At 38.7% G+C, this 108,146-nt stretch overlaps 1 protein-coding gene across 2 annotated transcripts; it reads left to right on the top strand.

Annotated features, from left to right (window-relative positions):
* The first annotated feature begins 662 nt into the window (after positions 1 to 662).
* On the top strand, positions 663 to 91,821 carry MUSK (muscle associated receptor tyrosine kinase). 2 transcript variants are annotated; one of them, XM_059412228.1, is made up of 15 exons: positions 663 to 773; positions 10,114 to 10,240; positions 14,994 to 15,145; positions 20,055 to 20,182; positions 21,063 to 21,204; positions 43,624 to 43,653; positions 51,585 to 51,709; positions 59,009 to 59,168; positions 68,971 to 68,977; positions 75,580 to 75,843; positions 80,670 to 80,845; positions 86,977 to 87,178; positions 87,693 to 87,884; positions 89,252 to 89,400; positions 90,579 to 91,821. In XM_059412228.1, the coding sequence occupies exons 1-15, from the start codon at positions 695 to 697 to the stop codon at positions 91,259 to 91,261; spliced, it is 2,616 nt and encodes an 871-aa protein (XP_059268211.1). In that variant the 5' UTR covers positions 663 to 694; the 3' UTR covers positions 91,262 to 91,821. The 2 variants fall into 2 exon arrangements, with proteins under 2 accessions (XP_059268211.1, XP_059268212.1); XM_059412229.1 differs by lacking the exon at positions 43,624 to 43,653.
* Positions 91,822 to 108,146: the final 16,325 nt, after the last annotated feature.

Below are 108,146 nucleotides of genomic sequence, written 5' to 3'. Positions count from 1 at the left end.
CCTTTGTCATCAGAGAGAGCCTGAATAGGTTTTCATGTGGTGAGAAGCCATGGAAGGTTCTGGAGTGGGAGAGTCCATCTGAGAACAGATTAGAGGATAATAAGACACAGGTGAGAATAGACAGGACACTGTCATTCAGAGGAGGTGAACATCTGGAGAGGAGTTCGGGATACTGTTGTACTAGTCAGAGTCAATGGAGGGGAAGAAATCCAGGAATATGGAGTCTGTGCCATCTGTAGGAACTGGTAACGGGCAGGAAGTAGGAGGTGGCGTAAGAGATGGGGAGGAGCCCAAATGATACACCCCAGGTTCTGGTGTGAGGCAGAGAGGTGGTGAACTGAATCAGATCAGGAAACCTCTACCTCAGGGAAGACAGTGACAGTTGCAAAGGCATCTAGTATTGTCCTTCTGCCACTGTCTTAAAAGGGATTCTAAAGGGATTTTCTTTCCCTTGTTCCTCCAGCACTACACTTGCATTACTGGCCTAAGTGGATACTCACCAGCTGGCCGTGTCCATCACTACAGCCAAGTCTGAGAATTCCTGATTATACTTAGAGCCTGTGGAGCTGCTGACACAAACAGTCATTAGCAGACGACCCTTTTGTAACCAACTATGCTTTAAAATGTAAACTGTGGGGGCATTTTCCTTGCATTGTCCAGAAGGAACTTTCTCCTGCGTGAGCCTGGATTAATCATGAGAGAGCTCGTCAACATTCCACTCGTACATATTCTTACTTTGGTTGCCTTCAGCGGGACTGAGAAACTTCCAAAAGGTTTGTTTCAGGAATCTTGTCTTTGTGTTGCCTTGTCACAGTTCTAGAGTGTATGTGTGTATATGTGTGCGTGTTCTGATCACGACCAATTACTGTGATGGTGGGCTTGGGTGTTGCTTGGTGAAGTAGGGGTGCGATGGATGGAGAGGGAGAAAACTGTATAAATAAGTGGTTGATTGATGGTCTCATTTCTACAGGCACCCCTCCCCCACTTAAGCTCTGCCATAAAAGCTTAGCCACATAGTGCATGCGGAACACTCGCTTGTAGGGAAACATCAGCAGGTAGACTGCAAGTTATCAAGGTCCGTTTTGTTTATGCGTGTGTCAAACTTCAGGGTGGTCTAAATGGAGGATGAAAACATTTTCCCATTAGGTTTGCCGGGAATATAATCAACCCTACTCCCAGATGTCCAGAGTGTTTGCTTCTGAACAAAAATCCTTTCCATTTTCGGTTTCGGTTTTTCAAAAATCTTAGTAAATATTTTAGTTCCTTAAAAATTGGAATTAGAGAAAGACCCACACCATTTGCCTATATAATAAGGGCCTGAAGACAATGAGTTCTCAATAACTTTGAGGTTGAAGGCATGGTTTGGCTTGGCTACAACTGTGAAAGTTTTTTTTCAGAGCCTTTGGAATGTACCGGAAATAACACCACCTCAGGGAAAGGAAAGCAACTTAAGAAACTGACAGACACCTGTTGCAGTAGCAAGAATGTCCACAGTGATATGGTTTCTGGCCAGTGTATTATGAAACTGAGACTAGTGTATTTCAAATCAGGAAGAAAGACAGGAAAATACGTGATTTGCAAAGTGACTGGGGGCTTCTTTGAAATTTTTCTTTAAAGACACAATTAAGATTGAATGATATCAGTTAAAGAGTTTTCAAATTAAATGTATTCGAGTAAAAAAAGTTTTATGTTTTCTGATACTCTTGAATTAATTATTTTCCCTCTACGTTACTTTCCCAAAGAATTGAAAACGTTTGTATTGTATAGATAAGTGAAGGTATAGTATCTATATGTAGATGGGAAACGTAGCTTTACATTTTTCAGTTCACTAGAATTTCAGGAGCCACAAGGACAAGACTGCTAATGAGATACAACTTTCCTCATAAACAATCTGATTTCATAGATTTATGTTGTTTTGTTTTCCTTTTCTATCTTACATAAGCATAAAGGTATCTTTAGATGTATTTAAACATTGAATCGCCAACTAATACTTCAGGGTATCTCTAGAAAAGGAAGAATCTGGATCTTTTCAAACAGCTAATAATAGACAGAAAGACTTAACATTGGCTTCAGATTATTTTAATACTTCCTGACCATACAACGGATGTCCGGTAAGGTAGCACCTGAATGTTCACACTTACAGACTGTGCTAAGTCTTATTTGCGCTATTATAAACCACAAAGTTACATAAAAATGACATGGCTAAATGCTAAAATTTACTAAAATTCAGTATCATAAGGAGCAAAATAATTGATTTTGATGGCTCATGTCGAGATTGGGTACATTAAAAAAAGCCTACCTCTCTATATAAACAACCCCAACTCTAGATTCCAGAAAGAAATGATTTATAGTTTCCAGACCTTATAGGTAAAGCCCTTAATTCAAATGCACACTATCTCTATTTTGAAAAATTCAAAATATGGTGACATAAAGATAACAAAGCCAAACATCCTGGCTTTTAAATAAAGTGGTCAGATTGTTAATTCAACTTTGTTTATAATTTATTTGTTTATAACTTATTTACTTATAGATGGTAAAATTTAAACTAGTATGAACTTAACACCAACCCTAGCCAAAAATACCAGGCCTAGTAGAATAAGTATTCATTAACTACACGTATGTGCTCTGAGAATAAACTATCCTAAAAACACAGTCCTTAAAATTTTAAATGTGTTCATGAAATATACTGGCACAAAACCCACAAAAATATGCTATTATTTTAATACTACAAAGAGTAATAAGGATGTTCCACACAAACTATCTCAGTTACTTTCTCTATTCTTGACAGAGAATAAAAAGAGGGTTTTTTTTTTTAGATGAATACCTTTGTGCTAAGTCCTTTATCATGAATGAATCACAATAATGTGTTAAAAAATAGATTGACAGATTTTTAAATAGTGTGAGAGTATTTAGTGGATTTTTTCAAACTGTCCATATACCATTTCCTCAACAAAATTAATAACAGACTTTGTAGAATTAATAGTTTATTATTTTAATTTTAGTTGAGATTCCCAGTGTTCAAAGACAAGGGGGAAAATTCACTTGCTCTGAATCATTCCGACTAGTGATACTTTCAATGATGAACTCAATATCGTAACCCACAAGAGAAATATACAAACCGCTGTGTATGAAAGTAACCCGTGTTCCATTGCATACTCGCCTTAACCACATACTTCAATAATATTTAGTGCTTTATTGGGGAATATTAAGTATATGGAGGGATTTAAAGTCTGTAGGAGTATAGAGTTCATGTAAGCAGCACTAAGTTTGTTTAATATGCACAAAGAACTCCTGTCCAAACTCCACTTTTTAAATTACCCCATTTACTCCAATACCTAGAAGTTTCGAGTCTAAGTGGTTTATCTTCAGATATATTTGAGTAACCTCCTCTCTTAAATCATATGTATACAAAGATAGGATTCACAGATTCAACATATGACTAAGTCAGAGCAGGCACAGCTGTCATTGAAATCCAGGACACCAAGTCCTGCATGAATACTGACGTGCATTGAAAGAGCAACTCATTACGTGTCTGGGGAAACACAGTTGCTTTAAATATTATTGGCCTTAACAGAAAGAAGGAGCAGAAATATCAAGATTTCTGCCACATTTCCAGAATAGTAGGCAACTTCTCAATAAATTAGGACTTAAGGTCATGGGAGAAAGGGACAAGTAAGAGGAGACAATGGGGCCCGAAGAATGGGGCCCCACTCAGGAAAGTGAGTGAAGGAGCAGACCAGAGAATGCAGAAGAACTCCATGCGGCATGCTCAGGACCCAACTGGGCTTGGGGACTGAGCCTTTGTCGTGGCCTTGACCTACACCACGGTCTCCCTTCATCTAACTATACTGTATGCACATAGGAGCCCCAAGGACAGCTGGTTGGATTAGTTCAAGGTTGGTGCTCCCCAGGGTCACTGCAGCTAAAGGACTAGAGAGTAAGGGAGCTGAGATTATATGGCAACACACCATGCAGTCTAGGCTGAATAACAAAGGCAGTGAAGTGAGGACATTTAAGGCTTGGAAGAGAACATTAAGATCAAGTTCCTTTTCCTGGTCTCCAATGTCTTTCCATGTGTCTTTAGGGAGAGCACATAGTCTCTGTGAGCCTCTATTCCCTCGTAAAATGAAGATGTGCATACTAGTGTTCAACCTACAGTGTTATATTCTATGCTAAGGACTGTCAACAATTGGCAACATGTTCATTCTTGGGTAACATACACATTTTAGATGGATCTCTATGAGACCACATCTTAACCCAAATGAATTCCCCCAGGACAGGCAATTTCAGACATTCTAACAAGCTGGGCCAGAACTCCTACCAGCCTGTGCCCAATACCATTCCTGAAGGCAAGAACCAAAAATGTGTGCCGTGACAAAGAATGAATGATACCACAATAGTAAGTGACTGAGATTATCGATGAAGTTTATAAACTCCAAAGGCATCATCATAAAAAATAACTTGCATTTTATTATAACACCAGTAGAATAAATGTGTCAGTTTCTAAGATAAGCCAAATGATGAGCAATACTGAATATCCTCTTTCTTTGGGGAATCTGAAAATATTCCAGCACAAAGTGTTTTCTCATACTGAAAAAACAATACTGTATTCATGATGTCAGGGAAAAAAAAACATGAATATATCCCAAATGTGAGCTCTAATTTACTAAAAACAGAAAGGAGCAAGCACACCTGGCTTCTTGGTTTACTCAGTCATTTAGTCCTGTTAATCAGCAACTATTCAATCAGAAGCTGGCATGCCAATGGCCATGTGATGGAGCCCATAAAAGGGTAATGTCACGTCCTTCTCATCAAGCAGCAAGGATTCAAGTTAAGCTACTCTTTGGGTACAGGAAAGTGTTGTGCTCATTTTCATGTATTTGTTATTCATGCGGTCCTTGGATTGAGCGAGGAAATAGTGCTCTAGTTTCAACAGACTCCGGCTGAGATGAAAGTTGGATAAGAGAACGAAAGTAAACAGGAGACAGTCTGCTGAGTCAACAAATATCACTAAATACAATGATGTGATTTTGTCCGCAACGATTTGAAAGTGGATTTGTTTGGATAATTTTGAAAGATGGGCAAAGTGAACTTAACCAACTTGATCCTGTCTCTGCAAGTTGATATTAATGTAAATCTTATTTTTCTCTCTGTGAGTGGGTAGTATTATGCTGATGACGTGAAATAGCTTAGAGTTAAAAGACAGGAACTTTAAACCAGGCTTCGCCTTGAAGGTCAGTTCTATCACTTCCTACTTTCGTCATGTTTAGACAAGTTACTTAGCCATCCTTAGCCTCCATTCCTCATCTGCAAATGAGAATAATAATAGTATCGGCCGTTATGTTTGTTGTGATAAATGAGATAATGAATGAAAAGTCTAATTCATAGCCCATAGGTTCTTAATTCTGGATGCTAAAATTATTAAAAATAGAGTTAAACATGACCCAAGACTGCCAGGCCACTGTACACGATGGGAAGGCGTTACTCCAATAAAGGTTCTTCCTAATACCTCACGGATATCTCCGTGAATGTCAAGACACTGTAACATTTACTTCCTTGATCTTAACTGATCTCCACAGTTTGTAAAAATATTAATAGTACGTCTATTACTTCTGTCACTTTGGAAATATCAAGTGAGAAGAAACTAATGAATCAATCTATTTTCTTACAACACATGGCCATGAAGAATCATTTCGAAAATACAAAATACAGAAAATCTTGAAATAGAAAAAAATCATTCCAACTTCCAAGACTGTTAATGCAATGGTATATTTTGTTCCATTTTTTCTATGCATCATAAAAAACTGTTTATACAATTCTGCTACCTGCCATTTCTACTTAACACAAATGCACGAGCATATTCTATATTATCTATACTCTTTAAAATGCTCTTTGTAGTGACTGTAAATAATATCCTGTTTAGACAAGCGTCACTGATACGTGTTTAATAGCTGCCTGAGACAAAAAAAAAAAAAAAAAAAAAACCCTCATTTGTTGCATTCGTTGATTTCTGTAGAGTAAATGCTCTGACCACAGTCGATTTCAAGCAAAGGACGAATACTGAATTGGGAAGAGATGTGCCGTAGCATGCCTTTACATACTATTTCTACTGTACAGATACATTGAATGTAAATTACTTCAAGAGAATAGATAATAGTACATTGTAGTAAAATAACTAGGAAGCGATCCATTTTGAGTATTATTACTTTGTTTTTGACATGATTTAATTATAATTTTTTTATTTTAATTTGTTAACCTGACTTAACACACAAGGTTAACATTAGTTTGAGGTGTACAACAGAGTGACTCAACTTCTCTAAACGCTATGCTCTGCCTGCCACAAGTGTAGCAAGTGACCCTCTGTCACCTAAATTTATATAATTTGGTTTTTAATAATGGTTGTATTTAACAACTGTCTCACAAAATTCTGGAAAAATTAGTGCTTGGCTCTGTCTAGCAAGCCAGTACCACAGCTAGAAGGCAGAACTGGGTGCCGAAATTTTAACTTCAACATGATTCGTACAATTTAGTACAATTAATCTGTTTCATACAGTGAAAGTGAAAGGCATCTATATCCCTTTCCATCTTGAGATTCTTTCCTTGGGATAGAATCCCAGATGTAATTATTCATGGTAAATCTGCAAGTCATCCAGAGACCCAGAGAACCACTGCACTGTTCAGGTTTATGTTTCTAAATTACCAAATCAAATAACACACAGTGTTCCCTACATGCAAAGGACAATTTTAAATGCTTCTCATATACTCATTTAATGACTCCTCCAGACAAGCCTTTGTGGTGGTTTTATTATGCCCTCCAGCTACAGCCGAAGACACCGAGGCACTCGCTGAGTGACGGGTGGACAGGGAGTGATGGAGCAGGGATCTGAACTCGAGCCCTGGGCCAGCCCCTCTCACCGTCTGGCTGCTCAATGGTCTTTCCTTTTATTTTTTTTTTTTTAAGATTTTATTTATTTATTTGACAGAGAGAGACACAGCAAGAGAGTGAACACAAGCAGGGGGAGTGGGAGAGGGAGAAGCAGGCTTCCTGTTGAGCAGGGAGCCCAAAGCAGGGCTCGATCCTGGGAACCTGAGCCAAAGGCAGACACTTAACAACTGAGCCAGCCAGGCGCCCCTGTATATAGTCTTTCCTTTTAGAGAATGACTTCAGTGGAGGGATGGGGCAACTGGGGGTGGGCATTAAGGAGGGCACGTGATCGGATGAGCACTGGGTGTTATACGCAACTGATGAATCACTGAACACTACATCAAAAACTAATAATGTAAGTTGGCTAATCGAATTTAAATTTAAAAAATTTTAAAAATAAACAATGGAAGCATTCAATATGATCGATTCACCTTGGGGTGAATTCTTCATTATTTGCATCCCACAAACTTAATAATATTTACTGTTTTTATATCTGAGTATCTGTATTACTATACAGTTGATAGCTTACTTCATCCATGGGAATCTTCCTGCCCACGTATGAAAGATGCCATTTCACCTAAAAATTCTGCTCTCTTATTTCAGCTATTCTCTTTCCACCTTTAAAAAAAAAAAGGCCTTTTATATAAAGGTCTCAGAAATACAGTTAATTTAAACACCACATCAGTCAATGTGCTAACCCTGGGGATAGGAAAAGGTCTAAGACCGGTCCCTGGCCCCAAAGCTCAAGGTTTTTATAACTGAGTATGGGACAAAGACATAAAAAGATCGTTTTAATCACATCTGTGTGACAAGTGCTATTAGAGTGACATTTGCAAGATGACCTAAGGTTAAGGGAAACGGCATTTGGCTCTGTCTAGCAAGTCTGAGAAACTGGGAGAAGATGTTGCTTACACTGGATCTTAAGAAAAGAACAACATTAAGGAGGATGATGGGAGCCTAGTGGGACACTCACAAGCTCCGTGTTCCCTCATTCTCCGCCCATGAATTTGTCTCTGAATTTACTTTAAAAAGAAGGTTCACTGAGATAGTGTATGTACGTTTTACGGCCAATGTGCCAGTTTGTTTCATGAGGCTGTCACCCTCTACCCTGCAGCTAAAATACTGTTCACACCACTTATTTGGCTGTCGTGTGTACCTTGCATTTTAACTAAAATGACCACATAATTTACTGTCCAAAGTCGGGCACTTTGTGAGTGCAGGGAGTACTATTAATAATTTTGCCAGGAGAACAGGCATAACTGACTATGATAACTATTTTATGGGTCTATCCATCCTCATTATCTAGATTGTGGCAAAGATAGGTTTTACACATCTTTTTGCTTCTAGTGAACCTGGTGTTTGCTACATGGAAAATAGTAAATAAATCTCTGATAAATAATAATAATGACATCAAAGTAGTAATGATGATAATTATCTTAAATACGATTATGCAACGGGGTAGATTTCCAGACGCACCCAAAAACAGGTGTGGGCACTTCGCCACACCATTTAGCTCTTGAAATGCCCAGGCCCCCACCCTGTTTGCTTTGGCCAATCCATTGGTTTCCTTAAGCAGTAAAGAGGGGGCACATCTCACTCCCAAGCTGCTCTCATCGTTTTTAACTTCTTCGTCTTCCTAACTCTTGTAATCCAGGTGACTCTCATTTCACAGGGAGACAGGAGGAGAGAAAGGACCATAGGACCGTATCACAGCCTCTCCCCCTGTTGTCATTCTGTGGAACACACACATATACAAACACACAGGCACACACAGAGGCACATACACACACAAACAAAACAACAAAAACATGAATAATAGCTTTGGGATCTAACTCACATACCACACGCCTTAGCCATTTAAAGTACACAATTCACAGAGTCGTTCATTTATCATCAAAATCAAGCTCAGAACATTTTCACACACTGTCCTTTAGCCACCGATCATCACTCCTTAATCTCTCCATCCTCTCCCCCGGTCCTAGGCAGTCGCTAACATCTCTTCTGACTACAGAATGGCCCATCTGGACATTTCATGTAAACGGAATTATACAGTATGTCTGGCTTCGTTCACTTAGCTTGTTGTTCCCAAGATTCACCCATGTTGTGGTGTTTATTAGTACTTCATTCCTTTTTATTGTCAAATAATTTTGTTGACCGGTCAATCTGCTGGTAGACACTTGGTTTGCTGCCCCCTTTTGGCTACTGTGAATAACACTGCTATGAACACAGTTGTCTGAATGTCGGAGTCCCTGCTTTCACTACTTCTGGGTATACCAGAAGGGGAACTGCTGGGTCATATGGTAATCCTAGGCTTAATTTTCTGAGGAACCACCACACTGTTTTCCACAGCAGCTGCACCATTTTACATTCCCACTAGCAATGCACAAGGGTTCTAATTTTTCCTCCTCCTCGCCAAAATTTGTTGTGGATATGAAGTGGTATCTAACTGTGGTTTTGGTTTGCATTTCTTTAACAGCTAATGATATCAAGCATCTTTCTTTACATGTGCTTGTGTCTCCAACACAAATAAAATTTATACAAGTTCTTTGAAAAAATTTCTATTCAAATCTTCGCCCATTTTTTATTTAGGTTTTTTGTCTTTTTATATATCGAGTCTTTTTCTAATATACTCACAAGCAGATCTGAATTCTTTGTAAATCTGGTGAAGATTGAGCTTCAAAGTCTTTTGTTTGCAGGAGCCCCCTTCTAAAATGCTCAGTAGGCTCTAGCAATGTGTTCATATGAACATATGTTACTATGAAATTTGGGGAAAAAGTTGTTTTTAAACAACTGTTAAGATCTCTTTCCATTCTGATTCCCTTCAGCCACACTCCCCTTCAAGTTGATTTATGTTGGGTGGCCACAGATATTTTGGATGTATAGTTTTATATTATTTTCCTCAAGGTTGAATACCCAAATTACATAACTTTGGGCTTCACAAAACCTGGATCTGCCTCTACTTATATAAAATAAATTCTGTTCTATTCTCCTGAAGGCCCTCTCTTTTGATCCCCAAATGCCAGTATGAAATAGAAACAAAATTCTCTACATAAGATCTTCCTTTTGGCAACTTTCTGCTATGGGGAAATACAATTCTCATTTAGGTATGTGGTTGCCTCTGACTGCTCACAGAGGATTAGTAAACAGCATTCTAGAATGTTCTCATCTGTTGTCTCCCCCCCTTGTAGCTCCTGTCATCACTACTCCTCTGGAAACAGTGGATGCCTTAGTTGAAGAAGTGGCTACTTTCATGTGTGCAGTGGAATCCTATCCCCAGCCTGAAATTTCCTGGACCAGAAATAAAATTCTCATTAAGTACGTATTCTGCCCTTTTTCTGATAAGAATGCCCACTGCTGCCTTGGAATTTAAATGTCATAAATGGAATCAAAACTCTTGGTAGTATAAAAGCTCACATTCTAGAATTTGAAAAATGCAAATGTCCTCATTTATATAAATGTAAGATCTGAACATCAGTGAGGTTAAGAGACTTGCCCAAGATTGCATGGAGCACTGGGTATGGTGAAAAAATAATGAATACTGTTATGCTGAAAATAAATAAATTTAATTTAAAAAAAAAGAGAGAGAGAGAGACTTGCCCAAAGCAAAAGAGAGATTTCAATGACTTGGGGATATCTGGGCTATTTCCAGGACCCCATTAAGAAACACCATGACATCCTAGGTCTGGGGGCACAGAGCACATGTTGCAGGACATGCTAGGGAATTAATACGGACCAGACTTATCACCTCTACTTTTACTACCCCAATAAAGTAAAGTATGCTGTCTAGGAACCTGACCTCTAGGTCACCATAACTTTTTCTTTTGAAAGTCAGAAAATTAGGGGTGCCTGGGTGGCTCAGTGCATTAAAGACTCTTCCTTTGGCTCAGGTCATGATCCCAGAGTCCTGGGATCGAGTCCCGCATTGGGCTCTCTGCTCAGTAGGGAGCCTGCTTCCCTCCCCTCTCTCTGCCTGTCTCTCTGCCTGTTTGTAATCTCTGTCAAGTAAATAAATAAAATCTTTATTGAAAGTCAGAAAATATAGATAGATAGATATAGATATATTGATATATAATGAGGCAGCCTCTCCAACAAATAAAATTCCCACTTGACATGAAAAGGTCATGCTATCTTTTCCTCATTTGCAATAGTTACCTGATCAGAAACACTTTCCAGGCTTCCCAGCAGGCAAAATAAGTTTCCACTAGGGCCAGTGTGCTTACGCTGATATCCCTAGATGGAGGTCCATGAACCTGCATGAGGAAAAATTATGTCTTTACTTGCACTAAACCCTAATGAAAGTTAATGTTTCCTTCTGTGATACATGTTGTAATGTGCAAAATTACCCTCTGCTCTGGTCCCCTTCAGGTTGTCTCCCAGGCAAGCTATTCCCAAAGTCCTAGAATAGGAAGGCTCAAAGTAAGAGGCCTGACATACAGTTGATCAAATCCATTTAAAATATATAGATGGAGACAAGGGGAAAGAAATGGGATAAGTTAATGTACTTAGAAACCTTGGTTCACTCAGTGTTTCTATGTCTAGTCTCTGATGTGCCTCACACTTCCCCACTGCAGTGTTCTTACAAGGACGAACATGGAGGCTGAGCCCACAGGTGGAAGGTGCCTGAAGCTACTAACATACCCTTGCTGTGTTGAAGAGGCGCTACCACACCTGGCCATGACTCTAGCTTGCCAATGAGCCTGCTGAACAGCAATGGATTTTAAGGGTGTTTCTTGGGTAGAGAGCACAGGACCATAAAAGGACCACATATTTATTTTTTGAGAGAGAGAGAACAGGCAGGGAGGGGCAGAGGAAGAGAGAGAATCTAAAGCAGTCTCCATGCCCAGCGCTTGGAGCCTGATATGGCGATCAATCTCACAACCCCAAGATCATGACCAGAGTTGAAATCAAGAATCAGATGCCCAACTGACTGAGCCATCTGGGTGCCCCAAGGGACCACATTTTATGTCACCGATGGGTGGGTGATTTAGGGGTGACAGAGCTGTCCGTCTAGAGGTGGCATGATTATAAACCTGTCTTTCCATCCCTTTCTACTCTTTGTTCCATCATATTTTCTATTTATTCTGTCAATCTTGGGCAGGTTGCTATTTTTTACTGCTTATACTCAACACATCTTATCTGTTCTCCCTGTGTTTCACAAGTCACTCTCCTGCCTCCTTCTCACATGAGTCATTGTGCCAATATCACCTAAGCTATTAGTTTTAAAATTTATATGCTCCATATTTTCATGAGTTTTTATCTGTTATTCATGTCTTTGTCTCCTATAGTAAAATAAATAAAATAATGTCTTTAAATAATACAGAAAAACTTCATTGTAAACATGGATTGTGAATCACAGTGGTCATAAAAGAACCCGTGAAGTTATCATGGAATTTAGAGAGCTCTGTATTCCTTTACAGCTGCTGCATATATCTAGACATATTTATACCCTTTCCTACTTTGAAATTATAATAGCTGTTAGACAGTCAACGTTCAGTATTCAAAGGTCGATCTTGAAAGACTACTTTCCCCACCACAGCCCTCCAACTTGTCTGGGAAGGAAGTTTGATGCCTGCATCATTAAATAGCTTTGAAAAATATAGCCCTACGATCCTCTCATATGTTTATCTCTCGGCATTATATGGAGATGAAGAAATGGGCAATAAAAGAGTTTTTGTAAATTATACAGAGAAAATCAGTATTACAATATTTATTATATATTTATTTTTATATATATAAATAAAAGCTCATGCTATCTTGGCTTGTAATAGCATCACTTAATAGATTTTAATAAAATCACTTAATACTTTGAATCCTCCCTTTATTATAAGGCAAAAATATTACAAGTAAATAAGAAGTAAATGGAGCTATAGTTTTGAATAGTTAGCTGTTAGTCAAAGGATCTGTGAAATAGGAAGAAACTACATTTTGAAAATCTATTTGCGTGTCCCTTGCGGAATAATGAATATCTGGATACAGAAGAAACCCGACAAGCACTGCCTCAGCCAGATGATCAAGTTTAATACCAACAGCGAGAAATGACATTGATAGCATACCCTTGTTATGGTGGGATGTGGCACTCTGCTTTTTCAGTATTCCTCCCAAAAGCCACAAACCCAGTTTTATCATGATAAAAACACAAGGCAAAGTCTATGAGAGGGGCACCCTACAAAATACTTGACAAGTACTCCTCAAAACAGTCAAGACCATCAAAAACAAGGAAAGTCTTGGAAACTGTTGCAGTCAAAAAGAGCCTAAGGAGATGTGACAAATAAATGTAATATAGTGTCCTGGATGAGATCATGGAACAGACAAGACATTAGGTAAAAACTGAACAAGCCTGAATAAACTAAGACTTATAGTATCTGGTTAATACTGTATCAATATTGGTCCATTAATTGTAACAAATATCCCACATTAATCAAAGATATTTACAGCAGAGGAGACTCATGCGGGAGGTATACAGAAAGTACTATTTTTTCAATTTTTCCATAAATCTAAAACTGTTCTAAAAAAAAGTACTTTAAAAAATTATAAATGAGAGTTCCTCACAATCCACAAGCAATTTACTCTAATTAAGCAATAATGATGCAACAGCTTATAAATCTTGAACACTTTATATTTCATGGAGAGCCTAGACTCTGGGTCCACCAGGTATATCTGTAAAATATTCCGATGTTCATATTTTTCCATGAACATTTACAGATAACAAAACAAAAAAATCAACAAAATCACGAGATGGAATGTCATGGCCTGCACAATTATTTGCTGTGAGCTAGTGAACTACCCAGCGATTATATTATCCTTAGTCACATTAGACCAAAATCTACTGTATGTCTTTTGGTTCCTCTTCAGGATCAGAAAATGACGGTAGTCACCCACTGAGATTAGAATATCAAGAATCCATTTCCTTTCCCACTTTTTGTTTTCACATTAGTCCCCTATTTCTACTGTAATAAATGACCCAAAACTTAGTGGCCTAAAATAATATGGATTCATTATCTTACAGTTCTGGGAGTCAGAAGACTGAGATTGGTCTCTCTGGGCTAAAATCCAGGTGCTGACAGAGCTGCATTCTTCCTGGTGGCCCCAGAGAAGAATCTGATTTCTTGCCTTTCCAAGCTCCCAGAGGGCTACCGGCCTTCCTTGGCCCCTCCCTTCACTTTGGAAGCCAACAATTCTACCCCTCAGCCCTCCACCACTACTGTCCCATTTCCTCTCAGTCTTTGGCTTCCCTCTACCACCTTCCAAGGACCATCATGATTACCAATCTATACAAGCCATGATACTCTATTTTAAGACCTTTGGTATCTGTAAAATCCCTTTTGCCATGTAAGGTAACATATTCACCAGTCTTGGGATTAAGATGTGAATGGGGGGGCATTTTCCTGCCTAATGTATATATTTTGCATAGAGAATCTTTATTTGGTCATAAAACCCACTTTTATGTTGTTGCTTCCTCTCACATTTTTCTGTTTCCCTAATTCCCTTCTCAACAAACAGCATGTAATTTAATGAGATAATGTATGTAAAACATCGGTTTTTACAGTTTGAAGCTGTTTTGCTTCCTTATATATTCCAAGGAACTAGAACTGTGCTTCACCCTGTTAGGCACTCAACAAATTTTGTTTAATAAATGAATGCCCAGTTAATTGTTAGTTACTTCTATAAATACTACATTCTTCCCACTGGTCACATTTACATGTGTGTGTTCATTCCCTGGCTGCTACCTTCCAGTCATTATGGGGAGAAAACTCATCTATATGTAGGTAGTATACTTTCCTGAATAAAGTAAACTTTATGTTTGGTCTTATCAATAGGCGTCACCCTTTGAAAGCGTGCTGGAGGGTCTCCTGGGAGCTTTGATTATTGGAGCGTAGGGAAGATTAGAATATATTACTAACTTTATATTAGCGACTAAGGTTATCCTATTATTCAGAACTCGTTCAACTTTCCTTTTGCTATTAATCTGCTTCCTCCATTGACAAGTCATCTGTTTTGATCGGTGAATGACAGCTGAAAACCATCACACAGGAGGTCGTAACCCGCCATTGCTGTCTCTGACCCCCAGGCTCTTTGACACCCGGTACAGCATTCGCGAGAACGGGCAGCTCCTCACCATCCTGAGCGTGGAAGACAGTGATGATGGCATCTACTGCTGCACAGCCAACAATGGCGTGGGGGGCGCCGCGGAGAGCTGCGGGGCTCTGCAAGTGAAGATGAGTGAGTGGGAGCCTCTGCTCGTGAGGTTAAAACTGATGTGGTACACCCCAGAGAAGGCAGTAAACCGCCCCCACCCCCGTCACCCCACACACCCGGAGGCTCAGCAGCCAGCCAAGTTCAAGATGAAAACGCAACCTTGAGGCAGTGAATTCTACACCTTGTATTCCTGTCCTCAACTGCAGGGAACCCCTTAGTGCTCCACTCTCCTGTTTTCTCACCCATCGACAGCACAGTTTGCTCCATCCTGCCTTCCGCCATCAGGAAACCTCCCTCTAAAAATCTTCTCCCTGTATCTTTAAAACAGGTGCATTTCAAGAAGATGCACGTTTTATCTCTAACCTCTTCGCAGACACTTCCACCCTCTGCCTTGTTTTAAGTTTGATTTTCTTGGATGACTTTTCAAACTTGAGTGGCTTTTCTGCTTCACTGGAACTGTTTCTTTTACTCCACTTTTCTGTCTGTGAGGCTAGCAAGGACCCCTAGCCCCCTTTCAAGCCATTACTGCTGTGCAAAATCTTTCCTCTCCATTCTGACCACTCTCTCTTGTACATCTACTCAAGTTATCTCCTCACTTCTAGACACTCCCCTGCACACCCCCCAACATCCACCAAAGACTTCAATTCCAGACTCATTATCTTTCTATCCATCTCTACTCCTACCACCATCCTAAGGGATCTGAACAACCCTGGAACAGCCTCTAGCCATCTCATCCTTACAGCTCCTGACCTCCACGAGTCCAGTGATATTTGCCTTAACTTTGCATCAGCTAACCCCATCAATGACCTTGTCACCCCCAGGAAATGGTCTGTATTTAAAATCATAAGCTCCAGTATGTCACACTCTGAACATGAACACTTCTATCTCTAGCTCTGTCCCATGGAGAAAACACTTTCCCAGACTCATGATGTGCCTCCACAGAGAAGGCACAAACTCCGTCTCTTTCCCAGCTAAGAACAGAGGCCAGCTCTCTCGCTCCCTTACTCCCACTACACAGCCATCACCGGCGTGCTCACGTTCTCCTGCCCTGGACTCCTCTGTTCTCTCTTCCACTGACCCCCAATTGGGACTTCCTCAGTTCTCTCTCCACTTGACTTTCTCTCCTACCTGGTGTTCTAGCATCTTACCAGCACTCACAAATCTCATGACCTTCCGTGCTGGAAGCCCTAGCTGTTTGCAGTTGTCCACCTTGTCATAAAATAACCCTTATTTTCTTCTCTAGACACCATGCTGCTGATGCGAAAAATCACATCAGCATATGGGTGCCATACAACTCAGCGGGGTCCGGTTCCACCCGGGGAAGTTTACTGCAAGTTTTGTTATTATCCCTGATTGTCATCACTATTTCTTTTATCTTTTACATTTCTACTTTGTGGTCATTGTTTTTTGCTGAAGGAAGTCATTTGCTGCTTCTTTTCAAAGTGTGAGCATGTGATCATATAAAATCTGAGAATATTTTCTGAATCTTTGCATTGCTAGAAGTATTTGCTTTGCCTTTACTCCTGGATAATAACTTGTCTCTGTACAGACAAGAGTTTAAAAAAGCCCTTTCCTGGAGCGCCTGAGTGGCTCAGTGGGTTGAGCCTCTGCATTTGGCATGGGTCATGATCTCAGGGTCATGGGATGGAGCCCCGCATTGGGCTCTCTGCTCAGCGGGGAGCCTGCTTCCTCCTCTCTCTCTGCCTGCCTCTCTGCCTACTTGTGATCTTCCTCTCTCTGTGTCAAAAAAATAATAATAATAATAATTAAAAAGGCCCTTTCCTTAGCTTTTATTAAACAACTATTTGCTGTCGTATAACATTCCATGCTGCAGCTGAGAATCTTTTTCTAATTCCTATAGGTAAGTCTAGTGTTTATCTTTCTTAAAAAGTTTAGCATTTTCTCTTCAAATCTGAATTCATAAACTTCCAAAATTCACAAGAATATGTTAGATGTGTTTTCTTTAATTATTTCTACTTAGTTTTAGGTGGGCCTTTTGAATCTAAAACCAAAGGTTTGTTGTTGTTGTTGTTTTCCAAAATGATATATACTTTTTCCTATTTTTCTTCCCTTCATTTTATCTCATTCTTAAACTTTTATTTTCTTACTCTTAAACTTTTAATTAACAAATATTAGATCTCTTTCTTTTTCCATTTTTCTTGACTCCAATATTTTCTCTTCATATTTTCTACATGGCTATCTTGATATTCTATCTTCTTGGAGATTTATTTAACTTTTCCTTCCACATCATGAACTCGGGTCTTCAATATACCATTCTACTATTCTGTCCTTATACTGACCACTTTGATCTTAAAAACCCCTAATTTACATTTCTAGGAATTACTTCTCTGCTCCTTTTTTTTTTTTTTTTTCCAGAGCAAATTCTATATGTTATATGATGCAATACTTGCTCAAGTCTCTGTAAGGGTATCACTAATTAGTTCATTTTTATTTTTTTTTAAAGATTTTATTTTATTTGAGAAACAGAAAGAGCATCAGCAGAGGGGAAAGACAGAGGGAAAGGGAGAAGCAGCCTCCCCGATGAGCTTGGAGCCCACTCTGGGGCTCAATCCCAGGACCCTGAGATTATGACCTGAGCTGAAGGTAGATGCTTAATCAACTGAGTCACTCAGGTGCCCCAACTAATGCATTTTAAAAATATATATATTCTTCCCTTAAAATATATATATATATATATATATATATGTAAAAATACATATATTCATTTTGCTTTATTTCTGTTTTCTTCATAAGTTTGGGTTTCCTTTTGGTTCTTTTTTTCCATGTTCATGTTTTTTCTCAAACACCTATTAATATTTTATGTTTGATCATACTTATAAATGAAGTCCTAGAATCATTAGAATAGGTATGTAGAGGGACTAGTTAGACCTTGTGTGGAAACTGGTGTGGGGGTTCTGTAAGTGGGTAGGGGTGAACTCACAAGAAAGCTTTCTTTCAGCATGGAAGGCAGTAAGGAAATCAAGTAAGGAAACAAGCATGTTTTCCTTTGCTAAATAATGAAGGCTTGATTCTGAAGACAGAGCACATTTACGTATTTCACTGTTTTGTGGGGCTACCTTTCCTTTCTCATATTCTCATATTTCTCACATTTCTCATATTCTCTCTGGCTGTAAATGTTCCCTGTTTTGGATCTATCCTAAATCTTCTATTCTTTTTTCCACCTTCTCCTTAGGAAAGCTCACCCAGTCATGTGGGTATACACAGGTTTGGCCAGCCCAGTTGCTAACATTTTGGAATGCTCCCACACTGCTTTAGTAGAGACCTTCCTGAGACTCCTAAGACCCTGGCCTCCATCACTACTCCAGCTACCCTATGTACCCTATGATCTCTCTCAGAGCTCCCTCCTCTCAAGTTCCTTGTGGTCCATCAACTAAGGGTTCCATGCTAGCATAACATGATGCTTCCAGCATCCCATTTTAACATGATGAGGAGCTCAGATGAGCCAGTGCTCATGGCTCCACCGGAAGAACGTTCCCTTACAGTGGGGAATCCACGACTCAATATCAATGCCTATCGCATTCTCAGTTCACTTTATATTCAAGTTCCACAACAGTTCTCCTCACCTCTTACCCAACAGATGACCAAGACATCTATTTCACTGAGAAGATAGTAGTCATTTGCTTTAAACAAAGGTTATCTGCTTAAGTTATATACTTAAGGCATAGGGATCAGTTTAAGGAACCCATGGGAAGGAATGGATAACACCTTCTTGGCCTAGGTCACAGGAATATCAATTCTTAAGCTAAACTTTTGCCAGCAGCCATATGACAACCCAACTCACAACTGAGGTGCCTGGCCATCATCTAAATGTAGGTGTCCACTGTTGTTGATGAGGAGAGTTGTGTACTGTAGATAGCAGGCAAAGAGACAAACCATAACATGCTTCAAGCCTATCTTGTAATTTTGCCATAATCCAAGATCATACCAACTCTAAATGGCAATAAATGCCTAGATTAAACATCAATAGACCATGCAGTCTTTGCAAAAATCACTTCCAACCCCCACCAACCCCCACATGCACAATTAAAATAGGAGGGAAAAGTCCTTATTTCATGCTTTTATCCATCAAAGTAACACACTGATTTTAGCCCAGGACCTGAAGGAAATAAAATAAATCCATTTCTCAGTAGCCTCTCCTGCAAACACAGGTCTCTGTAACATGATATTCCTAAGGAAATAAATGTAGTTTTCATTATTTATGAATGTTTCAAACAGTAAAATAATTGGCTTCCTGAACTTGCTATACATTAGATTTAATAACTTCTTCTAAAAGCTTACTATTGGAGAATAAACAGTAGCTGGCATAAACTATTTCTTCTGATAGAATTAATTTAAAACCGGTTCACAGAACAGTAAATTACAAAAGTCTGCTTCACAGAGTACAGTTACTCTAAATTGTATGACAGAATTTTTCCAATTATAAATATAATAACGTCTAGTTCTAGAGGATAAATGTATCTATTGCTTAATCAACAAATTTAAGAGTCAAAGTGAGACTAAAAGGAAAGGGAAAGTGTTAACTCAGAATTAGGCAAAAAATAGATCAAAATCATCTCTTCAAATGTTTTTGTGTCTATTGGTATGAATTAAATAATGTTGAATTGTTATGGTGACAGTTCATTTTAATCAACTTTCCATTAGCTACCTTTTAAAGTGAAGAATACTACAATTTCAAACTCCTAATATGCTTCCTGAATTTGTGTTTTTCAAATAAGATATGAATAAAACCAAGATAACTGAAACTTTGAAAAATGATTCCTATTTTATATCCACTCAAAACCTGTCTTAGCATTTGGTAAATCCTGTAATGTAATAAATTATTCTTAAAGTGGATATTTAGACTTAACTAGAAAGGAGAAAGTTTAATGCATGCGTATTGTCTTTCTGATTTTGAATTTTTGTTTCCCTTTAGAGCCGAAAATAACTCGTCCTCCCATAAATGTAAAAATAATAGAAGGATTAAAGGCAGTTCTTCCATGTACTACAATGGGCAATCCCAAACCATCAGTGTCATGGATTAAGGGGGACAGTGCTCTCAGGGTAAGTGATTATTATGAATACACGTCTAAACAACTTGTTTTCAAACACAACAATTCTTTGCAAAGTCAGTTACATGATTACAAATTCCTGGTATAAAAATGTTCCCTTATATAACAGTTTAACCAAACTTAAATAGTCCTCTTCCCATAACCACCAACTTTAAGTCATTCCTGTTGGGGTAGGCTAGGGGAAAAAAGATGGGAACCAGTAGTTCTTTACAGGGATGGCCAAAGAAGCAGAGCAAAGGCAAAGCTAGAGTATTTCTTTGTTGACTGGTCGGTTAGTTTAATCAATTTAGTTTTTGACATTGAATCTTTGAGACACAGGAGATAAAAACAAAAATTAAACTAAAATCCAGGTCTTAGACCCAACAGTTTCTGGAAGGAGAATGAGAAAGGAGGTTTGGAAGGAAAGGGATGAGAACCTCTGGAATGAAGTTAGAGCACAAACATCATCAAGACCAGTGAACAAACTCCCGGACAAATGCCTCCATCACAGAGCAGTCAGATTAAAAGTCTATTAAATACATGCTTATTTTGTATTGCTTTTGCATCTCATAATGACATTTACTGGTAAGTGATTACACTGCATCATCATTGTCACCTACTAACTGTGAATGCAGTGAGGCTTTTCATCTTATGCTCAGAATATTCCACAGAGAATATGTAGGTGTTGATATATGTCAATTAACTAAAATGAGGTACAACATCGATTAGCTTTGTATTATTTAAAATAAAACAAATAAAGTTGTGATAATCTATATAATTCCAAATGCTATTTTTTGATAAAAGCAGCAATGATGATGACCTGATGAAGTAAGGCAAATGATATCTTGATAAAGCCATGGACGTTTTAAAATTCATGTCCCTATCCCTGGCAGGAAAATTCCCGCATTGCAGTTCTTGAATCTGGGAGTTTAAGGATTCACAATGTGCAAAAGGAAGATGCAGGACATTATCGATGTGTGGCAAAAAACAGCCTCGGGACGGCATATTCCAAATTGGTGAAGCTGGAAGTTGAGGGTAAGGAGTTGCATTCCTTCCCGTTATGGGGCTATTAGAAGGGCCTCACGTTCTACTATGAAGGCTGGACATTAGCTTGCAGCGGCAGATGTGTGGGTAGATCAGTTCCCTCTGCTGTTCCAGATACTAAAGCATAAGGTCAAAACTTGGAAAAGAAAAACTGAAAAGAGAAAGAAGTGTGCCCTGGGTCATATTCCATCCATTGCCCACAATCCCTGGTAATTTTGACCAAAACAGATTAAATTCACTAAAATACTAACACAGCAAGACACCAGTTCAGAACTTCTATTTGACTCAGACAATTCTCCCTTGCTTATAAATTTGAAAACCCTCATTTTATCTTTATCAGCATATAGACATGACTTTAAAAAGATTAACAAAAAAAAAAGTGACTTTTTTTTAGGTCGTATTCTGTCACAAAGGGTTGAGAAAAATAAAATACTGGCTCAAAATTTATAACGAAAACTATTTCTAGTTCCGTGAGTTATATTGTCAAAATATTTTTCATTTATTTAAAATGTTCTCTTAAAATCAACCAATTCAGCAACTAGTTGTAAAGGTCTTCACTGAGAAACCAGAATCCAGATAGGGTTAGGTGTTCTACCCATATGATTGTCAGATCCTTCTTGACCTCAAATCACATCACATTTTGCTTAAAAATAGAAACTACCAGCATGCCTGTGCCCAGTGAGCAAACTAAGTACAACACTCTTCCCAGCTCTTCCTGTTCTATGCTGTAGAATTAATCTCTCTGGCTCCCAGTGTTCTCAACGGAAAAGTGGAATTTGCTATGAGTATTCAGGGAGGTGGTGTTGATAGTAGCTAACAGAGTGCCTGGCCCTTTGTAAACACCCAATAAATTTTGACTAAAAGAATCACCTATTTTTCTACTTTTCTCTTATCTGACTGTTAAAGTACTTGGACTTTCTCACACTGGACCATATTATAGTTCGTTTGGGAGAGACCCTGGGAGTTTCCCCTACTTACTTTGATTCCATCCTATTCACGTAAGCCCACATCTCTTCCTTTCCAATCATACAGTTTTCTATTAGATTCTTTTAGATTATTTTTATTGCCTACGGAGCCCTTCCTCTGACCGCACTAAGAATCTCATTTCCCACATTTGTTTCTGATTGAGGTAACATCTTTATTACATCATTGCTTCGATTGCTCATAGAATCTCCGTTAACTCCTCATAGAAAAGAATGAGGTTGATGGGATAATGGCTGTCCGATGTTAAAAAAAAAAAAAAAAGATATTTTCGGCATAGTTGCTGTAATTTAGTTATCTTCAACATTAGCAATGGTATTTAAGGCTCAGTATGCAATAACCACTTGATACAACTTATTCAGTGAAAAATAAATATACAAACATGCTCAATCACATATTTGGACACTATCTGCCTGGACTCAGTGTTTCCTTGAGAGGTACATGGCATAATACAAAGTGAATGTTATCAATTTGTATAAAGTGTCACAAAGATTTTCCTCTTCAAGATGTTAAATATAAGCCCTCCCTATTGTAATAGTAAATGTTAATAGTTTAGGTCACTATCTTCATAGATATTAAAAATATTTGCTTCAACAGTGACCTAGAGAAAATGAACACAAATCACAATTACTTGGAGTCCAATTACACAGTTTGGTCCTGCTTTGACATTTAATTTTGCATCACACATATCAGTAAAACTGAATACTGTCTTCTTTCTTCTTAACACTTACATGGTCATGCTCATTGCCTTAATAGTTAATATACACAGAGGTTATATTAATCTCGCTAGTATTGAGAGCACATAATATCATTTAAAGTTACTCTAACAGTAGGTAAGATGATCCTTTTAGCACACATCTATTTCTACTCCATTTTAGTCCCTGTTAAAGCAGCCAATATATGTGAAAATTTGTGACATGCTCAGCACAGTTTCTGGTACATAATAAACATTTAATAAGTGGCATCAGTTATAATCATTACTGTTAGAGAATTATAGCAAGTCTGTGTAGTTTCTCTTGAGGTTTTGAAAGGTTGGCTTCCACTTAAAGAAATAGTTAAGACATTTCCAAAAGATACAATGCAGACATGATCTATTTAAAGGAAGGGCCAATTTAACCAACAATTCAGAACAGGTGAAAAAACAAATGAAAAGCAACTGGTATGACCCTGAATGTGTCTGTAAAGACCTACTAACTGGGCAATAATGAGGGCTGAGGATACAGCTGGGCCATAGTGAGTGAGGCAGGTGACCATTTGTTACGCATTGTGTCAGTAACTCTGAGAATTATTTTGAGCAAATTAGAATGAGAACTCCATAATGTCATTCAATGCCAGGTTACATGTACTGACCATGGTCATGCCATGGACAAGCTGTTTGCCCTTGTCAGTTTCTGATAAGGAGAAGTATACCAACTGTGGATTTGGTAGAGTGTTTTCACTAAATCTTAACCACTGTAACAAACATGAAATAGCCTTCAACACAAAGTTAATCTCCCTTTCTAGATCGCCAGTCTTAGGCTACTGGATCTCTGGAATAACAACATGAACATATCCTAATTTTCTGTCTTATCTTAAAAAGTTCAAACAGTGACATATAAAATTACTAATGAACCATCTAATTCAAGCATAGCCAAACATGGAAGTATTTCCAAAAGGATGAGCAATGAGATGGCTAACATTTTAAATGCTAAATGCTTACGTGGATTATTTTATTGAATCCTCACTAACAGTCAGTGAGGAAGGTCCTATCATTGCATCATTTAAGAAACTAAGGAACAGAGAGGACATCTAACTCACAGAGGTGTCTAAGAGACTGAGTAAAGCTAAATACTATGTGTTCTATTAAGGAACAGATATTCATATGTAACATTGCCAAGAGTAGTGTCAGAACAGGGGTGAGAGAAAAAGCCAAGATTCTATAAATGATGGAGAACAGGAGCTGAAAAAAGGAGACAGTGGATATCAACAAATTTTTCAATAAATTTGGTACTGAAAACGAAAAGCCAAAAAAGTGAGCAGTAGCTAGAGGTATATATGGTACATATGTAACATTGTTTTGCAAGATTTCTTTTTTAAAAGAAAATTTAAAAAGAAAAAAAAGATTAAAATGTTAAAAATTTTAAAATATGAAAATTTTAAAATATGAATGAGAAGTGTCTCAGAGAAAAGGACATTTATGCATAAAGGAGAGAGGTAGAATATTCAAGAGAATATGCCTTGAGAAGGCAAAAACAGTGTATTGAGGGGACAAGTAGAGTGATAAGCCCTATATGGAGGGAGACCACTTGTCCCAGTTTGCCCAGGACAGTTCTGGTTTACACCTGTTGTCCTGGAATAATTATTAATAGAGTCCTCCCTGTACCTTCAAAAGTATCCAGGCTTCAATGATAAATTATATGATCACTGTACTTAGGAAGAAGGAACTTCCTTCCTTGTAATAGGAAGGAGAAAGGGGGTATATTCCAGTATAAAGAAGTTAATGAGTTTGGTAGATGGAATTTGAGAAAGCTCTGTTGGTTTCTATTTCCTTTAGGAAGTAGAAAGTAAGTTTATCTTCTGAAAATACTTCTGTAAAGGGAGGTGGAGAGCTGAGGAGAGTGGAAATGTTTTAAAATAGCTATTGGGAATGGGAGAGATGACTCACAAGGGTAACTAGGATTCCTACATATCATGAAAGTTTTAGTAGAGAATGGGACTGTGAATATGGAGTGACATCAATGTGCCTCACTGCAGAAAAAGTAGAAGATGTTCAGAAAAAGTAGAATGGCAAATCCAAAGGCAAGATACAGGCACTGGAGTTTACCAGGAAGGAAAAAAGGGCAAAGGATTGAACAATTATTGCAAGAGAATGGTTGAAGGAATTAATCATGGCATCTTTTCACACCAAATATACAAACTTAAGCTTAAACACTTACAGCATCGGCAATATGACAGACAAGATACCATGAATATCTTCCTATTACAAACACCCAGAATTGCTGGGTTAGTCATACAACCCGCAGGATATAATTATATCTCCAGCGACCAGGAGTAACTAGAAATTGAAAAAACAGCAGAAAGCTCATGAGCTGGCTCTACATTGTCCTGAAGATAAAGGCGCAGGTGTCCATCTCTATAACCTAGAATATTTAAGACTCTTAAGGGGATAGGAGACAAGGTCTTGGGCCCCTGTTAAGGAATGTTAGCCCTGAGAACCTTCTATAAAGCTGAGAATCATAGAAGTGCAAAGATGGACCAGAAAAAGTCCATCCGATGGTACATAAAGACAACGCAGAGGCGTGTTTTTCTACCTGAATTCTGGGTGTGAGAAAGAAAAAAAACTAGTTTCTTAAAAATAAATCTATATTCAGTGCTTAGGACTATATCTCCTATAGGTTTGACAGTGAATTCATACTGCCAGCACAGGCTGGTGCTGCCAAGCTAGAGAAATTAACATAAATATTGGTCCCAAACCAAAAATTTAACAACAAAAAAGCTTTAAAAAATACCTTCCCCAGATTATATAGGATTTTCATAATAAAGCCACACTAAGGATGAGTTCACAATGCAAAATTATAGCACCCACAAGAAACTGCCTTAAGTGAGAGTTTGCTAACACAATATACAAAGGGATCAAAACCCCAGGAAATTCAGCTAACCCAATGTGAGGCTTGAAAATAAATAAGTGTAAACTAATTAAAGACACAAAAGGAAAAAGAAAAATACATAAGAAGAAGAAAAGCAGTTCTGATAAAGAATTAAATAATTTTAACAGATGCAAAACATAATTATAATTAAAATTCAATGGATGAATAATGGTGTTTTAGAGATAAAGAGATAACGCACACATTAGAAGTCACCTCTTCAGAATTTAGAATGCAGTGCAGAGAGATGGAAAAGATAAAACTGAATTAAAGAAATAGTTATGGATATGCATTACAGAAGAGAAGAGAGAAAATATGAGGCTATAGTTAGAAGCTTAATGACTGAGTACTAGCTAAAATTATTCAAAACTTTAAATCTTCAAGTGCGAGAAACACAATGAATCCCAACCAGTAAAACCAAGGAGCAGATACGCTAATAGTTTCAGACCCAGATTCAACATAATAAACACCAAAGACAAAGAGGTGATCTTAAATTATTGAAGGAAAAAACAGATTACTTATAAAGGACAACAATTAGGATGACAGCAATAAAGAAGCCAAAACTTTCAACTATTCTTATTATTTGGTACTGTCTAGTGGAGGTGTTTTTCTTCATTCTTAATAAAAATCAAACTTTAAAATGTGTACACATGTGCTTCAATAATTTAATTCTGATCATTTATCTAGAGGAATTATATGTATATGTTCAAGATTATCACAAAGCTAAAAAAAAGATTATCATAGTTATTTACAACAGTAAAAATTTTTAAAGAATTTAAATTTGCAAAAAATAAAATAAATTTGAATCAATAGGAAACTGACAAAAGTATGTGAAAAAATTCCAGGCAGCTATTAAGAATGAGATCAAGCTATACACTTCTACAATTACCTACCATATATGTGGGTAAAATATATGATTTGGGTCTGTTTTCGATCAGTGAGCCTCAGCTTCCTCATCTCTAAGATGGGGTAAAAAAAAAAATAGCCCCTACCTCTTAGGTTGTTGCAATGATCACATGAATTAATACAGGCACACAGCAAACATTATACAATTATTTGCTGTATTTATAATTATTTAATAAGTACTTATATAGTGTAATGTGCAAGGTTCTGTTCTATCTCATTAGAAATTTTAATGTGTTCATAAGTGAAAAAGTTGAAGAAAAGTACGTTTTATATATTCTATATTAGAATGCATGAACTAATAAGCTGTTAATAGTCACCATCTCTGCATGGAGAATTACATAGTAGGTAAATGTCTTGTCATACACTTTACACAGTTCTTTATACTTTTTAGATTTTTTTTTAATTTTTATTTATTTATTTGACAGGCAGAGATCACAAGTAGTCAGAGATCACAAGTAGGCAGAGAGGCAGGGAGAGAGAGAGAGAGGAGAGAAAGCAGGTTCCCTGCTGAGCAGAGAGCCCGATGTGGGACTTGATCCCAAGACCTGGGATCATGAACTGAGCTAACAGCAGAGGCTTTAATCCACTAAGCCACCCAGGTGCCCCTACTTTTTAGATTTTTATAAAGAGGAAGAATTAATACATGTATTCAAGTTTTGGAAAAAATTCATTTCTCCCAAACCTTATACGATTTTGATAAAGTGACATCAACCTTTCTGTTACTGGTTTGATGTTATTGGTTTCTGTTATTAGTTTGCAGTTCTGCTCCATTCTGCTCTAGACCAAACTAAGGGATGGGAAAAGTTTTATCAAAGGCAATTGGTTCCTATGTTGATTAGATATTCACAACACCTGGGCACTGGCTGAAGAACTGGGATAGAGGGTGAGGTCCTGATGAAAAGAACATGAAACATGCCATTACCTTGGGGGAATCAGTCCATACAGACAGTAAGTTTGAGGCAAGAGGAAGGGAGTCACCTGGATGGAGTGAGAAGTGAAGGCGTTCAGAGGGCAGCACCTACAAGTGGGTTCTCCCCCGCCCTTTGACTCTTCTTTCTTACTTATGGGCAGACGTGGAATCTGTGATTCCATAGTGGCTTCGAGGCTCCAACACTAAAATTCAGTTTGGGTTCTGATTTCTCAGTGAGCATTTTCTCCATGTGGTTGGGTGTTATTGACTCAAAGTAAACAAAGGAAGTTCCCATGGAGAAGTGAAGCACTACCGCTAGGTGAGAACTATACAGGTATGCTGATTTAATACTGGTGCAGAAGTATCAATCATTTCCCAAATTCCATAGTCACCGGAAATGCAGAAAAGAATGGTCCATCTCATAACAGTGGAGGCTCTTCCTTTGGAAAGTTTAACCCCTGTCTCATGTACCTCTGTGACAATGGCCTTTAGGACAGGTTTCATGGCAGGATGTGATGAGGGCAAGGGAAATGTCCATATTACATTCAATACATTCTAAGATGTTCATTTTTAAATATTTTACCATGGCTAGGGTGAATCTCAGAGATGCTAGCTCCTTACAATCACCACTGGCTAATATTTGTTTTCTTTGTTGTACATTTTAATATCTCTGAAATTCAGGTTTTTCTTACCAGTCTTAAAGACAATCACACTTGGTTTGTGGTTTCTGCCCTCAAGCTGAGATCATCCTCCAAATATAAGAATGAAGATATAAGGATAAAACAAAAATAAATCAATCATATCAGCTCATAAAGATCTCCTTATATTTAACTCAAACTATTCCTTCCTCTTCAGATCATTTCTTTCAATCAGTTCCCCACAGAGATGAAAACAGCATTTTCAGTGGCATGATCCAATGTAACCCCCTACCCCCAATAGCACCAATTATATTTGCTATTAGTTTTGTTAGGTTGAAAACAGAGACAAAGACACTTTTCAGTGCCCTACAGAAGAAATTCTGAATCAAGAGAGTTTCTCCAATCTGCCTCATGTCCCACTTTAGGTATGGTGGGTATCCAAAGAATGATCCATGCTGTCTCTGTTTTGTATCCCTACTGAATCAGTTTTCTCCAAGTACTCTAAAGGCCAGGAAGACAGACACTCAGTGGCACAGGAAGTGGCAATGGAATGGGATGATTTGGATGGCAGGGCCGAAGTTTTTAAGGAGAGATTGCATCATGGAGGCTTTGGATGACCTCTAAAATGCAAGATTCTGACTTTCACTTTCCTGCTTTTGACCAGAGGGCTATTCTCTCTTTAAAAAATCATGTTGAATAAACACTACACCACAGAAATTAAACACTTTTAATATAATATAATTTTTTTAGCAAAGAAGTCACTGTTGAGTTTTCTAATCATTGAAAAAGATCCACTTAAAAAATTACAAATATCTAATTTTCTTGTATTTCCCTATATTCTTACATGATTCCCTTATATACTTTGACTTAAATGTTATGAAATGATTTATTTCACTGGAGCTGAGTGTCGATTTTATTACTTTCTGTGAATTTCACATTCATATAAATTCTGCTTTGTGTATACAAACTGATTAAGTGCAGAATACTTGAGACTCTATTAAAAATAGATGTATGTTGGAACGTACTGGACTCCCAGTCAGTTGCATTTTCTATTATTACCTTGTTTACTCTTGGAGGTTTAAAGCCAGGAAGGAAAAGACTGGGCAGAAGAGGAGCCGGAACCAAGGGAGGGTTCTCTGTCAGCAATCAGCAGTGGGGAAGGTGGCTTAGCACCAGTACAAAGCTGCAGATGGGAGCCCTTGAAGCAGACCAAGACTAAGAACAGAATCCTCTGAGGTCGAGGGTTATTGTAGGCTTCCCAGGTGTTTAGACAATACCTCATTTGCTGGAGATCTCAAAAAGCAAATCCCTGTCTCAACACTTGAGAGAGGCACTTTGGGGAGTGAGGAGGGAAGGTGAGCCACCAGGCGAATGGAAGTGGCCTCAGTGCAGGAGCCCCGATCACCTGTCAAGGCCTTGGAGTATTGACCGTCTGTTTCTGTGCAGTCTGAAAGGCTTTCTCATGTATCCTTAGGGTTGACATCGTCTATCAAAGGTTTCTTGGGGAAGATTTCTTGCAGATATATGCAGTATATCAGACTACAAGAGAATCTCAAAAAATAAATCTAAATCATTTTACATATACATTATATATACATATATACAGATCTGTATTATCTGTATATATATATACAGATTTGTATATATGCGTATAAACATATATATGTATATATACATATACATGTGTATATATACACACATACATATAAACATGCATACACACACATGATGTCCCAGAGGCAAATGTCAATAGATCGAACTAGAGGAGACCAGCACTGTCTTCAAAAATGTTAGACTTCCGGCTGCCTTCTTTCCTAGAGATCAGCTTTCCTTATTGCATCCAAAAGAGTGGAAGCAATCATGCAATGTGGACACAACATTTGATTTGCTTTTTCCTTCGTTTATGCTGCAGCTCTTAATATGACAAATGCCACAGAGAGAGGTATTTAAACCCCAATGTGTGCTGTGCTCTCAGTGATTTGCAGTTTTAATAAAATTTGCGGTGGTCCTGTTCCCGGCATCAATTCCACTTGCTTGATGCCACTAACAGGTTTGATTTGCTGTCATGAGTACACTGTGTATCTAAAAACCAAACCAAAGAAAAAGGCATAAGTTTTTGATATCCCTGGGGGTTATCACGGAGAATATTAAACCTGCATGATTAATAAGGTGCATGCTCTAAAAGAGTTCTAGCCACTGATTTCCACTTAAGGGGCTATAACGTTGCATTCCCAACTAAAAAGTCCCATAGTGCTTTCAAGAAACAATGGTATAGCAATCCTTTAGTTGAAGAGTTGTCACTGAAGAAAAAGTTATATAATAATTATAGCACTGAACAGATACTACAACAAGTGAAAAAAACAGGCCCTCTTTAACTGCAGGTTTGAAGAAAAAAAATGTGCCTCAAAGATTTGTCTTAAATTGTTTAATATACCCTGGACGTTACATTATTTGAAAATGAAAAGTTACTGCAACCTGAAATACACATAGTCTAATCAGAGTAAACTCTGATTTTCCTTTTTTAGGTATCAAAATGAGCTGCACAGTTTCAAACATACATAGGCAAAAAAGGAAACATTATTTCTCTTTAATGCGCTGATTTACGCAACAGAGACTCATCTCACACCATGCAAGACAGAGAAGGCCATGTCTCTACTGGCCTTAATTTCAAAATGTAACAACTTTGAATCCTGGAAAGATATAATAGAAAGCTATTAGAACTCAATGGCAATATGGAATTCAAATACTATTACTTAAGTTATTTCTCTCAGGAATCAAATATATGACCTTCAAATTGTAATTAGTATATTCATTTCCATGAATGATAAACTAGTCAAGGCACGATTTTTTTAAATAATTTATTTTTTTATAAACATATAATGTATTATTAGCTCCAAGGGTACGGGTCTGTGAATTGCCACGTTTACACACTTCACAGCACTCACCATAGCACAAACCCTCCCCAATGTCCATAACCCCACCACCCTCTTCTAAGCCCCTCCCCCCAGCAACCCTCAGTTTGTTTTGTGAGATTAAGAGTCTCTTATGGTTTGTCTCCCTCCCGATCCCATCTTGTTTCATTTATTCTTTTCCTACCCCCAAACCCCCACATTGCATCTCCACTTCCTCATATCAGGGAGATCATATGATAGTTGTCTTTCTCCAACTGACTTATTTCGCTAAGCATAATACCCTCTAGTTCCATCCACATCATCACAAATGGCAAGATTTCATTTCTGTTGATGGACATCTAAGTTCTTTCCATAGTTTGGCTATTGTGGACATTGCTGCTATAAACATTCAGGTGCAAGTGCCCCTTCGGATCACTACATTTGTATCTTATGGTAAATACCCAGTAGTGCAATTGCTGGGTTATAGGGCAGTTCTATTTCCAACTTTTTGAGGAACCTCCATGCTGTTTTTCAGAGTGACTGCACCAGCCTGCATTCCCACCAACAGTGTAGGAGGGTTCCCCTTTCTCTGCATCCTCGCCAGCATCTGTCATTTCCTGACTTGTTAATTTTAGCCATTCTGACTGGTATAAAGTGGTATCTCATTGTGGTTTTGATTTGTATTTCCCTGATGCCGACTGATGTGGAGCACTTTTTCATGTGTCTGTTGGCCATCTGGATGTCTTCTTTGCAGAAATGTCTATTCATGTCCTCTGTCCATTTCTTGATTGGATTATTTGTTCTTTGGGTGTTGAGTTTGATAAACTCTTTAGAGATTTTGGATACTAGCCCTTTATCTGATATGTAGTTGCAAATATCTTCTCCCATTCGGTCAGTTGTCTTTTGGTTTTGTTAACTGTTTCCTTTGCTGTGTAAAAGCTTTTGATCTTGATGAAGTCCCAATAGTTCATTTTTGCCTCAAGGCATGATTTTTAGAGGGAATTTAACGTACTGGCTAATGTATATGGGCTCCCGAGTCTAGAGTAAACTCCTGAATTCAGAATCTGGCCCCAACACTTGGGGAATGTCAGGTAGTTTCCTTAGTCTCTTTGCGCCTCAGTTTCTGAGATACTTTGTATCTCATACATTGTAAAAAGGATAAACTAAGATAACATATTTAAAGCTCTTACAAGACTGTACAGAGCCCTTGCTCAGGTAATAGTTATCAGTGTTAGTTCTTGGACTAATGTAACTTCTGGGGAACAGAAGTGATGATTTTAAAAACACTTGTGGAGATAATCATAGCTCTTTCATCCATGTGTCATCTTTATCTTTGAGGTAGAAGCAATCAAGTTCAATGGCAAAACAAAACAAAACAAAAACCTATCTTTTTCTTTAAAAGAGAGTTGATTTTTAACTTTGGTTCCATTAGAAGAGTAATCATAGGTTTTCAGTCTGAAGTGGTAATTCCATCCCCCATTCCACAGATCAGGAAACCTGGGACTAGAAAAATCAGTACTTTCTCCAAGTTAGCAAGGACCTCAGACATCTTGGTTCTGAGGCCAGGATATCTTCCAGTTACCTGACTCTTGAGTTCTCCCTTTCTCTGTGTTTGTTTCATAGACCAGAATGTGGAGTGCTCAGATGTTTTAGCATCAGACAGATCTGGTGCTAATCTTGACTCTGCCACTTCTAGTTACATGAGGCTGGATGATTTACTCAACCTTTGCAAGTTTACTTCCTCATTTGGGAAATGGGGGCCATATTACTTACAGCATAGGGTTCTTAAAATGGACTAAGGTAGCATATATGCTGTGTCTACATGGGGGCTTCTGGATTGGCTGTTGGTGGTCTTGTTGCCTGTTGTTTATGTTTACATTCTACCCAGAGAATATTGCTGGTTAGGTCTCTCAGATTTCATAAATAGAATGTCAACATTACCAACTGCTCCTCTGGTTTCCAAAGAGCATAAATCTACCTTCAAGCAGCAATGTTTTACACTGGAATGCTTGGTACTTGTTAGAGATTATAACTTTGGTTTGGCCCTACTGGGATCTTTTATCAGAGAAAGCTTATCTAAGAAGCTATACGAAGATGTGCCTTTACTGGCAAAGGGGAAACGGGCTGTTTAGAGTCAACCTGTACAAAAAACATAGCATCCTCAGTAGGAAAATCAAAGCAACCTTAGTGCACACCCTGGGCTTACCACATATTTAACTCACTACAGAAATAGCAGTTTGCCAAAAAATCATGTTGAAAATATCAATCATTCCATTATTCACTACTTTAAGGTAAATATTAAGTAAAATATTGCTTTAAAAATTAAGTGCCTGGGTGAGGGAGGAAAGGCCTCTCCTGAGAAAGTGAACTTTTGTTTCCCTCCTTATAGTGAGAATGCTGTAAGTTATTTTTACTTTGTTTTTTGTCCCACCTGGCACGTATCTCGGAATCCACGTCGTAGTATCTGTTACACTAAACCGACCAGAAGTCTCCTTTGCCCTGATACTAAAGTGTTTGTTATTTCGTTGACTTTACTGTCACATCATTAATTATATTCACTTCAAAACCTCTATGGAAAGAAATGGAAAATAACAAAATTGATGGATGAATACAACTCTTCCTCCAAGGTAGTAGTTCTCAAACTTCAATGCACGTCAAAAGCCTGTGCAAATCTTATGGGAAGTTATAGCTCAAGGATGCATTCCCCAGAGATTCAGATCTAATATGTCTGTGTTAGGGCCCTCTAACAATTTCCCAAATGAACCTTACCCAAGTAGTCCATTACCACAAATTGAGAAGTACTGACTTGAGGATTTCTACTTGGAATGTCTTTATTCCAAACAAAGGTTAAAATTTAAGGAAAAATCTTATCCATAATTCATACGATAAAAGTTAGAATAAGCTTTAAACCTATTCACTACTATATTTCTTGGAATGAGATTATTTCTAAGGATACAGAGATTTTAAAAAATGGCTTACTTCTGGAAAAGTTTTCAAATTTAGTGAGGAAGATGAGCGTGTAAGCAAGTAATTACAAAAATTAAAGTTCAACCATTTGCAGTGATAGAAGTACAGGGCAGGGAAGATGGTGGGAGGTCAGGGCAAGCTTCAGAGAAGTGAGGTCCATCAAGGCTTTGATTGATGAACAGCAGCTCATGGTATAGATCCTATCACAGTGATGGGGGTGGGGAGAAGCAGATTTATCATGAGAGCACAGGGTGCTGCTGAGTCAGGGAGTAACAGACAGACTAGAGAGTATGAGACAGTATCTACTGGGGAGCCATAAAAACCAGAATGAGCCGTAATTTGACTTACAGACTAACACCGAGATTATAACATGTGTGTCCTTTCTTAGACATGGTTTTCAAATGTCATCTCTTCAGCATGGGGACCTACAGTTTAGAGGCTGTGGTCCTATTTGGACATCTGGAACTCCATCTCAAAAACCACAGAAATGTTCCCAAGCCAAGCCTCTTTAGACAACCAGGATATCATGGTGTCACTTAAGCTTAAGGTTATAGCTCCTGTTTCTTTTCCCAGTTAAAACTTCTAGTGAGCTAAAATAATAATAATAATAACTGTTATTATTATTATTATTATTATTATTTTAAAATTTAAGAAAATCTTGCTCTTACTAAATTTTACCTACTTTAATTGCTGTCAGAGCTCAAGTACCTTCCTTTTCATGAGATTAGGTCAAAAATATGATTTAAAAGTGAACTAAGATTTTGATAAATGTACCATGGTTATTTATGGTACATTAACATGGTAAGATGTTAATATTAGAGGATGGGTGAAAATTACTGGAAACCTTCTATACTATCTTTGCAACTCTTCTGTCACTCTAAAATTAAACCCTTAAAAAGGAGAAACCAAGAAAGGCTTCTGTCCTGGCAATTAAGCAACTTAGCATCTCTTTCCATGAAACCCAGAATATACACTTTTTTAAAGAATGGAAAACTTGAATCACAACTGAAGTCCAACATCTTCCTTGCCTTATGGTTAAAGTTCTAATACCTTTTCAGAACGTTTGAGCCAAAATATTCTTACTAGTGGCTCCCACCTCCATCTAGGACTAAACTAAGAACAAGTTAACTTCGTGTGGCTCTTACCTGATTTACTTGATAAACACTTCTTGCTCATGGTCATGATTCACCATCCATATTTACAAGCTGGGAAAATGTTATTATCTCAAAGGCCACAGAAATGTTTCCAGCCCAAGCCACTTGAGAGAATCGTGATGTCACAGAGCCAGGCCAGCCTTACTTTGAAGATGCACAGGAAGGCTGTTTGTGAGGGGGCCGTGCATGTTTTCCAAAGGAGCCTGCATTCTGACTCCCTCAGAGACGGAGCCACAGTGGACAAACCTTACACACTGCTCTGCTTCAAAGGAAACAGAAATGTAAACACTGGCGGCACACCAGGGTCGGGTTTCTTTGCTTTAGCTACCAAGAAGTCAGCAAAGAAAATGCAGGTATTTACTCGGGTTTATTATTATTATTGTCACATGTTCTTTTAATGACTGGAAAAGAAAAAAAGAATCAATCCAGAAACAGAGTGCCACGGAGCCTTAATATGATTAATTTTCAACAGTTCCCTGAGCCAATTTTTTTAAGTAAAAGGTAAAATGACTAAAATGACCCTTTTTGCTGTCTGAGGTGCTTGTCTTCTACTAGGAATCGCCAATGCAATAATTCTTAAGATACAGTGCTAGGTGAGACAAATGCAGTCTATTTAAGAATGGATTAAAATAATCTAGTATTGATTAGCATCCATGTTTTAATAAGGTCTCAACAATGGACTTCTCTTTCTATGGAATGATTCCTCTTCTCAGATAAGTGAGGAATGGATTTAAGTACATGCTTTTAACATCCACAAAAAGGGTACTCAACACGATCAATATCTGGAACATAGCTCCCTAAGGCAGGTTGAAATTTAAAAATAAAATACACCTTCTTTCTTTAAAGACAGATGGAAAAATAACTTTCATCAGTCAGGAAGATAAACATGAGCTACAAATAGCTCTGGAAAAAAAATAATAAACAAAAGAAAGGAAGAGCTAAAAGACTTGACTTCAAAATTAGCCTCCAGTACTTTCTAGCTGTGTGTTAGTCAATTTATTAACTGCTTGGTGCAAATCATTTTATTGAAAAATGAAAAAGTCCTAGAATGGTGTCCTGAAAGTACCAGATGATCAGAGATTTCTTGAAGCTTTTGTCAATGAAAAAAATTATAAACAATGCCAACCTACAAAGAGCAAGAATATCCAAAGGCCGCCTCTATTGAGATTTTTGTCTAGGTGGCCAGATTCCTGTTACCTTCTTGGGTCTCATCATCCTTGCAGTCTTAAGGGATGGGACGCATCCCACAGTTCTGCCTGTTTACTCTTCTGGTCTCTTTCTTTCTCTCCACAAGGTCTATGTGACTTATGTGATCTTTTCTGCCAGGGAATCTTGAGGGCTTTCCCTCTTCCTATATAGTACATTTCCCTTCAAATTTCTTCTCCAATCAACTAATACAGTGAATCGAATAGGAAAAACTTAATTTATCTTTCTTAAAATCAAATCATATTCACATATACACACGTGTTCAAAATTGAAGAGCAAGTATAAAAACAGGTGTTGGATATTCATGATTTTCATTTTTTTTTCCTAAATTTTTAATTTTTTATAAACATATATTTTTATCCCCAAGGGTACAGGTCTGTGAATCGCCAGGTTTACACACTTCACAGCACTCACCAAAGCACATACCCTCCCCAATGTCCATAACCCCACCCCCCTTCTCCCAACACCCCTCCCCCCAGCAACCCTCAGTTTGTTTTGTGAGATTAAGAGTCACTTATGGTTTGTCTCCCTCCCAATCCCATCTTGTTTCATTTATTCTTCTCCTACCCACTTAAGCCCCATGTTGCATCACCACTTCCTCATATCAGGGAGATCATATGATAGTTGTCTTTCTCCACTTGACTTATTTCGCTAAGCATGATACACTCTAGTTCCATCCATGTTGTTGCAAATGGCAAGATTCCATTTCTTTTGATGGCTGCATAGTATTCCATTGTGTATATATACCACATCTTCTTGATCCATTCATCTGTTGATGGACATCTAGGTTCTTTCCATAGTTTGGCTATTGTGGACATTGCTGCTATAAACATTCGGGTGCACGTGCCCCTTTGGATCACTACGTTTGTATCTTTAGGGTAAATACCCAATAGTGCAATTGCTGGGTCATAGGGCAGTTCTATTTTCAACATTTTGAGGAACCTCCATGCTGTTTTCCAGAGTGGCTGCACCAGCTTGCATTCCCACCAACAGTGTAGGAGGGTTCCCCTTTCTCCGCATCCTCGCCAGCATCTGTCATTTCCTGACTTGTTGATGTTAGCCATTCTGACTGGTGTGAGGTGATATCGCATTGTGGTTTTGATTTGTATTTCCCTGATGCCGAGTGATATGGAGCACTTTTTCATGTGTCTGTTGGCCATCTGGATGTCTTCTTTGCAGAAATGTCTGTTCATGTCCTCTGCCCATTTCTTGATTGGATTATTTGTTCTTTGGGTGTTGAGTTTGCTAAGTTCTTTAGAGATTTTGGACACTAGCCCTTTATCTGATATGTCGCTTGCAAATATCTTCTCCCATTCTGTCAGTTGTCTTTTGGTTTTGTTAACTGTTTCCTTTGTTGTGCAAAAGCTTTTGATCTTGATGAAATCCCAATACTTCATTTTTGCCCTTGCTTCCCTTGCCTTTGGCGATGTTCCTAGGAAGATGTTGCTGCAGCTGAGGTCGAAGAGGTTGCTGCCTGTGTTCTCCTCAAGGATTTTGATGGATTCCTTTCGCACATTGAGGTCCTTCATCCATTTTGAGTCTACTTTTGTGTGTGGTGTAAGGAAATGGTCCAATTTCATTTTTCTGCATGTGGCTGTCCAATTTTCCCAACACCATTTATTGAAGAGGCTGTCTTTTTTCCATTGGATATTCTTTCCTGCTTTGTCGAAGATTAGTTGACCATAGAGTTGAGGGTCTATTTCTGGGCTCTCTATTCTGTTCCATTGATCTATGGGTCTGTTTTTGTGCCAGTACCATGCTGTCTTGATGATGACAGCTTTGTAATAGAGCTTGAAGTCCGGAATTGTGATGCCACCAACGTTGGCTTTCTTTTTCAATATTCCTTTGGCTATTCGAGGTCTTTTCTGGTTCCATATAAATTTTAGAATTATTTGTTCCATTTCTTTGAAAAAGATGGATGGTACTTTGATAGGAATTGCATTAAATGTGTAGATTGCTTTAGGTAGCATAGACATTTTCACAATATTTATTCTTCCAATCCAGGAGCATGGAACATTTTTCCATTTCTTTGTGTCTTCCTCAATTTCTTTCATGAGTACTTTATAGTTTTCTGAGTATAGATTCTGTGTCTCTTTGGTTAGGTTTATTCCTAGGTATCTTATGGTTTTGGATGCAATTGTAAATGGGATTGACTCCTTAATATCTCTTTCTTCTGTCTTGCTGTTGGTGTAGAGAAATGCAACTGATTTCTGTGCATTGATTTTATATCCTGACACTTTACTGAATTCCTGTATAAGTTCTAGCAGTTTTGGAGTGGAGTCTTTTGGGTTTTCCACATATAGTATCATATCATCTGCGAAGAGTGATAATTTGACTTCTTCTTTGCCGATTTGGATGCCTTTAATTTCCTTTTGTTGTCTGATTGCTGAGGCTAGGACTTTTAGTACTATGTTGAATAGCAGTGGTGATAATGGACATCCCTGCCGTGTTCCTGACCTTAGCGGAAAAGCTTTCAGTTTTTCTCCATTGAGAATGATATTTGTGGTGGGTTTTTCATAGATGACTTTGATGATATTGAGGTATGTGCCCTCTATCCCTACACTTGGAAGAGTTTTCATCAGGAAGGGATGCTGTACTTTGTCAAATGCTTTTTCAGCATCTATTGAGAGTATCATATGGTTCTTGTTCTTTCTTTTATTGATGTGTTATATATCACATTGACTGATTTGCGGATATTGAACCAACCTTGCAGCCCTGGAATAAATCCCACTTGGTCGTGGTGAATAATCCCTTTAATGTACTGTTGAATCCTATTGGCTAGTATTTTGTTGAGTATTTTTGCATCTGTGTTCATCAAGGATATTGGTCTATAGCTCTCTTTTTTGATGGGATCCTTGTCTGGTTTTGGGATCAAGGTGATGCTGGCCTCATAAAATGAGTTAGGAAGTTTTCCTTCCATTTCTATTTTTTGGAACAGTTTGAGGAGAATAGGAATTAGTTCTTCTTTAAATGTTTGGTAGAATTCCCCAGGGAAGCTGTCTGGCCCTGGGCTTTTGTTTGTTTGGAGATTTTTAATGACTGTTTCAATCTCCTTACTGGTTTTGGGTCTGTTCAGGCTTTCTATTTCTTCCTGGTTCAGTTGTGGTAGTTTATATGTTTCTAGGAATGCATCCATTTCTTCCAGATTGTCAAATTTATTGCCGTAGAGTTGCTCATAGTATGTTCTTATAATAGTTTGTATTTCTTTGGTGTTAGTTGTGATCTCTCCTCTTTCATTCATGATTTTATTTATTTGGGTCCTTTCTCTTTTCTTTTTGATAAGTCTGGCCAGGGGTTTATCAATTTTATTAATTCTTTCAAAGAACCAGCTCCTAGTTTCGTTGATTTGTTCTACTGTTTTTTGGGTTTCTATTTCATTGATTTCTGCTCTGATCTTTATGATTTCTCTTCTTCCGCTGGGCTTAGGGTTTCTTTCTTGTTCTTTCTCCAGCTCCTTTAGGTGTAGGGTTAGGTTGTGTACCTGAGACCTTTCTTGTTTCTTGAGAAAGGCTTGTACCACTATACTCCACCCAGGAACCTAGTTCATTCCTGATTTACAGCCTCAGAATTTCTTGATGTTCTAACTCCACCAATTCTCACAAAATCCCCTCTCCTAGTGCCCAAAAATCACTTGAAGGAATCAGTAAGGCTTCTTGTTTTGTTTAAACCACTGTTGTATAATGAACAAATGATTTTCCTGACCAGCCTGTGGTAACAAAGGAAGGGAACTGGAGGGCTTACATTCCGAGTCCTAAGGGGAGGCCGACCCAGAGAGCTGGGGTCAACCCAGCCAGGCGCCAGCCCCGCCGCACACCTGACTGCCCGAGCGTCCTCCCGCTGCTCCCTCCCCTCGGCCTGCCGCCCGCATCCATCCCCCCGGCGTCCCAGCTGCACGTCCCCATCCCTGCCCACGTCCCCTCTGCTGCCCTGATTCATGATTTTCAATGGGATTTGACCTAACTGCACTTTTATATAAATACAAATAAAAACATATGTAAATTTATAGTCACAGAAGTAGAATATTAGAAAGAGTCTTACTATTCTTTGAATTTGTGAGGCTCTCTATGTGTGTGTTAGTTTTAGTTCTGGGGGTAAATTAAGATAAGTAGGTAAGATAAGAAAGTTCAAAAGTAAGCAATCAGCATGGTGACCTGGGGCTAGTAATATTTGATGGATTTTTGTTGTTGTTGTTGTTCCAGTGGATAGGAACAGAAACTAAGTCTTGTGGGTGGTAATTATAAAGAGACTGATTTTCATTTGTTTTAGAATATATTCCTTTTTTTTAACAGTATTTTAAATGGGTTGCTATGATAGTACTAAGTTCCCCATAAATCTAAGTATTCAAAAAAATGATGGATATACTGTTTAACTCAGATGTTGATTATATCTGCAATTATTCCAATAAGAGAAGTCTCTGATTCTCCATTCTAAATGTCTTCTTGAACAATTTCAAGAAAGTTGAAAAGGAAAATGTATCACTACCCAGCTCCTTGTTTAAGTATTTTCTTCTCTTCTATAAGAGACTGTGCTAAACTTTAGGGGGAGAAGAAAACATAATGAAGGTAAAGTGTGCTATTCCGTTCCCTGCCTCCACCCCCCAATGGAGATTACACATCAGTTTGGAAGACAACACTGATGCATTATACATAAAACAGTTAAATGGGAATAAAGACCATGAAGCCAAGTATTTAAAAATTGATAGATGGTAAAACAATAGGTTTTATCTACTGAACTCTGAACTCAGAGGTCAAGAGGGATCATAGGCTAAGCAAGCAGGATACATGGAAAAACTAGGCCTATAACCTGACCTCAAAATGACCAACAATCTCCTAACACCGAATGAGTGTACTCAAGCTTAAATAGGTTTTGTAGATTATTCCTGCATCGTTTTCTCTAATTTAAAATAATACCAATTGTGCGTGCATGCGTGTGAATGTGGTCCGTACTTGTATAAATATATAAGCACATATAAATACATCCGTATAGAACTGTATATCTGCACTTATGCCTAGAAAGAAATGTTGAGAGTCTCTATATGAAAATATAATTTCTGGTCTAACTTTTAGGCCTCCTCTTAGAAAAATGGTAAATCATAGACAATCTTTCCTCTCTTGAGTTGGTTTTGAGGATCCACGGGGAGGAAATGGGTACATTCTTTCAAAACTTCACACTGCTCCCAATTCCAAACAAATCAAGCAAGATGAACAGTCATAACAGCAGTAAGTACAAAGGGATAGCAGAGGCAAGTCAGCATGGTGTTCATAGTATGCTCTCAGGTACAGTCCAGTAAAAGATCAAAGCAAAAGTAAGCAAAATTGAAAGGAGACTGAGAATGTACCTGCACTTGCTCCAGAACTCAAAAAAGAGTAGTGTGTGAGGGAAGGAAAAACAAAAATGATGAGCGAGTAAGATTCTCAAAATTTACTGAGGACTTTGAACTTTAGTGGAAAAAATTTTTGGAGATAATAGCTGCCAGGGAATGAAGACACTTCATATTCCCGAGGAGTCCCAAATCCATCTCAGCTACTCACAGATAGTTCCTTGGCTGGTGAAAAACAAAAATAGTAAGATTTGGAAATAAGCACATTTGTGTTGAGGAACTAGGAAAACATGCTTAGCCCAAAGGCGTTCAAATGCAATTTTTCAGGGCTAATCTGGCCCAAACACGGACCTTCATTTATTTTTCCTAATTAATATCTGTGTTAGAAACCAGGGATCTCTACAGTTTCAAATATCCACAAGATCGGTTTTCAGCATGAAAAAAACTAGTATCAAATACCAGGCAATCTTGGGGTTGTTGTTAAAAAAAATAAGTAATTTTCTTTGTTTAGATACATTTGACAGAAAGTTTCTAACTCTCCTTGTTACCATAGATGTACTCAATTTAACAACTTTTAAGTTGTCTTTGACCTTGAAAAAAATGAAAGAGGAAGGTACCACGGACGTGGTTGATGGAGGCAGGAATGTTCAATCACAATAAAATTTAAAAGGGGAAATTGTAAGTTTGCTTACATTTAAGGGGATTGAGTATTAAGCACAACAATGAGGGTTTCTTACTATGAAGCCCATTAGAACAGGGAATTATGTATGAAAACTGGATTGTGGCGTTTCTGGCTCTGAACATACAGCAAAGCTCTGAGTCTCAGATTCCTTGTCTGGAAAATGGGCTGAGTAATATCAATGCAAAGGGATAGTGTGTGCACATACCCAGAACCTATGACTAGCTATGCAAATACATTCTTAGCATTCAAGGTTCTTAACAATAGCATTGATATTTTATACTTATAAGCAAACACTACAGCGTTTGTTGGCTTGTTACAAATTTGAAGAAGAAAGGCCTACATGGATACAAACTTTCAGGGAAGAAAAACAGAGCTCTATGTGTGATCTACCTCTGATATAGTTATCATATTAAACATTTTGGAACTACTAATTTGTCTCTTTTCTGGGATTTAAAAAAAATTACAAATTCTCAGTTCTGCATACCCACCCAGTGTAGACATTTTTACATTTTACTTTGGAGCTTGCTTCACTGGTAGTTTCCTACAAGATCAGGGTTTGCTCCTCCCTGCTCTCGAGCAGCCTCCGGGAGTGGGTATGGAGGAGAGAATCTCTGTTGGTGGTAGGCTCTGTTCTGCAGAAACCCCCTAATCCTCTGTTTACCACAACATGAGTCTATTGCCATAGAAATGATAGTTGAGATCCCAGATTCAAGCTCACTGACTTCACAGCAGGGCCTTGTAAAAGGAGAAGCCACGCTAACAAAGGGAAAACACAATTTATCAGAATAGTAGGCAGTCTGTTGCCTTGAAAGAAAGGGTAATTGTCAGCATTAAAATAAAAATGCATGAATGAGCTATGTTGTTGGGTATGCTGTAGTTTATTTTCTGTGTAGTACTGCCCGACTAAAAGTAGTAATTTGAAATTTTATGTCATTTAATAGTTTGCTTGTAAAGGTCAGCAGTTTCCCTTGATTGCATTTGTTTCTTATTGAAATAAGAAACAAGCAGATTCTAATTAATCTTGTTGCACAACTGATGTTTCTGTGGTCAAAGATTTTTCCCTTTTCATGATGTGTTGTTTTTGTTTGTGTGTTTATTGTGTGTTTTTGTTTTGTCTTATTTCTATTAATAGAAGAAAGTGAACCCGAACAAGACACTAAAGGTATTTTTTTTTCTTTTTGCCCTGCTTCTTTTAAATGTCTGGTTCTATTCAATTGTTTGGTTTTGCTGACCTTATAAACAACTCTAAGTGCTGTTATTTTTTTTAGGAAATAACACATGATGTGTGGGGAATGTTGTCAGCATTTGACCAAGTGTTATTAGATGGGTTGCTTTACTTTAAAATGTATTCATTGACCATTTACTTTTTTTAAGTAACCTGAAAATGCAAACAAAATGACATAATCAGCATGAGAATATTAATCTCACACAGATTGGAAGAGAAAGGTACCTTTTGATTGAAAGCCTTTTTTTATGGGGGGGGGTGGGGGATGAGGGGGTGTTACAATTTTTGGAGGAATGTAAAAATGTTAAGATGCCAGCTTAGAAGGTGCCTGGGTGGCTCAGTGGGCTAAAGCCTCTGCCTTTGGCTCGGGTCATGATCCCAGGGTCCTGGGATTGAGCCCCACATCAGGCTCTCTGCTCAGCAGTGAGTCTGCTTCTCCCTCTCTCCCTGCCTGCCTCTCTGCCTGCTTGTGACCTCTATCAAATAAATAAAACCTTTAAAAAAAAAAAAAAAAGATGCCAGCTTAGGTTTTAATTATTACTACTCCAAGAAGACAAGTATGATGTAACTGCTTCAAACCAAACCAAATCAATCAAATTTAAATTAATTTTAATTGCCCACAGATACATACATATATTTAGTGGAATATATTTGAGGAAAGTAGTTGGAAATCAAATTTTTGGTGGAGGAACCCTACTTTGTAGAAAAAGAGTTTTTCTTCCAAGAAAGCACCTTCCATCCTGATTAAGATGCAAACTTTGTGCCGTTCTAACATAACCTTTTATGTTTTTTGGATAAGACTCACAGGTTCTCATTCTGTCTGCCTGTGCTTGTTCTCTCTCCCTCTCTCTCTAACAAATAAATAAATAAAATCTTTAAAAAAAAAAAAAAAGGCTCACAGGTTCTCATATTTTGGCATTTTGGCACTAGGAAGAAACCTTAGGCTGGTAGTCTTCGCAATAGCCCCTCCTTATCTGAGCATCCCAATAAGGTATTTGAGATCGTTTTCTCTTTCTAAACATCAGGTTGCTTATGACCAAATTTAGATAAAATCATTTCACCTGCTCCTGCGTGATTCTTTTTGTTTTTATTTGCTTTCACTTCAACTCTGTCCTTGCTGTTTAGAATCAAGTAACCTGTTTGGTAATCAAGTACTTGATTCTAAAGTAATGGGACTTTATTACTGAATAAACCTAAAAAACAAAACCAAACCAAAACAAAATCCTCTTTAAGGGACACTAGAATAAAACAAAGAAAGGAAAAAATGAGAGAAAATAAAATCCATGTGAGCTCATTGTGTCCTTTGAAATAATACTCAGAAAGAGAATTTATGGGACACCTGGGTGGCTCAGTTGGTTGGACGACTACCTTCGGCTTGGGTCATGGTCCCAGGGTCCCAGGATCGAGTCCTGCATCGGGCTCCCAGCTCCACGGGGAGTCTGCTTCTCCCTCTGACCTCCTCCTTGCTCGTGCTCTCTCTCACTGTCTCTCTCTCAAATAAATAAATAAAATCTTTAAAATAAAAGAAAGAAAGAAAGAGAGAATGTATAAGGGACTTGAAGTATTCCTCTGGTCCTACTTCCTTAAGAAAGGAGAGGAAACTCATCTACAGCCAAACGGCTTGTTCCTTTCGGGACTTAATTGGGATTCTCTGCCCTAGGCGTTCCTCCATTGCACCACCACTGCAATTTCAGACTGAATAATAGCTCCACCTCCTTACCACAAATTCAAATTATCCCTTAAAATGACAATCAATAGTAAGATTTATGATGTATCTGAAAGTGCTTTGGAAAATCGAAAGAGAGAAGGAAGGAGAGAGGGATGGGTGAGAATAAGAACATAATATAATTATGTTATAAAGGACTGTGGAATCACTGGCTGCTTAAGCCCAATTTTGAAAGTATGATTGATTCTCAACCTGCAGTTAGCGCTGTAAATTTACCCAAGAGAAATTAAAGCCCCAAACTCATGAACAAATATCATGAGAGAAAACCCAGGGGTAAATAGATTGCCCGTGTCTATTTCCCATGATGCAGATGAACAATAATTTGCTTGCCCACAGGAACTGGAGAATAATGGATAAGACTATAGAAAGAGTTGCATCCTGTTTTTTCTTTAAAAATCCATACCAAAACAGTCATAAATGTTTTCCAAATTACTAAGTAAGGTCATACCCTGTCTATTAACTCGTTTATGTAACAAAAACACTTTTATGCTGTTTCGGATGCTAATAAAATGCACGATAGAGATATTCAATGAACATTTTACTTGATATGAAGTATACCACATTACTTTTAAAACTGATGACCTGGACTGCATTTTCAGTTTGGGGCTACCAGCAAAGTAATGGGACTTTATTACTGAATTACATCTCTATAATTATTACCAGTGTATTTTTAATCCACGGAGGTTAGTCTGGCATTTATTTTTAATTGCAAATGGCCTTATTGTTTTCCATCTTTGATAATATGGTGGAAATTCTGTCATCCCTCCTTCAACTCTTCTGCTTGGAACTGGTAACAAACGCAGATGGGTATAAAAATACCAGTTTTATTGCTGATGAAGCTGGATTGGAAAATAAACCTTTCTACTTTTTCATCTAAGAATTAGACTAACATCTGTTTTCTTATCCTCCTAAGCCCCTCCACACTCCTTAACCTTCCACCCCAAGTTGTAGGATGGAGAACCCCATACCCTTGTTGTATGAGCGTAGCTGGGAGAATGATGGCCCCAAGAGGGCTGAGATACTCATAACATACACAAGTCCCTTTGTCCCGTCTCACTAATCAGAACAGTCACGCATCCATTCAGTTCATTGATCCCTTCACTCATTCAACAAATATTTATTGAATGCCTGCTATGTACCATGCAAGGCTCTGTCTCCCCACCTATCAATTAGCCCGTGTTAATGAACAAAGCAAGCTCTGCCCTTGTGATGCTTACATTTCAGAGGAGGAGAAAGCCAACAAACTGATTACTATGACATGGTGATAAGTGCTATGAAGAACCACAAACAAGGGTAAGGGAATGTGTTGAGAAACATTTTGATAAGGAGACATCTGTGACCTTCTTTGGGGTCAGAGGGAAATTAGCAGGAAGGGTGGAAGCCATCTTTTAATACTGAAAAAAGGGGGCAAGTTCCTATTTTATCTTCTGGCAAGAATGGGGTATGCAGAAAACAGTTCCCCTTTATTCCTGGCCTTTTCCCCTCTTCACCCACTGGACTTAACCATGTGTGTGGAGAAGCTGGGGCTGCTGTACTGAACGAAGAGCATGCAGACTGTGACCCGGTGAATGAGGGGGCACACGGGCTTGGTAAGAAGCTCCCTCAGCATCCCAGCTCCCACTCTGGGGAAGTGAAACCCATGGGTTCACTGTGATTGAAGGCGTAATTTCAACACACCCTCACAAAGGAAACAGAATCACAAGATTTATTATTTACAAATCCCAGAAGCCAGGGTCTGGGGAGTATGCAGTGAGCCCAGGGAAGGGAAGTCCTCTGACCCTAGTCACAGAGAAGGGGACAAAGAGTCGGGTAGCAAGGGGTGGGTGGGGGTGCCTGGGTGGCTCAGTGGGTTAAAGCCTCTGCTTTCGGCTAGGGTCATGATCCCCGGGATCGAGCTCCACATCAGGCTCCCCGCCTCGGGCTCCCCGCATCCAGGCTCTTTGCTCGGCTCGGAGCCTGCTTCCCTTCCCCTCTCTCTGCCTGCCTCTCTGCCTATTTGTGATCTCTCTGTGTCAAATAAACGAATAAAATCTTCAAAAAAAAAAAAAAAAAGAGTGAGGTAGCAATAACCTATACTTATAGGAGATCGGGATGCAGGATACTAACTTTTCTCAGGCCTCACTCTAAGTGGTTATTTTAAAAGTTGCCCAAGAAAAGCAAAGTGGGAGCTTACGATGGACATCTTAAACTCAAGTCCTTAACTAAATGTCTAGACTCTGGATGTGGTAGGGTTATCATACCATAAAATGCCATGGCAGCAACTCAAAAACACAAAGTCGTTTTTTCAAAAGGTGTTTTTCTCACCATACAATCAAACTGTGGCTCAGCCAAAGGTCTATCTGGCCTTTTGGAGGAGACCAGAAGTTCATTAGCACAGTCACACCTTCAGGAAGCCACTGCAAATGCCAATACTGCTCCTTCATGTACCATCCTGTGTCCCACTGGACACCACCCCCCCAGCCCCACAAGGTTCTGATATGGGACAGAGCAATATATTGGGCAAATTCACTGCAAGGCCAGGTTGCATCTATTTTATTTACCATCTCCCATTATGCATAGCTGTGTTGTGCAATGCAGATCATCAAAAGTTCTGCAGTGAGTCCAAATGATATTCTAAATAATATAATGCTAGCCAAAAGGGGGGGGAGCTGTACATCAGAACAAAATAAATCCTCCCTTATTACTGCATTTCTAGGAAGAATTTACAGTCCCCAAATGAAAACTCTTGCCTCTATAAATTAAAGCAGAAACAGTGTCTAGATTTTACTCTTCTCCAGTTTCTTAGTCTTCTTCACTTTAGCCAGAAGGCTGTCATTCATGTTCAAGGGTACAGAGTTCTCTACAGCAGCTGCTGGCTACACTTTTCCAGTACCTATGGGATTAAAATAATCCTACTCCCAATCTCTAAAAGATCCTGCTTTTTTCAGATTCTGAGAGGCAATGGGACCCGTAAGATGATGAGTACAGTAGCCCCACACTCAAAAAATGTAGGACACATAAGTATAGTCCCAACCCCAAAAAGTTCTTTCAACCAAATCATGAAAGTGGACTCAGCTATGTTGTGCAACCGAGATCTCCATCACTGTTGCCAGAAAACATTAGAAAAGGGGAAAATACCTGAGAGCAGTCAGTCTCTGTCAGTTGTCAAGAGTGCACAACCTGTGAGCTTACACTGAGTTGGGAGAAATCCCCCATCAGGGAGTCAGATGGGTCACCATGTGTCACTCTGGTAAATCTGGAAAAAGTGTGCACTGCCTCATCACTGGCTGGTCTGCTGGAGAAATTCAGAATTTCCAGGGAGGAGAGCCTCAGTCACTTAGTCTTGATTGACACTTCCTTCAGACTCATTCATTACGTGACTTTTTATTTCCTATTTCACCTTGGAGCCCAGCTTTTCTGGAATTTCAGTCGAGGGACAGGCTTCAATCCCTCTTTAAGGTGGCATTTTTATCCCTGACTAGCAGGACTGGCTCCATAATTTGTAGGCCAGGTGATTTTAGTTCAAAAATCACGAATAAGGGCGCCCGGGTGGCTCAGTGGGTTGGGCTGCTGCCTTCGGCTCGGGTCATGATCTCAGGGTCCTGGGATCGAGTCCTGCATCAGGCTCTCTGCTTCCTCCTCTCTCTCTCTGCCTGCCTCTCTGCCTACTTGTGATCTCTCTCTGTCAAATAAATAAATAAAATCTTTAAAAAAAAAAATCATGAGTAACTTCAAGAGAAGGACAGCAGACCGTTGAGCCAAGTATGAGCACCTCTCAGCATGGTGCCCTATGAGACCACACAGGGCCACTCACTCTCGGAGGCAAGCCTGCTGACCACTGCGGCTACCGCCACTCGCTCTGCTATGAAATTTCTCAGGCTGTATGCATCACCTGCTAGGAAAAGTTTTCCAACATTCTATTTCAACTTGGCGTCATTCCTCATAGAATTTTGATCTAAAACAGTTGTAGGGGGACACCCCGCTGCCTCAGTTAGTGGAGTGTCTGCCTTCAACCCTGATCCCGCAGTCCTGGGATCAAGCTGGCAAAGGGCTCCCTGCTCAGCGGGGAGCCTGCTTCTCCCTCTGCCGCTCCCCCTTTTGTATTCTCTCTCTCTCAATCTCTGACAAACAAATAAATATAATCTTTAATTTTTTTTTTTAAAGGCTGTTGTAGATATTTCTGAGGCTCTTAGGACCAATGTCTCTGCCAAATTTTCCTCCTCGGAGCCTTACTTTTCTTCAGTTTTGGGGCTTTCTAAAACTTGATGCTAGAAGAAGTGGAAGAAGTGTGTGTCTCACCACATGTTTTCTGGAGCTGTTGGGTTAGGCTCCACAGCAATTTTTCAAAATGTTATTAAAAAATTTTCAATCTCACAAAAAAGTAGATATAGTACTATAGTGAACTTCCACATTCCCATGACCCTCCAACAACAATGATCAAGAGTCTACCAACTTTGTTTCCTAAATTCTACTACTATGTTCTTGCTGCTGGTTTCTTTTAAAGCAAATCCCAGACATGAGTTCAATCAACCAATATATACATTAGTGAAGGATTAAAAAAAAACAACATAATCACATTACCATGTTCATTATACCACCTGTCTCCAATTAGCACTAATTTCTTATACCATTTACTACCAGGACTGTGCAATTTTAACCAGTTACCTCAAAATATCTTCCTACATCTGATCCGTTGAATAAGAATCCAAACAAGATGCACACTTTTCATTTCATTTCATTTCTAAGTCTTTATAACTCTACAGTAATTCCCTCCTCCCACCCCCATACAAGTTATTTATTCATAAAACTAAATAATTTGCCCTATTGAAACTGTCTACATTCTGGATTGGAATGAACTGCATCCATGTAACATTGTTTAATCTGTTCCTTAACCTCTGTTCTTTTGTAGGTTGGTAATTAGACCACAGGACTTTTTAAAAGCAGGCTCAGATTGTTTTGGGGGGGGCAGATTCAGTTGTATTTTAAACATTTGGTGTATTTTTTTTAACCACCTGTTGCCTTAAAGATGGACCCTTCTTTGTTTTTCTTTTCTTCTGGCTTTTGTGCCCAACTCTGTATTTCTGACATGCTCTGCTAACTCCATCTCTTAGAGTCCTCAATATCAAAAACGGGAAGTTGAATTAATCTGTACCTACAAATCTAAAATTAGAAACTGCAAAAAGATTTCAATTGTCACATCATATCTTCCCTGAACTTTCTCTCAGTTAATCAGTAGGGATTCAGTCTCAAATTATTAGTTACCTATTCTCCTGCTTACGCTGGGCCTAAAATATTTTTCTCTTTGGCCCAATGGGCTCATCTCATTCTCTCAAAAGCTTGACAAATATTTTCTGTCCTCCCACTATGATACAGTTGAAGATAAAAAGCATTAATTATTTCCTTAATTCAATTAAATACTATTACTTTGGTCAGGCACTCCTTCTAGGTACTGAACAAAACAGGCTTGGTTTTTGGTTGCCAAAAACTTATAATCACGGGGGTGTGGGAGAGGTAGACAATAGAATAACTTCAGATAGTGGTAAGGTCTGTAAAGACAATAAAACACAATGATGAAAAGGGAATGGGGGGCAGGTTATACCTTCTATTGGGTGGTCACGGAAGGCTCTTCTAAGAAAATGCCACTTAACCAGAGAGAGGATGATAAAAGGAACATGCCACATAAAGATCTGGGAGATGAGTCTAATAGGCTGAGGGAAAGCATGGACAAGCTCCTAAGGAAGGAATGAAGTTAGACTGTCCTAGAGTGGTGAGAAACACAGGGTTCTAGAATAAATGGCTTAGAAGCCAGGGCATGGCATTTGGTATTATACTTAATACAGAAGGAACGTGGAAGGAATTTACACAAGAGAACACAATTTGATTTGCATTTTTTAAAAGACCACTCCAGGGACACTTGGTTGGCTCAGTCGTTAAGCATCTGGCTCAGGTTATGATCCCAGAGTCCTGGAATGGAACCCCACACTGGGCTCCCTGCTCAGCTGGGAGTCTGCTTCTCCCTCTCCCTCTGCTGTTGCCCCTGCCTGTGTTCTTTCTTTCTTTGTGTCAAATAAATGAATAAAATCTTTAAAATAAATAAATAAAAGATCACTCCAGCTTGAGCATTCGCTATAGGAGTCACTCACCACTTCTGTTTTCCTAACAGTTTTTGCCAGAATCCTGCGGGCTCCTGAATCCCACAATGTCACATTTGGCTCCTTTGTGACCCTGCGCTGTACAGCAACAGGCATCCCTGTCCCCACCATCACCTGGATTGAAAACGGAAATGCTGTGAGTGCCACCTGTATGGGGACTTGTCTGGGGGAAGACTCACTGGAGAGGAATTTCAGGATAGACCACATATTTGTGACAGTACCTTGACCTCTGTCATTGGTCCCACCTGTACCTCAATTTTTCAAAGCCTTCTAGGATTTTCGTCCTAGAAGTCACTTCCCTCGAAACTGAGCTCCGTGGGTTTGCTTCTTTCTTTGTATCGTAACAGAAGAGTAGAAAATCAATTGCTCTTGTATAAAAGGGAAGAGAGGTCATAATTCCTTCCCATACAGGTAAATAATTCACACAAACCTCACCAGCTTAAGAATTAGTTCACTGGAGCTGGAGGCTACTTTGATGAAAACCAATTCAGAATTAGAATCCCTAGCTATCGATTCAACATTCTTTCACTTTTTATACTGATAATAATAACCATCATACATTAAGTGGTTACTACATGCCAGGCTCTCTTCTAAGCACTTTACGTATAAACATTCATTTACTCATTCTACAAACATCTACTGATTTCTAGAAATTTACTTTTTCCTAATTTTAGGTTTGATTTATCTTTTGGGATTTCAGGTAGAAAAAGGAGAGCTAAACATGTGGGCTGAGATCATCTTTGTGACTCAGATGCTAAGTAGGCATGACTTATAATGTAATACAACCTCATTTAGTATCTTCTGTTTCTTGTAAGTCTCTTCAGAAGGGCAGGTTCTTTTCTCACCATTGGCGCCTACCCCAAGCAGGCTCTCTGACTGTTTCAGTTCTTTTAGGTGATCTTACATCACAAACACTATCCCAATTTAGTAATTCTGAGGGCCTAACTCTAAGTAATAACCAGAGTTTCCAAAGGCAATTCACAGATGGGACCTTTCTTTTCTTTTCTTTTCTTTTTTTTAAGAATTTATTTTTAAGTTATCTCTCCACCCAATGCGGGGCTCAAACTCACCACACTTGCACACACTACAGAAGAGCTAGGCTCCCTTTCTTAAGAAGACTACATGCATCCACCTGCCTTCCACAAGTCCCACGGTTAGCTGCTTCTCTCACCCTCACTCATTCACTCTTACCCCACTTCCTAACTGCTATTTAAGACTCCTACAGGTTTGGGGTTGGAAGAAGTGAAGAGCAGAAACTGAAGTGGAAAAGATCTAATTTAACCGACACTCTTTTAGGTTGGCTTTCCATCACTGTGCCTGACAAGTACTTAAGACAACTCTTTCCATCATGGACACATTCAAGATTCTTGAGAAATCAAGGGATATTCAAGATGACCTCAGTGACTCATTTTCCTCAGGGCAGCCATCTCCCTCTTAGCCCCCAATTTGTTAGTTGATGGGAAGTCTTTCTGTTGGTGTCCCATCCATGCCCCAAAGAGATCTTTGGGGGGAAGACTGAAAATAACTCCAATCCAGGTCTTCTATAGAACCTGTATATCCATAAACTCTTAGATCCAGACCACTGAACAGAGCTACCCCTTCTTTGCTTCTTCCATTGGAGCTACTAGGCAGCCTGCTCTCCTTTCAGATTTTACAGGTGTGTATCAGATACATCTCTGCTGTGTCAACAAACTGCAGGTGTGTCAGGGTCCCCTAGACCACCCTCAAGTTTGATGACTCACTAGAAGGTCTCGAAGAACTCAGAAAAGCCATTATCCTTATGGTCATATTTTATTACAGCGAAAGGATATAGACTAACTCAACAGTGGGTAATCAGTTGTTCTCTCCCTGTGGAGTCCCATGGAGAGCACCTAATTCTCCAGCAATGATGGCAACATGTATGATGTCTTGTACTCAGGAAGCTCACCCAGCCATGGTGTCCAGAGTTTTTCCCAAGGATCAGTTACAAAGGCATAGAGGGTTCACATGAATGACCTTAGCTAGTCTCCAGCCTTTCCAAAGGTCAAACTGATACAGTATAGCCTAGAGTTCCTGCTGAACAAAAAGAGCTATTCACCATAATTTGCACTGTAACATAAACTATCTGGCATGGCTCATGGTCTCAGATATACAAAGACACTCTTATGAGGCAGGATTTTCCAAGGGATGAGAGATTATCTCTTAGAAGCAAGTCAAAGGCCAGTTCTTTCTTTCAAACGTGCAGAGTTTGAGCACCTCAAGTCCACTTTACAGTTAACCCTTTACTACACAGCAGGGGACATACGTCAGCCCTTCAGGTGGTCCTTCATACCTTAAGGAGAGGGGATGCTTTCTGAACTAGTCCCTTGGGTTGGGTGAGGATGGTTCTTACTACAGCTAAACAACTCACACCTTGAAGAGTCATCCAAAGGGTTCTTGGCTATTTGTATTTTTCATGTCCTCTGGGATAGTCTCTCTCCAGCTTTTTAGGATCTTGGTTGCAGTGTCCACATGTTGTTGCCACACAGTATATTAACAGCAGAATTTTAAAGTCAAAGGAGTGTTTTAAATGAGGAGAAAAAAAGAAAGAGAAGAAAAGCAGGTGAGGAAGGTGAAGAGCTGTAGGATGCTAGACATGGGAAGGGAAGAAGGGTGGGGAGAGAAGTGTGTGGGAAACAAAGCACATCCCTGTGTGAAATTCTGGTGAATGTTGTGTACCAGGTAAAAGATGCCAAATTCTTAGGCTACCTCAACTACTGAAGAGGGTCATCCTGCAATAGTAGCCTCTTGGGGGCTTAAATTCATTTTTTTAAATTATTTTTTTTCATTTATTATTTATTCCATTTTTTTATATTTTATTATTTGTATTATTTATTATTTTTCACTATTGTTTATGCTGAAGGTTTTTTTTCTGATACTTGAACAAAATTATTTTCTCATAATTTGTGTGTCTACCATGCATCTAAGTGCCTACCATGCATCTCTTCAAAATAGAGACAGTGAACAAATGTCACTTTATGAGCTTACTGCTTGAGGGACAATAAATAAGAAGAGGTGAAGGGTCAGCAGACCTAGGTTGGAAATGGTCCTCTTCCACGCATGTTCATTGTAGGGAAGTAGACTTGCCTCTGAGACACTGATTTTCCCATGTTTGTAATGACAGAGGTATCAGGTGGCTGGAGAAGATGATCCCTAATATGACATCAGGTGTATGGGTCTCGAATGTTGTTAAGTTACAGTCAAGGAACTTGTAGTTCCTGTTCTTCTTTAAGCTCTCTAATTAAATTTAAAATGTCATTTAAAATTCAAATCTTATTTGGCGATCTGTTTTGTGGCTCTTCTTTGGAAGCTGTTGTTGTTGTCTTTGGCCTCTCAAGGTAGAGTAAAGATATGTCCTAAGAAAGCTGGTGGACTGATGATAGGACTCTACTTATTTGACTTCCTCTGTGAAAACAGGAATAAGAAAATGGAAAGACATATGCTTACCAAAAAAAAAAAAAAAAATCAGTGTTTCCAAAGGCTCATATGAGTTTAGAACTAGAAGATACAGGATTAGCCTCTGTCGGAGTTCAGGAATAATAAAAAAGCCAGATGGTTCGAATTAGTTTCAGTCTTATTGAGACCCCAACTTAATCATTCAAGATGTGATTCACCAAAAGCAGGAAGCAAAATAGACCCACTGCCTCAGATTCTAAGGCAAGAATAAAATGAACTGATAGTGACTTTTTTCCAGGAAGAAAGCAAAAGTACATCTGTGGTTCTTATGGTCAGGGAGAAGGTTGCTCTTACCGCCAGCTTTCGGTCATGGAGCTACTGCCCAGGGCCAACTAGAAACCGAGATGATAGTGCTCGTGCTGACACAAATCTCAGGAAATGGAGGCAAGCTTGGGCATTGCAAACCAGAAGAGCCTCCTGAGAACAGGGAAGAGCCCACAGCCCTGGTGTAATTTGGGGTGGACTGAACAAACACGAACGCAGAGCTGGGAGCTCACGGGCACAGAGTAAGAAGTGCCTCGGCACTTCACTAAGGCACTACTAAGAACAACGGGTCCTCTAGAGGATATGACGGCTCCTTTCCTCCCTGGCTCTGTGAAAATATCAGTAACCTAAACCTCGAGCACTCAGAACAAGAGAAAGGCTAGCTATATGCCCCAAAGTGATCAAAAATTATTTTGCTTTCTTCCTACAGAAATGTCATTCATTTTTCATGAAAATGTGTAGTCTTAGAGGAACTTCAAAGCGAGCAGTAATATTCCTTTTGGTTTTACAACACTAGAAGTAGTAGTTTCATGTGGACAGAACACAGCTCACTTTTCTAAAAGAAAATAAGCTTGTATTTTGATAACCAGATTTATTTCAAGTTATACTTATCATATCTCCATTATTTTGGCATTCAAATGAAAAATGTCAAAAAATTACACGTCTCTTGTTTTTCCAATAAATACAGTTGCTAAAATATTTTAAAAGTTGAGTCATCTTAATTTGTTAAAAGAGTTTTATAAAAATAAACAACCAAATTATCTATACTGAAGACTGTTTCTGAATTTTCTTAAAGAGCGGCTCACCTTTATTTACACATATATTTTAAAAAAGTAGTATTTTTGCTTCAAAGTCCATGAACTTTGGAGTCATCCTACTAGCTCTGTAAATTAAAATAATTATGTGTATCAGCTGGGATATATTATGTGGAATACTGCAGCATCCAGATTAAAAGAGGTCACTATTTATAGTAATGTTGACCAGAAACAATATGGAAATTTTTCTCAGTTTGGTATCCCTTTTTCTAGATGTATAAACAGATATTTAAAACAATCCTATTATTATATCTCCCAAAACATGGACCCTTCTGGGTCATACCCTACAGCTAGCTCCATGAGGTATTCTCAGCAAGCTGGAACTATGTACAAGACAAAGCCATCCGAGGTCTTCCTCTGCCAGGTCAAGTCGCGATGAAGTATAAGATTACCCGTAACTGTGAACAGATTCCTCAAACCAGCATTATTAATGTATTAGCAGCATTTAAAAATATTCCACAGGTCAATACTAGTTTGCCACTTTCAAAAAGCTTTTATATACATATCTCAAGTGCAAATAAGTACTCCTATTTATGATAGAGGTTTCTAACTGCCTCCTTGTCAGGTCATGCTCTCAAAAAGAGAACCCACATACAGAGCAGAGAGCTGCTTATCCAGCTCCTTCAGGTCAGTATGGCTGAGTGACCTGCAGGAAATTACATATTTACTGTAAATACCAGACACAGTCACCTCAATTAAGCACTCAGTTTTGCCTGGGCATATCTTGGTCAAAACTCAGTAATAATCTGAACCTGAGGGGCAAGAAGATCAAAATGGAGGACAAAGGGTTGTTTTTATTTTTAGGTCATCAAAAAATACTAAACTGTTGGTCAGGATGATCCATGAAGAAAGAAAAACAAATTCAAACTATGACTAACAAGGCCTGCTGTGCATGAGTCACAAACCGAATCAAGCAAGGCCTCTGGAAACAGGAGGAAAAGCATCTAGGAGCCACATCACAATTGAGCAATGAGCCTTGTCACTTGTTGGTCTCTTTGCTGAACTATTTCAATAGCTTGATGGAGTTAGGAGAAGAGAGGTTAGCGGGTTTAAAACTCATCCTCTTCCCTACCAAGAGTGTCTCAGTGACCTTGAGGAGGAGTGTAGGAATGACTTTCTTAGGTGTGAACATGAAAATAGTGCTGGTTTCTTCAACCTTGGGGATGACTCATTCCCCACTTGTGTCCTAGGCATTATGCTGACCTACTTCCTGAAGGAGGGATTAACCTTGCAAAGGGGGAAGGTGATTGTTCTAGAGATTTCCCTTCTATGAACTGGAAAGGGATTATATTTATAAATGAGATATCCCAATAGCATGAAGTGTGTTGACTGAGCACAGAGGTTTGAGGCCTTTAGCTTTCTTCTCCTTTGTTGCTTGGTTGCTAAAATTCGAGAGAGACCAAAATTGTATCTCAAATTGTTCTGCCTTTTCTAGCTAACTTGGAGATTCAAATCCGTAAGAGGCTGCACTTCTGATAAATACGATAATGACGCATCCTATCTGAATTCCCAACTGAGTGTAGGTCTCTTAAAGAAATTTTTCTCTCTGCCTTGTCAATTGCTCATGAAGTCCAGGCTGTTTATCTGGGGAAACCACCATCGTACTTCATCTGACTTAAATTGATGCTCACATGAAGTTTTTATCATAAGGATTGAAACCAGTAGTGCAGAGAAGGAATAAAAAGGCAAAGAAGCTCACTGGAAGAACTTCATGCTTAATCACTACAGAGGGTGTTTGGATCCACGACCAGCCAGCCACCTGGCAGCAGAAAGAAGCAAGCTGGTTTCACCACAGGGCTTCCCCTCCCCTTGTTAGTCTAACTGTGAAAACAGGCAAAAGAGCAAAATAACTGGCTCCAAATTGCTTATTTCCAGCCTCGTTCCCTACCATGGGACGGAGAGCTCTTTCAAGGCCACCCCTCCGAGATAAGGTCAAGGTGAATCATGGCCTGACTCCTTAGTCATTCCATTCAAATTTCCCTCAAACTGGCATTTTCTCCTCATACAGTGACAATTAAATAATTATTATAACTAGAGTAGGAATTCTAACTCTGCAACCTCACAGAAAGTGCTGGGCAGCTGTCTTCCCCCTAGAGCTGAAAGGATGGTGACTAACAACCACTTACATAAATTGACCTACCAGTTGGGTGCTAATATTGCATTGATATATCCTGGCTCTTTAAAGATGTTTTATTTTCTGATTTAAATGGTATGGCATGATGTAGGTCATGCCTCGGAAACAGAATTGGCTTTACAACCATTTTTCTTCATAACCGTCTATCCATCTGGTGTGCATTTGTGGGGAACTGAACACGAGTTAACCATTTCGTAATGCTCACAAGTCTGTGGGTTGTCTGGGTGGTTTTGCTGATTTGGACCATGATTTCGTGATCTTGGCTGATCTAGTTCCTGTGACTGGCACATTGACCGGGGGCTAGTCGATCTAGAATGGCCTCACTTGTGGATCTGGTGGTTGTTCTTGGCTCCCAGCTGGGGCAACGAGGCTAACTGGGCCATGTGTTCCTCCTCCTCTACTGGGCTAGCTCTGGGTTGGTCACAGGAGGCCACAGGTTCCAAGAGCAACAAGAAAGTAAGCCACAATGTGCAAGACTTTTACAAGTCTGTTTCTGATTTTCTAAAACAAGTACAAGGCCAGTTTAGATTCAAAGCATACAGAGAGATGATACCTCTTGGGGGAAAAGCTACAAAGCTACATTGCAAGGTCATGGGCATAGGGAAGAAAAAGGTTTCAGCTATTTTTCTAATCTACCATGAGCCCTTTGATCATCATTTTGGTACTTTCTCTTTCGAGTCAACTGATGCAGCATATTAGGAAATCCCTGACCTAATTCTATCCATTTTTTTCTCCTTGACTCCACCAGGTTTCTTCTGGGTCCATTCAAGAAAGTGTAAAAGACCGAGTGATTGACTCAAGACTGCAGCTGTTTATCACTAAGCCAGGACTCTTCACATGCATAGCTACCAATAAGCATGGAGAGAGATTCAGCACTGCAAAGGCTGCAGCCACCATCAGCATAGCAGGTAGGATGGATTTCCACAATCGCACTGCTCCAGGAGAAGGGAGAGGTGGCACTATTCCACATCTCATTTGGCGGGAAATCTTTTTTCTTTTATTTTTACTCCAGTCCCCTTTGGGTGATTTCTTCCTCCTTGGGGACATTCCAGAGGTTGATCTACATAATTGATTTTAGGTGATATATTGCCTCCAAAACAAAATCCTCCAATACCTGTCTACGTGATGGGCAGCAGGTTCCAAAAGTTTATTTCTCTCTGTTTCTTTTCTCCCCTCCCTTTCATCCTCTTTTTTATCTTGCTCCTTCCTTTCTTCTTCTTTTTTTTAATCTGTTTTTTCATTTCCTTCTTTCCTCTCTCTCTTTCCTCCTCCTCTCTCTTTTTTTTCTTTCATGGGGCTAATCACACTACCCAAGCTCTCAAAGAGTAACTTGGCAGATACTTCACATGGTTGTGCCAATTTCTGCAAGGCTTTTTCTTGAGGGCTTTTTTACTTAGGAGCATTTGATCTACTTTGTGGTCTTTCCCTTTCCTGTTTCAGGAAAGTGATAGCAGGACTTACAGGTGTTTTCAAGGAAAAGAGCTGACATACAGATTTCTAGGATATTTGTGTTGAGTTATAAAGGTTTATTTTTAAAATGTAAATGCCCCAAAGCCTTCTGAGAACATTTGTGGAATTCCTAGAGATGGAAATAATCCCTGTATCAGGAAATGCCAGGCATGTTACACTCATAATGTGTCTCCTGCCCAAGGGTCAGCAGAGTTGCTTGGCCTCACATGTGAGGCAAGCACTGGTAGAAACTGTGCCCAGGTCCAGCTCCCCAGATCCCCGCTATGTCTTAATACCATGCCACTTCTTTGATCTTCCATGATGGGGAAATTCCTGGTAATGTTTGTGATTTTAATATGAGATTGAATAGAGACCACAGATATATATATAGGGAACACTGGATAAGGCTGGCCTTCTAACGCATGCCTATGAGGGAAGGAGAAGATTCTAAAATGAAGGATCCCTTCTGTCTTCTTCTCCAGAGATATATCTGCTTTTAGTATCTTGAGATATCATATCAACTATTCTAGAATTTCCACTGATAGGAAATTCTCTAGGAATTTCCCATCACTTCTCCTAGAGAATGGTTGAGAATTCTAATAGTGAATTCAACTCAATTGAACAAATAATAAAACAATAATTGTTTGCATAGCACCTTGTTGATAAAATACTTTTGCAAGCATTTATTAAATACTAGATTCAAGCCATCATTAGGTAGAATAAAGGATGCAAACTTAAGTAACAAATGGGATAGTTAGCAATGGAGTCCCTACCTTCCAGGGCCTCTCAATCTAGAAAGGAAGTCAGCCAGCCATATACATTATGGCACGGGCTATGTTCTACTGCAGAAGCACAGACAAAGAAAGCAGTTGGCTAGCAAGCTCAGAGCATGATGGAGACTGGAAGTGAGATAAAGAACGGGAAGAAAGTTTTAAAATGTCGGGTGAACAGCCTGAGTAGGCTGGATGTATTCTTCAATCAGTGGAAAGTCATCTAATTATTTTAGAGGAGACAAGTGATACACTAAGATATATCTATTATCAAATTAACAGATGTTGGGTGTAAAAGACTAGGAGGCACGGCATGCAGTCAGGAGGCTATTCCAGGAGTCTAGAAAAGTAACAAAGGTCTGAACAACAACTGCAGCGATTAGGGCAGAGAGAAGGAGAGAGATTTAGGACACCTATCAGGGTAGAAACAATAGCACTTGAGAGGCGCCTGGGTGGCTCTGTTGGTTAAGTGTCCAACTCTTGATTTTGGCTCAGGCCATGATCTTAGGGTTGTGGGTTCAAGCCCTGTGTCAGCCTCCGCACTGGGTGTAGAACCTGCTTAAAGAATCTCTCTTTTCCTCCTCCCTCTGCCCTTTCCCCCACCTCTGTCTTAAAAAAAAAAAAAAAAAAAAAAAAAAGGATAGCATTTGAATGTGCTAGAACGTAGCCGTGTACCAGATGTGAGAGTTTGAGGAAGGTGTCTAGGACAAATAATAATAAATAAAACAAAATAAAATAACAAGAACATGAGGAGGTCCCAGAGATGAAAAAAATTAAATTTTTAATGCTTTGAATAACCTGGAATTATTCTAGTCTATCTTATGTTTTATTTGATATTTCATCAGGAACCAACGTTAAATAAATACCTTTTTGCAATACCTATCCATCCCTCCATCCATCTATTTATGTAATGTGTGTGTGTAGAGAAAGAGAGAGAGAAACATTTACATGTGAATACTCATATCCAAGAAAATAAACCGATTTTAATCTAGTTTAACCTACACGTCCTCAGGGTGGAAGAGAAAAAATAATGTTGCTAATCTTAAGAGCATTTCATTTTAGGTAATTATTCAGTTACTCACATACTGATTCCCTGCCAGGGCTCTTCCTCCCCTTCCTCCCCTCTCCCCTAGATAGCCGGAGAAAAGGGACTTGGAAACCTGCAGTGATGACCTCTGGAACAAACCCCTACCCCATCCTCTGGCGAAGTCTACAGCTGGAGAACTTGTGATCTCAACTCTTGGCTTTGTTAGGACCCAGAGGACACCCCTGGCTGGCTCAGCACCTTTGAGTCTCCTCCTATAACAGCACAGTCCTCTCCATCTCTGTCACATCCTTCATCAAGATCCTCTCTGGAGTCTACTTTGCAACCTCTGCGACTTGGTCACCCTGTCTCTCCCTGCAAAGGCATGCCTGCTGAATTCCAATTCAGCTCCTTCCTTATCCCTCATGGGGCCTGAAGTAACTTCTGGATCACTTTCATGTTATGCATAATCCATTTGTTATACAGAATCCAGGAGATTCAGGCCTATTGACCCAATTCTGCTGTTTACCCAATCATGTCATGCTACCACTACCAGACTAATGTGGCCATTCCATGTCACAGTAAGGGATGCCTATAAGGTTCCTTGCTTCTAGAGATCCAAATAAGAACTCAGGGAAAGTCTCTCTGCTTCAGCTTTTTCCTTAATTTATACCTCTCTTTTAGGATTTTGGTCCAGAGAAAGCAATCTATAAAATGTATCCAAATTCTTTTTTTTTTTTAAGATTTTATTTATTTATTTGACAAAGAGAGATTACAAGTAGGCAGAGAGGCAGGGAGAGAGGGAGAGAGAGAGAGGAGGAAGCAGGCTCCCCGCCAAGTAACAAGCCCAATGTGGGACCCAATCCCAGGACGTGAGATCATGACCTGAGCCAAAGGCAGAGGCTTAACCCACTAAGCCACCCAGGCGCCCTGTATCCAAATTCTTAATTCCTCTACCTTCCTTCTTTCCATAACATACCAAGCTGGAGAGACTCCCCCTTTATCGTGGCAACTTCAGGGGCTACCGTCGTAAGTAAAAAGAAGAGCATGAAGGCAGTGCTATGGCAATAAAGGAGAATCTAATATAATAGGTATATCTACATCACACCAAGGCAGATTCACTGCATGGACATGATCTTTAAGATGCTGAAATGACTACAGAGCATGACTGCCACCGTACTGGATACAGCAACATTACCTCTTTACCCCTGACCTAGCTGATCCAACTAGCTGATCCGATTGATCTCATCAGATCCATATCCGACGAGAGCCCAATCCAATGCCATTAATAAATGGAATATACCAACAGAGAAGGCAGTAAAGCTAAAAGAGTAACAGTATCTTCTGGTGGTAAAAAGAACCTTAAGTTCTGGCAAGCAGCATAGAAAGGCAGTGCCTCAAGATGAGGGGAGAAGTGGTCTTAGGCATCAATGCTGAGAAAAGACCAGAGTGAAGATGGAGGGCATCAGCAATGGTAGCTTGGGGGAGAACAGTACTAGTGTTTGTATGGGGGGAAAAAATGGTAGAAGCAATTCATGGACTGGTATACAGCAGCAGAGAGGACTTGAAATTTCCTGCCGCACAGATGAGGAGTAAGGGCAATGGTCAGTTAGGCTGGAACCAGCAGTGACTTGACTTTAGCTAATGGGCCTGGCAAGGCCTATTTAACAAGTGTTAGGTGATGTATGTGAACCAATAAATGTGAATCCTTCTGCACATGGAAAAAAAAAATGTTACTAAGATGAATGAAGAGAGACTCCTTTAAGGAGCTAATTCATAAAAAGCTACAAGATCCTTTTGTTCATCCCCTGATCAGTTTTTCCTGTTGGAGCTCATGGACTATGAGGCCTGAAGCTCCCCTACACTTCCTAAAAATTTCCCCAGGCAGATCTAATGAGGGTGTCTCATGAGTGCAATGGAGTAAGACTTTTGAACACCAGGAGACATCTGCCATTTTCTCTTCTCCTTGACCCTTTCTTTTCCATTATGTCTGCTAGATGCCTCACAACGCTTCCAGTACCATCAATAAGGAAATCGCCTCCTGACCCTAAAGGGCTCCCTGAGGCAATATTCTAGGAAAGTGAGGCCACACTGGTGAAAACAAGATCCATGGAGCCACTTAATTCAGAATCATTTTAAAGAAGCACGAGCTTGTGCTCCGCAGACGTCCCAGAGCTTGGATATGGCATCTGTTTTCTCCATTGCTCCTTTCAGCCCCTCTCTTCTCTGGCCTCTGAGGGCCTCTGATGGCCTCAGAAGTCCAGAGTTTTGAGTCAGACATGGTGCTCTTGACATTCTGGGAATGCTTCCTGACCCCAAACTCTCCCTTCTCTCATTTCAGCCATCCTCATCCTCCCCTAGTGTTCTGTAGTCAACAGCCTTCTTTGTCACATTCTCTGTGTTTCACTTTGAAGCCTTTACTCCGTCTGTTTATTTACTCATCCCAGCAGGAAAACTGGAAATAGAAAAATCTGGTCTAGCGCTTAGGATTATGTCTAATGATATTTCTAGTGTTTGAAGGAAAACAAAAAATAAAGATCAGCCTTCATTTTCCCCAAACTCTTCCATGTGTAGGCCCAAATCCTCATGCACTGTTTGAGAAATGTGATATACTTTTCTGACTCATTTACATTTGCTGTTAGTCATCAAAAGGAGTCAGGAAAATTTTGGAACCTCTCCCTATGAACCAGGAAGCTGCATTTCCTTCCAGCCACAACCCTGAAAGGCTCAAGTTGCAATTTAAAATCACCAGGATACTGGGTATTTGGCCAGGTGCCTTCTCTTTGTCATTAGAACCCTCGGCTCTGTGACAGAGACCAACAAGACAGTATATGATGCCTGTAATGAGCGTAATTCTGGAAGAGCCAGATGGCACCCAAAGAGGCACCGGTACTAATTCTACCAAACATTTAAAAGAAGAATTAACACCAATTCTTCTCATCCTCTTCCAAAAACTGAATGGGGTAATACTCTCAAACTCATCTTATGAGGCCAGCATTACCCCAGTTCCAAAGCCAGATAAGGGTATTACAAGAAAAGAAAACTACAGACCACTTTCCCTGATGAATACAGATGTAAACATTCTCAAGAAAATATTAGCAAACCAAATTCAACACCACATTAAAAAAGAGCATTTATCATGATCAAGTGGGACTGATCTCTGGGATGCAAGGACGGTTCAACACGCACAAATAAATAGATGTGATACACCACATCAATAGAATAAAAGGTGAAAAATCATGTGATCATCTCAATAGCAGGACAAAAGCATTTGCAAAGATGTAATGTCTTTTCATGATAAAAATGCTCAGCAAACTGGGGATAAAAGGAATACAATAAAGGCCACATATGACAAACCCACAGCCCACATCATACTCAAAAGCGAAAGGTTGAAAACTTTTCCTTTAAGATCAGGAATAAGACAAGGGTGCTTACGCTCATCACTCCTATTCAACACAGAACAGGAAGTCCTGGACAGAGCAATTAGGCAATTAAAAGAAATAAAAGGCATCCAAACTGAAAAGGAAGAAGTAAAATTGTCTGTTTGCAGATGATATGATCTTATATATAGAAAATCCTCAAGATTCTACAAAAAAAAAAAAAATCATCGGAATTAATCAACAAATCCAGCAAAGTTGCAGCATACAAAATCAACACACAGAAAGTCAGTTGTGTTTTTATGCACTAACAACAAAACATCTGAGAAAGAAATTTTTTAAAATCCCATTTATAATAGCATCAAACAATAAAATACTTCGGAATAAGTTTCACTGAGAAGGTAAAAGATCTATACACGTTGAAAACTAAAAGATTTTATGAAAGAAACTAAAGACACAAATAAATGAAAAGATATCCTGTTTCATGGATCAGAATTAGTATTGTTAAAATTCCCACATCACTCAAAGCAAGCTACAGATTCAATGCAATACCGATTAATATTCCCATGGCATTTTTCACAGAAATAGAACAAACAATCCTAAAGTTTGTATGAGACCACAAAAGACTGTGAACAACCAAAGCCATCCTGAGGTTGAAGAATAAAGGTGGAGGCGTCATACTTCCTGACTTTAAACCATACTACAAAGTACAGAATTGTCATAAAAACAGATTCATAGACCAATGGAACTGAATCAAGAGCCCAAAAATAAACTCACATATATATGGTCAATTAATTTACAGCAAAGAAACCAAGGATACACAATGGGGAAAGAACAGTCTTTTCAGTAAATGGCCCTGAGAAAACGGGGTAACCATACAAAAGAATGGAAATGGACTCCTCCTACCTTATACCATACACAAAAAACAACTCAAAATTGATTAAAATCCTAAGCATAAGACCTGAAACCATAAAACTCCTAGAAGACAACATAAGCAATAAGCTTGATATCAGTCTCTGTGAAGATTTTATGGATATGCACCAAAAGCACAAGCCACAAAAACAAAACAAACAAATGGGATTACATTAAACTAAAAAACTACTGCACAGCAAAGGAAACCATCCACAAAATGAAAAGGTTTCCTATGAAATGGGAGAAAATATTCTCAAATGCGTATCTGAGAAGGGATTAATATAAAATATATAAACAGCTCATACAACTCAATAGCAAAAAGACAATCCAATTTTTTTTTTTTTTGAATGAGCAGAGGATCTGAACAGACATTTTTCTAAAGAAGACACACAGATGGCCAACAGGACATGAAAAGGTGCTCAACCTCACTAATCATCAAGGAAACGCAAATCAAAACCACATGAGATACTACCTTATAACTGTTTGGATGACTATCAAAAAAAAAAAAAAGATACGAGTTAGTAAGCATTGGCAAGGATGCGGAGAAAAGGAAACCCTTGCACACTGTTGGTGGGAATGTAAATTGGTTCAGCCACTATGGAAAACAGAATGGAAGATCCTCAAGAAATTAAAAATAGAAGAGCCATATGATCTAGGAATTCTACTTCTGGATATTTATCCAAAGGAAATGAAAACGGGATATGGAAGAGGTTTCTGCACCCTCATGTTTGTTGCAGCATTATTCATAATATATGAAAACAGTAGATACTAGTTACAAGATATGGAAACAATCTAAGCTTCTGTCAACAAACAAACTGATAAAGATGTGAGATATATAAAATACCGCATTGTGTATCTTACAGTGTCTCATATACATATACATACATATAATGTGATACTATTCAACAATGATAAAGAAGGAAATCTGGCCATTTGGGACATGGATTAAACTTGAGGGCATTATGGTAAGTGAAATAAATCAGAGGGAAGACAGATACATACGATATCACTTATGTGTGGAATCTGAAAAGTCTAACTCATAGAAACACAGAGTACAGTGGCAGTTACCCTGTGCTGAGCGGTGGGGGAAATGGAGAGATGTTGGTCAAAGGGTTCTAACCTCCAGTTATAAGATGAATAAATTCTGGGAATCTTTGTCCATATGGTAATTATAGTTAATAATGCCATATTATATATTTGAAAGTTGCTATGAGAATAGATGTTCAATGTTCTCACCACAAAAAAGAAATGATAATTATGAGACATGATGGAGTTGTTAGCTAATGCTAAGGCAGTCATCATTTTGCATTATATAAGTGTATATATAATAGTATACCTTAAACTTACACAATATCATAATTATATCTCAGGAAAGCTGGCCAAAAAAAAAAGAAAGAATGAATGAAAAGAAAAGACAAAGGGGGGATTCAGTAGAGGAAAAGTTTGTATTTCCCAGGCTCAGTGGCATTAATAGGTCCTTCCTGGAAGACTGAGGTTCAGTGTTCCATCTATTCTTATCCAGTCTGAGAGTACAGGAATGAATCTGTGGTCCAACATGTCACCCCCCACCCCACCAACACTCCCACCCCCTCTTTCTGCAATGTTCCTTCTCTGGACTGACCTCAGGATCTGGGGCTTCCAGTCACTGAATTTAAAACTCAAATGAATACACGGAACATAACCAAAAATGGGCATAGGGCGGGGTCTGATGTAGTAGTATTGGTGTTCCCCACCCCTCCAATGGGCCACATAATTATATGCTCTATGAGCATTGATAGTTCACACTACCAAAAAAAAAATAGAAGTTTGAATTATATTCTCACCATCGATATAGCTAATTGAAATGTACCACCCCGTTCCACAGACTCTCTCCTGCCTGAGAGTCATTCTCCACGTCCCCCGCCATGCTCTTCCCGGTTATGAGACACCTCCATGTGTGGAGAGGCCTCAGCACACGACCAGCTTTACCACCCAGTGCTTCAGCCGGGATAGGGCGAGTGCTCTGACCAACAGAACAGACGCTGACCACGGGTGTTTCACGGTGGCTTTATCTGGTTTCAAATTAATTAAAGGTGTTTGTTTTTGTTTGAAATGAAAAGGAAAAGGAATAAATGCGCATAACAGCCAGTAGCCACTCTAATGGCTCTCAGCTGTTTTGCAGGGAGGCGGAAGAGGCAAGCATTCTTTTTTCTCCCCCCTCACCATAGCACAAACCCTCCCCAACTTACAATCAGGCAGCTCTCCCATATTAAAGTCACTGCGTGTGTCAGAAGACAGCCAGAGTTTTACTGGCTTTTCCAGATAATTTCAAGGATACTACACTTATTGAGGGCGGTTGGCAATTTTTGGAATCTTAAAAAATATGTAGTTTGAGATCAAAGCACTCTGTTTGTAACTCTAACCTTCTTGGACCCTTCCCCTGCTCCCCACCTTCCAAGAGAAAATGTGACTGGAGGCATTTCTGTCACAAACACATGGAAAACTGCTGATTCTCTGACTATTCTTGACACACCCAGGCACTCCTGAATTAGTTTCATTTTTCCTTCCCTACTCATCCTTGAAATAGAAGCCTACTTAGCTTATTATTTCCTCCCAAATACTACAGCTGGGTTCTCTTTGGCACTGGCACTGGCACTTCTTCAGGATCTCGAATCATCCTTTTACATCTTAAACTGAGGGCTCTCTCTGATACAGAACCTTGGGCTCCTATCAGAGGCTGCCTTAAAAGTATAGGCCATTTTCTCTAGAAGAATTTCTTGATGTCTCCTTTCATCTTTCCTCTCTGCACAACGGCAGAACTGTCTTGCAGCTTGGGTCCTGTAAGTGCTTTCTGTAGGCTGGTTTCTCATCTTTTGGCTGTTTCCACGATATGAAGTCTCTTGGTGGCCAGTGGAGGGGAACTGGGAGCTCTGACACTGCCTGGGCTGATGATGTCAGTGGTGGACCCACCCTGAAAAGAACACAGTTCCCCGGAGACTCTCAGTCTTCTCTTATTAATATCCTCCAAATCAGCCTGTTAATGCAGTGTCTGGCTTCCTAATCAAAGAAAACTTTCCAGAAATAGGCATTAGCGGTATCAAAGCTATCTCTTGCACATCTTAAGATTCGAATGTACTAACTTTTGTTTCTTTTCCTCTTTAATGTGACTTCCGGTGGGAACTTCCTTTCCTGTTCATAGAATGGAGGTAAGATAGCAGTTGTGACATCCATGTTTTGTTGTGGTGTTTTTTATTTGACCTGCCCTTTATTGCTATTTGCTGAGTACAGTGATCTTTCAGGAACTTTCTAATTTCTAAAACTTTTAATACTCTTATGCGATGATAATGAAGATGAAGATAAGTCACATCTATTAAATACTTACTGTGTATCAGACACTGCTAAACAAGAGCTTTACATGCATTATTTAATTTATCCTCAGGACATCCATAGGAAACAGGTACTATTATTATCCCTATTGCACAGAAAAGAAACTAAGAGAGTTTCTTTGAAATGGAGAGTTCCAGTGACTTACACAAACGGTAAATGATAGGCTTGGAAACTAAACCCAGAACAGACTCCCCAATTCTCCCTCATAGCTTTATCTTGTAGATAAGAAAGTGTCACCTTGTAATATAACATTTTGCAATGTACAGTGTTTTGTTTTCAGTAAAACTGACTTTCCTAAAAACTCTATGAAGCATTATAACTATTTTTATCTAATCTTGTAGGTAACAAAACCAAGATTCAAAATGATCATTTAGTAATCGTAACAATGATAGCAGCTAAGTTTGTGGTACATTTATGATCACCACTTTTCTCATATTAATATTTCAGTGATTTTATGGAGCAAGACCTATTATCATCCGTATCCTTTCATATGAGACACGTGATGTACTAGATAGACCAAACTATAAACTCTCAATCTGAGCTCAGGTACACAGACTTGAGAACTTAGATTTGATAACTACTATACTAACCCAGATAGCATGGTAACTGAGCAGCACCTAGAACTCCAACCACTGATTCTAATTCCATGGAATAAAATAATTCATTGCATAAGAAAATTTGGTTAGTTCTTGTTCTTATGCCAATTCATGTAGCTTTGATGCATTCGTTCACTTATCGTAGTTAAGATTTTTTTATTTGAGAGACAGTGATTGATCACAAGCTTTGGGGAGGGGGTAGAGGAAAAAATTAGAATTCCCACTGAGCAGGGGGCCCGATGCGGGACTCGATCCCAGAACTCTGGGATCATGACCTAAACTGAAGGCAGACATTTAATTGACTGAGCCACCCACGCACCCCACTTATCACAGTTCTAAGAGACAGTACTGTCCTCAAGGACTGTACAGTGAAACTGAATATCTTCTGAACAGATGTACAATATAAATGTGGTAAAAGTTAAATTAAAATGCAGGCTGACAAGAAAAGAGATGCCGTCTTTCCTTTACATGCCATTCAGCACTCCTGTCCTTCCAAAGCATTTTTAAACCACTTATTCTATTTCTGGCACTATAATGGAAAGCGGAAAAACAAAACAAGTTGTATGTATTCACTGCCCCCAAGTAATTTACTTTTGACTGGGTGTACATGTACGCACACACACAAAACATAATCATGGAAGCATGGACTAATTCCAAGGACTCCAGGACAGAAATAGATCATTCAAATGAAAGTAAATGCAAATGAAAAACCAAAAACCTATTCGTATCAATAAAATTTTAAAAATTCCATACTGTTTTTCACTTGTGATAACACAGTCAATCTTAAACCACTGGAAGAGAGAAAACTGCTATAACCTTTCTAAAGAGCATTTGGCAGTTTTTATCAGGAGCCTTAGATGGCTGTATCTGTTGATTGGATAAATCCAGTTTTAGTAATCTATGTTAAGGAAGTAAGTGTATGAACAAAACAAAATTGAAAACACTGTATTATTAATGAAATTTATGAGCAATGTCGATATCTACCATTAAGGGAAATTGGTGAGATTAAAAACCATATTTTTGAAAAATATAACAGCACAGGCAAATGTTTAATTATATTATTAATTCTTATATTATTTATAATGCTTATTATAATCATGCTAAATAAAATGCAGGATGCAAAAATACATTTACAGAATAATTCAAATATACTGTATATATAACTATATAGTATGCATACATACTATACATTCTATATAACACTGTATATATATATATATATATAACTGATATACAAATACATAAAATAAATACAGTGTTTATATATTTGGCTAATATAATTTTAAAATTTTTTAAACTTAAAAATGCTTTCTTTACATCATTTTTTGCATCTTTTACATTAAAACTTGGTACTAATTTTAGAAGAACTACAAGAGGTGTTTCACAGAGGAAACCATGTCCTTGAGGACACTGGGTTTGGTATTTCAGAAAAATGACATTTGATCTATGCCTTAGAGCAGGGGTTGGCAAACCCTTTTCCTGCAAAGGGCCGGATATTAAATATATTTGGCTCTGTGGACATGCAGGCTCTGTTGGAACTGCTCAGCTCTGTTACTATGGAGCAAAAGCAGCCACAGACAGCTCAGAAATGGCCGAACGTGGCTCTGTTTTAAGAAAATGTTACTTACAGACATGGAAATCTGAATGCCATACAATTTCCACTTCTGATTTTTTTCAATCACTTAAAAATGTGAACATCATTCTTAGCTCCCAGGCAGTATAAAGACAGGCAGAGGGCAGAATGTGACCTGTGGGTTGCATGTGCTGACCCCTGACTTAGAGAATGAATGAGATACAAAGACAATAGATATGGAAAGAATAAAAGCAATCCCAGTTTGCTTTGAGGATTGGAAGTGGTGTAGAATGCCCCCCTCACACTTACTGGGGAAGCACAGTTGCTGAAGGCAGTTGCTCTGTAAGGAAAGATCTACCTCTAGAGTAGTTCTCCCTTATCCACAGGTGGTATGTTCCAAGACCCCCAGTGGATGCCTGAAACCATGGACAGTACTGAACTCTACAAATACTACGGGTTCTTTCCTGTATATACCTATGATAAAGTTTAATTTATAAATTAGGCATAAGAAGAGATTAACAGCAGTAATAATACAGTAGAACTAGTATAGCGATATGCTGTAATAAGAGTTGTGAATGTGGTCTCTCAAAATATCGTACTGTACTCACCCCTCTTGTGGTGATGTGAGATGAAAACATGCTTACGAGATGAGACGAAGCGAGGTGAGTCGCAGGTGTTATGACCTCGTGGGAGGCTACCTGTGACCTTCCCACGGTGTGATGGGAGGAGCAGCATCTGCCTCTGGACTGTGGTTGACCGAGGGTGACTGAAACCAGGGAAAGCAAAACCACGGGTGAGGAGGAAGTACTGTGCCAGGGGACAGGTAGAGCTCTCTGGGGTGCCACCGCTAAGGAGGGCGGGAAAACCCATGTGAGTTTCCACGGGATACATGGGATTGCTTTAACCCAAACCAGCCCCAGATGGCCGTCTGGATATGTCCCTGAACAAAGTACTATGTGTTCAAAGGAAATAGAGGAGGAAACTGCGAGATCACAGAGAAAAATGCCCTGCTGGGTGTGGTTCACACCTGCTGAAGCAGAGAGAAGTTAAGAGTAAAAAGTGAAGGGAGGATCCTTTAAATATTCAATTTGACCAAGGAGAGTGCTCTAAGTTAAAGGCGGGACTTGAGATCATATATCCGTCATTGCTGCTAAAAAGAAACACTTTACAGAAAGGGAAGTCAGCCAGATTTCATTCGTCAGGAGGCAAGAGAAGGGCTGGCTCCACGTGCAATATGAACGAGCATTTTTGGAGCCTGTCTGGCAGCCCATTCCAAAATAACCAGCATTCTGTGAACAGATCCCCGTGACCTCTGCCCCACTGTTCGAAGGACCAACAGGACCAGCTGCTTCTGGTGCTACTCCACACTGGCAGTTCCAAGAGCTGGGAGCAGGGGAACCCAACTGTAGTTGAACCGTTCACTTGCAAAAAGATAGCAGAGGACACCAGTGGAAATTCTTTGCATTCATCTTGTCCCCCAGTTTTTGCTGGGAGCTTCTTTTAAATTTTTTTAAGTGATAGGGTTAGGAGGATGAGGGACCATGGCCCCATACACTTCCATGTCTTGCCTCTGAAATTTGATACTATGAAAAACTAGAGGTTTACGACTCTACAAAAGAGAAGAGGAAAAGGGAGTTGTTTAAACTCTGAAAGTGTAACTGGGCAGTCTCTATATATGTTATGCATGTGTGTATATGTAATACATATGTAAATCCTTTATCTTGTAGAGCTGATCTTAGCATGGATATACTTCCGAAGCTAAGTCTTTAATGCTCCTAAGAACATCACAGAGGCACAGAAAATTAGTAAGAACCATATTCTTTATATTTCATGTCTTTTCCCACCATGCAAAGGGTTTCCACTTCTCAGAAAAGGCTACTTCTCTGCAAGCTGGCAGAAAGAAGAACCAAAATTATAAACCAATATCACATTTCTATTCAAAACCTATTCTGCTTTTCTTTGGTCTGTTATTTTTTTTTTCCTTTACATTATATAGCTAATAAATAAATGAGGATCCAGTATTATCAGGCCAATGGAGGTTGTTCCAAATATTTTTCTAGGTCATTTATTAAGAAAGGCAGCAAACATACACAGAGAGAGATAGATTATTAATTGTCAATAATCCTTATTTTTGAGGCATTTTTATTAATTTTTCTTTTGTGCACCTTTTCTGGGATTTTTTTTTTTTTTTGCTTGTATAACTAAAGGAAAAATCATGAATGTTTTTTAATTTAAAAAATACTTATGGAAAAATAAAATAAAGACAGAGTCAGACAGTGGTTAACATGTGACAGCAGAACCTGGATGAACAATTCTCAGCTCAGAGGTACTTGGGGAATATTTAACTTTCCATGACCAAATTCTTGTGTTAAAGGAAAAGAATCCCACCTGCTTTTATCTATCCCCCTATATACCAAGATGTTATATTAATATGTGAGACCATTAAGTAAACCAGTTTGAAGCACTTCTGATTATTAGGTATTATTCTTCCGTTTCTTAAAGTACAGCATCCTTGCCTTTCTTGAACTTTCTTAGTGTTATCACAGACCAGGATTCCCTACAAGACTGGGACATAAGCTATTTCTCTGGGTTTTTGCTGAAACTTTCCTGGCCCAAGTTTTCATGACATCTTTGGTTTCTAATTCAAGGCCTTCATTTTTAAAAGGAACTACAAACTACAAGTAATGTAATAAAATTTGCATTGGCTAATTAGTAAAGGCAAGTCTGAATCAGAGGAAGATTCTATAGTATGAAACATAATTTCAAAGTATGGTGTTTCTTGGAAGTTCATCGTTTTACCTGAATGAGCTGTATGCTATTCAATAAATTTGCTTTGAACACTTGTCAGCCATGGTTTCTAATTCAGCTTAACAATTGTTCAGATTCCAACGGGGTCTCTTAACAACTTGAGAATTTCTCACAAATGCCAATTTAATTCTCTTACCTTAAAATTGTTCATATAAAGATAACAAAATATGGAATTTCAATAATTGTACAAATCCAAATGATAATACAACTTAGTTTTTTCTCATTGTTAACAACATAGATCTGATGGAAAGCATAAGAATATGTTGAGAATATGTCAGTGTATACACATAATAAGTGCTCAATAAATACTTGTCAGGTGAGCATAGGAGTTATTATTATAATTGCAAGCATTCCATTAGGGGGCAGTGGGTATGTGCAGAAAGTACCAGCAGTATTTTTCCATTCTCCCTCTTACTCTCTTCAGTTGTTATGCCAGAGAAGTTTTCAATCTTATTTTTGTGCAAGCACTATACAATTTAAGTTTTTTCCTCATATATTACCCATTAACACACGATCTGAATTCAGAATAATTGCTTACATCACTCAACAGAATAGGCCCTCGGGGCTCTGAGTGACCAGATGACTCTCCCCAAGTCATGTGATGAAGAAAGAGCTAAGCTGAAGATCTGTTTAGCTCCTTTGAGACCCTGATCCCAAATTCCTCCTCCCTATATGGCTTTCTTTTTAAGTCTTTAATGAAATGCTGGGAAGATGTATGAGTGAGAGAATCTGGGTACAGGAGGTGTCACAAAGATGAATGTGTTCCGTAAAGTTCAGGGACTTCACTATCATAATACATAAACTATGTTCATGAAGCTGGGTCACCACAACTGTTATGCTCAATCATCTGTTAAATGTCACGATGGGTGTGTTTTTTTAGATGCACTTTACTTGCTGAAATCAGCTCCATTTTTAAGAAGCAGAGCAAGTACCTTAACCAAGAGTACTTAAATTCTATTTATAATGTAAAATAATAAAACGACCCAAATCTATTCAGTCCTTGATAGTTCCCAAAGCTTTCTACACCCATTATCACATGTGATCCTCATCATAACCGTCTGGAGCAGCTGGAGGTGGCAGAATAATCGCTGGGAAGGGAGCCGGTATTCAGACAAAACAATCTGGTTAAGTTACTAGTCTAATCTTCTACTGATGTGATGCAGAGGTGGAAATTTACAAAATAATAGGGGCGCCTGGGTGGCTCAGTGGGTTAAAGCCTCTGCCTTTGGCTCAGGTCATGATGCCAGGGTCCTGGGATCTGGGCTCTCTGCTGAGCAGGGAGCCTGCTTCCACCTCTCTCTCTGCCTGCCTCTCTGTCAAATAAATAAATAAAATCTTCAAAAATATTTTTAAAAATAAAAATTAAAAAATAAATAATAATAAACTACCCAGACAGAATGCTAAGGAATAGCATGTGATGGAGAACATTCATGTCTTCTTTCAGTAAACTTCAGAAAGATAACAAAGGCTACTGCGCCCAGTACAGAGGGGAGGTGTGTGATGCTGTCCTGGCCAAAGATGCTCTGGTTTTCTTCAACAACTCCTACGCAGACCCTGAGGAGGCCCAAGAACTGCTGGTTCACACCGCCTGGAATGAACTGAGAGCCGTGAGCCCGTTTTGCCGACCCGCTGCTGAGGCTTTGCTGTGCAGCCACATCTTCCAAGGCTGCAACCCCAGAGCAGTGCCTAATCCTATACCCGTTTGCAGGTAAAAGTTAAAAAAAAAAAAAAGAAAGAAAGAAAAAAGTGGGAGGATTCTGTTGAATGCAAACTGAAGAGTATTCAAAAAAAGCTGTCCTGTGCTATGAAAAGGTAGCTTTCATCCAAAACAGACGTAATTAATTGGACAATAGTCCTGCCATGTAAATCACTGATGACATCCTAAAATACAAGGGCTCTGAACTTCTAGAAAGTGTCATAAAAGGTATAATACTCTATTTTACTTGTTATTGTTCACATCATCATATTTATAAGTAGTTCTAGCTTTCTGTGAAATAAAAAAAAGAAAAACCAAAAACAAAACCCGCAAACCTGGACCTCATTAGTGAGCTACACTAGAAAAGGAAAAGAAAGGTCCATTTCAAATGTTTCAGCACTATTTGCTGATGAATATGAGCTCTTGGTGACCATTTCAGAATATTACTTTCTATAATATGTGTATTATCTTTAAATACATTCCACCCAATGTTCTAATTTAAATACTAACATTCCTTCTCATGGTGGGGGGGTTAATAAACAGTTATTTCTTTAAAACACCCATACTCTTTAAACATGGAAATTCATAAATCCATGTTTGATAGAATTATCTTGCTTTATTTACTTCATATGTAGGAAAGACCGGAATCAAACTGGCTTTTGGGCCAAGTAGAACAAAGTTGAAGTACTGTTTGTACTGCTTTCTAGATACATGTAATCTTGGCTAACCTTCAGTTTCCTCATCTGCAAAACAGAGAGGATTAAAGGATAAAACGTCCTCATGGTATGTGTTAGAAACTGGGTAGACACTGTTTTCTTCTGAAGAAAACACACCAACACAGCACATTACCACCTCTGTTTTGATAAAACCAGAAACTATTTAAATATTGAAATAATCATAGCGCCTTGAGGTCATTAAAATAGAATGCTCTATTCCTCAACTCACTGCAAATATTGAGGGTTTGAAGAAGTTTTAAGATGAATATAACTTGCTGTTCCTTCATCCAAGATAATTATATTTTCATCAGACATAACATCTAAGTATCTCTTGGGGAACAATCAGAATTAAAATTGAGTTGTATCTTTATATGCTAGCACAAAATAAATTTATTGAGTAACTTTCAACATGTCCTAGGCTAGCTTCCATGCAAGAGCCATACATGTTCTTTTTGAGAATAATTTACCTTTTTTGGGTTTTTTTGGATTAAAAAAAATCCCTTTCAATGAGATTTCAAATTTATTAGAATAGCATAATCATCTCCTAAATCTTTAAGTCGATTATAATATACTTTTAAAAAATTCCTTTCCTTAGAGCTTTTGTTTATCCTTCCAAGTGGTTCAAAAGTCTTCAACCATTTTGCATTTCTAATTACTTCTAGTTATTTGTGAGATTTTTAAAAGCATTCTTTAAAACCATTACTCACAGTTTCCTTTCCTTTTTTTTTTTTTTTTTTTTGTTTTGTTTCAGAGTAGAATTTAGTGATTCATCACTTACACACAACACTCAGGGCTCCTCATTACAAGTGCCGTCCTTAACCTCCATCAGCCACTGAAATCATCCCCCACCCACCTCCCTCCATCAACCCTCAGTTTGTTCTCTACCTTTACGAGTCTTATGATTTGTTTCCCTATTTTCACCCCCCATATGTTCACCTATTTTATTTATTAAATTCCACATCTACTCATGCTTTTCTAATCATAAATAGTAATTAAACACTTAGCCCAACTTTCCATGAATGACAAAGAATTTCTTTGACAAATATTTATTGAGCTTCTACTGGTCTCTCAGCACTATACTAGGGCATTTGTTTGTGGGACTTACATTCTAGTAGGAGAAGATAATGAGCAAGAGACACAATAAATAACTTATATATTACCTTAGGAGGTGTTTTGAATCATGGAAAGAGAAATAATGAGCACCAGGTTAGGGGAGATCAGGGTGCCAAGGATGGAAGATAAAGTTTTGATTTTAAAAATAGGTATTATCAAAATAAATGAAATCTTGCCATTTTCGATGATGTGGATGGAACTAGAGGGTATTAGATTAGTGAAATAAGTCAATTGGAGAAAGACAACGATCAATGATCTCCCTGATATGAGGAAGTGGAGATGCAACATGAGGGGTTTGGGGGGTAGGAAAAGAATAAATGAACCAAGATGCGATCAGGAGAGAGACAAACCGTAAGAGACTCTTAATCTCACAAAACAAACTGAGGGTAGCTGGGGGCAAGGGGGTAGGGAGAGGGTGGTGGGGTTATGGACATTGGGGAGGGTATGTGCTATGGTGAGTGCTGTGAACTGTGTAAACCTGGTGATTCACAAACCTGTACCCCTGGGGCTAATGATCCATTATATGTTTAAAAAAATATTTTTAAAAATTAAAAATTTTAATTTTAAAAATTAAAAATTTGTTGAGGGTAGGCCTAATTAAGTTAAGCATAATTTTACTGAATACTCCACACTTGGTCTTTGAAAATTTTATCTGGAATTATAAACCAGGTTAGTATTATCAACTGTGTTTTATCTGCCAATGATCAATTTGTAGACCATTACTTTTAGCTTTTACAGTTGATTACATAATCATATATACAAGCACCTGGTGTAGCGCTGTGACTTATTCCTGATGCTCACTGTCATTCATATCATAGAAAATCTTTTTCTTAAATTCTCTATTTTTATTCATCTCTTGTTCAGCTGGAGTAGGTATTTTTTCAGATTACATGTTAAAAAACTTTTTACCATGATCTTATGAGTATGTGTGTGTTTCTATTTAAGTCTTCTGTTACATTTAAATTTCCTGAAAATCTTATGCACTCTAATTGTTTTTTGGCTGTGCTGTCATGAAGAACATATCAGGCAATCCTGAATTTTGTTCTTTTAGAGGGAATATTTTATCTTGCCAAATGGTGGGAGGACTATTTTTTCATCTCTTAGATTCAAAAGATTTGTAAAATTCATCTGGGAGTAATTCTTTTCATTATTTTCTTTCCTTTCAGGAATGCAAAAATAATGAATAATGTACCTTAATTAACAGGCTTACATCATTTTTGTCCTAAAAAATACTTTCTTTTAGTATATCTTTGAGTATTTTCTATTTCTTACTCTAATTTTCTTATAGGGAAACATTATCTGTATGCTGGATTTCTTGCTGGCTCTTTCCCCTCAGCTGTCTCCTCACGTATTTTCGCTCTTCCTTTTTTCTGTCTGCATTCAGTTCAGACTTGTCAAGTTTTCCTGTTATTTGTCCAATGTCTTGCAGTGCCATTTCTTTACAGTTTTTAATGACAATTTTAAGTTCTTTGGTGTCCCTTTCACTTCTTTGTGGTCTTTACTTTCTTCAGTTGCTACTATGTTCAAGTTAACTTCGTTTTCAGCTATTTTACATTTCATCCTGATTTTTTTCCCCATGAAAAACTCTTTTATAGAGGTCGTCTTTAATACACATCAATGAAAACAAAGCAAAACAAACAAAAATTTTTCTCATGTGTTCTGCTTAAGATTAAAAAATAACTTCCCAGTGTTATTTGCTTCCTCCACATAATGTGGACCACAGAATTTTTTTCACCTGCCCCATATTATTTTTGTACAGTCTAACAGTGCTGTAGGAATGTACAAAGTTGTGTTTGTGTGACCCAAGGGTGGGACCCAGGCATAAGAAGAAGCAAGCTAAGCAATACTCTGCTTCTTCAAGTTCTCGGAAGCCTTGAAAGCCCCACTGCTCTCCCTTCCATTACAGATACCTCAAGAATTCTAAATCCTATTGTTGTTCTTATGACCACATTGTATCCCATCACATTCATATGCACGGCCCTTTCATTCCACACATGTTCAGTTGGCCCATATTGACAGGTGGCTGCCCAGAAAAGTGGCAGTGTAGGCATGAGTGTTTTTAAAACGACACCACTGGGACATATATATGTCCCAATGCATATGCATGCACACACACACACACACACACACAAAATTTCCTCCTCTCTGAATCCTTTAGATTCTGAATGAGCAACACTGCTATTATCTCTAATTTCTTTAATATTCTTTAATTTCCTTTTATTTTTAATCCCAAATATTTTAATTTGGAGTTAACCAGTTTTTTTTCTATGTCATCTGTCCTATTTTCTATAGGATAAACAAATATCATGCACAAAATTCTAATTAGTCCAACTAGTCTTTCTTCAGCCTCTTCATTTGTAATAAAACACATGGATGAACATAACATTTTATATTTAAATAGATTAAATTACTCTGGCCTTCTCAGACAGAAGCGCACACAGCCACGGGCTAGGAGGCAGCTTCTCCCCAAAGCTAGGGTGGTTAAGGACTCACATACCCTCCAGTAACCCAACAGGAGGGCGATGCTCTTTCCTTTTGGTGCACAAAATATGCAGAGGTGCCAACTGTGCTCCTAGGTCCCTGCCCATTAGCCCTGAGATAACAGGAAAATCTCTCAGGCTTGAAACTGACTGACAATGACCTATGACTTTTATTATGCAGATTTTTAAAACTCGATGTACCTTGTTTCTGTCCCTTTGTATTTATTCTCACATGAATTTGAGAGAATGCATATTAGGGATTCCTCATCTGTTACCTTCTGAACTTCACAATTCTTTTCCCCCAGGAGAATTAACTACACTTTCAAAACAGAGCAAGACAGCGTTTCATCTCAGGGATTATATGCTATCCTCATAAAGTCTCCAATTATTTACAATAAAAGGAACCTCTCAAAAACACTTTTGCAAGAACAGTGATGATGTTTTAAAAATATGGAATCTAGGCTCTGCCACAAATTTGGCTTTGACATGCTATGATTCATCAAGTTTTGTTCTCCATAAAATATTTTAGAGAATCCTGCCTGGCAGTAAAGGAGCTCTTCTGTGCAAAAGAATGGCAGGCAATGGAAGAAAAGACTCACAGAGGACTCTACAGATCTGGGATGCACCCGCTCTCCATGCCAGATTGCTACAAGCTTCCCAGCATGCACTGGGACCCCACGGCCTGCACCAGACTGCCATATTTAGGTAACAGAGCTCTCTCAAGACTTTAGAGCTTAAGACAAATCTATTATTTTGAAGAAGCTAAGCTGTGAACTTAAATCTCCCAATATTTCTAGGCATTTCTAATGTATTTTGTGAGTTCTGCCCATTTTAGATACTTAATTACAGAATCCTGCTGTCTATTCTAATTACCCAAGTTAGCACTGGGGTTTAATTTCATTTGTTCGAAAAGAAATTAAGAAGCACTTTTAACTGCTGCTTAAGATCTTATTTCAGAACGAGAGCTTGTAACATTTTTTGGAATGTGCAGAGAAAAGGCTAAGAAATCTCATATTGTGTCAGATGAGTGGAATAAAAGAATAAAGTCCCCCTTCTGAGCCAGCAAAGCAGATTTCTAAGCATGCAAAAATAAGCCACATGGCTGAAAATGCTGATCTCACAAAACAAAGCTGAATCTCTGCATGTTGTTTAATGAACTTCATGTGGAAGGAACATGTTGTTAGCCCTAACAGCTGGTTTAATTTCAATGACACAATCCTTTCTCATTCGAATGCAAAGAATGCTTTCCAGTTGTATATTGAAAAACTGAAAGAGAACTCACATTTCTTAGCACTCACTCACAGAATATGTGAGGTTATCTGGATGCTCATTTAAAACAAATTTTTATCCTTTCCCCCTCAGATTATAAAAAGGAAAACTTAACAAGTAAGTAATTTTGTTTGTGCCCTTGAACCTTTATGTGTATGTAATTGGATTCGTGCATGCGTATTTACACTCATACTTAGAGAACAGAATGTACGGCCCCCTCAAAGGTTTTTTTTTTGCTAAGCTGACTGGTGTAAAACAGGAAGGAAGATCATCAGAAATCTCAGCTTACAGCTCCTAATTAGGCCATGAAGAGCACTGTATTTACTAAATGATACAAATAATATCCCCTACCCCAAGGTTGTAACTTGCTTGATCCTTTCTATGGCTACAAAATAAGCCAAACTGAAAATATCACCTTTTGATTTTTCATTTTTGATTTTCATAACATCTAATTATTTACAGATGAAAACAAATATTTATTTGTTCTTTGAGTCAATTCATGATCCTCATTTGTGACAACAGATCTTTCTTTTGGAAGATGGGTGTTAAGACAGCTACTTTCTAGCATAAAGTTTACAGGGTCAAACCGAACAGTTTTAAAACTGGGTGCCTCAAAATCCCTAGGGAAGAATTCAAGAAGGTTGCTTGGAAAGAGATGTCTTAGACACAAAGTTGTATCTGAGGATGCTTTAACCTACCAGAATGCAGAAATCTTCAGAATGAAACTAGAAAAGTTTTCATGTCAATTAACTTCCACTGATTTGAGTGATCTAAGGTTTAAATCATAATAATTTCCTGTGATCTATCTTCGGGGCCTGACTGCCTCTGCACCTGGCTAAGAGCCAGGCCTTGATTTTTCCAGCCTCCTTCAAGGACTGAGACTTAGGGTATTAAAAGAAAGAATGCTACTGGTCCCACTTGAACGGCTCGGTGTTAATAAACAGCAGCAGCATGGAAACCCTAAAAATCTATTACTCTGGAAGCCTGTCAAATTGTTATTTCCAAACGGAAGGAATGAAAAAGAAATGTTTCGATTCTTTGTCATACGAGCAGCTAAAGTTCAGTTTGATTGGACCTTTAACTGGTGACTTTGGTCTTCATTATCCCTTGATTGTTTACTCATTCATGCACCCAGGCATTCATTCCACTGTATGGAAGGTACTTACCTTCAGTCCTAGACTAAATATGAACACACACACAAAATCCAGATTTCTGCCTCGTATACTGATTTTAAAAAGTTGTGAACAGCATAAATTAGTTACAATAAACCAATTCCCTATTCTTAAAAACCTAGTTTAATGAAATCTTTGGTACCTGTAAGAAAATGAACTGCAAATGTCATGAGTGGATCATTTCACTTGGCCACGTCATGGGGAACATCTAAAACCGTGCTCCATGATTAAATGCAATTATTATTGAAGAAATCGGCTCCGGCCTTTAAGGTAGGTTGATGGCTAAGCAAAGAAGACATCCTAACTAGATAGAGTGTCCCATATTTTATGGAGTGTATAAAGCCCTCAAATATTTCTTACCAGTGTACTTTGAAGGGTGATGGAATGGTTTTTTGTTTTTGTTTTATTTTTTTGCTTGAACACACACAGTAGAATTTCAGTAGTTTTCATTTCTATAATTTTTCTTTTTGCTGAGATGAAGTATGTTTTTGAACTTGTAATGTCTTTGTACTATTTACTTTGCCTCTTTGGCAGGCATTTCAATATTCCTGAATTCAGCAGAGCTGTACGCACTCTGTTTTTCCTCAGATGGGCTTGTGGGGGACAGTCTCCGCCTCCCAGCTGATCTTCAGATTAGCTTTCTCTCACCTGAAGAGCCGAAAGCTGTATCAGCTGGACACATTCTTGAGCGACATTTCTCTTCCGTCAGTAATCTACAGATGTGATTTCACTCTTTTCTAGCTTCTTGTTTTGAAAACGATCAGCCGTCTGATAGGAGTCTGGTTACTTTTTCCTATAAGCAATTTGCTGCTTCTGTTTAGAAACAAACTTGGAGATGTTTCTCTTTATCCTTATTACCTGCCTGGTGGAAATCCTCTATAATGGTGTGTTACTAAACATCTCTTTCCAACTCTGGAGAGTTCAGGCTGCAGGCAGGCCGATGATCTTTCTAAAGCAAAAAGCTGATCACGCTACTCCACTGATGCTAGTCCCGCCACGGTTCTCCCCACTTACTGCAGGGCAAAGTCCAAACTACTTACCTTGGCATGCAAGGCTTTTTATGACCCAGACCTGATCTCTGCAGCCTTCTCTACACACACTCCCCAAGTCAACAAGGAAACTTTTAGGTGCACTTTTAGGAAAGCACCACAACTGCTTGGTTTGGACCCTGAGATACGCTATTCCTTCTTTGTGGAATACTTCCTCCTCCCTCCCTGCCTCCCCTTTTCCTCCTGCTCCACCCCACACATACTCCTTCAACTGGGCATTCCCTAGTCAACCTTTACACTTAATTTAAAATTATTGATTTTAGAAAACCTACCTAGTGTATCTAGACCTGGAGCTGAACTGCCCCTGGATGTTCAGAAGCTTGTAAGTTTTATAAGACTTCTTACATTCTATTATAATTATCAATTTACCGATTGTTCCCCAGCTAAATACTTGAACACAAAGATTTGTCAGGTCCACCACAGTATTCTGGATACCCAACATCAATGTTAACTTAGTGAATACATTAACATATGGATGAATGAGTAAATAAAAATTCTCCTGATGTGATAAAATCAGTGAGAGAAGAAAAAGACAAAAAGAAGGGGACCCAGATTGATAATTTGGATCCAAAGAGATAATCGGTCACTAGGGAAGGCCACAACAAATACATCAGAAGTAATAAACAAGGAATAACAGAACTATCCAGAAAGGAAGATATAATTAAATCAATGAAGCAAAATTATTACTCAAACAATGCCAACTTCTGCATTTTGAAAATAAATCTTACTAAGTCTTCATGGATTAATCTCTATGTTGGACATATATTTTTAAAGATTTATTTATTTATTTTGGTAGGGGGCAAAGGGAAAAGGAGAGAGAATCTGAAGCAGACCTCCTGCTGAGCATGGAGCCCAATGTGGGGCTCTATCTCACAACGCCAAGATCATAACCTGAGGGGAAATCAAGAATTGGGCACTTAACTTGCTGAGCCATCGAGGCGCCCCATGTCTAATATTTTTCATAAAAAATTATCCTAATATTTACTAATGAGACTACACAACCAATTTTGCAAATTACATTACATTCCCTCATGTGTTAAATATGGTTTGAACCGCTCTGTAAAATCCAGATACAAAAATAGTTGCCTCTTCCTGTCTTGCAATGCTTGCTCCTACTTATTATTAGCAGGAAGTCTAGCTTTCCAATTTAAGTCCCCCTCCCCACCCATCTTGGATTAATTAAAAAAAAAAAAAAAGCCTTCATAAGACTCAGTTCAAAGAAAGTCAATTTGGCTTTCAAGCCAATCATAAAGGAATCTAGGAAGTCAAAGTCCACCACTGCCGTGATACCTCATGAGAAATACTGTCACTGTTCTTGCACAAATGCACTGCTGAGCTACTCTTCCAGTTTCCGTGCCTGAGCTGATGGTCTTCCTGCCACAGCAATGACCAAACTTGGATCTCCACAGGCTCTAAAACCAGTTGCTAGCCATTGGTGCTCAGGCCATAAAAACTGTCTCCACTCCTACATTAAAAGTCATCCAATGGGCACCCCTTGTAATCTCTGGCTACTTGTCATCACTTTTATTAAGTGTCCTATTTCAAACAGCTTTAGGCATCTACTGTAATAAAAGCTTTCTTTTGACTTTGGGATGTGCTATATTAGTATATTTCTTATATCAAACACATTCATTTCCTATATTGCAGCCAATTGCTAACATTTCATTTAGGATTTTTTAAAATCTATGTTCCTTAATTTATGTATGCACTTTTCCCTTGTGCTAACATTGCCAGGCTGTGATGTTAGTATTTATAACTTTCTAAAATAATTTGATAGATTTTTCTCTTATCGGAACATTTTATAAAATCTGGAAATTTAATCTCTTCCAAGACCAAAAGAATGTATCCTTAATTCTATAATGACTTTTAAATTTCCTGGGTATGACTAACTTCAGATTTTCTGATTTTTCAAATTCGGTAATATGGTCCTATCATTTTTCTAAAGATTAAAAAAATGTAACTACATAATTATGTATTACTGCATTTTTATTTCAATCTACTGTAATAACTCCTTTACCACTCCTAATTTCGTATGTTTGTGCCTTTCTTGTCTTTTAAAAATTAAAATTCCACTGATAGACTACTTTATAAATGTAAGACCAACTATTGACCTCTTTTTAAATTCTAGCATTTGTGGTATGTGTATTCTAACTTATTAATTTCTGCTTGTACATGGTTGTTACTTTATCAGCTACTTTTCTCTGTTCTCTGTAATTTTTGTTTCTTTTTCCAAATCTTGAGTTAAATGTCTAGCTCATTCAATTTCATCCTTTTGATCTAATGGAGAAAGATAACTCTATGAGTTTACCACTGAACTTCCCTTTGGCCAAAGCTCATATGCCCTATCAGGAAGCTATTTTTGAACCTGTCACTATGGCTACTTTTTACTCTTTGAAAAGTTATTGAATTTTTTTTTTAGATGTCCTAATGGATTTTACTTAGTCTATTGTTAATTGCATTTTAGTCAAAGAATAAATCCACATAATTTCTGCTTTTGAAATCTGAGATTTATTTTTGTGGCTTGACCAAAGATCATGTCTGTCAGTATTCCGCAAATATTTGAAAATAGGGTTTATTCTCTCCATGTCGGGTACAAAGTACACTGTTTGCTATTAGAACATTCTTGTCAATTATATTATTAAGATACTCTGTACCCATGTTTTTGTCTTTATTCAATTAAAAGAATATAAAATATAAATTAATAGGGTTGTTTTAATAGATACACAGAAGACTTTGCACTCTACAGAGTGATACAAACATGACATCATTTGGTTTCCAGAGTAATGCAGATTTTGCCTTGTCTTCATATTTGCATGGACCTTTTTAATAAAAGTTTGACAGGAGCTCAATTTCTGGATGAACTCACTTCCCATTTGTGTCCTTGTATTTCCACTCTTCATCTTCTTCTATTATTTTTGTTTTGTTTGTAAAACAGTAAATGTAACAAAAGCTCAGCTTTAGATGATCCTGACCACAATTTCATGAAATTATTTCATTTAATAACTTAATTAGCTCCATAATTGTTGTCAGGTCATAAACAACATGATGCAATTTAAGGAGCACTAGCCCAGGATCTGCATTTGTCTTGGAAAAATTGGTTCCTTTCTCTGGGTCTCATCTTTAAAATTCTGTGATTCTGTAAGCTGGACTGACTGACAGCTGGATCTCTGGATTTTTACTCTTGGCCTTTAGAAATATATAACCAGGGAGAACCTAATCCACGAAACCACTCTTAAAATTAAATTTAGTTTACTAAATTTGCTTGAATTTAGTGAAGATTGCTTGAATGCAAAGACTGCTTCTTAAAAGTTTAAGAATGAATGAAAAGAATTTTGTTTACTTACAGCATTCCCACCCATGACGTCCTCAAAGCCAAGCGTGGACATTCCAGACTTGCCTTCCTCTTCCTCTTCCTCGTTCTCTGTCTCACCTACATACTCCATGACTGTAATAATCTCCATCATGTCCAGCTTTGCCATATTTGTGTTTCTTACTGTGACTACTCTTTATTGCTGCCGACGACGAAAACAATGGAAAAACAAGAAAAGGTGAGATTCTAATGTAAGCTAACCACATGTAGTAATGTTTTAAAACCTACAAACTGAATATTGGAATTGGGGGCAGGAGGAGGAATATATATAACACTGCATCTCTTTATGACATCCACTGCCTTGCTTTAAGATGAAGCACCCCACCATGATCTTTGAAAATATCAGTAACTTTTTGCATAGGATCACATGTCCTAAGGTTAATTTTTCACAGCAGATAGGATCTAAACAATAATTTGGAAGAATATGGCCATTCCTGCTCCCTATCTGCCCCTACCCCCTAGGCCCACTGCCACACCAGATTGGATAGTGACAAAATTCCTAAGGAAAGGTACCTTCTGACTCCCAGACAAAAGAAAGCATTTCTTACTTTAAAACTGAAGGATCTTCCGCTGCCTTGGTATAATTCGTTTTGTTTCCTCCTAACATCGTATCTCTTTAAAAACCCAAGCCCGAGTACAAAGATCTCACCTGATCCTGAGTTTATCACTGGTCTTCCCTGTCTTACTTGCAGAGAATCGGCAGCAGTAACCCTCACTACACTTCCTTCTGAGCTTCTGCTAGACAGACTTCATCCCAACCCCATGTACCAGAGGATGCCCCTCCTTCTGAATCCCAAATTGCTCAGCCTGGAATACCCAAGGAATAACATTGAATACGTGAGAGATATTGGAGAGGGAGCATTTGGAAGGGTCTTTCAAGCAAGGTAAAGTTACCCATGTGAAAAATCTTGCCACGGAAATATGTTGTGTCTAAAAAGTTACCAGACCACTACCTTGATGCCTAGGTTGCATGTGCAATAATTATTATCAAATAATTCTTCACATCGTTAACCTCATTTTACTGAGTACTGTACTTTGAATCTCAATAGTTTTTCTTCTCTGCTGAAAAACAGTGCTGGGTAGGAAAGAATCTTCATTTATGTAGTGTTCAAATTATGAGCCATTAGCAAAGTTTAATTTTATTTCCTTTTCATAAAATAATTTTATGGTACATTTTAATCATAATTTCTTGCATTGTTTTTAGTGACCGTAAATTTTACTTCTCTTCCATTTTCTATTGCTATTTTCTCCACTTTATTTAAAATTTACTTTGACCTAGTATTTCCAGTTAAGAATTCAGAGCCTGGGGCACCTGGGTGGCTCAGTGGGTTAAGCCGCTGCCTTCGGCTCAGGTCATGATCTCAGGGCCTGGGATCAAGTCCCGCATCAGGCTCTCTGCTCAGCAGGGAACCTGCTTCCCTTCCTCTCTCTCTGCCTGCCTCTCTTGTGATCTCTCTCTGTCAAATAAATAAATAAAATCTTTAAAAAAAAAAAAAAAGAATTCAGAGCCTGACATGTGTAGATATTAAATAGATGTCCATAGAATGGCAAAGCAGAAAAGAGGAAAAATAATGTAAAAATGCCAGAAAACAATGAGCTCAAGGAAGGAGTATGTATAAGAGCCAAGGCTAGTCCATTTATTGTCTCTGTGAGAACTAGAAGGAAATGTCCCTTCTGCATGGATATGGCTCACAGACACACAACTGGGCCATGGAATGTTGACTTGGTTTTAATCACCAATTGTCATTTTGTCCAGGTGTTCTTGGGCAGGACACAACCTTACTGTCACTCACAGTAGCCCTCCTATGGAGGTTACATGATTAATGAAAATCTCACACATATACTCATGGGGAACCAAAAATATGCAAGGCACCACTTTAGGTTTCAAAAGGATACAAAGATGAGTAAGCCATGGTCCCTGTCATCCAAGAATTTAGATTCTGGCCAGAGATCAAGGGTTTAGGGCTATAATAACAATCTTATTGGATCTGTGTTCTTCAGATTTCCTAACATTTACAAATAATGCATTTTTCAAACAACCTGTGTTGAAAACAGTCCCAGTGATTTTTATTAACTGGCATCAAAAAGGTTTAAGTACAATCTACTCTTGCCATCTTTTTTTTTTTTTTTATTCTGTAGCTCTGGGAAAGGCTGCAAAAGTGGAAGGAATATATATGAATGTTTGTAGATGAATGTTAATATGTATATGTTCCTGATAGTTGATCTCTTCCTATATAAATGTATCTCTCAGGGCTCCGGGCTTACTTCCCTATGAACCTTTCACAATGGTGGCAGTGAAGATGCTCAAAGAAGAAGCCTCAGCAGACATGCAAGCAGACTTTCAGAGGGAGGCAGCCCTCATGGCAGAATTCGATAACCCTAACATTGTGAAACTCTTAGGTATGAAAATAGAAAAGAAGAAATGTATTGCACTTATTGAAATTATTTGCATTTATTGCAAAACGGAGTCTTTCCAAGTTTTCCTCCTTCATCCTACACTTGTGCCTTTTCCGTTACTTCTTCATCAGAGGGACATCTCTGTTCCTTCCTATATAGTATTTTTTGCACCATGGAACATTATATTAAATAACCAAAGGTCAAAAAAATTGTTTTTTTAAATTGCTCATAAAAATGTTATCATTTCTTAATTTGTCTCTCTAGAATCTATAAATATACTGATTGCTAAATCCCTAGAATTAAAAACCAGCCCCCAAATAAAAAATCCAAGATAATGGTATTCATTACTTCTCTTCCTTTTTGAACAGAGACTTCTAATTTTTGTCTGAAAGAAAACTCCCAGATTTCATAATCTATTTTTACAGTGATATGAAGTTGTGAAACCTAAATGATTTAATATTTTAGGGTGTCCCATTTCCCTCTCAAATATAGCAAGAATTTAAAATTTGCAAATGTCCTCCTGGCACTAAATCTGAGGCTCTATATGCACATTTTTTTTTCTTTCTAGAATAAACACTGTAAAACCTAAATTTTGAAATGTTTCACTGAGTACTTCACCTAAGATTTTTGCCATTGTTTTTGTCATCCTTTCCAAAGTTCATACCTCTTCCTAACCAACCTTCTTCAAAGAAGTAGAAGAAACATAGAACATCACACGATCAAAACAAGCATCCATTACTAAATTCACTCACCAAATGCCTATCGAGCACTTACTGTGCCAGATACCCCGCAGGTGTGTGGGATTTAAAAAAGAGTAAGACCTGATTTCTACTTTCAAAGTGCTAACAGGTTGGAAGAGAAACCTCAAACAACTTTGGAAGAGAAGCCTCAAACAAATAGATGATTGTCATGGGATGGCAAGCCCTAAGCCAAGAGAAGAAAAATCTGATCAGTAGGGCTGGGAGCCGAGGCATTATAGCGGGAGTGACAGAAAAGCCGAACTTTAAAAGGAAAATAGGAGATGTGTGAACAGACAGATGGGGTCAGGGTTGGGCTGTGATGATGTCCACAGAAGGCCAGGGCCCCTTATTTTCCAACCTTGGTCACTGGCTGTCGGAGCGCTCCTCGTGGAGAGCCACGGTAGACACCCCGCATAACAAGGCGCGTGATTTTGGTTGCAGGTGTGTGTGCGGTCGGGAAACCCATGTGCCTGCTCTTCGAATACATGGCCTACGGTGACCTCAATGAGTTCCTCCGCAGCATGTCCCCGCACAGCCGGTGCAGCCTCAGCCACGGCGACCTGTCCGGGGGGGCCCAGGCATCCAGCCCTGCCCCGCCGCCCCTCTCCTGCGCCGAGCAGCTCTGCATCGCCAGGCAGGTGGCCGCCGGCATGGCTTACCTCTCCGAGCGCAAGTTTGTGCACCGGGACCTGGCCACCCGGAACTGCCTGGTGGGAGAGAACATGGTGGTGAAAATCGCCGACTTCGGCCTGTCCAGGAACATCTACTCGGCGGACTACTACAAAGCCAATGAAAATGACGCCATCCCCATCCGCTGGATGCCCCCCGAGTCCATCTTCTACAACCGCTACACCACCGAGTCGGACGTGTGGGCCTACGGCGTGGTGCTGTGGGAGATCTTCTCGTACGGCCTGCAGCCCTACTACGGCATGGCGCACGAGGAGGTCATCTACTACGTGCGCGACGGCCACATCCTCGCCTGCCCCGAGGACTGCCCCCTGGAGCTGTACAACCTGATGCGCCTGTGCTGGAGCAAGCTGCCCGCCCACAGGCCCAGCTTCCCCAGCATTCACCGCATCCTGCAGCGAATGTGCGAGAGGGCGGAGGGGACGGTGAGCATTTGAGAGCGGACGCCTGCCCAGGGCAACGCTGCCTTGCCCGCTATGACACCGTGGGAACCCCTGGCATCGCAGCCCCGGTCCCCAGCTGGGAAGCAAGGCTGGCGGACTCCGGGAGCATGCGCAGTCTGTGTCCCGGCCAGAATCGAGCCTGCGCAGAACTCACGCGGGAGACCGACGCATGCCCAGTCCACCCCGCAGAGGCAACCTGGAGCCTGGTGTGCGGGGAGGCACACCTCTTGGGTCCCTGAGTTAGCTGGTGGCAGGCTTAGACTCTGCTGCATTAAATTTTAATACGAGATGTGATGCAGGGCTTCATTTTGAACAGAGTTAATTCCCGTCCATTATGGAAGTAGCGTCTCTTCCTGGAAGACATTTAGGTCAAGTACGGAAAACTGAGAAGGAAAAAACATTGTCTCCCCACCCGAAGATGGGTGCTGGTGTTTTTGGGTTTTTTTCCTTATTGAATTTCTTTCTCGCATTTATGAGTAATTTTATATCTGTTTGTATTCTACAGAGTTGTGGTATACTTTATTGAGAGAGGGCTTCTAAGGAATAAAATGATAAATCAGTAAGGCTGTGTTCTTACTGTGATTTTTTAATTTCCTTTTCTGTCTTTGTGTTGCTTCTCCTGTGGAAGTTTTTCTTTTGTGGCCCTCGTCATAAATACCATCTGCTTATTTTATTCCTACAGTTTTTCTGAAAAAACTTTTGTGTCTCATTAATTTACCTTTTTCTTTGAAATTTTTATTGATATCTTTCCTTCACTTTCTTTCTTTCACTTTCCATGACTTTCTGTCCTTTTGGTTATTTAACTTTTTTTTTTTTTAACCTCATATATGCAACAAATACCCTGACAGACATAATAACTTTTAAAGTAACACTGTAGACTGATATGTATATAACTTCTGCAAAGTAATAGCATTTTCTTCTGGACATGCTTGTGAAGCTACACATTTCAAATTTGATATTCATTAATTTATTGCCACAGCCTATTAAATCTCTTAAACCATAGTTTACGAGATGTCACAAGATGGTCTTGTGGCTCTGAGTTATTTAAAACTTGATGTTTGGGGGCATTCTGACATTTTTTATCCTGACAGAAACCAATTCCATAGGCAGTAGAATTAATGTAGTGTTATTTATCAACTTTCTGCAGGACTATTAACCCAATCCTGTAACATTTTTATTGTTAAACAAACAAAACAAAACAAAACACCTCTGGAACTCGGATCCCTGGTACACAGATTTTTCAGAAGACTTCCACATGATAACATCTTTTTCTAAGCTCAACTTGAATAATATGAATTTATTTAGGAAATGATATGAGCCCAAATTTTCCTGAAAAGCATATAAACGGGGACAAGAAAATAACCATATCTACTGCAGACCAACTTACTAATTCAAACTAATTGGTAGTTAGGACAATGGAGAAATGGTCTGAATTCTTAAAAGTAGATTTTCAACCATCTGCTGGAAGAAGCCACCTGAAATCTCCAAATCTGCCTCTATGCAACAACTTATCCTCTTTGCTGGAAAACCTGCCATTTCTTGCCCAAAGGCCCTCCAGGCAAGCAATACAAAAACGTAGAAATTACCCTGGACTTTGCCCTCTTCTTCACCCCTGACAGTCTATCAGTTTTACTTTCCAAAACCCTCCTCATATCCCTTGCCTTTCAATCCAACTGCCCATTACTCAGACTCTATCACAACCTTCCTTCCATTTCAGTGCCAGCTGAATTCCATGGCTAGAACAACATGAGGACATGCTTATTCCGAGTTCTGATTCATCAACAGAGAAGTCAGAATTCAGGACAGAGACCCAGAGAGGTGCTTTGGATCAAAGTCAGGATTGTAAGTCCAAAATTAAGACAGTCATTCAAAGGGCAAGTTGAAGAATAAGATCGCAGCCTGTGTCCTAAACAAAAGGCCAAGAGGCCAATAAAGCAGAAAAGCTGGAGAGGCCCAGGATCCCTTGTGGACCTTTCATGTAAATATCCACAGCATCCTTGACTTGGTTCACACCTGTATGTAATAGGTACTCTCCACACTTCAGAGCGGTCTTCGGGTTTCCTCAGCTGAGAAAGTTTTATTATAAAAGACACGTAAGTCAAGCCAACCAAAAAAGCCAGCCCACAGAAAATCAGGGTCAGGACAGGTACTTAGTACCCAGCGTGTGACTTGTGCTGCAAGAGTCATGTTGCCCCTCACAACCAGATGTCCATAACCTGGTTCTATCACATGCCACTTTAAGCTCTTTTCTGTTTCCATCCGTTCTGCTGAATCACTGCCCTTACTTTTCTGTCTCTTCTTGGCTTTTACAGCCTCGTGAATTTCTCTGTCTGTGTATTTTTAGACTCTGATATTTAAGATTCCAAAGCAAACAAATCATAAAGATATTGGGAAATACAGTGAGTAGATGAGTAAGCAAGTAAATGTTACAGAAACCATTCAATTTTACTAAATACTTAAAGTAACTGAAAACTAAAATAAGCAGAAATCCCCTAATAAGGACCTAATAATGGTAGTCATAAAAAATAATACTCTCAGCTAGCAGTTACTGAATGGTTACCATATATATTCTAAGGCCTCTAAATATATTATCTTTAATTGTATCCTATCCCTGCAATTTCTGTACTATCGTTATGCCCATTTTTAGGTAAGGAAACAGGCAAAGAGAGATTGCATAACTGACCCAGGCCCAAAGAGCAACAGCCTAGTGTAGGACCAAAAGAGGCTGACCTCTCCATCACCATACTGTGGTGCTTCCCATGATTGTAGAGGGAACAACTACTGAATCTTGATTATTCTGGAGCAGGATCTGTAATTTACATGCAGTTTCAAAGCACACACTATACCCCTTATATTATTAATTTCCTCTCCAAGTCTTGAATAACAAAAAAAAAAAAAAAGTGTATTTTGGCATTGTTGATTTAATCAAAAGTTCAAAGAAATGGCATGTTTATTTTTTCATTAGTTCTAAGTACATTTTCAAGTTATTTAAGATTATATACTCCGTGCTCTCTGAAACACAGACCCATTACTTACCAGTACTGTTTTCTTTGTTAAATGTAGATCTTTCCCATTTTACGATGGAAAATCACGGCATAAATTTATAAGGAGAGGCAAGAGAGAGAGACACAGTACCACTGTTACCAAGTGTTGGAACAGGCACCAACAAGCCATCTTAAGTGGCTGAGAATCAGATGTGACAAGAGCACCAGGCAGTTGTAGGTGGTACCGAAAAAAACACATTCCCTGGTTTGTGATGAAGCAGAAAAAGAACTTCTTTCCACTTTGCTGTATATTATAAACTGTTCCATGTAATTAACTGTTTTTCTAAAAGTCCAATTTAATTTCTGAATAATATTCTTATTTATGGATATACCATACTTTAGTTATTTTTGAACATTTGAGTCTTTTTTCTAATTTTCACTATTATAAACAATATTGTAATGGGCATCCTTATTTGTACATGTCCATAATGATCTCTTTATGGAAATTCTGAGAAAGGGGACGTCTGGGCCAAATGGCATGCACAACATTGAGACTTTTGTTATGTATTATCATATTCTCTAGAAATATTGTTCCCATCTGCGTTGTACAAGTGATCTCACAGCCCTAAACATTTGCTGTCACAGAGAATTAATCCTCTATTTTTTAGAAGACTTGTCTATTTGGTGATAGAAAAAGATTACCTCATTTTGATTTCATTTTTTAAATTACTAGGGAAGTTGAATTTTTCTTGTTCTTAGGTCATTTATAGTTTTTATCTTGGGAATCAACTAGAGCCCATTTTTCTGCTGTGTTGTTCATTTTTCTAATTGATTTGTAAGAGTCATTTTATAAAAAGAGTATTAGAACTTTGTCATAGTTTAAACAAAAGAAAAAATATATACATGCTTTTACCTTACAGTAGTATTTACTATATTGCAAAAGCAATACTTGTTAATTTTTTGAAAAGAAAATAATATCCAATAATACACAATGTACAATAGAGAAAATGAAAAAATGAAAAAATACCAACCAGTGGCAACTAACATTAACATCATGATAAATACTGTCCCAGCTTTTTTTTCAGATAGATTCATAAGTAGGTAGATAAATAGATAAATGATAGCTCGATAGCTAACTAGCTAGCTATAGAGAATTATTTTAAATGAAAACAAGATCATACTGTTAACATTATTTTGCATTTTGTTTTTTCACTGAATATATCATAAACATCTTCCATATCAACAAGTATTCATATACAACCTCACTTTTGATGGTTGAACAATATTCTGTCATATGGACCTATAATAATTAACTATTATTCCATTGTTGGACATTAACTTTTATTTTTCATTATAAATATATTTTGATTATTAATCATATTGCTAAGTTTTGCAAATATCTATCTTTATATCTTTAGATATAACTTCTAGAAACGTAATTTCTAGATCAAAGGATACATATATATACACTTCCAATGCTTTTTAATATATTGACAAATTATCTTCCAGAATTATGTTATCAACATATACATCTTTCAACTAGATGAAAAAGTGAGTTTGTTTCTTTCAAATTCTCCAGTATTGAGAATTATAATGGTTACAAATATAATAGCTTAAAATTTTTATTTTGCAGCTTATGCTTACATTTCTTTAAATGCGATAAGGTTGAATTTTTTTAATGTTTTGGTGACAATTGATTTACTCTGTGATTTATCTTCTATTATTTTTCTATTGCGTGTATCTTTTTCTTGTTGCTTTGTAAAAGCACTTTATATATTAAGGAGTTAAATTTTGTCATACATGATTCAACCTTTTATCACATCGATAATATTTCTTTCTGTCTTTTACTATAAAAATTTATTAATCAGGAAAGAATGTTGAATTTTCAATCTATTGAGATGATTGTGGCTTTTTCCTTCATTAATCTGTCAGTAAGTAGAAATGTATGAACTGGTTTCCAAATGTTGGAATATCCTTATGTTCTGGGAATAAACTCTCTTTGGATGTGTCACATCAATCTTTGAATGAACTACCAAACCTATTTTGTTAACATTTATTTGCATCAGCATTTATAAGCTCATAAGATTAAAAGCTTATAATTTTCTTCTTTGTTAGAATTTGCTATCAGCATTACAATACTCTCTAAAACTTAGGAGTTTCTTCCTCTATGATCCTGGTTGGTTTATTTTAAAATAATGGTTACTTATCAATAATAGCAATCAATACACAGACCTATTTTTTAAAATATTCCTAAAAGGGTACAAATAAAAAATAAAAGAGCCCCTCTTCTGATTCATCTCTAGGCCTAGCCTAAGACAAACCACTTTACCCATTTCTGGTTTCAGTCTTCTAATGATTATCAATGCAACTCTAATAAATACACTTACTTTCTAACAAATATTCTTTCTGGATCAATCAACTAGAACAGGTATGTAATAGCTCCCTTCATAAAAGATGGGCAGTTCAGAACATTTTAACTTCTCTTAAGTTTCTGAGATATGTTATTAGCAGTTATATTGTTTATTATTATACTTTAAATGATACACTTAGAGATATACCACTGCTTCTGGACTATGGAAGATACAGTTAAAACTCCCACATTTCCACAATCTTTTCCCTCGTCCCCTGCAGGCTGTCACCTGTACAGCTCTCTCTGTGCAGTCAGGGTCCATAATATCTGCATTTGGTTCTGCAACAAATTAAGATTTGAGTGTTGACAATAGGTTGATTCTTATCATGAAAAAAAAGGAACAATATCCACAATAATATGATGATGTAAATATGTGTTGCCAAAGAAGTGATATTCAATTTTTTCAATTTTATAATGTATTTTAATATCCATTAATTCTCATTTTATGGATAAAATATCATGTAAAATGTCACAGAGTTTTTATGTACACTTCTGTCCTTTATATTACTTTTTTCTTCCTTTCTTCTGCCTCTCCTCTCTCATGGTTTTGCTTTCCACAAATGTCTGGTGATCTTTGATTTAACACACAAAATGACAAATGAAGAGTTGTTCTGATTCACTTTGGTACCAGGAGCGGGCTTCTTCTGCAGATTTGATGGTCTGTTGATCCAGCAGGTCTCTGTTTAATGGGCTGGCTACCTGTGGGATCTGAGTATATGGTTCATGGGGAAGGCATAGGCAGGCTGAGTTAGAGCTCCCACAGTTGCCAAAGTGATGAAAAGTCTCTACTCTGAGGATAGGATACTTCAGTGTAAATTCACTTCTGGAAAAAGCTGTTTTTTCCTTCACCTCCTCAATCCCCTGTGAGAGTCTAAGATTATTACCACATTCTACTCTGCCTCTCTACCTAGATTCACAACTCACACCAAGGGCCTCTTCCAGGCAATCTTCCAACTGATTCAGAGAGCACTTCATGGGGCTCCAGCTGGTGGCGAAGCCTCTTGCTCACCACCCTGATTGACAACCCACAACCCATCCCTGCCCTCGATATCTGCTGACTCAAAATCTGGAGCCTCTCTTCTGGTGAAATCACTTCCTACCTCCTCTGACAGCTGGCTCAAGTGTCCTGCAGGCTGTGGTTTATGGTTTCCTATGCCTGTGTTATTTACGAATAAGAATATTGGGTACCTTCCTGGCTCCCAAATATTTGTCCAAGTGATGGCATCTAGATTGGTTTCAGCTTGTGCGCAGATATATTCTTATTCATATACATTGACTATCACATCAGTGAAATCTATGGATGAAAGGAAAGGGCTCAGGTCTACCATTTTGATCAAGAAGCCTTTCTGGAATCATTTTAATAGCCCAGAAATTACCTGCTCCTCCTTAATCTTCTTCATTGGATTTTTCTTTCCTCCTTCTTCTCCCAGCCTCTGGATATTGGAACATGCCCCAGCCTGATCCCGGAGCAGCGTCTCTCTCTTACCTCTGTTCTCCCCTAGTGATCTTATCCAGCCATCTCATGCAAGGCTATAAATACCACAACATGCTGAAATTTTTGTCTTTAACTCTATGCTCTCTCCCAAGCTTCATACTCACATTTCTAACTAACTGTTATAAATGAGCCTTAAAGTTTCCTCCTCTTCCTCTCTGCTCTATTTCTGGGCCTGATCTAGGAGCAAAGCTGAAAACCTCTGTACAGCTTGGTACTGCCTTTCATGTTAGGGAGGAGTGCACACTTAGTCTCCCAGTGCTGTGGACTTAGATACTCATTCTCAAGAGGGCAGATCTGGCCTGGTTTAATAACGTCCAATATCCTCGGCCATTACAGCTGGCAGAAATTCACCATTTCTTGCATGTATCTGTTACCCATTCCTGATTTTCAGCACTGGTGTGCATGTTTCCTTTTCAACATGGTCTGTTACTCTGATGCCTTACTCACATCCCCTCTTTAGCCACAGTCTACCTTCCTGGGGGGAGGGTTTGCTTGTCCTTGTGCATTCACCTCTTTACTGCAAATGTATTTCGGGTGACTCTTTTCTTTGTTTCAGATTTATTTAAGTAGCACTGTCACCAAGATGCATGCACTTACGAACCTTAACTTTGGTACAAATCACCGTAGAAACAAGTAGTTTTCAGTATGTTATTTCAGAATATTATATAATTACAAACAAAAAAATACACACCTAGATGTTTGCCTTGCCTTCTAAAAGATCATGTCATCTCAGTATAAAGCAAAATAAAGGTGAAGGAAAAGAATTACATGACTTCTAAAGCTTTACTTGTCTTCCTTAGTGAGTCCCTCCTAATTAAAAACTCCTAAGAGATTCACAAAGGCCAAGTTGTTGTTTTTCTTTTTTATAAGCTTCGTCATCATACCTGCAATTACACAAGTTACCATCATTACCCTTCTCTCAAACCACAGCCTCTGGAAAGGATACGCCATATTTAGAATTGTGCCCTGAAGAGAGGGAACCACCTGTACTATCTAAGGTTATGTTGGAGAGAATGTTAACCACAAAAAACCCCGGACTTAGATAGACACTATCATTTGCTGGGTGTGCTCTTAACTATTTAGAGCTGTGATTAAAATTAGAGTGTTGGCATGACATTACTCTCTCTTTTTTTTTTTTTTTTTTTTTTGCAATGGTGGCACCATGGTGGTTAGTATGAGGCTCTTTCCTATTTCAGTTGATTCTTGACACAAGTATGGACCAAATACATGATTTAAGGTCAACCCTATTTTTACTACCTGTTGTGTTTTTTTAAATTATTATTGAGCTGTATTATATTTAAGGATCTAAAGAGAGTCCATTAAATGTCATATATTCATTCATTTTGTCTTTATTCATTGAAGTCACTCATTTTATCATTATTTGTTGAAGTCACCTTCCCAGAACACTGAAGATCATTCTGTCCCATATTACTCTGTTCAGATCGCTTTGTTTATGGCAGCCTAAAAAAAGAATCACCCCGATTTCAGTCTATTCCCCAAAGCCTCTCAGAAGGGATGGGCGGTGAGGAATAAAACCACAGAAGAAGCAAGAAAGACCTACAGAGGAATGACACTGAGAGAACAAAGAACCACAAGTAAACTCAGTTTCTAAGAAAGCCAAGACCAGGAAATGCTTGAGGAGTCACAATTTTTAAGATAATCTTTAATAATAAGCCTCTAATATTTTAAGAAAAACATACTTATCTCAGTTTCTATGGCTGACAAACCCAGTTTCCAGTGAGGAGATCAGTTTTGCAAAACTTTATGAAAACATAATTTAAATATTAAAATACTTATGACAATTTTGGAAGGAAATATGCATCTACTCATCCAATGTTAGAGAAATTTGGAGAAAATTCAGTTTTTCTTTTTCTTTTTTTTTTAAGATTTTATTTATTTATTTGACAGAGAGAGAGAGAGAGACTGAGAAAGGAAACACAAGCAGGAAGAATGTGAGAGGGAGAAGCAGGCTTCCTGCTGAGCAGGGACCCCAATGCGGGGCTCAACCCCAGAACCCTGGGATCATGACCTGAGCCGAAAGCAGATACTTAACAACTGAGCCACCCAGACACCCCCAAAATTCATTTTTCTTATGAAATACCTCTTATTGCAGCAAATGTGAATTTATCTGGCACTTGCTCAGAACTTCTCATTACGAGGTAAATCATTGCATCTTCAGCATAGTCAGCAAGAGGAGTCCAAAGCCCTCAGGGAAAGATCCTTCATCCTCTGACATGAACCTTTACACTTAGATGCTGCACTTTAAAAATCTACACTTTATAGAGGTGCCTGGGTGGTGCAGTCAGTTGAGAAACTGACTCTTGGTTTTGGCTCAAATCTTGATCTCAGGGTCATGAGATCAAGCCCCACGCAGGGTTCTGTGCTCATCGTGGGGTCTCCTTGAGATTCTCTCTCCCTCTCCCTCTGCCCCTCCTGCTTTCTCAACCTCTGTCTCTAAAATAAATAGGTCTTAAAAAAAAATAAAAACTACCCATATATATTTTTTTTCCCCAAGATTGCCTAGTTATTTAGTAACTTGCTAGTGTTCCATTATTAATCGATTTGGACCATATTTTTATAATTTAAATATAAACATTTGAAACATTATTTTAATGGCTGTATAACAAGCCATTATATACAAGGGACATAAGTGTTATCTAGACAGACAGCAGATAGAATGGTGGAAAGCATGGACCCAGGCACTGACGCAAATCCCAGCAACTGACTAAATCCCTCTGGGCTTCAATTGTCCTCATTTATAAAATGAGAATGATAATAACACTTTATTCATAGGTTGTTGGAAGGATTAAATGGGTTAATATGTGGACAAAGCTTAGGAAGTGCCTGATGCACAGGAAATCCTTCCAAGGGTTTTGATATACAATTGTGTCTAATTTTTGCTGTTATATAGAAAGTTGCCATGAACCATCCTATAGCTAAATCATTACTCACCTCTATTCCCTATTTCCTAAGGATACAGTAATAGAACTGAAAAAATTGGATCAGACTCAATAAACATTTTAAGGAATTTTATTTTTTTTAAAGATTTTATTTATTTATTTATTTGACAGAGAGAGATCACAAGTAGATGGAGAGGCAGGCAGAGAGAGAGAGAGAGAGAGAGAGAAGCAGGCTACCTGCTGAGCAGAGAGCCAGATGTGGGACTCGATCCCAGGACCCTGAGATCATGACCTGAGCCGAAGGCAGCGGCTTAACCCACTGAGCCACCCAGGCTCCCCCATTTTAAGGAATTTTAATGTATGTTGTAAAATTACCCTCCAGCTACCTTGCAACAGTTCATACAACCAAGAGCAATGTGTGAAATTACCCATTTCTCATAATCTAGCCAACTGGGAATACCGTCAAAATTTTTTTAAAAGATTATATTTATTTATTTGACAGAGATCAGAAGTAGGCAGAGAGAAAGGCCGAGAGAGAGGAGGAAGCAGACTCCCTGCTGAGCAGAGAACCCGATGCAGGGCTCAATCCCAGGACCTTGGGATCATGACCTGAGCTGAAGGCAGAGGCCTTAACCCACTCAGCCACCCAGCTGCCCCACCATCAAATTTTAATATTTAACCTGATAAGGGAGAAAATTTGTGGTCTTGCTTTACTTTAATTTTTTTTTTAATTCCTAGAAACATCATGGATTTTTTTCATATCTTTAAAATCTTTTTTGTTGTTGTTGTCATTTTGTGTACTATCAAGTGTGTTCCACAATTTCTTTCCTACTGATTGTCCTTTGTCTGTTCAGTTCTAATTTTTTGGAATCCCTCTAAGAATGCATGTTCTGAGATGGCCTTCATATTCCTTATCTTTACTATCACTGAATTAATTTTGTATCATTTCCCTTTGAGACAGGATAAGTGTCTTAATTGATTTGCTAAAGCATTACATTCTTATCTCAAGAATCCAACCTACTTTCCACTGTTTCCATTGCATTATTGTATTTTTATTTAATTATCTTTAGTAGGCAATACATTTATTTGAGTCAACATCGAAAGGTTATAAAAATCTATACAGCAAACTTCCACTTCCAGGAAGATAGAGTAGATGTGCTTTTCCCCACACCTCCCACTAAATACAACTAAAGCTCATGAATGTCACGTATAAAACAAATATAAGGAGATTAAAAGGAAAGAAGAAAAGGCAGATTGGGTAAGAAGAAGATAGACCCAAGGAATGACACATGGTGACTTCTCTAGATTTCCTTTTTGCTTCAAATATCTCAGACTTGAAGCTTAAAAAGCTGACAACCCAGAAACACCAATGGACATTTAAAAAACAATAAAATAAAATAAAATAAAAGCCCTAAGTTGCTCTCTTTAGTCAAAGGACTAGGAAAAGGGCACCATAGCAAAGCAGAAAACATTTAAACACTGCAGGAAAACTGACCTCACCCCCACCCAGGCCAAAAAAAAGCCAAGTGGGGGCCTGAATGTCCATCTTCACCAGGTCATAATGAAGCAACACCATCCTGCCCAAGTGGTGTCAGAAAAGGCTGAGTCCAGGTGGGAGCTAAGACCTTCAACCCCACTGGGTTCTAAATGTATGTCAAGGAAGTTTTTAAGGCAATTCTATTATAAAGAGGGGAGGCTAAGTTAACAGACTCCAAGTTGCATAAATATAACATCATACCTAGAGAAGCCAGAAAAAAAAAAGTATACAGAGAGACATACTTAAGATCATTATAGAAAAATCAAAATGGAATTTTGGAAATTGTTCAGTGAGAGGGGTCAGGAAAAAGAAAACAAGAGAAACAGAAAACCAGAACAAACAGAAAACAACAAATAACATGGCGGACTTGAGTCCTAACATAGTAATAATTACAGTAAGTGTTATTATGGTGGAATTTTATTATTTTTTTTATTTTTATTTTTTGTATTATGGTGGAATTTTAAATGTTTCAATGAGCGTCCAGTTCAAGACGGGAGGGGGAGCACTTGCGTTTCCCTCACCACCCCGGGGCCTCAGTGGACTGTAGATTTTGATACATTTCTGGAAGGTAGAAAGTAGATGAAATCATGCTGACAGAACATAGAACACAGGAAACGGTAGAATGATATGAAGGATGTAGAAACCATTTTTCTTGGCTAAACACTTGAGAAGCTAACCAGACACAAATTCCCTAGATCTACTAACTAATACGTTATCAGCTGGCAAGATGGGACTCCACACCCTATGGATGGTGATTCTTTTGATTGTTGGGGCCTGGGCCATATCAATAAATATTTTAACCCTCACACCTAATAACCAATCTCCTCTTCAGTCATTCCTTCTTCCGACCATTTATGAAACTTCTGCTCATTCATTTAACCAATAGTCACTTAATAGGTATTAAATGCTAGGCACTGCTGTAGATACTGGGAAAACCTGAGTGAAGAAGATGGACAAGGTCTAGGATGTGGTGGATTTTTCATTCTAGCAGAAAAGAAACAAAATCATGAAAATAAAGAATTAAGCAAGAGTGTTCCAAATATAAATGAGTGCTATGAGGCCAGGACATTGCACAGACTAGTGTACTTACTTCCACCTGCTCACCACAAATAACTGTATTAGTCATTCCATGGCTACCCATACCAAGGGCTATCAATACTCTGCCTACCCCAAGTGATGGGGTCCTTGTTGCTCTCAGGGAGTGATCTGAGCCCAGGAGCTCCTCCGTAAAGAATGCACTCTTACCTCGCTGTTTTAAGTCAGGTTTCCTAGAAGCCATGTCTCAGCTGAGGAATCCTGTGCAGGTGATTTGTTGAGGGAGGGTTCTCAGGGGGAAATACTGAGGGAGGGAGAGAGGGAAGCAGGATTGGGCAACAGAGGAGTTGGGCAAAGGGGTGTTTTCAGCTGACATGTGGCTCCTCTTGACCTCACTGGGAGCTCTTGAGCACAGATTATACCACCGAGGTTGTCCTACCCAGAAGCAAAGGAGACTGAGCTGGTAGGCCTGTGCTTCGGTCAGCCTTTGGCTAGAAGCCAACCTAGGACAGGGGCAGAGAGGGAGGGACTGTAGAAGGTGACCTTTCCAGCAACACCATATGAGACAGCTCCTGTCACTGGAGGACTGTCCCCTAGAGAAGGGTGTTGGGTTGCAGCTGGAGAACGAGTTTCTGGGTCTGGGAAGGAAATGGGACCTAAGTGGAGCCTTAAAGCATTGGCTAACCACTGTCTTCTTCAGCTCTGTCATTCTGAATTAAAAGAGATGAAGATCTTTTTTAACTGCTTCTTAAACAGTCTTCCATCAGGAGCCATCAATCCAGATTCACCTGCTCCTATCTTACAAAGAAAAATCTTCCAGGTCTCTGACTTGTAGATGATACCCTTCTCTAGTTTCCATTGCTAAAACGATGTTCCCTCTCACTGGACTTTTTTTCAACTGACTCAATTAAAATATGGAAGAGGGGGAAGGCGTTAAAGGGGTGCTGAAATCACTCTCTTGAATTCAACATCTGAGTTTGTTGGCTTTTTGAATTTTTTAACTTGGAAATTTCCCTTATTATAGGGTATATTTTTGTGGATGCCATCCTGTCGTTAAAGGTTAGCCTTTTGTGGTGACCAGCTCCCTTAGTACTACCGGCAGAGTATAAATCCTGGTAACATCAGTTGTATCGTTTGGTCTCAGACCCTGCCTTCCTTTTTCATTGAAGCAATAACTGAATTTCAGGGGGAAGACAGACTCTCCAAATTCAAGCTTAGCTGACTACCAAAAAAAAAATGAGATGAAAACTCCCTGGCTCCACCTTTTTTCTCTGTGACACTAACAGCACACATTTAGCTCATTCATTCAATCTTTTTAAGTTACTCCTGATTCCTAGTCTGGGGGGTGGCACATTTTCCCAGGCTATTGGAGTCCTCAGAGTGTCACAAAGGCTGAGTTTCCTTGTCTCTCATTCCTGAGACAAGGAAAGAGGAAAGAGAAGAAGCAAGAAGACAATTTTCTATTCTCCTTACCATTTACAAACAACAGTATGTCCTGATTTCTATCATGGATGCAACCTGGTTTCTCAGCACTTAAGAAATCAAGTTTTTCCCGTAGCTCTAGCAAAAATATTCCTGGAGGTCTATGCCAACGTGCCAGAAATGAGAAAGGGAAAGTATCCCAGTTGAAGTTTGGTAAACCATAACTCTTCCCCTTGTCAAGGATTTCACATCTTTGCTCACACTTGAGGAAATTTTCAAAGCTGATTTGGGGGAATTAAAAAAAAAAAGCCTATTTGATAATATTTCACAAACATCTCAAAAGGACTTGCTCAGCTAGGAAAATTCCAAGCTTGGCACTAAACAATGTAATCCATCAACAGGCACCAGTAAGTCTCGCTCATTATGAAAAATCCATAGCACAGATCGTTACCAACCATAGACCTGGGCAGAAGGGGGCCCTAACATAGGCCTCATAGTTAAGAGGGCCTCACTCTGGTCCTTCTCTAGCAATGACCCTCCTCATGCGGTGAGAGGTCCCAAGGAGCCACAGAGACATGCCTACTTAGGCCTGTATAGCTCCTTATAAACCGTGTTCCAGGTATTAGGTACCCTAGAATTTCAGCACTGGCACAGCCCCTGTCCCGATTCCCTCTGCCCCAGAGTGGACTGTTCTGGTAGACACAGCTCTCTGCTGGGGGTTAATCAAGGGCTACTGCAAAAGCCTCTGTGGCAAAGGAAATAAAACCCTTAAAACTGGGAACAAAATCCAGAGGGAAAAACTATCTTAAGTAGCTCTAAATTTTCCAGAAGCAAAAAAAGTAAGAAGTAATATTCCAATAAACCATCATGTAATCAGTATTTGAATACCTTTTGGATTATTTGCATATTTTAAACAGCACTATAAAAAAAATCATTGCATATGTGCCTCTTTTCTTGAGCTGAATTTCACACAGCAGAAACAGGAGATAACCCCTGAGGGGCTGGGCTTAAAAAACATTTCATGGCTGAAGGGCAAAGGGGAACCTCTTGCTACTAGATGGAGTTTGCTTTCCCCAGAGACACCTTAATAATGTAGCATGGAGGCAGGACAGACTAAATATAGCATGGAGGCAGGACAGACTAATTTTCAGGAAGCCAATGGTTTTCTGGAGGAAACTCAGCTCCTGATGCTGAGATCCAAAGTTGGAGAACTGGTCAGAATGGATTGTGATGGTCTGACCAAGTTCTGCCAATGAAGAACAGCAAAGCTTCACAGAAACACTGACCAGAAGAAAGAGGAGGCATGGGATGGTACTGGAGCTCAGTGTATGAAGTATGGGAGAGGAGGCTAGTTCTATACAGCATGAGGGGGGAGTGGAACGCACCCCCAGACCGGTGATCCATGCAGAGGTTTGTCAGTCTAAACCCTTGCCAAAGCGCAGGGATGGGTTCAGACTAGCAAAGACATCGCGGCAATAGGGGACAAGGAGAAACAGACTGTCCGACAGCAACAGTTACAACAGTAGGTCTGATGGACCGATTCATCCAGTCCCCTCTCTTCTCTGGATTGCTAAGGCAGAGCTGGTCCCCCCTGACTGAGTCCTTCTTTGGACAATATAGGAGGAGAGAATTCAGGAGGAAGAATTTGTGGGTGTTTGAATTAGTAATTGGAAAAATAATGTAAACACATTTGCATCTCAGTCTGAAGAAACAGGTCATTAAATACATATACTATCAGAGTCACAGATTTATTCACACCACAGTACAGAGAAAATGCAAGCTTTCTTACTGCTTCTTCATGTATTCCTACCTGCTGCCTAGAATGGAAATCTATGTTTTAGTTGACCGCAGTAAACTTGTTCCCTAACATTATTTAAATAGTTCTTTAGGAACTCTATCACTTCGTATGAAATTCTCTGGTTCTCAGATGGATTCATTCATCCTCTGTCTTTTTTCAGGATGGGATCTGGGTAAATGGCAAAAGATTCTGGCCTCATGAATATTAAAAAATAGGGTCCAAGGTTATGCACAGTGCCCTTGGATCTTTGCTGATCCCTACAGAAGCAAGCTTGTCTGTGTCTCTTGCACTGGTGATCATTGAGGCTTATGTGACTGGTTACATACTAGTGTATATGATCAGAGACCATGGCGTAAAGCTATTTGGCCTCATCCTAGAGTTTCTACCTTATACCTATCATAAACCAAAAAACAAAACAAAAACCCTCAATTGAAGTAAAAGAGTTAAACTGGAAATAGCTCAAATATTGGAAAATATTGAGGGTGTGAGATTATTCACAACAGTGTTACAATTATAATGTACTTATATAAAGGACCAATTGGTTTAATACATGTTCTTTTCTTCTATTTGTACGTACTGGTTCATTGAAGTTAATAAATCCCAAAACAAGCTAAAATGTTTTCTATTCAAGTTCTAGGAATTATAATTCTATGCCTTTCGTGATTCAAGGGTCAAACAAAATTCCAGCCGGAGATAAGTTCCAGTGTTCTGGGGAAAGAAAGGCACACGTTTACGATCATGGTTACAACCATTTACAGTGATATTGTAAGCAGTCAGGATGTTCTTCTCATTTCCCCAAGCCAGAAAAAAAGGAGAAGTCTCCCACCAAAGAGTTTGAAAGGCAAAGAGTTTGAAAGAATTGGTCACCTTCCCTAAGCCTTAAACCTCAAAGATGGGGGTAACTAAACTAGAGGTCTGCGCTGCTGGATAACCCCTGGCTGCCGACCAGGGTGTGCAGTGGGCAATTTGCCTGAAGTAATTGTGAGCCCGGAATCTCTTGGGCAGAATCCTTGGCTTGAGAATAGTGTGTCTCCAGGAAATTTCTTTGCTGGGGGGTGGGGGTGGGAGTTAGAGGGTGAGGGCAAAAGGGTCTACTTTACTTGAGAATTTTTCTTCCAGCAGAGAGATTGCAAAATAATCCTTATTCATGGCTAAATGCGTCTTTCCCAGAGAGATTAAAGAAGTTTCTAAGAGCCAGAGAACAGCTTTAAGGGAAAGACTGTTGAATTGAAATTAGATTGAGCCTGGAACTGCTTTGGTCAATCTGTCCTTGGAAGGGCTAGTAACTTTTGAAAAGA

Source organism: Mustela nigripes, chromosome 9 (assembly GCF_022355385.1).
Source record: "Mustela nigripes isolate SB6536 chromosome 9, MUSNIG.SB6536, whole genome shotgun sequence".
NCBI classification, from domain to species: Eukaryota; Metazoa; Chordata; class Mammalia; order Carnivora; family Mustelidae; genus Mustela; species Mustela nigripes.
This window is presented reverse-complemented; position numbering and strand designations above follow the sequence as displayed.

Bases quoted from the DNA above. Each gene is read 5' to 3' on its own strand.
- MUSK (XM_059412228.1), top strand. From the start codon at position 695: ATGAGAGAGCTCGTCAACATTCCACTCGTACATATTCTTACTTTGGTT. The intron at 10,241-14,993 runs GTACGTATTCTG...TCTGACCCCCAG, and splicing joins AGAAATAAAATTCTCATTAA to GCTCTTTGACACCCGGTACA. The intron at 80,846-86,976 runs GTAACAGAGCTC...GTTTACTTACAG, and splicing joins CACCAGACTGCCATATTTAG to CATTCCCACCCATGACGTCC.